This window comes from Sapajus apella, unplaced genomic scaffold, assembly GCF_009761245.1.
Source record: "Sapajus apella isolate SASKATOON/1434 unplaced genomic scaffold, GSC_monkey_1.0 scaffold2, whole genome shotgun sequence".
NCBI lineage: Eukaryota > Metazoa > Chordata > Mammalia > Primates > Cebidae > Sapajus > Sapajus apella.
In genome coordinates this window covers 11,752,597-11,896,775 of record NW_022436942.1, presented here as the reverse complement: position 1 = coordinate 11,896,775, position 144,179 = coordinate 11,752,597, and the positions used below count along the sequence as shown (strand labels likewise).

General features: G+C 38.2%; 1 protein-coding gene and 1 non-coding gene across 3 annotated transcripts; one reads left to right on the top strand and one right to left on the bottom strand.

Moving 5' to 3' along the window:
- Nucleotides 1–51,607: 51,607 nt before the first annotated feature.
- Nucleotides 51,608–118,491, bottom strand: WIF1 (WNT inhibitory factor 1). Of its 2 annotated transcripts, XM_032288352.1 has the most exons (10): nucleotides 117,952–118,489; nucleotides 117,364–117,503; nucleotides 78,635–78,743; nucleotides 70,994–71,134; nucleotides 69,921–70,016; nucleotides 68,879–68,974; nucleotides 63,373–63,468; nucleotides 57,018–57,113; nucleotides 56,103–56,198; nucleotides 51,608–52,509 (listed from the first exon to the last, which is right to left on the bottom strand). In XM_032288352.1, the coding sequence occupies exons 1-10, from the start codon at nucleotides 118,097–118,099 to the stop codon at nucleotides 52,388–52,390; spliced, it is 1,140 nt and encodes a 379-aa protein (XP_032144243.1). In that variant the 5' UTR covers nucleotides 118,100–118,489; the 3' UTR covers nucleotides 51,608–52,387. The 2 variants fall into 2 exon arrangements, with proteins under 2 accessions (XP_032144243.1, XP_032144252.1); XM_032288361.1 differs by lacking the exon at nucleotides 69,921–70,016 and having other exon boundaries at nucleotides 117,952–118,491.
- On the top strand, nucleotides 95,548–95,656 carry LOC116527703. The gene has a single exon (XR_004258679.1). It is a non-coding gene; the product is annotated as a U6 spliceosomal RNA (small nuclear RNA).
- Nucleotides 118,492–144,179: the final 25,688 nt, after the last annotated feature.

Genomic DNA, 144,179 nt, shown 5'->3' with positions numbered 1-144,179 from the left:
ACACATGAACACAAGGAGGGGAACATTACACACCAGGGCCTGTCAAAGGAGGGGGCAGGGGAGGGATACATTAGGAGAAATACCTAATGTAGATGACAGGTTGTTGGGTGCAGCAAACCACCATGGCACATATATGTCTATGAAACAAACCTGTACATTCTGCACATGTACCCCAGAACTTAAAGTATAATAATAATAATAAATAAAGTTGTTTTTGTATAGTTCCATTTTTATTTTGCCTGGATGGATTTTACCTCCTGCTTGTAGATTTTAACTGGTTATGAGTTTTCCTCATATGTTTTGGAATTTTAGCATGTAGGTTCATTTTGCATTGTTGTTTTCTTCTTTCTTTTTATTCCTTGGTCTTGCTCTTTCTCTGGGCTCACCCTACCCTCAGTAGTGGCTGCCTAATACAGATGTGATTTCTAATGTAGAGCCAGGTCTTATATTGAGGGCTTGGACTCCAGCCCTATGGTGCTACTGAAGAGGGAGAAAATCCTATCACCAAGGAAGTAGGAAAGTTGGTCCTGGGTTTGGCACTGCATCTTCATTCTTTCACTGCCATTCATAAGTGGCTACAAATAAGGAATAGAAGCAGAAATTAACCAATTGGAACATTTTTAGTCTTTTTTTTTTTTTGGCAGAAAATCTTGCTTCAATCCCTAGATTTGAGCAGTAAAATAATCTCTGGTCCCATTGGATTGACAGCTTCATCCAACTTTTTGGTTTGTGTTTCTGTTTTGTCTATGGCTCACTAAATGCTTATAATCGATTTGAATTTGGATAGGGCTTTTCTGTTTTCTCTTTTTATATTTCATCAAGGATTCTTTGTGATAAGAGCAAAGGAAGATGCCTTAAAGTAAAGATTTTAATATATCTTGACTGGAAGTCAAATATCCTCCTATGGCATAATTTTTATGGGAGTATGACATTTCATTGGGACAATTGCAACTGCAAGTTAAACGTTGCAGACTGAACACATACATTTACTTCTACTTACTTTCCAAATGTTGCAGCATGACAATTATGATCCATTTATGAATGCATATGCCTTATACTCCTACTCTGATTTACTTTTCTCATAAAATGTGCTTACATATTTTGTTTATTTTCTCCTTCCACTAGAATATAAATTCCATGAAGGCAGGGATTTTGACAGTTTCATTTATGCCTGCATTTTCTGCATTCTCAGAACCTAGGACAGGGCCTAGCATGATAGCAGGTCCATACACGTTGCTTATATAACAGATGAATGAATAAAGATATACAAAAGCATAATCCACAACAATAAAAATGAGGGCATAAATAAATGCTGGCAAGAGAATTAAGCATGTTGGGCACTGAAAAATTGACCAATCAGAAGTAACCATGATAGATTTCAACAATAACAATAGTCCTCACTTCCCTTCATCTATGCCCATTGTGATGTTACTTTGCAGATCCTTCCAATAAGAAGTAGTCTATTTCCTCATTTTTTGAATGTTTGAATGTGGACTGTACTTGTTTGCTTTGACCAGCAAAAATGGACAGAAGTGAATATTACCAGATCCAGCCTAGAATTCAAAAGGCCTGTGCATTTCTGTTTTGAATCTAGGAAGCCCTACCTCTGCCATGTACAATCCTGGGCTAATATGATGAAGGATGGGAGAACATGTGGCCAGCAACAAATCACCCCAATTGTCCCTGTCAAGACTGCAAGAATGTGGTTGAACTCAGCCAAGATGGGCAAAACTGCCTTCTGGCCTTGTATCTGACTGCAGACACCTGAAGGAGCCCATCTGAAAGCAGAAGAACCACGCAGCTGAACTGCAGAATCCTGAGTAATCAGAAATGATTGTTGTGTTAGACACTGAGTTTTGGGGAGTACAACAATTCACTTAAAAAACTACAAAAGGCTGAAGACTAAACCCCTAGTGGGGAAGCCAGTAAAAGCCAGCTGATTCTTTTGCCAAATTTGCCTGTAGAATCAGAGCTTCCACGTTCCATTGGATTTAGAGGTACATGGCTCAGGCTTTCAAAAGAGTTTAGAATCCTAGATCATGCTTCCCATCCCATGCATACGAACAACTATTTCTTTCCTCCTTGGCATAAGATGAGAAGGTTACTTTCTGGAGAGACCTTTGGGCTCAAGTACACTAGGGGGAAAGGGTAGTAGAGAATCACACTAAAGTCAAGAAAAGTGAAAAGTCACCAAGCTTAACAGCATAATTCTGAGTCCCCACCTTGGCTCCCAGGATAATAGCAGCCAGGATTAAACCTCTAGCCTGAAATCTGACCTGTCCAAGAAAAGGAATTTACACATATGACCAGGTGCTATCCAATGACCCTTCAGTAAAATATACCAATTGGCAAGCTCCATCCCCACACCCAGACGGCTTTTAATCAGCATTTAAACAAGAGCTTTTAGTCAAGGATTATCCATTATGCGAGGAAAGTCCTTAACATAAAATTCAGAACTGAAAACAAACAAAAAAACAGAACACAGGACTTCTGCCAAGATGGCCAAATAGGAACAGCTCCGGAGTGCAATTTCCAGTGAAAGTGATGGAGAAGGCGAGTGAACTCTGCATTTCTAACCAAGGTACAAGGTTCATCTCAATGAGACTGGTTGGACAGTAGGTGTAGCCCAAGAAGGACAAATTGAGGCAGGGTGGTGCACTCCCTCACCCGGGAAGTACAGTGGACCGGAGGACTCCTCCTCCTACCCAACAGAGGCCATCAGGTACTTTTCTGGCCACTCCAGCACTCCAGCTCAGTTACTACGCTTCTCCCATGATATTTATAGCCACAGACCAGGAGATTCCCGCTGGGGCCACAAGTGCCACAGCACAAAACTGGGTGGCTAAAAGCCAGTATCTGGAATGCTTATGAGACAGAGCCATCCATTCCCCTGATCAAAAGGGAATTGAAGGCAGGGAGCCAAGTGATCTGGCTGGGTGGGTCCCACACCCACAAAGACCAGCAAATCGAAACCCACTGGCTTGAGATTTTCACAGCCAGCACAGCCGTTTGAGCTTGACCTGGGACAGTCAAGCTCAGTGTGGGGAGGGGCATCTGCCATTATTGAGGCAGTTCTAACCTTACCTGTATAAACAAAATCACAAAGGAGTTTACACAGCAGCTGGGCAGAGCCCATGGCAGCTCAGCAATGCCTCTGCAGGCAAACTGACTAGACTCGCTCCTTGCTGGGCAGAGCATCTCTGAAAAAGGCAACAGCCCATCAGGGACTTATAAATAAAGCCCCAACTTCCCGGGACAGAGTACCTGGGAACAGGGGTGGTTGTGAGTTCCACTGCAGCAGACTTAAATGTCCCTGCTCAGCAGCTCTGAAGGGAGCAGCAGAGCTCCTAGCACAACACTTGAGCTCTGATAAGGGACAGACTGCCTCCTCAAGTTGCTCCTTGACCCTGGTATATCCAAAGAGGCACCTCATACAGGAGAGCACTGGCTGACGTCTGGTGGGTACTGTTCTGGGATGAAGCTACCAGAGAAAGGAACAAGGAGCAATCCTTGCTGTTCTGCAGTCCCTGCAGGTGATTCCCAGGCAAGCAGGGTCTGGAATGGACCTCCAGCAATCCTGCAGCAGAGGGGCCTGACTGTTGGAAGGAAAACTAAAAAATAGAAAGAAATAGCTTCAACATCAACAGAAAGGACATCCACCCAGAGATTGCATCCAAAAGTCACCAACTTCAAAGACCAAAGGTAGATAAATCCATGAAGATGGAAAGAAATCAGCATAAAAAGGCTGAAATCACCAAAAACTAGAACACCTCTCCTCCTCCAGTGATCACATCTCTTCACCAGAAAGGTAACAAAACTGTATGGAGAATGAGTTTGATGAATTGACAGAAGGAGGCTTCAGAAGGTGGGTAATAACAAACTTCTCTGAGCTAAAGGAACATGTTCAAACCCAATGCAAAGAAACTAAGAACCTTGAGAAAAGGTTAGATGAAATGCTAACGACTAGGATAACCAGCTAAGAGAAGAACATAAACGACTTGATGGACCCGAAAAACACAGCACGAGAACTTCGTGAAACACACAAGTTTCAACAGCCGAATTGATCAAGTGGAAGAAAGGATATCAGAGATTAAGATCAACTCAATGATATAAAATGAGAAGGCAAGGTTAGAGAAAAAAGAGTGAAAAGAAAGAAACAAAACCTCCAAGAAATATGGGATGATGTGAAAAGACCTAATCTACATTTGATTGTTGTACCTGAATGGGGAGAATAAATCCAAGCTGGAAAACACTCTTCAGCATATTATCCAGGAGAACTTGCCCAACCTAGCAAGGCAGGCCAACATTCAAATCCAAAAAATACATAGAACACCACAAAGATATTCCTCAAGAAGAGCAACCCCAAGGCACATAATCGTCAAATTCACCAGGGTTGAAATGAAGGAAAAATGCTAAGGACAACCAGAGAGAAAGGTTGGGTTACCCACAAAGGGAAGACCATCAGACTCACAGCAGATCTCTCAGCAGAAACCCTACAAGCCAGAAGAGCGTGGGAGCCAACATTCAACATCCTTAAAGGAAAGAACTTTCAACCCAGAACTTCATATCCAGCCAAACTAAACTTCATAAGTGAAGGAGAAATAAAATCCTTATGAACAAGCAATTGCTGGGAGATTTTGTCACCACCAGTCCTGCCTTACAAGAGCTCCTGAAGGAAGCACTAAACATGGAAGGAACAACCAGTACGAGCCACTCCAAAAACATACCAAATGGTAAAGACCATTGACACAATGAAGAAACTGCGTCAACTACTGGGCAAAACAACCAGCTAGTATCAAAATGGCAGGATCAAATTCACACATAACAATATTAACCTTAAATGTACATGGGCTAAATGCCCCAATTAAAAGACACAGGCTGGCAAATTGGATAAAAAGTCAAGAACCATCAGTGTGCTGTATTCAGGAAACCCATCTCACATGCAGAGATGCCCATAGACTCAAAATAAAGGGATGGAGGAAGATTTATCAAGCAAATGGAGAGAAAAACAACAACAACAACAACAACAACAACAGGATTTGCAATCCTAGTCTCAGATAAAATGGACTTTAAACCAGGAAAGATCAAAAGACACAAAGAAGGGCATTACATAATGGTAAAGGGATCAATGCAACAAGAGCTAATGATCCTAAATATATATGCACCCAATACAGGAGCACCCAAATACATAAAGCAAGTTCTTAACAACCTATAAAGAGACTTGACTCCCACACAATAATAGTGGGAGACTTTAACCCTCCACTGTCAATATTAGATTAATGAGACAGAAAATTAACAAGGATATCTAGGACTTGAACTCAGATCTGGACCAAGTGAACCTAATAGACATCTACAGAAATCTCCAACCCAAATCCACAGAATATGCATTCTTCTGAGCACCACATCACACTTACTCTAAAATACACCACATAATTGAAAGTAAATTACTCCTCAGCAAATGCAAAAGAATAGAAATCATAAAACCGATCTCTCAGACCACAGTGTAATCAAATTAGAACTCAGGACTAAGAAACTCAAGCAAAACTGCACAATGACATGGAATCTCAACAACCTGTTCCTGAATGACTGTTAGATAAATAATGAAATGAAGGCAGAAATACAGATGTTCTTCGAAACCAATGAGAATGAAGACACAAAGTACCCGAATCTTTGGGACACATTTAAAGCAGTGTGTAGAGGGAAATTTATAGCATTAAATGCCCACATGAGAAGCAAGGAAAGTTCTAAAATCAACACCCTATTATCAAAATTAAAAGAACTAGAGGAGCAAGACTAAACAAATTCAAAAGCTAGCAGAAAACAAGAAATAACTAAGATCAGAGCAGAACTGAAGGGGATAGAGATACAAAAAAAAAAAAAACCTTCAAAAAAAAAAATCAATGAATCCAGTAGCTGTTTTTTTTTTTTAAAAGATCAACAAAATAGACCACTAGCCAGACTAATAAAAAGGAAAAGAGAGAAGAATCAAATAGATGCAATAAAAAATGATAAAGGGGATATCACCACCAATTCCACAGAAATGCAAACTACCATCAGAGATTACTACAAACACCTCTATGCACATAAACTAGTAAATCTAGAAGAAATGGATAAATTCCTGGACACTTACACCCTCCCAAGACTAAATCAGGAAGAATTTGAAACACTAATAGACCAATAACAAGGTCTGAAGTAGAGGCAGCAACTAATAGCCTACCAACCAAAAAAAGTCCAGGTCCAGATGGGTTCACAGCCAAATTCTACTAGATGTACAAAGAGGAGATGGTACTATTCCTTCTGAAACTATTCCAAACAATACAAAAAGAGGGACTCCTCCCTAACTCGTTTTATGAAATCAACATCATCCTGATACCAAAACCTGGCAGAGACACAACTAAAAAAGAAAACTTCAGGCCAATATCCATGATGAACATCGATGCAAAAATCTTCAATAAAATACTGGCAAACTGAATGCAACGGCACATCAAAAAGCTTACCCATCACAATCAAGTAGGCTTCATCCTGGTGAGGAAGGGCTGGTTCAACATATGCAAATCTGTAATCATAATCCATCACATTAACAGAACCAATGACAAAAACCACATTATTATCTCAATAGATGCAGAGAAGGCCTTTGACAAAGTTCAACAGCCCTTTATGCTAAAAACTCTCAATAAACTAAGTATCAATGGAATGTATCTCAAAATAATAAAAGCTATTTAGGACAAACCCACAGCCCATATACTGAATGGGCAAAAACTGGAAGCATTCCCTTTGAAAACTGGCACTAGACAAGGATGCCATCTCTCATCATTCCTATTCAACACAGTATTGGAAGTTCTAGCCAGAGCAATCGGGCAAGAAAAAGAAATAAAGGGTATTCAGTTAGGAAAAGAGGAAGTCAAATTGTCTCTATTTGCAGATAACATGATTATGTATTTAGAAGACCCCATCATCTCAGTCCAAAATCTCGTTAAGCTGATAAGCAACTTCAGCAAAGTCTCAGGATACAAAATCGATGTGCAAAAATCACAGGCATTTGTATACACCAATAACAGACAAACAGAGAGCCAAATCAGGAGTGAACTCTCATTCACAATTCCTACAAAGAGAATAAAATACCTAGGTTAATAACTAACAAAGGATGTGAAGGACCTCTTCAAGGAGAACTATAAACCACTGCTCAAGGAAATAAGAGAGGACACAAACAGATGGAAAAATATTCCATTCTCATGGTTAGGAAGAATCAATATCACGAAAATGGCCATAATGCCCAAACTTATTTATAGATTCAATGCTATCTCCATCAAGCTGCCATTGACGTTCTTCACAGAGCTAGAAAAAAACACCTTAAACTTCATATGGAACCAAAAAAGAGCCCATATAGCCAAGTCAATCCTAAACAAAAAGGACAAAGCTGGAGGCATCACGCTACCTGACTTCAAACTATACTACAAGGCTACAGTAATCAAAACGGCATGCTACTGCTACCAAAACAGACATATAGACCAATGGAACAGAACAGAGGCCTCAGAAGTAATGCCACACATCTACAACCATCTGATCTTTGACAAACCTGACAAAAGCAATGGGGAAAGGATTCCATGTTTAATAAATGGTGTTTGGAAAACTGGCCAGCCATGTGCAGAAAGTTGAAACTGAACTTCCTTACACCTTATACACAAATTAACTCCAGATGGATTAAAGATTTAAACATAAGACCTAACACCATAAAAAACCCTAGAAGAAAATCTAGGCTATACCATTCAGGACATAGGCATAGGCAAGGACTTCATGACTAAAACACCAAAAGCAATGGCAACGAAAGCCAAAATAGACAAATGGGATCTAATTAAACTAAAGAGCTTCTGCACAGCAAGAGAAACAATCATTAGAGTAAACCAGCACCCAACAGAATGGAAAAAAAAATTGCAATCTACCCATCTGACAAAGGGCTAATATCCAGAATCTACAAAGAACTAAAACAGATTTATAGGAAAAAAACAACCCCATCAAAAAGTGGGTGAAGGATATGAACAGACACTTTTCAAAAGAAGACATTTAGGTGGCCAACAAACATATGAAAAAATGCTTATCATCACTGGTCATTAGAGAAATGCAAATCAAAACTACATTGAGATACCATCTTATGCCATTTAGAATGATGATCATTTGAAAAACCTAGAGACAGATGCTGGAGAGGATGTGGAGAAATAGGAATGCTTTTACACTCTTGTTGTGAGTATAAATTAGTTCAATCATTGTGGAAGACAGTGTGGCGATTCCTCAAGGATCTACAAATAGAAATACCATTTGACCCAGCAATCCCATTACCCAAAGGATTACAAAACATTCTGTTATTAAGACACATGCACACATATGTTCACTGAGGTACTGTTTGCAATAGCAAAGACTTGGAACCAACTCAAATGCCCATCAATGATAGACTGGATAAAGAAAATGTGGCACATAGACACCATAAAATACTATGCAGCCATATAAAAGGATGGATTCATGTCCTTTGCAGGGACATGGATGAATCTGGAAACCATCATTCTCAGCCAACTGACAGAAGAACTGAAAACCAAACATTCCATGTTCTCACTCATAAGTGGTTGTTGAACAGTGAGAACACATGGGCACAGGGAAGGGAACATCATACACTGAGGTCTGTTGGGAGGTGGGGTGGCTAGGAGAGGAATAGCAGGGGGTGGGAAGATTGGGGAGGGTTAACATTAGGAGAAATACCTAATGTAGGTGATGGGAGGATGGATGCAGCAAACTACCGTGGCGTGTGTATACCTGTGTAACAACCCTGCAGGATCTGCACATGTACCCCAGAACTTAAAAGTATAAAAAAAGGAAGAAAAGAAAAAAACAGAACACAGACAAAATAGAGATAATGAAGGGAGCAAAAGAAAACTTTACAAACACCAAAGTTGATATTTAAGAGATAGATAAAATATTGTATCTTTGAAACAAGACAAGGATGCTGTATATAAAGAAATAACCTGAGAACAAGAGTAAGCTTTCTTAAAGAAAATATCTCATCTAAAACAAAAAATGTATGAGAAGAATTGGAAAATAGAGTTAAGAAAATCTTCCCAAAAAGTAGAACAAAAAGACAAAGGGATGAGTTCATGGAAAAAAGTCAAGAGGCTAAAAATAGCATTCTATAACATCAAAATCTATTTAATCAACATTTTTGTAGCTTCATATTAAAACGATTTCTGATTTTTTCAATTATCAGCATTTCTTTCCGTGAACATCCTTATTTCCTTGGGACAAAATTTCAGAATAGAATTACTAGATTAAATATGTATAAACATTATAAAGTCTTTTGATATGTATTGCCAACCAGAAAGATTGTCTCAGTTTATAATGCCAGCATCTGGGAAAAATTGTTAGTGAATCTTTCTTAAATTCAATCTTCCTTGGCTCAATCTATCTGATGATAGGTTCCCATCATATCCACAATAGGAAATTGGCAGTTGCAATTTACTTTTATTTCCCAACAAGATTAAGCAAATTATCATTGTATAACATCCTGAATTGTTTTTGGACATTCTTCTTTGTTCTATAGATTAAAAACCCTGAGTGAGAATTCAGAGAAATCTGTCTTAGTTAGATTTAAAAAACTCTGTGACACCCAGCTTTCTACTACCATCATTGCTGATTTGGTATTTATTGACTTTTATGTTCCTCCAGGAATAATAGACTTCTTGTGGACTTCTTATCAGATTCCTGTCACCAAGTATCTCTTTCACATAGATTGAATTCTTACCAGCCTAGGTTAGAAAAAAGGAATCTAGATTAGGCAAAAGAAAAAGGCGATGCAGTGAAGAGAAATAAATTCCCTTCACTTCCAGATATTTGGTTTCGTTGGTAACTTTCAGGGAAAAAAACCCCAACTGAATGGATGTGAAAGGTACAATTCGCCAACCAGAATCTGGTCTCTGTGACATCAAAACAATCAGAAACTTTTAACCCAATAAATTTAACATAAGGTAAACCTGGAAGGACCAATATTGATGGCCTCGTCCAAGTGAGAAAACTGAGGCCCTAAGATAAAGTGACTTTATTAGTGGTTTTGCAGATACAGAGAAGAGTTGCTATATAAATTCTTTATTGATTACCATGTTTGAGCTCAAAAACAAATCTCTATGATATTTGATTAGTAGGTGATGTTTTCCAGGACAGAGGAATAGGACACAGATTACATAAAAGGCTCAGTTGTTCAGAGGACAAACTTGAAGACAACTTTTCATCACTATTAGACCAAATGGTGACTTTAGGGCACCCGAAACAAAACAAAACACAAGATCCCCCAAACCCATACACATAAATAACAAAAAAGAAACAAAAGTTCTCACCAACACAAGGCTTCAAAATTGTTAAATGATCCTCCTTGATCTTTTTTTTTTCTTTTTATTGCATTTTAAGTTTTGGGGTACATGTGAAGAACATGCAAGATGGTTGCATAGGCACACATATGGCAGTGTGATATGCTGCCTTCCTCCTCATCACCTATATCTGGCATTTCACCCCATGCTATCTCTCCCCAACTCCCCACCCCCTACTGTCCCTCTTCCATCTCCCCCCAACAGACCCCAGTGTGTGATGCTCCCCTCCCTGTGTCCATGTGTTCTCATTGTTCAACACCCACCTATGAGTGAGAACACGCAGTGTTTGATTTTCTGTTCTTGTGTCACTTTGCTGAGAATGTTGGTTTCCAGGTTCATCCATGTCCCTACAAAGGACAAGAACTCATCATTTTTTTATGGCTGCATAGTATTCCATGGTGTTTATGTGCCACATTTTCCCTGTCCAGTCTATCATCGATGGGCATTTGGGTTGGTTCCAGGTCTTTGCTATTGTAAACAGTGCTGCAATGAACATTTGTGTGCATGTGTCCTTATAGTAGAATGATTTATAATCCTTTGGATATATACCCAGTAATGGGATTGCTGGGTCAAATGGAATTTCTATTTCTAGGTCCTTGAGGAATCGCCGCACTGTCGTCCACAATGGTTGAACTAATTTACACTCCCACCAACAGTGTAAAAGTGTTCCTATTTCTCCACTTCTCTCCAGCATCTGTTGTCTCCAGATTTTTTAATGATTGCCATTCTAACTGGTGTGAGATAGTATCTCAATGTGGTTTTGATTTGCATTTCTCTAATGACCAGTGATGATGAGCATTTTTTCATATGTTTGTTGGCCTCATGTATGTTTTCTTTTGTAAAATGTCTGTTCATATCCTTTGCCCACTTTTGAATGGGCTTGTTTGTTTTTTTTCTTGTAAATCTGTTTTAGTTCTTTGTAGATTCTGGATATTAGCCCTTTGTTAGATGGGTAGATTGCAAAAATTTTTTCCCATTCTGTTGGTTGCCGATTCACTCTAATGACTGTTTCTTGATCTTGAAAATACCACTCGCTTGAAATGTCGTGCTTGTAGGTACATACTGTTCCTCATTACCATTCTTCTTTTAGCTCACATCTTTCCAGCTTCCATTCCCAAGAGCTGCCAAAACTGCTCCCATCAAGATCATCACCAACTTCTAGGTTGCCAAATCCTACATATCCTTTCTCAACTTATTTTTGAGTAAATATGCTTATTTTTGTGAATTCTGTTCTTTTTTATTCATTAAGAGGGATAATTTTATAATTTTATTTTTTAATTGCATTTTAGGCTTTGGGGTACATGTGAAGAACATGCAAGATTGTTGCATAGGTACACACATGGCAGTGTGATTTGCTGCCTTCCTCCCCTTCACCTATATCTGGCATTTCTCCCCATGCTATCTCTCCCCACCTCCCCACCCCATCCCTCCCCCATTTTCCCCCAACAGACCCCAGTGTGTAGTGCTCCCCTCCCTGTGTCCATGTGTTCTCATTGTTCAATACCCTCCTATGAGTGAGAACATGCGGTGTTTGATTTTCTGCTCTTGTGTCAGTTTGCTGAGAATGATGGTTTCCAGGTTCATCCATGTCCCTACAAAGGACACAAACTCATCATTTTTGATGGCTACATAATATTCCATGGTGTATATGTACCACATTTTCCCTGTCCAGTCTATCATCGATGGGCATTTGGGTTGATTCCAGGTCTTTGCTATTGTAAACAGTGCTGCAATGAACATTCGTGTGCATGTGTCCTTATAGTAGAATGATTTATAATCCTTTGGATATATACCCAGTAATGGGATTGCTGGGTCAAATGGAATTTCTATTTCTAGGTGCTTAAGGAATCACCACACTGTCTTCCACAATGGCTGAACTAATTTACACTCCCACCAACAGTGTAAAATTGTTCCTATTTCTCCACATCCTCTCCAGCATCTGTTGTCTCCAGATTTTTTAATGATCACCATTCTAACTGGCGTGAGATGGTATCTCAATGTGGTTTTGATTTGCATGTCTCTCATGACCAGTGATGATGAGCATTTTTTCATATGTTTGTTGGCCTCATGTATGTCTTCTTTTGTAAAGTGTCTGTTCATATCCTTCGCCCACTTATGAATGGGCTTGTTTGTTTTTTTCTTGTAGATCTGTTTTAGTTCTTTGTAAATTCTGGATATCAGCCTTTGTCAGATGGTAGACTGCAAAAATTTTTTCCCATTCTGTTGGTTGCCGATTCACTCTAATGACTGTTTCTTTTTCCGTGCAGAAGGTCTGGAGTTTGATTAGGTCCCAATTGTCTATTTTGGCTTTTGTTGCCAATGCTTTTGGTGTTTTGGTCATGAAGTCCTTGCCTACGCCTATGTCCTGAATGGTTTTGCCTAGATTTTCTTCTAGGGTTTTTATGGTGTTAGGTCTTATGTTTAAGTCTTTAATCCATCTGGAGTTAATTTTAGTGTACGGTGTCAGGAAGGGGTCCAGTTTCTGCATTCTACACATGGCTAGCCAGTTTTCCCAACACCATTTATTAAACAGGGAATCCTTTCCCCATTACTTGTTTTTTCAGGTTTGTCAAAGTTCGGATGGTTGTAGATATGTTGTGTTGCCTTCGAGGCCCCTGTTCTGTTCCATTGGTCTATATCTCTGTTTTGGTACCAGGACCATGCTGTTTTGATTACTGTAGCCTTGTAGTATAGTTTGAAGTCCGGTAGTGTGAAGCCTCCTGCTTCGTTCTTTTTGCTTAGAATTTTTGCATCTATGTTCATCATGGATATTGGCCTGAAGTTTTCTTTTCTTGTTGAGTCTCTGCCGGGTTTTGGTATCAGGATCATGTTTGTTTCATAAAATGATTTGGGAAGGATTCCCTCTTTTTATATTATTTGGCATAGTTTCAGAAGGAATGGTACCAGCTCCTCTTTGTGTGTCTGGTAGAATTCGGCTGTGAACCCATCTTGGCGGGCTCTCTTTTGGTTCCATATGAAGTTTAAGGTGGTTTTTCCAGTTCTGTGAAGAAGGTTATTGGTAGCTTGATGGGGATAGCATTGAATCTGTAAATTACTTTGGGCAGTATGACCATTTTCACGATATTGATTCTTCCTAACCATGAACATGGAATGTTTCTCCATCTGTTTGTGTCCTCTCTTATTTCGTTGAGCAGTGGCTTGTAGTTGTCTTTGAAGAGGTCCTTTACGTTCCTTGTTAGTTGTATTCCTAGGTATTTTATTCTCTTCATAGCAATTGTGAATGGCAGTTTGTTCTTGATTTGGCTCTTTTTAAGTCTGTTATTGGTGTATAGGAATGCTTGTGATTTTTGCATATTGATTTTGTATCCTGAGACTTTGCTGAAGTTGCATATCAGTTTCAGGAGATTTTGGGCTGAGATGATGGGGTCTTCTGGATATACAATCATGTTGTCTGCAAAGAGCGACAATTTGACTTCCACCTTATCTGTTTGAATACCCTTTATTTCTTTTTCTTGCCTGATTGCTCTAGGTAAAACTTCCAGTACTGTATTGAATAGGAGTGGTGAGAGAGGGCATCCTTGTCTAGTGCCAGATTTCAAAGGGAATGCTTCCAATTTTTTCCCATTCAGTATGATATTGGCTGTTTGTTTGTTGTTAATAGCTTTTATTATTTTGAGATACGTTCTGTCAATTCCTAGCTTATTGAGGGTTTTTAGCATAAAGGGCTGTTGAATTTTGTCAGAGGCCTTCTCTGTATCAATTGAGATAATCATGTGGTTTTTGTCTTTGGTTCTGTTTATGTGGTGAATTATGTTTATAGACTTGTGTATGTTGAACCAGCCTTGCATCCCCGGGATGAAGCCTACTTGATCATGGTGGATAAGCTTTTTGATGTGCTGTTGCAATCGGCTTGCTAGTATTTTGTTGAAGATTTTTGCATCTATATTCATCATGGATATTGGCCTGAAGTTTTCTTTTCTTGTTGAGTCTCTGCCGGGTTTTGGTATCAGGATCATGTTTGTCTCATAAAATGATTTGGGAAGGATTCCCTCTTTTTGTATTATTTGGAATAGTTTCAGAAGGAATGGTACCAGCTCCTCTTTGTATGTCTGGTAGAATTCGGCTGTGAACCCATCTGGACCTGGGCTTTTTTTGGGTGGTAAGCTCTTAATTGCTGCCTCAACTTCAGACCTTGTTATTGGTCTATTCAGGGTTTCAACTTCTTCCTGGTTTAGGCTTGGGAGGAGGCAAGTGTCCAGGAATTTATCCATTTCTTCCAGGTTTACTAGTTTATGTGCATAGAGTTGTTTGTAATAATCTCTGATGATGGTTTGAATTTCTGTGGAATCTGTGGAATCCCCTTTATCGTTTTTTATTGTATCAATTTGGTTATTCTCTCTTTTCTTTTTTATTAATCTGGCTAGTGGTCCGTCTATTTTGTTGTTCTTTTCGAAAAACCAGCTCCTGGATTTATTGATTTTTTGAAGGGTTTTTGGTGTCTCTATCTCCTTCAGTTCTGCTCTGATCTTAGTTATTTCTTGTATTCTGCTAGGTTTTGAGTTTTTTTGATCTTGCTCCTCTAGCTCTTTCAATTTTGATGCTAGGGTTTCAATTTTAGATCTCTCCTTGCTTCTTATATGGGCACTTATTGCTATATATTTTCCTCTGGAGACTGCTTTAAATGTGTCCCAGAGATTCTGGTATGTTGTGTCTTCATTATCGTTGGTTTCTAAGAAGATCTTTATTTTTGCCATCATTTCATTGTTTATCCAGTCAACATTCAAGAGCAAGTTGTTCAGTTTCCATGAAGCTGTGTGGTTCTGAGTTAGTTTCTGCATTCTGAGCTCTAACTCAATTGCACTGTGGTCTGAGAGACTGTTTGTTATGATTTTCGTTCTTTTGCATTTGCTGAGGGGTGATTTATTTCCAATTATGTGGTCAATTTTAGAGTAGTTGTGATGTGGTGCTGAGAAGAATGTATATTCTGTGGATTTGGAGTGGGGAGTTCTGTAAATGTCTATTAGGTTTGCTTGTTCCAGGTCTGAGTTCAGGTCCTGGATATCCTTATTAATTTTCTGTCTGGTTGATCTGTCTAATATTAACAATGTGGTGTTAAAGTCTCCAACTATAATTGTGTGGGAGTCTAAGTCTCTTTGTAAGTCATTAAGAACTTGCCTTATGTATCTGGGTGATCCTGTATTGGGTGTGTATATATTTAGGATCGTTAGCTCTTCTTGTTGCATTGATCCTTTTACCATTATGTAATGTCCTTCTTTGTCTCTTTTGACCTTTGTTGCTTTAAAGTCTAATTTATCAGAGATGAGAATTGCAACTCCTGCTTTTTTTTGCTCTCCATTTGCTTGATAAATATTCCTCCATCCCTTTATTTTGAGCCTTTGTGTATCCTTGCATGTGAGATGGGTTTCCTGGATACAGCACACCGATGGGCTTTGGCTTTTTATCCAATTTGCCAGTCTGTGTCTTTTGATTGGGGCATTTAGTCCATTTACATTAGGGGTAATATTGTTATGTGTGAATTTTATACTGCCATTTTGATGCTAGCTGCCTATTTTGTTCGTTAGTTGATGCAGATTCTTGATTGTGTTGATTCTCTTTACCATTTGGCATGTTTTTGGAGTGGCTGGTACTGGTTGTTCCTTTATGTGTAGAGCCTCTTTCAGGAGCTTTTGTAAAGCAGGTCTTGTGGTGATGAAATCTCTGAGTACTTGCTTGTTTGCAAAGGATTTTATTTTTCCTTCACTTATGAAGCTTAGTTTGGCTGGATAGGAGATTCTGGGTTGAAAGTTCTTTTCTTTAAGGATGTTGAATATTGTCCCCCACTCTCTTCTGGCTTGTAGTGTTTCTGCTGAGAGATCTGCTGTGAGTCTGATGGGCTTCCCTTTGTAGGTAACCTGACCTTTCTCTCTGGCTGCCCTTAGCATTTTCTCCTTCATTTCAACCCTGGTGAATCTGACGATTATGTGCCTTGGGGTTGTTCTTCTTGAGGAATATCTTTGTGGTGTTCTCTGTATTTCCTGGACTTGAATATTTGCCTGCCTTGCTAGGTTGGGGAAGTTTTCCTGGTTAATATCCTGAAGAGTATTTTCCAGCTTGGATTCATTCTCTTTGTCACATTCAGGTACACCTATCAAACGTAGATTAGGTCTTTTCACATAGTCCCACTTTTCCTGGAGACTTTGTTCATTCCTTTTTACCCTTTTTTCTCTATTCTTGCCTTGTCATTTTATTTCATTGAGTTGATCTTCGACCTCTGATATCTTTTCTTCTGCTTGGTCAATTCGGCTGTTGAAATTGGTGCATGCTTCGCGAAGTTCTTGTGTTGTGTTTTTCAGCTCCGTCAATTCACTTATATTCTTTTCTATTTTGTCCATTCTCGTTAGCATTTTGTCAAATCTTTTTTCAAGGTTCTTAATTTCTTTGCATTGGATTAGAACATGTTCTTTTAGCTCACTGTAGTTTCTTATTACCCACCTTCTGAAGTCTGATTCTGTCATTTCATCACACTCGTCCTGCATCCAGCCTTGTTCGCTTGCTGGTGAGGAATTGTGATCCCTTTTAGGAGGAGAGGTGTTCTGGTTTCGGGTGTTTTCATCCTTTTAGCGCTGGTTTCTTCCCATCTTTGTGGGTTTATCCACCTGTTGTCTTTGTAGTTACTGACTTTTAGATTGGGTTCTGAGTGAACTTCCAGTTTGTGGATGCTGAAGTTACTTCTTTTTCTTAGCTTTCCTTCTAACAGTCTGGCCCCTCTGCTGTAGGACTGCTGAGGTCCACTCCAGGCCCTGCTTGCCGGGGGATCACCTGCAGCAGCCGCAGAACAGTAAGGGTTGCTACCAGTTTTCTCTTCTGCTATCTTTGTTCCAGAAGATGCCTGCCAAATGTCAGTCTGTTCTCTCCTTTATGAGGTGACTCTTTGGATATACAGGGGGTCAGGGAGCTGCTTGAGGAGTCAGTCTGTCCTTTATTGGAGCTCAAGTCCTGCGCTGTGAGCTCCGTTGTTCATTCAGAGCTGCTGGGCAGGTATGTTTAGGTCTGCTGCAGCAGAACTCATAAACTCCCCCCCCTTTTTTTTTTCCCAGGTGTTCTGTCTCAGGGAGTTAGGGCTTTATTTATGAGTTTCCGTTCTGCTGCTGCCTTTTTTTTTTTTTCCTTTCAGGGCTTCCCTGCCCAGTGAGGAGGCAGCCTAGTCACTGTCTGCCTGCAGAGGCTTTGCTGAGCTGCTGTGGGCTCTGCCCAGCTGCTGTGTGATCTTCTCTGAAGTCCTGCTTATATGGGTGTAATTAGAACTGCCTTGGCAATGGTGGCCTGCCTCTGTTATGATGGACTCTCTCTGTAGTGGCAGGTTGCCTCAGCAACGGCAGGCTGCCTCAGCAATGGTCAGGCTGCCTCTGTAGTGATGGAGTGTCTCAGTAATGGTGGACGCCCCTCCCCCACAGAGCGGGACCTTCCTGGGTTCAGCTGTGCTTGCTGTGAAACTCTCAACCCAGAGCGTTTTCAATTACTATTTTTTTTTGTGGGGGGTGGGTGGGTGGGAACAGCCGAGCCTGATCACCTGGCTCCCTGACTTAGAGTCTTTTGTTGTTGTTGTTGTTGTTGAACGGTCGACTCTTCTAGTGTTCTAGTCGCCTATTGAAAAGGCACCGGGATCTCCCGTGCAGCGACTGACTGAGCCTGCTGAAACAGCGGCACTGAGATTCCTGGCCATTTTTTTGCTTAGAAATCTGCTGGCCTGGCTTGCTATTTCAGATGAATGGGGACTCTGCTGTCTCAGGGCTCTAATCACCAGCTAAGAGGGCACCTGGACCACTGTCTTTTGCACAGAGAACCGCCGCGCCAGGGCGTGGGCAAAGCAGCTGCGTGGGCCTAAACAGCCGCCGGCTGAAACAGCCACGCTGGCGACCTGTGGGGCTCCTCTGCCTGGGAATCTCCTCGTCTGTGGGCAATAAAAATCCATCTGGAAATGCGACGTCTACTCACCCTCTGCACTTTCACTGGGAGCTGCAATCCTGAGCTGTTCCTAATCGGCCATCTTCCCCTGATCCTCCGTGAATTCTGTTCTAATCTCATAGCCCTTTAAAGATAGTACAGGTTAACTGTGCACACTAATGAATGTCTTATTTCAAGTTTGTGAGATTTGCTGTTGGTTGTTTATCAGTGATAAAATTTCATCCTCTAACTTAGACTCAGTGAATGAGATAAAACTTTCCTTTTCTTCCTTCCTTCCCTTCCTGCCTTCCTTCTTCTCTATCCTCCCTTCCCTTTTCACTACTTTCCTTCCTTTCTTCTTTCTCCAAGCATTCATAGAGCAGAACACTTTCTTAAATAGACTCCCACTATCACCTTTGTTATCCTTAGCACTGCTAAGGTATCATCATAGATGGGTTGGACCAAATGTAGGCTTTAAAATTGGAGCCACTCCCTCCTCGTTCAATATATATATTTTTTGGGTTAAGATTTAGCATATGTATGGAGCTATAATGGAAAAGAACATTTTCATCAACTGCTGTCAGTAAACACCTTACATTCATATCTAGTTCACTTAAGGCAAAACTGTTGAGTCAATTTAAAAAAATTACAACAGATCTAAGACCCAGTTATATAATTAAATTTTTTCCACTGTGGTATTGGAGCAAGTATATTGGATTTGAAATCAAGCCATCTGATTTGAGAAATAGTTCCATCGCATAATGGATATGTAATCTTGAACAAGTTACTTCACTTTTTTAAAACCTGGAATTCTCTTCTTTAAATTGGGGCCATGTGACTTCAGAAATACAAATAGAGCTGAAGCATTTGAGAGCTGGTGCATAATTCTCCAATCTCCTGCCATGTGGCTGTTGATGTTCCAGGTGGCAGAGTCTCCATCAGCCTGTGTCCCTGAGGGAGGGTAAATGGACATGTAAGAATCCTGTGCACAATTAGCAAGAAGCTAGCTTTTTAATGTTAGATCACTGAGTTTTGAGGTTTATGTGTTAACTGTGACATAACCTTGCCTATACTAGCTAATATAAAGAGAAGAAAAGAGATAAGGCAGAAACTGGAAGAAAATGTAAGTCTTTTTTTTTTTTTTTTTTTTTTTTTGAGACAGAGTCTCACTCTGTTGCCAGGCAACAGGCTGGAGTGCAGTGGTGCAATCTCAGCTCATTGCAACCTCTGCCTCCTGGGTTCAAGCAATTCTCCTGCCTCAGCCCCCTGAGTAGCTGGGACTACAGGCACGCACCACCATGCCTAGCTAATTTTTGTATTTTTAGTAGAGACAAAGTTTCACCATGTTGGCCAGTATGGTCTTGATCTCTTGACCTTGTGATCCACCCACCTCAGCCTTCCAAAGTGCTGGGATTACAGGCTTGAGCCACCGCATCCGATAATTTTTGGATGGAGGACACTTGAACCTACTTACAGGCTGAAGAGACAGAGCTAATAGAGAAGGACACATTGAATCTATGGGAGAGAGGATGGGAGATCATTGAAGGATCAAGATCCAGAGGCAGGATGGCTTTAAACAGGAGGAGAGAGACTTCACCTCTGAGGCTGGATGAAAAGAAGCAAGGATGGGTGAATGGAGATACTTGTAGATGGTAGGGTGAGATGTTGAGGAAACTCACGCCTGATCACTCATTTTTTTGGTTAAACATTAAGTAAGCCTATCTGCTAAGAGGGGAGAAAAGTCTAGTTGGATAAAAAGAACTAAAGGAAGTTGGACCAGTGAAAATTTGAAATGGTTCCTAATGAGAATGAGAAAGGGAGCTAACCAAGGACAAATAAAGATCCTGTCCATCTCTCGCACTCAGTTGTGAGTTCCCTGAGTGCACAGGCTGTGTCTTTATCCCTCTGTATTCTCAATATCAAACACAATGTCTGACATACTGGGAGTGCTCAAGAAATTCTTGCCAAAAATGTGACTGCCAGTCATTGTTACTTGATTCATAGTGTTGGCATTGAATGGCTGGGTTTTTTTCCCCTTTCTCTTAAAATATCAGCTTGCCCTAGGCCTACCCTTACTTGTTCCCTATAAAAGTTGTTATTAAAAGAAACAAAAACAAAATCTAGTTCCCACTTGGAACACTAAATTTCAAACACTCAGGAAGCAAATGCACAGACAGAGTAAGCCTCTGATTAGTTATGTTCCTGCTGCTGTATCTCAAGCTTTTTCATTGGTGATGGCAACTTTTCAAAAGAAAATTTTACAGAAAAGCTTTTATCATGTTAAGTTCTCATCTGAGGCAGTTAGCATTGGAATGCATTTGCAGTGTGAATTACAGTTAACATTCTAAAGAGACGTGAATTTTTAGGATACCTCATATTGGCAATTAAACTTTGGAGGAGTTAACATCATGGCTCCATTTTTATTATTTATTTATTTTGAGACAGAATTTCACTCTTGTTGCGCAGGCTGGAATGCAATGGCATGATCTTGGCTCACCTCAACCTCCACCTCCCGGGTTCAAACAATTCTCCTGCCTCAGCCTCCCAAGTAGCTGGGATTACAGGCATGCGCCACCATGCCCGGCTAATTTTGTATTTTTAGTACTGAGGGAGGGTCTCCATGTTGGTCAGGCTGGCCTCTAACTCCTGATCTCAGGTGATCCACCCACCTCAGCCTCCCAAAGTGTTGGGATTACAGGCGTGAGCCATCACACCCAGCTTCATGGCTCCATTTTTAATAAAGTGCTGCTTATTTATTATATATTTGTGCATATTTATTACATGTATAATGCAAACGACTGCTGGCTCAATAGGTCCCACACTCATCTGCCTACAGTTACTTTGTGGAACTTTGAAAGGGTTGCTTCTCTTCTGCTTAGAACGTCATTTGGAGAAGCATTATGCTCTCTCATCATCATGAAGTGTCAATAGTGCATTTAAAACAATTTTTTTTAAAAAATTGCCAAAATAACGTGTGCCTATTGCAACCTATAAAACAAATATATATAAAAAATAAGTTACAAATGTCCACCTTCTTCATGCCTATCTACTGGAGATGATGATGACAGCTTGATATGTATTCTTTGTATGCTTTTCTCTATGCTTATGCAAATACGTGGAGCTGTATGCAGAACTTTTTGTTATTGTTTTATGTTTTACTAAAACTACATACATTGCTCTGAAACTTGCATATATAATTGTAAAATATATCATGGGTACTTTCCCCAGGTTAATTACTGTAGGTCTAATTGTATACTCCAATGTATTAAATTATGCCCCATTCATGAAGACTCAGATTTACTAGTTTTCTGTTGCTTTAAATAAAGCTGCAATACATGTCCTTAGATGTACCTCTTCAGGTTTATTTATTTCTATTTTTTTAATAGCATGCCAAGCAATGTACTTTTGAAGACTTTAATTAGGAAGACCATTCAGGAGAAAAATGTTTCCAATGAAAGAGAAACTGTGAAGTAATGCATCAAGTAAGAAACAGAGTGATAGGAGATCTGACGTGAATTCAATATCTTGTTCTGGATTTGCTGTATGTTGGGAAAACCTTTCTGATTTCATTTCTTTCCTTTAAGTGGAATTTGTTTCTCTGTCATCAAAATAGATTCTCATTATTTCTGGATAATGAGAAAGTTCACTGGATAAAGTGCTGCTTATTTATTATCTATTCATGCACATGTATTACATGTGTAATACAAACTACTTCTGACTCAATAGGTCCCACTCTCATCTCCCTACAGTTACTTTGTGGAACTAAAGGGATGCTTCTCTTTTGCTCAGAATGTCATTTGGAGAAGCATTATGCCCTCTCATCATCATGTAGTACCAATAGACTTTCCAACAGGTTGACTTCAAATGCTCCATGCTTCCCATTTTCTTGGTCCCCAAGTGGTCTCAAGTTCTGCCACCTACCACTGGGCACCCCAAACAACTCTGCTTATAAACAGTCATGCAAGGTTCTTCTTGAATTGCCCCATCACTTTCTGGTCCTCTTTGCTCTCTAACCATGGGGCTGCATGAGGCTGAGTGGGAAGGATACACTAAACCACCCCTTCCATCATCCAATTCTTTTTTGGGGGGGCTGTAATTATTTGGGCAGACTTCTGATTACCTCGTCCCAAACTCCTGTTCCAAAACAAGTTTCAGAACAAAAGTTCACAAAAAGCAAATGGATGAAAGAAAGCAAGTGGATATCGTTAGAAGATGTGGCAGCAAATCCCAAATGCCCTGTTTCATCTACACTTATGAGGTACAGCTATGTTCAATATTCTGAAACACAAGTATTCTACTAATTACATGTGAGGGCTTTATGAATGAAGGATAACAAAGGAAAGAGAAAGAAAATAAAAAACTCAAAAGAAAAGTTATTATGATACTTCCACTGCACTCACACAATGAAGGGGTTGTTTTCATTTTTGTTGGCATTTCGTGTGCAAACACATACATAGGAAAATTAAAGGAAAAAATATTGGCAAGTAGGAATTTTTTAAAAGAAAGTAAGTTAAAAGATGAATCAGACTGCTGTAGTAATTATTAATTGATGGGAAAGAAAACTTATTTTCCAGGTTTGGTCGTAGGCCAAGTGTAAAGCACTTACATAATTAAAATAATTTTTCATGCCCATTTGAGCCCTGGGAAGAAGGGAAAATCCATTTCTGTGCAGAGAATGACTTTTCAAAAAGCTTAGCACAATTTTCAGTTGAACTGCTAAAACTTAGATATGTGGGGAAATGATTATAGGATTCAGGCTTAAGTTGGAAAAAACAAATACATGTGAAAGAAGCCATCAACATTGCTGTTTAGGGACAGATCTTTTTGGGAAGCACTCAACTTCCCAACAGGAGAGTTCACTCTAGAAGCCCATCCTGTAGGCATCAGACTCTTCAACACTGACCTTGGGTGTCTTGAGGGGCACTCCTAACATTCTGGATAGATGAGCTCTTCTCAGACTTCTCCCAGAAGTATGTTATGCTGGCTTCAGAAAGAGGTTAGATGGAATCCAGTGTTCCCTTTACTCAATTTCCAACAGACATTTAGACTCGTTCATAAAAAAGGTCCTTGGAGGAACTTTGGGTTCATTGTGCTACCAGAATTGTAATTTTGTTAAATAGTAGTGCATGATGTAAATTATTCTTTATACTGTGCATGCAATGAGGGCATGCCTTTATTTATAAAATTGAATCTTAGAAACAATACATCCTCCTCCTGTAATATGATGGGTCAGAAGGAAATTTATGCTTAGACAGGTGGGCCCCACATACCTTCACCAGGGTGTACAAGAAACTTGTGTGGTGTTCAGAAACGGAAAATGTACCCCCAACAGCCTGTCACTGCTACTAATATTCTCACCATAACATTGTTACAGTCCCTTGAAGATGGGTGGCTTACAGTGGGGTAGAGAAAAATATGATGACAATAAAATACAAATGAGTGTCTCAATAAATGATCCAACCACAGGAGGATGAAGACATGGTCTTGATTATTCCACCATACATACTGTTTCTGGCACAGCAAGGCTTTGACCTCAGGCAGTTTGATTCCAGAGCTCATATGGAATGAATTCATTGATTCATTCATTAAATCAACCACCTATCCCATCAACCAGTGGTATTTATCACCCACCACACTGCAGGCACTGTGTGCAGCTATGAACGCTTAGCATAGGGGGCCTTTCTTCATGTGGTTCAAAGCCTAGCTGTAGAAGCAAACATAATCAAATGCAGCAGGGGAGTGGAGTTCTCACCTTACCACTCAGATGTGCTAAAAATTAAGTTTCCTTTATCCCTTATGATAGGTCTCATTCCTGCTGATGGTAAGAAAAACCCTTAAAATTATCAATGAATAAAACTAATTAATTATTTTATTCTTTGAAATAGCTACTTTTGGTCTACCTCAGTCTTTTTTGGGTACTTGCATTATTTTTTAGTATTTCTCACCCCTTCTCTTTCTTCTTCTTTGGGTATGAGGAAACCTGAGAAGCATGTGGGTACGGAGGTTTCTTTCCCTGTGCTGTACCCTGAGAACTGTGCTGGGATTTCTCTGTTAGCCTTACCTGGGGTTTCTACAGCCCTTGGTCCTCTTCCCTTAGGGAATTTCAACCCTGAGGGAGAACAGGCCCCTTCAGCCTGACCTCTGCTTTGTTCACTCTCTTTCCTCTGCAGGGAAGAGGCATCTACCTCTTATGGATGAGAGCTTCTAAGAGATATTCTTCTCTCTTCCATGATTGTCTCCAGTGTGGCCTTCTGCTTCCTTGGGCCATTTGCTTAAGGATTCAAGAGATATTTATGGAACCCCTACCAAGTACTTGGGATATATCAGTTATCAAAACGAAAATTCCTGCCTTTGTGAAGTTTACATCCTAGTGGAGGGAAAATGAAAGAACCAATACATGTAGTAAAGAAGTAAATTACCTAGTGTGTTAGATCATAAATGCTACCGAAAAAGAGAAAGAAGGGCAGGGTAAATGAGAAGGAGACTGTGGGGCTTGAGGGTAGCTGCCATTTTAAACAGAGTAGTTAGGCAGGTCCTCATTCCGAAAGGGAGCTCTAGGAAAGATCTGTAGGAGGTGGCCAACTGGATCTCTGGGGTAAGAGTGTTCTGGGTAGAGGGAACAGCAATGGCTAAGGTGGGGTGTGACAGGCACACAGCAGGGAGACCAGCACTTTTAGAGTGGATTGAGTCAGGGATCAGCAGGGACTACAGGAAGAATGTTCATGAAAGTGGAGCAGGAGTGTATAATAGTGTATAACTTTTATATATCTTATTTTCCATCAAAATTTCCTTTAGCCAAGATGTGTCTAATACTTCTTTTTGCTGGCATTGGAGGTACTCAATAATTACTATTTTTTTTTAATAAAAAATTTTGAGGGATTACTCTTCCTAGTGACACAGTGATGAGCTAAGCTTTCTTCTGCTGTTCTAAATTCCTGACGGTGACTGCACTTAGTCCTGAGTTACAGTGAAACATTTCTCGTTTGCATTCAGATCTATGCTTGTTCTGTTGGCAGAGCCTCAATCAGTTAGGTCGGAGCAGGAAGATACTCCTTCAGGACTGAGCCCTGATTCAATAAGACATGGGTAGCTCACCCCAGCACTTAGCCCAGAAACACAGGAGCTCATAGGTCACAGATGTTTTTGCCTAAAGGAGTGGCATTCTTATTTAATATTTAGGTAAAGGGGGCAGCTGTAAATGGTCATCCTGGAAATTCATTGCAGGGCTTTGTCTGATATGGCCTGCACAGATGCTTCAATTTGGTGATATATATTTTATATCTTTGAAATGGAAGTTTTTATAGCAAATCTAACAAGGAGAAATTGAACAGGTACCATTCCTGCCCAGTCAATTAATATGACCTCTGGCCCTGAATCCCATCTCTTGTACATTTGTTCAATTAGAGATTACTTGCTTTCTGAAGGGGATCTAGATAAAAAAACAGGAGCTGAGTGTCTGAGAAGGTACTTTTCCATGTTTGAACAACTAAAGAAATGTGAGGAGCATGTTGGAAAAAGAGAAATGGCTCTAAAGTTTCTGTTAAGAATTAGCTGTCTTTGTACTGTACAAAAGTACAATCTGTAAAATATCACTTTCCTAGAAGGTGGATTAAGGAAATTCTGAAACCATCTAAATATGATACACCTCTTGGGCAATCTCACATATGTTAAAATTGTTACAGATATTTTCCCATCACCACAATTACACATTTTTTTAATGTGTGGATAAGAAAAGGAAAAGAATTCATGAAATTAAAGTAAGTCTTTCTCAACATATGGCAAATCCATCGGATATATGATAAATCTTTTTCAGAGCTGAACTCTATAGGGCAAGAGTGTTTATTTTCTTCCAACTCCGCCTGGGCTCTAGTAAGTCATTAGTTCAGTGTGTAGCTGAACTTTGCATCAGAACAAAGTTCCAGAGGCCCCCAGTGTGCAGTTTGTTTCTTGCTGAGCACACTTTAAGGTTGTACTTTGAGTTGTTTGCCTTTCCCCTCCTTGAATGCCATGAAGCAGTTTACTAGAGCAGAATTGCTTTTATGTGTCCTTTCTCCTTTCATGTCCATTTCTGGCTGGCTCTTCAATAGTGTGGCCGTTGGCATGAGCTGTAATGGTCCGGTAACTGGGCAAGCAATTAGTAGAGCCAGACAAAACTTCCTTCTTGCAACTGGGCTTTCCTGTCTTCTCTAAACACAGTTGGACAAACAATGAAGATCCTGGGAAGAAAGCAAACAGTAAAGGACTTCTTTCTTTAAAAGAAACACACTAAAAACTTTGCTGACAGTTGTCATGTTGTAGCTGAGGACAGGGTGCTTCAGGAACCAATATCATAGGGGTAGTGTTGCAGCGGGTGGCTGGAGCCCTCTTAACCTGGTGTTTCCTGTGATTACCCTTTTATGTGTCTCTCTACCTCTGTGGCAGCACATCACGTTAGAAGCAAACACTCAGATTCCAGTTCAATGCATGGCTAATAGATGAGGCTTCCGGAAATCCCTGCTGACACTCTGAGAGGCCAGCTTGAAGGGTGAGAATGGAGTGAGACACCTCTTCAAACATCTTGGAAACAAATGACAGATTAGTTCTGGAACTGTAATTAGGACCTGAGATGAGACTTCTTCCATTGTACAAACTAAACAAGCTAGAAGAAAGAGAGAGAGAGAGAAAAAAAATGTAGTTTATAGACACAAAAGGAACAATCAAGTTAATATGAATAGGCAAGAACTCAAAGGTAAATCTAAACATGAATTTTGTAGGCATGGGATCAGATAAAATACATTTTTACGCCTTTCAAATCTCTGAATCCCATTGCTCTTGAAATGCAGCTGAATAAATGGAAAAATCATGACTAGAAGCTTTACTGAAGCCAGGGGAATAGAAATTCTTGGTTCTAGTCAGCCAAACTCATCCCAGGGATGGGGAATGAAGAGCCAAAGGAGTCATGCTCCCACATCATCCTTGTTAAGGGCACAGAGCTGTAGCCTCACCCTTCCTCTTTGTAGACCAATGTGGAACCAATCTTCATGATGATGATGTCCTTGGTGACTGTGTTAGTTCCCTTTAACATGGAACTGGAACTGGTTGGAGGGGTGGAGTAGGGGGAGGGAGAGAAAAGAATCATAGGGGATGAAAGAGGGTAATGAATATCAAACAAACCACAAGAAGACAAAAAGATGGGACTCCTCCGAGAAGTTTCAACACTTCCCAAATGAGTGAGTTAGGAAAACCTCACAAATGTACCGCCCTTAATTTAAGGTAGTAAAGAAGAGGTTCTTGTGTATTGTGTTTTCTGAAGGCTGGAATAAGTTCTGATGGATGCTTTTGCAAATAAAACAGTCATTCTTAATTTCTCAACTTACCGGAGCTTGCCACTTGAACAGGACACCTAGGATGAAGCTGCTGTGTGTGTTTTTCCAATTTACAAGGACAATCATGAGGGGAAGAGCGCTGCTTTGGGAGCCTAAAGATGTGGCTTCCTGCCGTCAGCTGCTTATGCAAACTTAGGCAATCTAGTAGGATCTCTCATCTGTAAAATGATGCTGGGTCTGATGACCCATCAGAATGCTCTGAGTTCTAGAAACGCCCTCAAATTTGATCATCTATAGCTTTAAGTTTATCTTATGTCTTCCGGATTGACATAATTCCTTTTTCTTTTTTTGAGACAGAGTTTTGCTCATTACCCAGGCTGGAGTGCAATGGCGAGATCTCTGCTCACTGCAACCTCTGCCTCCTGGGTTCAAGCGATTCTCCTGCCTCTGTCTCCCAAGTAGCTGGGATTACAGGCATGCGCCACCAAGCCCGGCTAATTTTGTATTTTAGTAGAGATGGGGTTTCTCCATGTTAGTCAGGCTGGTCTCAAACTCCTGACCTCAGGTGATCCGCCTGCCTCGGCCTCCCAAACTGCTGGGATTATAGGCATGAACCACCGTGCCCAGCCATGACATAACTTTTAGCCATTCCTTCTGGAAGCTTCCTTAAAATTCCCTTTAAAAGGAACACTTTATGTAAAATGTTTCCTATAGACCAGCATGTATCTCTAGGTTTTATTTGCTAAAGGCATGTGCCATGCATGCTAACTGTAGGTATCTTCTTCTATTCCCTGCCCCTTTCTGGGGGTAAAGCTTCTTTTCTTACTATTCTCCACGGTTGCCAAGGATGAGACCAAAGTAGAACCCCTAACAATAGCAATAGAGTGAGAGGAAAAAGAAAGAAAGGAAAGGAGAAGACAAGTACAGGAAAGACTAGGCCAAAATGAGGAGAATGTGAGGAAGGGATTTGGTAAGGGAAGAAACTATTATATAACCGCCCTAACGAATGAACTTCATCCCTGGGCAGCCCTCAGGATGCGAGGGGTTCAGCAGCCCTCCAGTGGCTCAAAATTTCTTAAAAAATAACAAGGAATGCTTCAGCTGGCCTAGCTGAGAATGTCCACCTACTTTTCTTGTATTCTGTGGGGCTTTATGTTACACAAATAAAAGGGAACTGTAGTCTGACAGTCTCTAAGGCAGAAGTGGGATCTGCCAACATAAATGAGCAGCCCCAACGGAGCAGCAGTACCTTGAGAAACTGGGGAGGCATCCCTGAAGGCCCCCTGCTAAAGAAGCAGGGGCTGGGCTCCTTTTGAGACACCTAAGAAACATGCAAGCCCATGAGTTGCCATTGGATCCATGGATAAAGCTCACTGGGCCTCTCCACTCATTTTTTTCAACTCAAACAGCCTTATCCTCAGGGCTGCCCCTCAGCTCCTGCATGAGTTGGACACATGGAGTCTCACCATGTTGCATCTGGACTGGGAAAAGGGGTGAGGCTGGATTTCAGTAGGGGTTCTCTGCGGGCAACTGTACTCAGCAGCCCTGCTTGAACTCACACAGGAATTATCACCCGGGTCTATGAGAGGCAAAGTGCAAACTTTCACCCACTGATCAGTAACTCAGCCCTCCACGGAAGAAGAATCAGGTAATTACACAGAGAACTCATGTTGACTTTGGGGGATCCTGGCCCCCACGAGGAGAAACTTTGTCTTAGAAAAACCAGTACTTAGTTCCTCTACTTTAAATCTCCTTTAAAAGTGAACTGCTTTCAGCAAAACTAAGCTTTGTTAAAAGTTAGGAGGATGACTAAACATGGCTGGAGCCAGAGAGGGTGACAGTGTTTGTAAAGAGCGAAGAGGCTCCTGGGTGCTGGCAGCTTTCTCTTTCTTATTTGAAGACTGGTTACCTAGGTGTGTTCTGCTTATGAAAATTCACTGTGCAATATGATCATTGTGCATGTTTGTGTGTATATATTATACTTTAGTTAAAAGAAATGTTTTCTTTAAAAATTGCCCCAGGCTCTACTCCCCTTGAGGACAGGAACTGTGTTTTTATTCACTGATCTATTCCCTGCTTTGAGCACAACGTCTGGCTCATAACAAGTGTCTTAGCTCAAGTGGTGGCAGATTTTGCATCTGGTGAGGCCTGCCTGGTTTCCTAATTCCTACGTGACTGTCGTCTCACTGTGTCTTGGTTGGTGGAAAGGGTTAAGAAAACTCTCTGGAGTCTTTTTTTTTTTTTTAGATGGAGTTTCACTCTCGTTGCCCAGGCTAGAGTGCAATGGCACAATCTCAGGTCATTGTAACCTCTGCTTCCTGGTTCAAGCGATTCTCCTGCCTCAGCCCCCCAAGTAGCTGGAATTACAGGCAATCACCACCATGCCCAGCTAATTTTTTGTATTTTTAGTAGAAATAAGGTTTTACCATGTTGGCTAGGCATCTCTATTAGTGATACAATCATAAAAGCACCAAAACTCACTTCTTGCCTTTGCCAGAAGAGACTCTACTGTCTTTTTATCAAAATAGTGAATTTCATATCAAATTTGTTGCTTTCTGTTTCAAGTAACTGCACCTGTAAGAATCCTGGATGTTTGAAAAAAATTGTGAGACGATCCTATTTGTAGGCGAAAACTCTGATTAAAACCTTTGGAGTATAATACTCCTTACCTCCAAGCAGTGAAACACAAAAATTTTATTATTACCCTGAATTGCATTTATTATTAGAGGAAAAAACTGCTTTCATAAAAACAAAGCAAAACACTAATAGCAATAAAAAACAGCTTATTTTTGGAATGTTTTTGTTGGACATTATAAAAACCACCCTCAATGCCTTTTCCCCCACCTGTCTAATTTGTTTAGGAATTAACTTGAAGCATTTCCTGTAGAGAAGGCAGGCTTGACCACCCCTCCCCACCCTGTCTCAGGCCAGAATCAGATGCTTTTTCATTGTGTTTCCACAGTACTCTCTGCATGCATGTATCCCATGGAATGCTAGCAAATTACCTGCTTTTTCTTCTATTTACTTGTTAATGCAGGGTCTTACTCATCTTTAAACTTGGAACATGGTAGAAACTCCATAAATACATGTTACATGATTAAATAAATGATCAATGATTTATGTCTGCAATGACCTTTGCTAGGTAGGACACTTTGAATTTGAAGGTATTACTGTACAAGGACGTCCCTCAGCTCCTTGGGAAGTAGTGGACACAGAACCTTCCCTTTAGGGAGGAAAAGCAAGTTTCTGGGAGCTTTTCAAATGTTTTATTGAAATCCACTTTTGGTTCCCTTATGGACTCTTCTTTTTTTTTTTTGTTCATCATTCCATATGCCTCATGGACCACATTATATTTTTCTGGTGGTTCGACATGTTCTTGGCTACAGAAGGCTGAAATACTGCTACAAATTGAGCCTCGTAGGAACTTAAAAGGAGGTGTATCTCATAGGAAACCTGTTCTCCAGCATGCTTTAAGTGAGCCTCATGCATCTGAAGACATTAGACCTAGACACTAAAATGAAAATAGCAAGAAGGAGCTCCCAAGACAGGAATTGGGTGCCTTGGATTTGAATGAGTAGTCAATTGAGTCCAATGAGGGTGCTGATGAGCTGTTTTACGTGGTTCTGGCAAACTTACCCCGCACCCATAATTTTCTCTCAAGGTATCATTAAAATCAAATGATTCCCTTATTTTGGGTATTCATTTACACTGTAATTACTTTGGTCTTTTGTAGTGACTTTCATGGTTAAATTAAGCAATTCTACTCCTGCCTGTGTAGATAACGTAATGACTTTTTAATCATTTGCTTTCTGCTAGCCAAATTGTTTCCATGATCCCATTAGAAATTCTTCTGTAGTGATTCCAATGGATTTATTGAACTACTGGTGACAGCCACACTGATGAACTGCAGGCTGCCTGCTCCTAGATTCAGCCAAAGAATATCAAATACCTTTCATTTTTCCCTGGAACTAAGAAAGAAGCTAATAATTCTGATCGATGGACATAGTTCCTGAGTTTTGCCATAGAAGTCATAAAGAATACCATGTGGGTATGATAATTTAAAAATTGCAGTTATTGTTTCATTCTGATTATAAAGATAATACATTATTATAAAAAATTCAGAAATATACAAAATATAAAAAATACTCTAAAATTACCCATAATTTCACAACTTAAAACCATTTCATATTTGATGGTATTTTCTTATAGTTGTATCTATTATCTTTATTTTGTATCTATCTATCTATCTATCTATCTATCTATCTATCTATCAATCACCTACCTGTCTGTCTGCATGTCTATCTGTCCAATCTATTCAAAATTGGGGCTATAACTTACATGTAATTTTTTTCCCTTTAATACATATGGTGAGTATTTTTCCATGTCACTGAATATTCTTTGAGATTATGACACTTAATGGTTGTATAGCCGTCCATTATATTCATTTGTTCTCTAAATATTTTCCAAACTCTTACTATGAACAAGCACAAGATTTGCTATGAGTTATTTAGCAATTTCCCTGTTGTTTTAACACTGGGGAGCCCTCATAGGCTTTGAGCAGTGGAGAGACATGATATGACTGATATTTTTTAAGGATCTCAACGTTAAAACAACAGGGAAATTGCTACATAAATCACAGCAAATCCTGTGCTTGCCAGCATGGGGAGCCCATATAGGCTTTGAAGCAGTGGGGAGACATGATGTGACTTTTATTTTTGGAGGATCTCATTCTGCCAAAAGTAAAAGCTTTAGTCCTGGTGAGGGCCTTTGAGGCTTACTCCCAAACTTTACCTCTCTTGCTTCATTTCCTGCTCCTCCCCTGCTCAGGCCACTCCAGCCACATTGGACTCCCCACTTTTCCTCTATCACCAGACAGGCTTGTGCCCCTGGGCCTTCGCACCAGCTGTTCTCTATGCCTAGAATGCCCAAGAACTCACTGCCCAGTTAGCTCAATGCCTTTAAGCCTTTGCTTCTTAATGAAGCAAACTGTTCCTCCTCATCTTACCTCTTGCTATTTCTGATCTCCCTTTCTTTCTTATTCTATTTTTTGTTTTTATTTCTTTAGAGATAGGGTATCACTGTGTGACCCAGGCTGGAGTGTAATGGTGCAGCCTCACCGCAGCCTCAAACTCCTGGGCTCAGGTAATCCTCCACCTCAGCCTTCCAAATAGCTGGTACCCCAGGCATGCGCCACCACAGTCAGCTAATTTTTATTTCTATTTTCTAGAGATGGGATCCTACTGTGTTGCCTAGGCTGGTGTTGAACTCCTGGCCTGAAGTGATCCTCCTGCCTTGGCCTCCCAAAGTGCTGAGATTATGTGCATGAGCCACCATTCTGGCTGTCTCTCTTAACCTCATATGCTTATTTTTTTTTTTTTATGGTGAGAACATTTAAAATGTATTCTTTTTAGTGTTTTTCAAGGACAACACATTAACAATAGTCAGCATGTTATATAATAGGTCACTTGAACTTATTTTTCTTGTCTAAATAAAATTTTCTTGCTCTGTATTTTTTACATCACCTATTACTTTCTCATGTACTATTTACTTTCTTTTTTCAACTTTTATTTTAGATTTAGGGGGCACATGTGCAGGTTTGTTTTGTGGTACATTGCATGATGCTGAGGTTTAAATATGATTGCACTATCACTTAGATACTAAGTATAATAGTTCTTCAAACCCTGCCTACCTCCCTCACTGCTCTTGTATTCCCCAGTGTCTATTGTTCCCATCTTTAACTCCACGTGTACCCAGTGTTTAGCTCCCACTCATAAGCGAGAGCACATGGTGTTTGGTTTTCTGTTCTGTATTAGTTCACTTGGGATAATGGCCTCCAGCTGCATCTGTGTTGCTGCAAAGAACATGATTTCATATTTTTTATGGCTGCATACTATTTCATGGTGTATATGTGTTACATTTTCTTTATCCAGTCCATCATTGATGGGCACCTAGTTTGATTTCGTGTCTTTGCTATTGTGAATAATGCTGCAATGAATATATGGGTACATCTATCTTCTTGGTAGAATAATTTCTTTTCCTTTGGGTATTTACCCAATAATGGAATTGCTGGGTCAAATGGTAGCTCTGTTTTCAGTTTTTTGAGAAATCTCCAAACTGCTTCCATAGTGGCTGAACTAATTTACATCCCCACAAACAGTGTGTGAGCCTTCTCTTTTCTCTGCAGTTCCACCAACATCTGTTATTTTTTGACTTTTTAATAAAAGCCATTCTGACTGGTGAGAGATGATATCTCACTGTGGTTTTGATTTGTATTTCTCTGATGATTAGTGATGCTGAGCAACAAACATTTTTCGTCTGTTTGTTGGCTACTTGTATATTTTTTTTAAAGAAGCATTTGTTCAAAAGTCCTTTGCCCACTTTTTAATGGGGTTATTTGTTTTCTGTTTGTTGATTTAAGCTCTACTAGGTTCTGGATATTAGACCTAGGTTTTCTTCTAGGATTTTTATAGTTTGAGGTCTTACATTTAAGTCTTTCCTCCACTTTGATTGTATGTGATGATAGGTAAGGATCCAGTTTCATTCTTCTGCATATGGATAGCCAGTTATCCCAGCACCATTAATTGAACAGGGAGTACTTTCCCTATTGCTTATTTTTGTTGACTTTGTTGAAGATTAGACAGTTGTAGATGGGTGGCTTCATTTCTAGGTTCTCTATTCTGTTCCATTGGTCTATGTGCTGTTTTCATACCAATATCATGCTGTTTTGGTTACAGTAGCATTACAGTATAGTTTGAGGTTGGGTAGTGTGATACCTTCAGCTCTGTTCCTTTTGCTTAGGATTGCTTTGGCTATTCAGGCTCTTTTTTTGGGTCCATATAAATTTTGGAATAGTTTTATTTAATTCTGTGAAAAATGATGATAGTTTGATAGGAATAGTATCGAATCTATAGATTGCTTTCAGCAGTATGGCCATTTTAACAATATTGATTATTCCAATTTATTAACATGGAATGTTTTCTATTTGCTTGCATAATCTCTGATTTCTTTTAGCAGTGTTTTATAGTTCTCCTTGTAGACATTATTCATCTCCTTGTATTATTAGATGTATTCCTAGGTATTTGTGTGTGTGTGTGTGTGTGTGTGTGTGTGTGTGTGCGTGCATGTGGCTATTTTAAATGGGGTTGCATTCTTGATTTGCCTCTCAGCTTGAACGTTATTGTTGTATAGAAATGTTACTGATTTTTGTACATTAATTTTGTATCCTGAAACTACTGAAGTTGTTTATAAGTTCTTGGAGTATTATGGCAGATTCTTTATGATTTTCTAGGTATGGAATCATATTGTCAGTGAAGATAGTTTGACTTCTCTTACTATTTGGATGCCTTTTATTTTTTTCTCTTGCCTGATTGCTCTGGTTAGTACTTTCAGTACTATGTTGAAAAACAGTGGTGGGAATGGGCATCCTTTGTCTTGTCCCTATTCTCAAGGTGAATGCTTCCAGCTTTTAACCATTCAGTATGATTTTGGCTATGCGTTCATCATAGATGGCTCTTATTTTGAGGAATGTTCTTTTGATGCCTAGTGTATTGAGGGTTTTTTTTTTTTTTTTATCATGAAGGGGTGTTGGATTTTGTTGAAAGCTTTCTCTGCATCTATAAAGATGATCATATGGTTTGTCTTTTGTTTTTAATTCTGTTTATGTGGTGAATCACATTTATTGATTGTGTATATTGAGCCAAGCTTACATTCTGGGAAAAACGCCTGTTTGATTGTGGTGAATTAACTTTTTGATGTGCTGCTGGATTCAGTGCCAGTATTTTGTTGAGGATTTGTTCATTTATGTTCATCAGTGATATTGGCCTGTTTTCTTTTTTGCTGTGTCTTTACCAGATTTCGATATCAGGATGATACTGGCTTCATAGGATGAGTTAGGAAGGAGTCCCTTCTCCTTGATTCTTGGTAATAGTTTCAGTGGGATAGGTACCAGCTCTTCTTTTTATATCTAGTTGAATTTGGCTGTGAATCCATCCATACAGGGCTTTTTTTGTTTGTTTGTTTGGTAGATTTTTGATTACTGATTTAATTTTGGAGCTAATTATTGGTCTGTTTAGGGTTTCAATTTCTTCCTAGTCCAATCTTGGGAGATTGTAAATTTCTAGGATTTTATCCATTTCCTCTAGATTTCCTAGTATGTGTGCATAGAGGTGTCATAAAGATGTTTTATATTTCTGTGGGACTGGTTGCAATGTCACTTTTGTCATTTCTGATTGTAATTATTTGGAACATCTCTTTTTTTCTTTGTTAAGGTAACTAGCAGTCTATCAATCTTGTTTATTCTTTCAAAGAACAAACTTTTGGGTTTATCGATCCTTTTTATGCATGTCTGTGTCTCAGTTTCATTCAGTTCTCCTCTGATTTTAATTATTTCTTTTCTTCTGCTAGTTTTGGGGTCAGTTTGTTCTCATATTTGTAGTTCACCTAGGTGCAATATTACATTGTTAATTTGAGATCTTTCTAACTTTTTGATATAGGCATTTATTGCTATAAATTTTCCTTTTAATACTGCTTTTGCGCATCCCAGAGATTTTGGTATTTGTGTTTCTAATTAACTTCAAATAATTTTTTGATTTTTACGTTTATTTTGTTGTTTACCCAAAAGTCATTCAGGAGCAAGTTGCTTAATTTCCATATAATTGGTTGGTTTTGAGTATTGATTTGTTATTGATTTCTATTTTTATTCCACTGTGGTCTAAGAGTACATTTGATATGATGTTGATTTTTTTTTAATTGATTAAGACTTGCTTTGTGGCTGAGCATGTGGCCAATCTTAGTGTATGTTCCATGTGCAGATGAGAATAATGTATATTCACTGATTGCTGGGTGGAGTATTTTGTAGATACCTTTTAGTTCCAACTGCTCAAGTGTTAAATGTAAGTCCAGAATGTCTTTGTTAGTTTTCTGCCTTATTGATCTGTCTAACATTGTCAGTGGGGTGTTGAATTCTCCACTATTATTGTGTGACTGTCTAAGTCTTTTTATAAGTCTAGTAGTACTTGCTTTATGAATCTGGGTGATCCAATGCTGGGTGCATATATATTTAGCATAGATCAATCTTCTTGTTGAATGGAACCCCTTAATATTATGTAATGCCCTTCTTTGTCTTTTAAAACTGTTGTTAGTGTCGAGTCTGTTTTATAAGAATAGCAACCCCTGTTCTTTTTATTTTGTTTGCATGATAGATCTTTCACCATCCCTTTATTCTGAGCCTGTGGGTATGGTTACATGTGAGATGGGTCTCTTGAGGAGAGAAGATGGTTGCCTCTCATTTTTTTTTTTTTTAGATTTTTTTTAAATTGCATTTTAGGCTTTGGGGTACATGTGAAGAACATGCAAGACTGTTGCATAGGTACACACATGGCAGTGTGATTTGCTGCCTTCCTCCCCTTCACCTATATCTGTCATTTCTCCCCATGCTATCTCTCCCCACCTCCCCACCCCCCGTCCCAGGAGCCTCTCATTTTTTAAATCCAATTTTCCACTCTCTGTATTTTAAGTGAGGTGTTTAGACTGTTTACAGTCAAGGTTAATATTCATATGTGAGGTTTTGAGCCTATCATCATGTTATTAGCTGGTTGTTTCATAGATTCAGTTGTGTAGTTGCTTTGTAGAGCCTGTGGGTTATGTACTTAAGTGTGTTTCTTTTTTCTTTTCTTTTTTTTTTTTTTTTTTTAGACGAAGTTTTTCTTTTTTTCCGCCGGGTGGGGTGCAATGGGGCGATCTCGGCTCACCGCAACCTCCGCCTCCTGGGTCCAGGCAATTCTCCTGCCTCAGCCTCCTGAGTAGCTGGGATTACAGGCATGCGCCACCATGCCCAGCTAATTTTTGTATTTTTAGCAGAGACGGGGTTTCACCATGTTGACCAGGATGGTCTCGATCTTTCGACCTCGTGATCCACCCGCCTCGGCCTCCTAAAGTGCTGGGATTACAGGCGTGAACCACCGCGCCCGGCCTTAAGTGTGTTTTTGTGGTGGCAGATATCGTTCTTTTCTTTCCATATTTAGAACTCCTTTAAGAATCTCTTCTAAGGCTGGTCTAGTGGTAATGAATTCCCTTTGCATTTGCTTGTCTGGAAAAGATTTTATTTCTCCTTCACTTATGAAGCTTTGTTTGGCAGAACATGAAATTTGTGGTTGGAATTTCTTTTCTTAAATTTAAAAATGCTGAAAGTAGATCCCTAATCCTATCTGGCTTGTAAGTTTTCTGCTGAAAAGTTCACTTTTAGCCTAATGGAGTTCCCTTTTAAGTGACCTGAGCTTTTTCTCTAGCAGCCTTTAAGATTTTTTTCTTTCACATTGACCTTGGAAAGTCTGATGACTATGTGTCTTGGGGATGGTCATCGTGCACAGTATCTCACAGGAATTCTCTGAATTTCTTGAATTTGCATGTCGAACTCTTTAGTGAGGTTGCGGAAATTTGGGGGCACTAGGTCCACAGATATGTTTTCCAAGTTGCTTGCTGTCTTTCCTTCTCTCTTAGGAATGAATGCTAATGGGTCATAAGTTTTATCTTTTTGCATAATCACATATTTTTCAGGGGATTTGTTTGTTTTTTAAAATTCTTTTTTCCTTAAGTTTTTTTTTGTTTCTGACTAGGTTGATTCAAATGACTGGTCTTTGAACTCTGAGATTTTTTTCCTTATCTCGCTCTAGTCACTGTTAATGCTTCCAGCTGTATTTTGAAATTCCTGTAGTAAAATTTTCAATTTCAGAAGTTCTAGTTGACTCTTTCTTAAAATGGGCATGTCATCTTTCAACTTTTGTGTCACTTACTGGTTTCCTTCCGTTGAGTTTCAACTTTCTCCTGAATTTTGTTGAACTCCCTTGCCATCTAGATTGTGATTTTTATGTCTGACATTCTAGCCACTTCAATCTTGGTAGGATTCATTGCTGGGGAGCTAGTGCAATCATTTGGAGATAAATAAACACTTTGACTTTTTGAATTACTACAGTTCTTGTGTTGGTTGTTTCTCATTTGAGAGGGCTGGTGTTTCTTTAGCTCTTGGAAGTTGCTGTTGTTTTGGTGGAGTTTTTTTGTTTTTATACTTTTTTTTCCCTTGAGAGTTTGTGGTGTATGTTGTATATAGCCCATTGGCTTTGTTTCTGGGTGATTTCAGAGGGCCGGGGCTTGTATGATTTTTTTTTTTTTACATAGAGTCTTACTCTGCTGCCCAGACTGGAGTGCAGTGGTGTGATCTTGGCTCACTGCAACCTCCACTTCCTGGGTTCAAGTGATTCTCCTGCTTCAGCTCTTAAGAGGCTGAGATTACAGCCACATCCACCTGGCTAATTTTTGTACTTTTAGTAGAGACGGGGTTTTACCATATTGGCCAGGCTGGTCTTGAACTCTTGACCTCTGCTGATCCACCTGACTCGGCCTCTCAAAGTGCTGGGATTACAGGCATGAACCACCGCTCCCAGCCTTCTATGGGTTCTTTAGTTGTAGCTAGATTCCTGCATTGGATTTCACAAATGAAGTGTGCTGAAGAAATTTTTGTTTCGTGGTGTGATTCAGACTGAGATCCAGTCAATGGCACTTAAGAGTAAGGGCCAGCAGATAGGCTCTTCCTCATCTTAGCATCTCTTTTATATTCTGAGCAGTGTTCTGGGGAGCACATCTGGGAAGATGGGAGGGAAATAGGTGACCTCTTTGTTAAGTTCCAGGCCTTGGGGGAACCTCCTTGAATGACTGGTGCCACACACCCACTTTTCCTTAGACCCAAGGGGGTGGGACCCTGGTAAGCTCTGTTCCCTCCTCCATTAGGGGCAACCCAAGCCAAAGGTTAGGTCACTAGGAGACCTGCAGCTTTCCAGGGAGCTGGTCCTCTGTGGTTGGCATAGTCAGTGTGGGTAGGAGGGTATGTGTGGGGTGGTCTGTTGATGCAGTGGTTCAAGGGCAGAGGATCCCTAGACAAGGCAGTGTTGTCATGGATATGCAGCTGGTGTGACACCCAAGGCCTGGGGCTTTGTGCTCAGTAGACAGCTGTGGGGACAGCCCAGCTTGTGCTTCCCCAACCAACTTTCTTTCCAGTGTCTGCTCCAGTAGCAGGCCTGACCAGCTAGTTTTGTCCCAAGCCTTCTGTGCCCAGATTGCTGAACTGTTAGGTATTTGGGATGTAGGGCAGAGGCTGCAGCTGGCAAACAAACTACATCTTTCCTGGACTGGACTTGTGGGAGGAGGCATGCTCACCTCCCATGCCAGCACATGAACCCATACTTTATTCTTCTCAGGGTTGTGACAGTGGGGGCTCCTCCCTTGGGGTTGTGAGAGTGGGAGCTTCTCCCTTGTTTGACCTCAGATCTCAGTTCAATACTCTTGAGCTGTGTGCTCAAAACCTGGGGGGTTGGGTCTGGGTTTATGGCTTTGTCCTTTGGCCCTACAGGGTGGAGTACTAGCTCCCAGACTGCTGGCAAAGCATTCAAGCAAGGCAATGAAGGCTGTGCTGTGTGCATGCTCTTGAGGGGATAGCCAGGCAGGGGCTTTGGGAAGGGCCAGCAGACAGCAAGGTGTGCAGATCAGACACACCCCAGTCTTGCGGGGAAGACAGCCCTTCTCTTTTCCAGCCCCAAAGTCAGCAGAAGCTAGAGTCACTCAGAGCAAGATGGAGGGCTCTGGGGGATGGGCACCTGTGGTTGCCTTTTGCTACAGCTGCCTTTTGAAAGCAGAATCATACTGTTTGGAGTTTCTGCACTTCAGTACTGTGTTTCTGGAATTCACCCATGTTTGATTTCTGCAGCTGTGGTTCACTGGTTTTTACTGTATATGACTTATCCAGTGTCCTGTTGATGGACTATTGAGTTGTACTTATCTCTATTATTATACATAATATTCCTACAAACATTTTCCTCATGATTCCTGGGGCATTATCTGCAAAATCTCTGTAGGGTATATACCTAGGAGTGGAATTGCTGGTTCATAGAGGATGTGTATATTCAGCTTTTCAAGATAATATGTAACTTATCTTCAGAATGGTTGTATCAATTTATATTCCTGGCAGCAGTGGATGAGTATTACCACTGCTTCACATTTTTCTTTTTTTTGAGACAGGGTCTCATTTTGTCACCCAGGCTGGAGTGCAGTGGCATGATCTTGGCTCACTGCAACCTCAACCTCCCAGGTACAAGTGATTCTCATGTCTCAGCCTCCTGAGTAACTGTGATTACAGGCGAGTGCCACCATGACTGGCTAATTTTTTTTGTATTTTTAGTGGAGATGGGGTTTTACCATGTTGGCCAAGCTGGTCTCGAAATCCTGGCCTCAAGTGATCCTCCTGCCTCAGCCTCCCAAAGTGCTGGGGTACTGACATGAGCCACAGTACCCCACCCATATTTTTCTAATGGTTGGTACTATGCAAAGGTATCTCATAATGGTTTGAATTTGCACTTACCTATTACTAACTTGGGAGATTGAATGTCCTTTCAAATGATTGTTGCTATTTATCTTTCCTTCCTTCCTTCCTTCCTTCCTTCCTTCCTTCCTTCCTTCCTTCCTTCCTTCCCTCCCTCCCTCCTTTCTTCCTTTCTCTCTCTCTCTCTTTCTTTCTTTCTCTTTCTTTCTTTCTTTCTCTTTCTTTCTTTCTTTCTTTCTTTCTTTCTTTCTTTCTTTCTTTCTTTCTTTCTTCTTTCTTTCTTTCTTTCTTTCTTTCTTTCTTTCTTTCTTTCATTTTTTTCAGTGTTTTGTTCTTGTTGCTCAGGCTGGAGTGCAGTGGCACAATCTTGGCTCATTGTTACCTCCACCTCTCGGGTTCAAGCGATTCTCCTGCTTCAGCTTCCTGAGGAGCTAGGATTACAGGTGCCCGCCACCACGCCCAGCTAAGTTTTATATTTTTAGTGAAGATGGGGTTTTGCCATGTTGGCCAGGCTGATCTCGAACTCCTGACCTCAGGTGATCCACCCACCTCAGCGTCCCAAAATGCTGGGATTACAGGCCTGAGCCATCGCGTCCAACCTCCTCTTTATAAGGAGTAATAACCAGCATTAACATAATCACTTATTGAGTACTACTTTCTGTGTGCCAACCTCTGCATGTCATATGTTATTCCATTATCAACCTTATGAAATAGTTACCATGATACTTTGGGGCTCCAGAAAGATTATTATTAGAGTATATGTTACAGATTGTATTTCTCCAAATCATCGCCTTCACATCTTTATGAGATGTGACTTGAGAACCCAAGCCTAGCCTGTAATCCTGTTAGACTGCAATTTGACTGTGGATATCTAATTTCTTTTTTTTTTTTTTTTTTTTTGAGACAGAGTTTCGCTCTTGTTACCCAGGCTGGAGGGATATCTAATTTCTAAAGTCTGTCCTAAGGGTTTTCAGAGAGCCAAAAAAAAATCCCTAGGGTTATATGAAAGAAAAATTTCTAGACTTTATCTCCAAATCCTTTTCTTTGTTACCTTAGCAGAAAGGCCAAGACCACTGGCATTTTTGCTTGTTTCTAGAGTGACATAAGAAATCACTTACATGTGAAAACACCAACTAGAGCAAGGTACGAGCTTCTTTTCAGAAGGACTGTCTTTTACAGGAACTATGAATTTTTGTTAGTTTTTCCTTAATGAATGATTTTTTTTCTGTTTGACTTCCAAAAAGGAGTTGGCTGGTGATTATTTGAGACCGGAATTTTAGAAAAGGGAATGTAGTTATTGGTTCTTTTGAATGAATCAATCCAATAAGCATTTATTTTGTGTCTGCTTTATACAATGCCCTAAGATACAGAGAGATATGACAGAACAAGTGTACATCATGCCCATCTCCACTGTGTTTTCTATTTAGTTGAAAAGTTTCAAACTCTCAAATATTGTGGGATTCATTCCTTTTTACTTGTTACAAGTAATTTTTTTTTCTCATTTATTTGTACCCCTGGCAAATGGGGGTTACACAAAGTTTAGGTTAGAGTTCCTGGTTGATTCCCAAATACATGGAAAGTTGTCATTTTTAAGAAACATTTTTGACAATGTTAATAGTATATCAGAGCAAAACAAACATCCCAGGGCTTCCTTTCAGCCTTCCTGAAAGAGAATACCCATAGGAAGTATTGTGGGATGGCTCCAAAGGGATATGGAAAGGTAACATGATTCTGCTATGGGAAACTGGAGCTAGGCCACAGCAGGCTAAGCAGATCTGGTCTCCCAGAGCCTCCCTCACCTTTTGGAGGAGACCCAGCAAGCCTGGCTGAGAGCTGCATCTTGGGGAGTGGAAAGGTATGATGTGTTCTGTTGCCACTGTTCTGTGTGACGTGTTGTGCTGGCCCAAGTTAGGCTCAGCAAGTCCATGGGTCCATAGGACCCCTGGGTGCCCAGGCTGCAGGTCAAGGGAGGATGAGCAGAAAGTTCATGAAAAGGATGCAGAAAAGGATGACTTGTGGGCCACAGAGGCTGGAGCTAAAACTTACCTTTCCTTGTATACTCCTGGGCAGGTCCTTTCCTCAACTGTGCTTGTCTTCCAATCCAATACCATGCTATGTCTGATGTTTTGCTTTATTAGTAGAATTGAAAACATAACAAAATTTCAGAGTTGACTAAAACACATACATACACATTGCACACTCACATCCTTTCTTCAATTTTGCATCACTTACCCTTAGCATATATGGTCTTGGGCTATTGTTTACTTACAAAAATAAGTTTATTGAGATATAATTTGCATGCCATGAAAACCTCCCATGTTAGGTATATATTTCAATGATTTTTTTGTAAATCTACTGAATGGTGCAATCATCACCAAAATCTAATTTTGAAACATTTCCATTATTCCCAGATAGATCCCTGTTGTTCATTGGCAGTCATTCCCTGCTCCCCTCCACCCCTCCAGACCCAGGCAAACACCAATCTACTTTCTGTCTCTATAGATTTGCCCTTTCTGGACATTTTATAAAAATGGAATAAGACAAAGTGTGGTTGTTTGTGTCTGGCTTCTTTCATTTAGCATGAAGTTTATACATGTTGAAGCATGTACCAGGATCTCATTCCTTTTTATTGCTGAATAGTGTTCCATTCCTTGAATATACCATATTGTGTTCATCCAGTCACCAGTTGATGGCTATTTGGGTTGTTTCCATCTTTTGGCCATTATGAATAATGCTGCTATGAACATTCATATGTAAGTCTTTGTGTGAACATATGCCTTGATTTCTCTTGAGTATAAACCTAGTTTTATAGGCAATAAAACCTAGTTTTATTACCATATAAATTGCTGGTTCATATGGTAAATCTATCTTCTCAAGATCTTATTCACAAACATACAGTTTCCTAACTTTTAAAGAAACTGAGAAGCTGTTTTCCATGGTGGCTGCATCATTTTATATTCCCTGAGATTGACTTAATGGTATGAGTTCTGTCTCCCTCTATAGGTTGTAGGTTACTTGACGGCAGCATTCCTGCTGAAGTACTAAATCACTGCATAGGTTTTGGGTCATTGATGATGATGACTGTAGTGGGCTGAATGTGGCTCCAAAGATACATTTGTCATAATTACTGGGATGTGAGGATATTACATTACATAGCAAAGGATGTATGTGATTAAAGATCTTGAGAAGAAAAGCTCATCCCGCAATATCCAGGTGGGCTCTAAATGCCTATTGTGTGTTTCTTATTGTATCCAAACCAATGTTTGAACACCATGATATAATGTTTCCTTTATATAAATACAATAGGCTGGGTGCAGTGGCTTATGCTTGTAATCCCAGCACTTTGGAAGGCTGAGGCGAGATAACGAGGCCAAAAGATCAAGACCATCCTGGCCAACATGGTGAAACCCTGTCTCTACTAAAAATACAAAAATTATCTGGGTGTGATGGTGCATGCCTGTAATCCCAGCTACCCGGGAGGCTGAAGTAGAAGAATTGCTTGAACCTGGGAGGCAGAGGTTGCAGTGAGCTAAGATTGTGCCACTGCACTCCAGCCTGATAACAGACCAAGACTCCATCTCAAAAAAAAGTAAATAAATAAATAAATGAATAAATAAATAAATACAATACATGTAAATAATCTCACGAATATAGCTAATAGTAAAATAATTAGGAAGAATTCATTTTGAGTATTTTTATTCTTTTAAAAATAATTTTTGTTTATTCATATAATTTAATTTTTACTCATTTGTAATTTGTTCATTTTATAATTTGTATTCATATAATTTAATTATTAATAATTGCTGATTTTAGCAACTGGCTTATTAGTTTCCTAAAAATTTAACAAGATTCTCTCTTATGAGCTGATAGAAACTAATTCCAGCTCATTTTAATTCCTGCATATGAAGAGCATTCAACAAAGCCTTGCATACACAAATGGTATGCATTAGCTAATTAGTACTGCTACTACTATTAGTTATTTTGACTAGTGAGCTCTACAAAGGTGAAAGTAGACATATTCCCTTATCATCCTAGCACTAACACTGAGCTAGGGCCACCCTGTCTTATGCCCAGGGAAGATTAATTACTGTTTGAAGAGACTCAAATTTAAGGGCATGGTCACCTAAGAACAGCACAGATTTGGTAGCAAAATGAAGGAAATGTTAGTTACCCCATCTCTATCAGAGTGCTTGATATGTTCAGATCATTTTAAGAGCCAATTGTTAGGGAATAAAGGGCCCAGAGAGGGGGACAGGTAAGGCAAATCTAGCTTAAGATGCATCATTTTGGGGATCTAGAGTAAGAATCATCAGCTTGTGAGAGGAAGTGTTGAAGGTTCGTCTCTTGGTTCCCATCTTACTGGTATACGTGCTACCTATTGTCTTTAGTTGGTGACTTTTGTTCTCTGATCACCACTTTCATCCCTGATTTAAAGTTGAGTAATATTTAAGAAGCAACTGGAGATCAGATGTTGACAAAATCACCGTAAGAGCATACCAAAGGCAGCTGACTTTTAAAAAGTATTTGTCAGTAATTCACACATTGGCTCCCTAGATATTGGATGTTACTTAAATGTCTCAAAAATGAATTAATTGTAAGGATCTATTTATTCTTTTGTTCAATTCCATAAGTTGTAAACTTTTTTTTTTTTAAGATGGGGTTTCACTATGATGGCCAGGCTGGTCTTGAACTCCTGGCCTCAGGTGATTCACCCACCTCGGCCTCCCAAAGTGCTAGGATTACAGGTGTGAGCCACTGCACCCGGCAAGCTATAAACTTATACCTAAGTTTGCAGAAATTAAGGTGTTTTCTAATGCTCCTATATGTAAGTAAAGCTAGAATAAAACAGATCATTTAGGGGAAAGATAAGCAAATTATGTAAAAACAACTGATTTACTTTAAACCAGAAATTCTTTGTTTTATAAGTGACAAGTTTCACTTACCCTTGAATTAGCGTCAAAGAGATAGTATAACCTTAGAAATTCTGAAGAAAAAAACAGAATGCATTAAAGACCCAATTTTATGGGCTTCAAACTACTTATCTAGGGGTGTGCTTCCCAAAGCATACTGTATGGAATTTTATTCCTGGGAAATGCTTCTTGAATAAAATTTCCTAAATTATTACTTGAAAAATAATTAATTTGTACTCATATAATTTAAGTTTTAAAAATTGCCAAGTTTAACAACTGGCTCATTAGTTTCCTAACAATTTAACAAGATTCTCTCTCATGAGCTGATATAAATTAACTCCAGATCATTTAAATTCATGCATATAAAGAGCATTCAAATAAATTCAGGATAAGCAGTCTCTTTGATGAAGTAAGTTTGAGGGTGCTGCAGACCAGTCCACTCTTATAGATGATGGCACACAGTCACACAGTAAAGGTCTGAGGAGTGCTGCTGTAAAGACACCTCCTTAGTGTAATTCCTCATCTGCAAGACATATTTGACCCCAGAGTCCTGTTTTCTCCTAACTCCTATTAATATTCTGAGCAACTAGTGTTTCCAGGACACAATTTTGGGATCTTCACACTAGGGTTGTGATTGCTTCTAAGTGGTTTTGTGATCTTCAGCAAACCCTAGCCCTCAGTTTCTCTGTAGATTTACTGAATCCCTTCACAGAAATGCTGTGAATCAAAATTTCCAGAGAATTTCTCTAAAAATTTTCTAAAACTACTTTTGTGCTGGGCTAGCATTCCTTTGCAGAAAGCCAACTCATGAGTCCTCCTATAACTCCAGTCTTCTAAGACTCTCAATAAGGCACATCTGTGGCATGCTGACCTTAGATTGACACACACTTAAAAGCGTTGGTGGACACTGGCACTTGCTTCAGTTTTTACCCCGTTGGTCTGTTTCAAAGGTTCTTTTCTTTTCTTTCTTCTCCTTCTAAAGGCGCATTGCTGCAGTAATTTTCTTTAGTATATCTTGAGTCAGTTGCATCGATACAGGTTGTTGTGGCATAACCTGTGTTCACATCCTCATTTCAAGGGTGGCTTAAATGTGGAGCCAGATGGGTGCAGCCTTGAGGCTCACCTCCGCTCACTACACTGAAGCACCTCCTCAGCCGGGTTTGGATTAGAAACAAGGTAGTACAGAATCCAAATAAACAAGCCAGAGCAGACTATCTAAATGACAGAAAAGTAAAAACTTGTTCTTTACAATTCCAGTAGAATTCTTGGGTTTAGCTCATGGGACGCAGCCAAGGATTCATTTTTCGACAAGGTGCCTGGTAGACTTGGTGCCATGGCTGGCTTTGCTTCTGCAGAGGACGCCCGTGTTTCTTCCTCAAAGCATGTTATGTTTTAGGCTCAAATGCAAACTCTGAGGAAATGGTCATCTTCACAGAGTAAAAAAAATAATCACAGATTTGCTTTTTGATTTTGGGTGTTTTCTTGAAATGAGGCAAGACTAATTTGGGCCTTGGGGACATTTGTTTTGGGGGTTTCTGGAGAATGTCATATGGCTTCTTATTGAATTAAGCTTCCACGTTTGGGGATGAATTTATTTTTTGTCGTAAGGCTTAAGATCCCAACTCAGCCAGGTTTCTATGTGTTTTTCTAATAAAGAACAGCAACTATGAGTTGGAATACCCCAAAATTATCTTTTGGGTTAGGATAGCTTGTTCACAGAATTCTGAAAAATATCTTTCCTTTGTGAGCTATAAACTTAAAGCTACAAACTCTTTCTTTCCTAAGCAGGAACTGAGTTTCAAAGAATTTGACATGACTAAAACATAAAACAAATAAATATTTGTCCCCTCAATTTGCCCTCTACTCTATTCCCTAATTTTGTGTTTGCAGTATTAATTTAGAGAAAATTCAATACATGGTCACTGACATAATTGGTTCGTTGGCTAATGATTATTTCGTTCTCAAGGCCTGGGTTGTTACAGTCAACCATGGGGCTGAAGCAAAGAGAAAGGCAAGGGAAGAGGCCAGTGCCTAAGGAGAGGGGGATGTTTTCCATTTTACCCAAACTTCTTCATACATGGACCCAAGAACTTACTCCCAGACAGGGCCATCTTCATGGTGTGGGGACTGTGCGGTTGCACAGAGCCCTGCTTTGAGAAGGATCTCACATTTGTTGCATACTCTGTTGTCACCATCTTGAAAATTTTAATACTTTTTGCACAGGGAGTTCTACGTTTTCATTTTTACTCCGGGCCTCTCAAATTTTGTAGCCTGTTCTTCTCCTGGGTTGTAGATAGCGTGGGCTGTCTGCTTTCTTCTCACTCATGGTTCGATCCAGGCTCAGGACCATGCTCAGTGCTAGACTCTCCATTGTCATGGTCTCTGGTGCAGGAGGCTGATTACTCACCCTATGAGAAATCAGCTTTCAGTGACCTTTCTGTAGATTGTGTGGATTATTTGTTATCTGAGTAGCTTTTTTTTTTTTGGCCATCCCATGCACTCTTGTTGGTTTGGACTTTCAGGAAAAGTCAGGTAATTTCAACAGTTATGCAAGCTGAATGTGAGGAGGAAGGCAAATATGTTGCCCAGGAAAAATCCTACAATGCCAAAGCTCAATGAAAATTACCTTTCATTTGTAATTTTGATACTCATCAATGATAAACCAGTAAACAGGTGCAAAATCAATTTACATTTGGAGTTTACATTAGAATTCTAAAAAATCTTGCTGAACACCTTAATACTTTGGTTTATGATGTCTGTTTCCTGTATATGGTTTCTATTTTTTATGTTGTGCCATATGGAGCCTCATTTATTCAATGTGCTTATTAAATTTTTATATTTGCACCAGTTGTATAAGCTAAGAATTATTGCTACAAAGCTCCTTATTTAAATAGTCTTGTGTGTCTTTTTTTTTCTTTTCTTTCTTCCTTTTTTATTGCCTTAGGAAATTCTTTTGAAATGACAATATTTCTTCTTTACTCAATGTAAGCATTGCTCACTTTGCTATATCCCCTTCTCCTCTGCTACCTTGGTAGAAATGCTTTTATGAAACTGTACTTTATAGTGAAGATTTGTGCCTTCATGAAGAATATGAAAATATTACTCTGTCCATAATACTGAGAGCATTGTGTATTACATGACACTCTGACTTCTTTATGAGAACCATGGAAGACATTTCTCTGCTCTCAGTGAGATCTGGCTTAAAGGCTACGTTATCTAGGGTCATAACTAGCATATAAATCTAAAATTGTGCCAAAGAGAATAAAATGACAGATGCCAGAGACTGAGAAAGGTGGATGAGGGGAGAGGGGAGTGAAGAGAGTTTGGTTATGGGTACAAACATACAGTTAGATAGAAGAAATAAGTTCCACTGTTTAATAGCAGACTAAGGTGACTAAACAATAATATTATATATATTTCAAAGCAACTAGAAGAATAAAAATAATAAATAATCCAATTACCCTGACTTGATCATTACACAGTCTTTGCATGTAACAAACATTCACATGTGCTTCATAAATACGTAAATTTTGTATCTATCTGTCTGTCTGTCTGTCTGTCTGTCTGTCTGTCTAGCTTAAGGGCTTAAGATCTGGGGCCATAAATAGCATATAAATCTAAAATTGTGCCAAAGAGAATAAAATGACAGATGCCAGAGACTGAGAAAGGTGGATGAGGGGAGAGGGGGAGTGAAGAGAGGTTGGTGAGGAGGTTGCCCGGGAAAAATTCTGCAATGCTTAATGAAAATTACATTGCATTTGTAATTCTTTACAGAACAGAAAAGGATTTCAGGGCTGGAGACATATAGCCTGGGATAGTGGAAGAGAAGCTGAACCCTGTCAGCATCTTCTTTTTCATCTCTTTTTCGTGAAGTTCCTCTTTAAAGAAATTTGAAAGAAATTTGAAAGAAATATTTTAAAGATTATCAGCCTGAAGAGAGGCCAAAAAAAATGTAGCTTTCCCGTAGACCTACACCTCTTGATCTTTCCCAGATAGAAGTACCTCATATAGTCTAACCTCTCCTGACAGCTAGTTTTCATGTCTTAAGGTCCTTGGGCCTCCTAACCAACCATGGTTTCCTCTTTGAGGAATGAGATTAGGACAAAAGGTGCATATGAGCTCCTGCACACTTGCGAGAGAGAGAGAGAAGTATATGGTCCACCTATCACAAGTGCACAGGAACTCATAGATGCCTTTGGTCTAATTCTCATTCCTCCGCCAATTGTATTGTCTACACTTTATTTCCTTTTTCCTACTTATCTTGCCAATGGTATACGTCTTTTCAGACTGCCTTAACTCCTTATTCCTTTAACTTTTAAATTCTTGTTTAGAAGTGTTTTATGCAGATACTATTCTCCTTTTCTTCCTTTGTCTTCTTCCTTCCCCTCCACCTTCTGCTGTATGGTAACTTCCATAACAGCAATGACAATGATTTCATATCCCATAAAATTACAATTAATGGCCTTTTCTATTTTTTCTATTCCTTGTAACATTTCTGACTTCTATGGTGCATATATTAGTACAGTTATCCATGTAAATAGTGGCGATATATAGGACTATGTGCTCAAAAATGTCTAATGAAATATGCAATTAAAATGGTTCAGAGATGACCAACCAAGATTATTGCAGTTGGTCCCTTTGTTTTGGACTAACTTCCCTACCATTCTATTATTCGTCTGTTCATTAATACAACTGAAGTGCTTAGAACAAAGCAAGCACCATATGCCTTAGCTATGATTATTATCCTATTGCCAAACTTGACTTTTCTGCCACCATCTTAATCTTCATTATCAGGGATTTTTACTTAAAAGCTTTAGATAAATGAATTGTTTCAATAGTGGATCCCAAGGTTTGTTCACTGGCTCTTGGCCTGCTTTGCCAAGTCTACATGACTACAGGCTGATGGGCTGGGCTCTCCCAGTTAGAGAAGAGATTGTGTGGTCCTACACTGCATCAAAAGATGTGTTCACTCAGCCAGAGCCTTTCCCTGGATCCCTTCCGGTCATCGTCACCTCCCTACATCACACAACTGATCATGCCACACCCTAGTGAAAGAGAAAATCTGTAGACATTAGATTATCTATGAAATTAAGTGCACATTGCCTTGGGAGAATCAGAATAACATATGCTGGAAAGCTGCTCTCTAGGATTTGTGGAGCTTTATATTCTATTGTGTCTGCTTAGAAAAAGGAAGGAGGGGGAGCAGCATAGTGTTAACACTCTGGAGTCAGATGACAGATTCAAACCCTGTCCCTGTCACGTGAGAGCTTACTGTCTCCAAGGCTCAGTTTCTGATCTGTAAAAGGGCATAATGATACCTGCCTCATAGAATTGTAACATAACCTATGTACTAGACTTGGGAGCAGGTAGGATTGTTTGTTTTGTTTCTGCTAGGCTCCCTTAAATCATAGGACCAATAGGTTTTTAATACATGGTAGGTAGCCTTTTCATTTGTAACATTCTGACCCTTTAGAAAGTCTTCCACTAAAGGGATATTTAACACATTCTAGTTAGTGAGAACTTCTTGAAAGAAATAACAAGCTGAGACCTGACATAAAAAGGAGTGTTGCAGGTGGTGACAACAGAGTGCAATAAGGCATAGCTGCAATACAGTCAGAGAGCTGGGAGGGAGGGCTGACACTGAAGAGCTACGGCAGGGCCAGACAATGGAATAGCTTTGTGTTTTTTTGTTATGGTATTAGAAATATTAACTACCACTAAATTGCAACCAACTTTATTTTCATAAGATAGCATGTGCAAAGACCACCTCCATATAACACTCAGAAAACTAAAGCAGCACCTTTATTTTATACATACAAACTGTATAAAATGTTTATTATGTAAGAGCTGTGTTTTGTTTACAATATATTATATTGCTTCAAGCCAATGCAAAAAGTTCATACATTATATTCCATATTTCATTGTTTTTAGAATATATTATATTGTTTAAATGCCACTACCACAGTGTAATTTTTTTAATATTGAATCTCTGGAATAATGATAGTCAAAATATATTGTATTGAGAGTTTAAAAATTAGGAGCAAATTTTTAAAATGTGACAAACATCTAAATATATGACAATAAAATCTGAAATGCTGTAACTCCAACATAATTAACTGCTCCATCCAAATTCTTGTGACTTATGCATTTTTGCCCATTTTAACCTTTCTAATGTTCCCCTGCCCCTAGACACCATGGATGCACTGTAATTTTGAAAATATCTGCCAACTAAACACTGAAAATTTTAACCTGATCAACTGAAATAATATAAAATCTGTCCCAAAGCACTGAAACAAGAAAATCTATACCATCATGCTACAGACACACTTAGAAAACTTAAAAGGAAGAGTAAATATCAGCTCATTGATTTATAATGAAGCTAATAAAATTCAGGCCAGTATTCTTAAGTGTAATGAACATTATTTGAACATTCAACACATAAAAGGTTAACAAAGGCTATGAACTTGGTGTAACTTAAAACATTTCAGATGTCGGAGTTCACCAGATGTAATTGGATTCAGGTGGATCCCGCCGCTCCTCGGCCTTTTTAAGTGAAGGCGTGTGCTGCCCGAGCTGGGTGCCTGCTGGCCTCAGGGCATGTAGAAGGCTGCCTCCGTACCCTGCAAAATTATTTGCAGCTTAAAAGGAAAGAAATTACAAAACCAGGCTCTTCAAATTCATTGTTAACCATTCAGATGAAATCCATTTTTGCCTTTTCATCCCAGAGTAAAAAACCACAATGACCACAAAAAGCTACCTGAATGAAGAGATCTTTGTGAAGAGCAACCCATTTTACCAGCTCCAAGAAACCAAGTTTCCATCAGATTTCTCATTCATTATATATTTTGGCCATGCAGAATCTCTTGATGCAAAGTCTGGGTGAATATGACTGAATGGAAGATTAGTCTCCATCCAAGGGTGGGTAAGGATGTAGCACTGAAGTTTTGAATGTAGCTGCAGATTTGGTCATTCATCCTTTTCATTGTATTGCAAACCTAATCTAGCTGATATTGATCCAGTTCAATGTAACAACCTACTCTTCATAAAGATCACATGATTGGGTATGGCTACTGCACTTATAAAATAGGAATTTTATAAAAATTAAGGACTTCCATTATATGTATTTGGGAAAAGGTTAAGATTTGAACTGACTCATCAATTGAGATTTGTGTTTCAGTCAAGGTGGGCATCTATCTGTTTCTAGCTGGGTGGTAAATGGAATGTACTGAGTTACACAACTTCAGACCTCCCTTCTTCCTACTTGGGGTGATGCTTGGAGGCACTGACTCATTTCTCATTTCCTAAAACTGATCCAAGGCAACAAATTACATTGTAAAAATCTGCCTCCATCTTCTTGTGCATCAGAGTTAAATTCAGCATTCATTTGTTCCTTGTGTTTTTAAAAGCAAATATGCCATTAGGCAGCTACTGAGAATAGAATACTTTGTCTCTGAATGTGTTCCTTTGAATTGTCAGTATATAGTCTAGTAGCTTGTGGAGCAGTCAAAACCTGAGCCAGCAATGAGCTGGAATAAATTCCTACCATGTTGCTTGGTCTGCCACCCATGAAGCCCAAACCTCCCTGTCAGCAAGAGTGAGCCTATGTGGGGATATCTGTCTCCAGTATCCTCCTCCCCACCATGATGCCTGGGTCCCTGGGACCTCCCAACGTGTCACCCCACTGGGAGTATGTTCTTAGCAGAACTCTATGCCTCAGAGTTTCCTTGTCACCTCCCTCTAATCAAAATAAACCCCATTCTTTTAGCTCAATTATTTTAGCTAAGGTACAAAAGGGCTGTGTGGCCTCTCCTGGAAAACACATTTGCTTTTTAGTCAAACACCAGGTCATCTTCTTGGCATGCAATGCTTGGATTTGAAGGAGGCACACTGATGGCAGAAGATTTCAGCAGCATAATCTCCAAGGGGGGGTGCTATCTGGAGGCTTGCAGACCTGTCATGAGGGCTCATCTACTACACGAGAGCCCCTAACTAGCTTTCTCTTTGAAAGAATGACTGGGTGCATCAGAAGTAACAGTGCCCTTGTGCTCCCTTTTTCGTCACTTGCGGGGATCACTGGGACCTGGATGTGAGTCTTAGAAGACTTTTGTAACTAAGTCCTGGGATGTGTGGTCTGACCTAGGTTTTAAGATATTTGAAAGTTATTTTGATTCTGAGACAAGCCTCAGGGTTTGTCTCCAGTTGAGGGTTGCATAAAGGCTTCGGTTTACTCTTTTCCAAAATGGCTAGAAATAGTGAGTCTTCTACAGGTCTTTTAGTCCAAAGAAGATCTCCTTATCAGTAGGTCCTAGCAGAGATGCCATTCAACCATTCCCACCATGTGAGAAGCAATTTTCCAGAGCAGCTGCACTGTTTGCTAAACTGTGTCCACTTGAAGCCAATTTAATCAAATCTAGTCAATTCAATGGGTGAAAAAGAATCAAATCAGTGGCTTAGTGTAGTGATATGGTTTGGCTGTGTCCCCACCCAAATCTCATCTTGATTTGTAATCCCCTTGTGTCAAGGGAGACACCAGGTGGAGGTAACTGAATCATGGGGGTGGTTCCCCTATGCTGTTCTCATAATAGTGAGTGAGTTCTCATGAGATCTGATGGTTTTTTAAGCACTTGGCAAGTTCTTTTGTCATTTTTTCTCCTTCCACCTTGTGAAGAAAGTACCTGCCTCCCTTTGCCTTACTACCATGATTGTAAGTTTCCTGAGGCCTCCCTAGCCATATGGAAGTGTGGGTCAATTAAACCTCTTCCTTTAGGCATTACTCAGTCTCTGGATGTTCTTTATAGCAGTATATGAGAAGAGACTAATACATGTAGCCTACAGCAGACACCAACCTACCTTAAAGTAAACAGATGTATAACTACATATAAATTTGTTAGCTATACATTAATACAATATAAACATTGTAAAATATAAGCAAAACTTAGAAATTAGAAAGACTATAATATATTAAATGTATATTTATATATAAATATAAATCAAATATAAAATATAAAAATATTTAAAAAGTAATATATTCCCTTAGTACCCCAGCAGATAATTTTCACACTCACTGAGTTGCATGCACCAACCTTTGGAGAATGCTGATCTAGGAAAACATCTGATTTGTTCAATTTGCATGAATTGCTTTGGAGACATAATATGGTAGACACAACCTAAAATTGTGTGAATTTTTTTTAATTTTTAGAGATAGGGTCTTGCTATGTTGCCCAGGCTGATCTCAAATTCTTGGGTTCAAGAAATTCTCCTGTCTCAGCCTCTCAAGTAGCTTTGACTACAGGCATGTGCCACCACTCCCAGCTTGGAATCATGTTTTTGAAGAGTATGGTATGTGATTGAAGTCTTCCTTTCTTCAAACTGAAGTGGACAGTGGGCCCATGCTTAAGAGACTGAATTCTAGCTGCCAGAAGTGCTGAAGCTGTGTTGTTTTGTTAATTTGCTAACTGACTGCCCCTCCCACTCCATAAGGCTCGGCCTTTTCTGTGCACTGGCGTGTCCCCAGTGCTTAAATTCATACTTAGCACAGGAGAGACCCCAATCAATACTGAATGAATTTAGCAAGTTTCATTGTGTGTCTAAAATAGGCCAGCTGTTTATCTACATAGCTAGTTCATTTTTGGTAGTCAGTAAATTTGAAAAAATGCAACTCCATTATAACATCTCTCCCATAGACAGCTTTATAAACCTTTTCTTTCCCTCAAAGGAACTCATTAATTTACCATTGCTAATACAATTTAAATATTTTAAGAAGCAAAATGTTTCATGTTTTATAACGGTACTTGGCAAACCATGAATTATAAACTCTCTGATTTTATAATTATAAAATCAGTATTCTACATTTGATTTAAAATCTTAATTTCATGTGTCATTTCTTTCATAGTTAACATACTGTATTACCCCAAATCAACCTGTATTACTAATTTAGCCTAGAAAATATTTGTGATATTTTACAGATGTGATCTTTTATAAAGGTGCATCACTCTTTACACACCAAAGCTTAGATTCTAAAGTTTAAAGAGGTGGAGAAGAGGCAGAGAAGAAGCTGCTTTTAATGAAATGGAAAGCAGGGCTGAGTTATAGGTTGATTGTTAGCCTTAAAAGCCAAGAAACAGAAGTGAAAGGCTGGCTCTCCTTCTGGCCTCCCACTCACTTTTATTTTTATTTTTTTCCTTGTTTACAACTTTTTATTTCTCCCACTCACTTTTATTGCAGTGTCTTCCATGCCAACCTTCTTGACATTGGCATTTATTGGGTTCATAGCAGGTTCCGTGTGCACCACAGCCAGGCTCACAGACAGCTAGAATCAAAGGAAATAAAAGAATACTTCCTGAGCTTTCCTTTTTCAACAGAATTACATAGTTGCTTTCCTTGCAGTTCTTTAGAATGCGTTAGTTTTGGCTTCATCCCCTACTTTCTTTTTCCTAAGTCAATCTCCAGCTATAAGTTGGTTTTGGACTTTTTGTAAAGTCCTGAGAATGATCTTTAAGCTTGATATTTTTCATTCACAAAAGCTGTTCAGTAGGATTTTGAAACTGCTGGGCCAGAGAAGTTTATTTTCCTTAAGAAAACACCGGGCTGGGTGCGGTGGCTCACGCCTGTAATCCCAGCACTTTGGAAGGCAGAGGTGGGTGGATCATGAGGTCAGGAGTTCAAGACCAGCCTGGCCAAGATGGTGAAACCCCATCTCTACTAAAAAATACAAAGGTTGGCTGGGTGTAGTGGCGGACATCTGTAGCCCCAGCTACTCAGGAGGCTGAGGCAGGAGAATCGCTTGAACTCGGGGAGGTGAAGGTTACAGTGATCCAAGATCGTGTCACAGCACTCTAGCCTGGGCAACAGAGTGAGACTCTGTCTCAAAAAACAAAAAAACAAACAACAACAAAACCCCAACACTTTTTAGTTAAAACATTCAGTTGCATGTGTGAGTACCCATTATTTTACATGCACAGATTTCATACAACACCTCTGGTCTACATAAGGAAGCATATATGTCAGTGAAGAAAGGTTAAATGTGATACCCAGGCAACATGCAGCAGGCACAGAAGTATGTAGTGAGAGCCTCCTGCTAGTTTAATGACCCGATAGCCCAGATTGGCAATGTGTATGGGGTACTTACGCTTTGAACAGAGGTCTCCCTGGTAACCTTTGGAACACTTACATTTGCTTTTACCAATGCATTTACCTCCATTTCGACAGGGTTGTGGGCATTTGCCTGAAAAGAGAAGACTGCAACTAAACAAGGAACCCAGTGCTTCATTCAGAGGTAATTACATTTTTCAAAGGAATTACAAGGCTTTGAGAGGACAAATGCTTTTAAATGGCAGTTATTTTCATTTATTTCAGAACTACTCTGGCTTTTATTTTGTTTGAGTTTTGTTTTTGGAACAGACAGGATAATATTTTTAACTTATGCTTTTGGATAATAAATGTGTTGCTAAAATGCTGTACTTACATTCTTTTTTTTTCTTTTTTTTTTTTTTTTTTTTTTTTTAAAGACAGGGTTTCATCTTATTGGCCAGGGTAGTCTCGAACTCCTGATCTCAAGTGATCCACCCGCCTCGGCCTCCCAAAGTGCTGGGAATACAGGTGTGAGCCACCACGCCTGGCCCAATTACTTGTTAATAAACAGAATAATATTTTAGTTAACCGATAAATACTTGCTAAGATATACTTTACTAAAAGTTATGACATAAATGACCCTTTAAATAATCTTTTCTCTGAGTTTTGATTTTTTTTTTTTTTTTTTGAGATGGCATCTTGCTCTTTTGCCCAGACTAGAGTGCAGTGGTGGGACGTCGGCTCACTGCATCATCCGCCTCCCAGATTCAAATGATTCTCCTGCCTTGGCCTCCACGGTTGTTGAGATCACAGAGGTGTGCCACCATGCCCCGCTAATTTTTGTATTTTTAGTAGAGATGGGGTTTCACCATGTTGGCCAGGATGGTCTCGAACTCTTGACCTCAAGTGATCGTCCCACCTCAGCCTCCCAAAATGCTGGGATTGTAGATGTGAGCCACTGTGCCTGGCCGAATTTTGATTTTTGAATGTCACTTTTTCTGAAAGTAAGTCTATACCTGTACCTGATGACAGTCTTGGCCTAAGATTCTCCAGAAAGCAGGACCTGCATGCAGACAGTTTACTTGGGGAAGTGATTGTAGGAAACAGGAATGGGGAAATGGGAAGGGTGAAACAGGGAAGGAGGGAAAGGCAACACAAAAGTGTGTTTGTGGGTGAGAAGCAGGAGTATGGGGCAGCTAAATCAAGGTGCAGTGGCAATGGCTGGCGTGAAAGGCTGGCCAAGAGGCTGTGAGATGGGACATAAAAGATGCCCAGTACCACAGCAGTGTGTTATCCTGGAATGTCTTAGATCCATAATGCTACCTCGTCATTTTTTTCTCTCTTTGCACAATGAGTATTACGAATGCTTTTCACAGATCTTTGAATCACAGAACTTTAGAGCTGGAATAAGGCCCTAGGTGTAAAAATCACGTAATACATTTCTCACTTCTTTCTCCAGAGGCTATTTATTCTCCCTCTGTAACTAGAATTTGCTATCTTAAGGCCTAGTTTTTGAAGAAGTAGAAAATAAGGTACTTTTTACCTGGAGCTGAAACCACATCCTATGCCTGGCATAATGTTTTGAAGACGGCAAACAGCCCATAGATTTTGGTAGTGGAGGAGTTTGGATTCCTTTTGTTGTTGTTCTTTTCTTTTCTTTCTTTCTTTTTTTTTCACTTTAGCAGAACACTCAGTACAAAGGCTTCTGGGTACATAAGAGAACTAATAGAAGTTTTATCCTAAACTAACCCGCCTTTCATTATCTAAGGACTTCTTTTTATTGCCAAAGAAAGCTGTGAAAGAAGTCAACCACCACGTTTTACTGACAAGCACTATTGTTGGCAAATAAGAAGTAAATTCTCTATGAAAATCATTCACCTAAAAACACTTTCTTTTTATTTACCTAAAAGGACTTTCTTTATACATAAGTAGACCAAAGAAGTACTTAGTCATTGTGGAGAAACTATAGACATAACAATATTGGGATGTTAGGGTCTCTCACAAACCTGGAATGCCATTAGATGTTGAGGTTTTTGTGAATAGAGGTGTTCTAGAGACAGGTATTAAAACAAACTTAGTAACAGAATATCACCTCTTTATTGACCAAAAGAGGGTCCTTCTTTTTTTTTTTTTTTTTTTTTTGGCCAGGTTAGAATACAAGAATACCGAATACCATTTACTGTTTAGTTAAGATCTCAACTCAACAAGGAATATCTAACCCTAAATTTCCATTTGCATCAGAGAAATACCTGACCCCAACATATACACAAAATTGGGTCACATCATAGTACTCTGCAATGCACCAGGTTTTTTTCAAATGAGCAAGGTATGGGATGACAATTATATGGCAGAAAAGACAGAGTACTCGTATGTGAACTACTTGGTGAGCCCAAAATGTCTCATCCTCTATAAGGGGTAAAGTTGGTAAATGGGATAATGCAGAAAATGATTGGTGGAAAGAATCCTTTCATCGACTTCATGAGGTTTTTTGTTTTCATGGCAAGAGGGAAGTGAGAACCCTTACGTTCACCGCAGTCAGGAAGCAGGACATTCTCTCCTGGCTGTTACGCAACAGAAACATGACTGCAGGGAGCCAAAATTCATGAAGACCTGATTGTTTTAAAATTCAGAATCCTGGAAATATCTTTAATATTAACATTTCTCCTGAAAATATTTAGCAACCAAATTCTGTGCATTACATAGTGGAAAATTGAGTCAGCTTGAGAGATGGCACATTTTCACTTAAAGAGACTAAGTCCTGGCCTGGTGTGGTGGCTTACATCTGTACTCCCAGCACTTTGAAAGGCCGAGGCAGGCAGACCATTGGATGTCAGGAGTTCGAGACCAGCCTGGCCAATATGGTGAAACCCCAACTGTACTAAAAATATAAAAGAATTAGCTGGGCATGGTGGCGGGCACCTGTAATCCCAGCTACTTGGGAGGCTTTGGCAGGAGAATCACTTGAACTCAGAAGGCAGAGGTTGCAGAAAGCAAAGATGACACCACTGCCCTCCAGCCTGGGTGACAGAACTAGATTCTCAAAAACAAAAAAAAAAAAAAAAAAAAAAAAGAGAGAGAGAAAGACTAAGCCCTGCCTGAAGACAAACAGATTTGACTAAGTTTAAGCTGTTAGCATTTTTACTATAACCAATAGATAAGTCCTTGTAAGAATAATGAAATTAGGTATTGACAAAATACATTAAATTTTCTCCACCTATGCAATTGTAGGATAACTTAAATTTGTGACAGTTTAATGAAGAAAAAATATAAAAGGATCTATAAGTGCCAACAATTATCATCTCTGGGTTTTAGGATTATAGGTGATTTCTAATTGTTTTCTCCAGTATTCTAAAAATTTTTAATAGAGAACATTTTATATTGAGAACTTTTATAAGAATAACCCACTCAGTTATTTTTGAAATCCTTTTCTAATAATTCTTGCATTAAAAAAGGATTATAAATAATTTGAGTAGTCTTTTTAACTGAAGTTCCATTAAAGATTTTTGGGAAATCAGTGAGCCTTAGATAACAAGATGAATGTACACACCATCAGTCCAGATACCTCTAACCATAGCTTTGTTAACCTACAAGCATATCTCACAATCAAGTCAGAATGAAGTTTGAGAAGGTATCATTCTTTTTTTTTGAGATAGAGTTTTGCTCTTGTCTCCCATGCTGGAGTGGTGCAGTGGCTCAGCCTCAGCTGCCTACAACCTCTACCTTCAGGGTTCAAGCAATTCTCTTGCCTCAGCCTCCTGCGTAGCTGGGACTACAGGTGCTTGCCATTACGCCTGACTAATTTTTGTGTTTTTGGTAGAGACAGGATATTGCTATGTTGGCCAGGCTTGTCTCGAACTCCTGACCTCAGGTGATCTGCCTGCCTCAGCCTCTCAAAGTGCTGGGATTACAGGCGTGAGCCACTGTGCCCAGCTGAGATGGTATCATTCTTGATAGAGATCAGGAGAAATGAAAATAAAGATGATATCAGAATACACATTTCATTAAAACAATAGCCAGTAATGAGGGCTGGTGAGCATGTGGAGAAACTGGAACTCTCATACACTACTGGTGGGTATTTAAAATGATGCAATTGCTTTGGAAAAAAGTCTGGTAGTTCCTCAAAAAAGTTTTTACTATGTGACCCAGCAATTCCAGCCCCAGGGAAATACTCTGAAGAAATGAAAATGTCCACACAAACATCTTGCACACAGATGTTCATAGCAGTATTATTCATAATAGCCCCAAAGTAGAAATAACCCAAATGCCCAAGAACTGATAAATAAACAAAATGTGGTAAACCCATAAAATGGAATACCATTTGGCGATAAAAAGGAATAATGCACTGATATATGTTACACCATGGGTTAGCATTGTAAACATTAGAATGAACCCAGGTGAAAGAAGCCACACCCGAAATGCCATATCTTTTATGATTCCATTTATGCGAAATGTTGAGAATAAGCAGGTCTAGAGACAGAAAGTAGCTTAGTGGTTTCCAGGGTCTTGGGGGAGAGGAGAAGGAGGAGTGACTGCTAATAGGTACTGGCTTTCTTTTGGAGATGATAACATGTTCTATAATTTAATACAGGTGATGGCTACACAACCTTGGGAATAACCTGAATGGTACATTTTAAAATGTTAAATTTTGTATGATTGTGAGTTATATATTAATTAAAAATAAGAATACATAATTCAACTATACTTTTTTTGTTTCTATACTTTTAGAGGCACTTTTCAGCTCAGGACCCATTTCCATATTTTCTTGGTAATGTGGTTCTCATGACAGAAATAGGAAACTTCCTTGAAGGATTTGGGTAAAACTTGCAGTAGGGTCAATCAAGAGCTTTCCAAGACCCACATTTTTTGAGGCAGTTAGAAAAAAAACAAAATAAAAAGCCAAAAATACAAAACATTGTCTCTGCCACCAGAAGGTCCATAAACCTAAGAGCATGAAAGGAAATACTTACATAAAGGAAAATGAGTCTATGAACAAAGATTCATAACCATGAACCAATTAAGTATACAGAGTCTGAAGTAAGTACAGGGGAAAATTGAGAGCAGTGAGTTCAGAGATATATTTATCTGGGAGGGATAATTAATAAGAATAGAAACCACACTGAGATAATTAATTACATGTTCTATGGAAACTTTAGAGGTATTTCATTTGAACCCTATAAAAAAAGGTTACTTCATCCACTACTCATTAAGGTGCAAAAACCCACGAATAAATTAGAGGTTGAAAGTTCAAACAGGAACTTAGTCTTATTCAACTTTCAATCTACTACAATTTCAGAACTATGATGATATCAAACAGTGGTGTTTTACAGATACAGCTGGAAATGAAACACAGACCAAGTTTCCCTCAACACGCATCAAGAAAGGCAGGGACACAGGACCCTTAGCAGACAGGTTCACCTTCCTTTTGCTCTTTCTTGAGCATGTGCTTTGGTGCTATCTGATCTTCTGGATTGTAAGGCAATCTAGGAGGGAGTTATCACATTTCTGAGTGAAACAGGCTACGTGACTTGCTGAGAGCTACATGGTTGGTCATTGGCAGAGCCTAGACAAGCTGTTTGGAATATTGATTCCCATAACAATGATAAGCTACCACATTTTGCCCTTACATTTTTAACTTTTGCATATTGAAGTATGACAAACATATAGTAAAGGCATAATGTGTACCAATCTTAAGTTTACAGTTCAGATGTTTTTATTTACATAAACAAATATGTGACACTTCACCAATCAGGATACTTAGCATCCCATAAAGTTCCTTTTGATCCTATTGTGATTCTCATTTCCACCTTCATCCAGTAGTTTTGCCTGCTCTTGAACTTCAAAAAGATGCAATAGATAATTTTTTGTATCTGGCTACTTTCACTTAGTATCTGTGTGGTTCATTCATGTTGCTTTGTGTGCTGTTATTTCATTCTTTTTTATTGCTGTGCGCCTTTTTTCTTGGGTCTACCTTTTTCTCTTAGATGGGTTATTAGGCTCAGTCTAGGATATGTGGAGTGAGTGGCAGGGGAAACAGGTAGGTAGGTGAACAGATCCCAGCTGTCCCAGAGCTCTGATCTACATTTCAAGTCTGAAGCTATGGGTTCCATATAACAAGGAAGGGAGAAAAGTATTAACAGGAAACAATGCAACATGCTGCATCATCCAAACCCATACATAACTGAGTCAGAGAGCATTTCTTCTGAGTCCTCAGAGGTGAGCTGTGTCACTCTTTGCCCCACATTTGGCCAAAATGCATGGCAGCTGAATCTAGCAAAAAGAAACCACCGGGCTAAGATCTTAGACAAGCTGTTCATTCTCTCTGGGCTTCCGATTCCTCCTTGATAAAATGAAGGGGTTAGATTGGGTTTTTAAGGTCCCCCCAAATCAAAAGAAGGCAGAAAGCCAATACTCACTTATTTCACACTGCTCTCCCTCTAGTCCTGGAGGGCAAATACATTTTCCAGGGTAGAAACAGGTCCCTCCATTAAAGCAGGTGGTTGAGCAGTTTGCTGTTAGAATGAGTAACAAGGGTGTTACATTAAGCAGTAGGTTAAATCTAACACAAATTTCACTTAAAATGAGGTGCTATGTTTTAGGCATCTGCTACTTGCCCATTTCCTGACTTAATACAAAAATTGTTATGAATTGCTTGCCTGGGTGCAGACTCTAGAACATAACAGGAGACCACGCACATCATATACTACCCACCCATAGGAGTTTCCATCTTAGGGAAGAATGTCACAGTCAAAAATTAACTTATTAATTTTCTTTTTTTTTTTCATTTTAAAGAAATAAATAATTTTATTAAAAAATAATTAAAGTTCAAGTATTTCTAGGTACTGCCAACACATTAATGCATAACTGAATGACTCTAGAAGACTAAATATGAATGATGACAGTTGATTTTTTTTAAATCCAGATTATTTGGACAGTCATTTAAAAATTCTTATACTACTTTTAATTTTTTCCTTTTTAAAAATTTATTTATTATACTTTAAGTTCTGGGGTACTTGTACAGAACATGCGGGTTTGTATGTCCTTAAAAGGAGAAGAATGGTATAAACCTAAGGATATTTTTTGTAAACATCAGTTTGGAGGATAAAGGAAGAGTAAAACAGAGAAGACTTACTATAATGCTGATGAATTTGTAGTAACTGCAGCCACCAAGTGTGACTGCGTACCCAAAGGTAATAGATTTTATCATATACGTAAGAAAAATTCAGGAACCTATATTAACTTAAATATCGAATTTCTTCTTGTTGGACATCAGTATTTTATCTTTGTGATATGTTCTACTCGTCATTTTTTTTCTTAACTGTACTTTAAGTACAATAGGAGGAAGAAGCAGAATCACTAGTCACTGGAGTACTAGATAAAAATACGGCCTTTATACAGACTCTGGAACATTTCACATCAAGGGTTATATAATCTCTTGTGCATTAAAACAAAAAACGCTGTAGTCAAAAATTTCAACTTAAATAAAAATATACTTATGGAAAATACCAAACAGAATTAGTATTGGTGACTATAATGTCATAAAAATTATTGCAGATTCCTAGCTATGTGATTAACAGTTGGATGAATTTTGTATGCAGTTTATTATTTTACATCAAATGTGAAAAATAAACTACAAAGTTTGTGGTTCATAATAAAAGAGAGAGAGGATTACTTTGGAACAGATAAAAAGAAGTTATAAGTATCAGGACTTGACAAAGAAAAAAGCAACTTTCTTTCAGGACAAGATGAACAGAGATTTATCTTAATGGGATTTTTTTTTAAATAGACTTTTATGACTTTTGGAGAAAAGAGTAATTGTATTCGGAAAAAGACTGTGGGCCTGGGTGAGATCCCATAGGTAGGATTGTGGCCACAGCATGGGCCAGAGAATGATGAAGTTGGCTGTATCATAGTGGGAGCCCAATAACCAGATTATCATCACACTCTGTGATTCATCCTAAACCCTCTCTCACGGTGGCAATTTCTGGAATTTCACTGCTCACTGGCATCTAAAATAGAGGGAGGGTGGAGAAATGGGGAGAGGAAGAGAGGAAATACCTAAAAATAGACAAGTTGGCTCATTCTATAAAGGAAATTAAAATGAGAGCTTGGATTTTTAGCAATTGCAGCTATATGACCTATTTGTTCTTGTTTCATATAAAATTGGCCAAAGTTGGCTATAGATGAACAAAAGCTAAAGTAAGCTCCAAGTAGGAAAATCAGAAAAGAAATCCAAAAGTTCTAAGTGTGTTTCCTTTGTGGAAAAAGAAAGTCCACAAAGTAAAATATTCTATGAATATCATGCTTCTTAAATGACAAATTGTGTTTAAAATCACAAAGATCTCCCAGTTTAAGGCAGTGCTGTGGGCAAAATCAAAATTTTTTTAAAAATCAAAAAACCAAAAAACAGACAGGGTCTTGCTCAGTCTTCCAGGCTGGAGTGCAGTGGCACAATTATAGCTCACTGCAGCCATAACCCCTGCGCTTAAGGGATCTTCCTGCCTCAGCCTCCTGGATGGCTGGGACTAAAGGTGTACACTACCATGCCTGGTTAATTTTGGAATTTTTTTTGTACAAATGGAGTCTCGCTATGTTGCCCAGGCAGGTCACAAAAAAATCAAGCCTCTTAACGTGGAAGGGAGCTGCAGCATTTTGGTATAGGATTTAGGAGTTAGGAGAACCAGCTCTTAGGGCCTCTTCTTTGCTGCAGTATTGCTAAGGCTGGACATTTGTTTTGCTGTGTCCTGTCTCCTCACTTCTGCTTCTTTTGGAGATAAAAAGAAACGATGAGATCAGTGCCCTGAAAAACTTTGGGATCAGTGCCCACTTGGCCCGTGCCCCATGGGCACTGCCTGATTACTGATGTGTAGAATGCAATGAACCTGGTAGCTTCATAGAAAGTTGTAGAATTGGGCAAAGCTGGTTATATAATTTGGCCACACTCTTAGTACTTGTATACTATTATATTGTTATGAGCAAGCTTCTCTACATTTCTGTGTGCAATGATTCTCGATTAGAAAAACAAGCAGCTAGAGACATGAAGTATCTTTCTCTGGGGTTAAGATCCCATTGGCCAATGCTAAACTCCTTAGGTCCTAAAAGTCGTGATGTCCCAACAGCCAATGAAAGTTATTCTTTAATATTTGTTCAAATATATACTGCTAAGGTCTAATGCCATAGTAATAATTAAATCATTTTTCAGAGCCTCTCCATACTCCCTCCTGGAGAATAAAAGCATCTTTTTGTTGAGGTAGAATTTTTTTTTTTTTTAATATTCCCAGATCTCCAGTGAGAGACCAAGTGGAATTTTAACACTTTCTAAAAGAATTTAAAAAAATTAATGGAGTCTGATAAGTAGGAAAATCTTTCATTTGAAAGATAAAATGTTATAAAATATAAAATGTACTGGAATACAGACAGATATATTACTTTAACAGACCATGTGGTGTTTGTGACACCATAGCACCAGAAAAACATTGCAATTGACGCTCTGTGATGCAAACCACACCAACAATGGCCACATCTACATAAGAAGGTCTCACAAATGGTCTTTTTAAACCTGTGAATACATGAGTTCTTTAACCAAACCTCTAGAGGATTTGCTTTATTTATTAATAGTTTTGAGACGATAATAGGTTAATTCTTGGCTGGGCACAGCGGCTTATGCCTATAATCCCAGCACTTTGGGAAGTTGAGGCGGTTGGATCATGAGGTTAGGAGTTCGAGACTACCCTGGCCAACATAGTGAAACCCTGTCTCTACTAAAAATACAAAAATTAGCCGGGCACGGTGGCATGCACCTGTAGTCCTAGCTAGTCGGGAGGCTGAGGCAGGAGAATTGCTTGAATCCGGGAGGTGGAGATTGTGATGAACTGAGATTGCACCACTGCACTCCAGCCTAGGCGACAGAGCGAGACTCCACCTCAAAAACAAAAGTTTAGTTCTGCTCTAGAATGCCTAGTTTTGACATAGCAGAGATACTGAATGCTAAATTTAACAAATAAAAAGATTCACAGTAATTAATTTTACTCACTGGCTATTATTAGGGTCATTAGTGCTTAATCTTTGTGAAAATACATTTTAAAAAATGGTTTTTAATCCAATGCTATAGTTTTAAAAGACTACTTTAAAAAAGGTAGAAATGCTTTCACATATTATCTCAATATAGTTATTGCATATAGCTCAGGGGTGAGGAACAGGAGGGTCAATGGCTTAATTCCAAGTCTAGAGAGAGAAAAACCATGATCCAGAGAGATCAAGTTACCTGCCCAGGAGAGTCACTTGTGGAAGAACTGAGGCCTGAATTAGGTAGCCTGGGTGGCAACATGGTATAGTGCAGGATATGAATTTGGGTCAACCTACTCAAGTTCCATAAACCTCACTTTGCTTATCTAGGAATGAGAGTGATACTACTTTACATATCTCAAAAGGTGTACAGAGTAAAATCACACAACTCTATGAAAGTACTTTGTACATCATAAAAGAGTAAACATGTCATAAGTTATTCTGACAGCTGGCCGGGCGCAGTGGCTCACGCCTGTAATCCCAGCACTTTGGGAGGCCGAGGCGGGTGGATCACGAGGTCAAGAGATCGAGACCATCCTGGTCAACACGGTGAAACCCCGTCTCTACTAAAAACTACAAAAAATTAGCTGGACATGGTGGCGCATGCCTGTAATCCCAGCTACTCAGGAGGCTGAGGCAGGAGAATTGCCTGAATCCAGGAGGCGGAGGTTGCGGTGAGCCGAGATCACGCCATTGCGCTCCAGCCTGGGTAACAAGAGTGAAACTCCGTCTCAAAAAAAAAAAAAAAGATAAAAAAAAAAGTTATTCTGACTCATACTGAAGGCTGTTTCCTTTAGCTTTATTTAAAAAAAACAAAAAATGGCTTATGGCAATCTTACTTGGCATTAACTGAGTGATTACTAAAAAGATACTTTTTAAAAATAAAATTTATCCTAACATGTATGTTTATTAACAAAAAACAATTCTCTATTCATACAATTAACATTTTAACACAGATAACTTCAATAAATATACAAATTTCACAGTATAGTCTTTGTTTTCCACTTAAAAGACGTGAACTGGGTAAAACAGACAGGCATCTTGTAAAAAGTATGAATCATTCAGCAGTTTTGGGGCCAGGTTTGAATCCACTTGCTGAGAATAATATCTAGCTGTGTTGCCGCAATATGAAGAAGGAAGAACCAGATCTCTCCGGGATGTGATTTGTGAGCAGAGTACTGAATTGGGAGTCAGCAAACTTCTAGGTCAGGCAATGTAGAGCAGGTTGTTTAATTTTAGCCTTAGAAGCTTACCCATGAAACTGATTTAGGACATACCAAAATTCCATGTGGCGTAGACCACTAATTGTTCATAAAAATTTGCACTCCCCTCACATAATATGAGACGTCAGTGGGAGACAGCCGTCCAGCCAGGGGCAACATTTCTTCTGCCTGAATCCAGGTAGGACCATGAGGCTAATTCCTACCTATGGAATAGGTGTGGAAGTTCTGTGGGTTACTTCTCGGCCAGGGCTTTTAAATTTTCTAATTAATTAATTAATTTTTAGCAGTGCTTACTTCAATTCTTCTTGGCCTATTGGCTGGATCTAGAGAGTCGCAAAGCTCTAGGCAGAACCACAAATAGATGGTGCCTGGACCCCTGAGTCACTGCATAGAGAAGAACTGCCCTGCCCACTGGCCAGGCAAAATGCACTGGAGCATTCTATGAATGAAAATAAACTTTTGCTACTAGGCTACACTAAAATTGGGGTTTCAGTTACTTTAGCAGCTGTCTTTACCCTAAGCCATACATTCTATTTACAGAGCTGTTATGAAGAGTGAGGACATATTAAGTAACTTATTCTAATCAAACATTTTAAAAGTAAAGATAACTTTGTTCTTAAAAAGAAACTATTACCTTTATCACAATTCACTCCATAGAATCCAGGTGGACAGATGCAGAAACCAGGAGTCACACAAAGTCCGCCATTCATACATCGTGGTGTGCAAAGGGCTTATAGGGAGAGAGAACCCTGATTAAGGCCAAATAGTATTTTGCAGCAGGACCATTTTGAAATGTCAATAATACAACAGGTCTACATTTTCAAGCTTTGTGGTTGACTCTAAAATGATTACTCTTCAGAAATACACATTTGCTATATTAATATTATTTTTGTGGTATAAATCAGGCTGTTTTTCAATTTCTCAGTCAATTTCTTAGAGATGACTTTTGGATTGGTTCCATTTGAACAGTTGAATAAATTTTCCCCAGAACCATTTTGATTAAGATGTGGTCTTCTTAAAACTGTAAATATTTTCACTCTGCCTCTTTTCCTTAATCTTCTAAGATAAATGCAAAGAAGAAAAATAAGAAAGTATTCTTCTGCCTTACCTATTTTAAATTTTTTTAAACTTTCTCTTACAGGATGTTCTTATTTCTTGAAGATAAAAAATATTTTGCTTACTTTAGTCAGGTAAGCCCTTAGTATGTAAGCATCTTACGATTAATATTCAATTTCTTGCTTATTTCTTTTTTCATGTATTTTTTAAAATGTATTTCCCTGAAATAGATGTACTTACTACACAAATTCTTTTCATCCCCTTTTTTGCCTTATCGTAACTTCATAACTCAGATATACTCTTAGTTGTGAATCAAGCTACTTTTAATTGGAATAATATCAGGTCAGTGGTGATACTAACTTTTTAAATCCAACTTAAGTAGAGGAAAAAAACTCAAAATTTTTATGAGATTATGCCAAAGTACAGTGACTATATGTGTGAAGTGGGACAGGCTGGGGGAGATAGCCAGGAATGTCCACAGAAAGTGGAGGCATTGTGCCAAAGTTTTCTACGTCTGTGACCAGAAAAATAATTTCAGGTATTAAAAGTCCACATGGGGCTCCTGCGTGACATCCATGTTCATTAGGAAGTGAGCAAGCGAAGTCAGCTCTGTGTTTTACCTTTCTCACAGTGAGGTCCGTAGAACCCATCAGGACACTCGCAGATGCGTCTTTCATTACAAAAGCCTCCATTTCGGCACCCACCTGGGCACTCGGCTTCACCAGAGAGGAACAAAATTTATATAGACATCCTTGAATTTATGTTGGGTGAATCACAGCCAGCGTGAGACATTAGCGTTCATTTCTGTTCCAGCCCACCAGTTAATCATGTTAATCAAATACCAATACTTCCAACTCATTCCCTTAATACCACTTGGATTTCACTAAATCTGCTGCAGAGTTAAGATTTTGACTCTGTTATTTCCAACAGTAGGAGGCTCATGGAAGAAGGTAAGGCAAATTTTATTCTGGCTGCATCTCCTCCTACGGATCTACTGTATCTTGTTAAATTCACACTGCAATTGAATGAATGGTATTGCCTTTCCCCTTTCAGAGGGTAGGATGACTTTTGGGTACATCTTTAGAGCACTGAAAGGCTCCCGAGTTTAAACTCTGATCTAGAACAGCTTGTATGGGGTTGTGAAAGGAGCCAGGCCTTTATGCTTAAAAGGGCATCTGAGGTGTGATGGGAAGGTACTGAGTGAGGCCTTCACCAGGTAGGGATCACTGGCATGAGGTGGCACCCTGTCTTCCATGGATGTGAGCAGCATCAGGCTTTTGTCGGGAGTTATATTTGTGTTGCCTTTGACAAGTTGGAAGTGCTGGTTATGATAAGCCACCTTGTTGTGAGCAAACTGAGCAAGGAAGGGGGAAATTCATGACCACAGGTGAAATACACTGGGATTCCCAGTGATTGTGCTGGAGGACTGGAGAAAGAGGAAGAAAAGGAATTTCGAAAAGGTTCCTATTTCTAATATTATAAGTGGGGTCAAGGTCAGAGAAAATCTATCTTAGTACTGTTACTAAATCCTGTGTTTATCATCTCCTTCCATTGCTGTAGTTATACAGCCATCATCCAAAAAACCATGTTGTGTGTGTGTGTGTGTGTGTGTGTGTGTGTGTGTGTGTGTTTGGCCCAAATCCCACTAGAGCCCTTACAACAAGTCTTCTTTGGAATCACCATCAGTGCTTACTTTGTTGACATGTTTTAAAGAAGATAGCATTTTGAGGTGTCTGGAGAATGGTGTTGCCTTCAGAATTCATAACAATCACATTCACTTCGAATGCTGCCACCCCATCTTGTTTTCCAAGACATGGGAAACCAACTTGAACAACTAAAAGAAAAAGAGAGAAAGTATGGCGAAACAGTTAATCTAGTTTATTCTAGTTTTACATAAACCTTGGGAGGAGAGTCAAAGGACAATGCAAAAATGTTCACATGTTGTTGGCTTTTGGAGTAGGAACTATATTTTGAGCATCTGCCCTCCACAGAAGTTGGGGATCATGCCAGGTGAAGAAATAATGACTCTTATTAATTTTTATTAATATGGAATTGGGGATATTCTGTTCATAGTCTGGACTTTTACTATCTTAAATATTTTCTCTGGAAATTAAAGATGCAAAGAAGAATCACAAAGTGGTTAATTATACATCACTGTAGCATGAGAAGAACAAAAACAAAACTAAACAAAAAGTGGTTAATTGGGGGAAGAAACTTTGTGGCATTTTCATCAGCCTCCATATTATCCAAAGAGGGCTAGAAATAAGCATCTCATAATCCCTTAAATGAAGGCTGATGAGCTATATCCCACTGGTTTATGTTTACTATGTGTATGTGAAAGTGACAAAATATCTTCTTTGAAAATATTTTGCAACTCAGACTAGAGTCCAATCATTGAACTGAATTAATGAAGTTAATATTTTCTCAGGCTGTTTGTTAATAAGAAATGTCCATATCTCAGGCATCTACAAGAGAGTTTGATGTGATAAAATAATCTCATAAATAGGGTTATATCTAATGGTTCTGTTCCTAAAGAGAAGCTTCTCTTTCTTGTGAGTCTAATGATCACTCGGTTTGTGCAAGTGTTGACAATAAAGTCACAGAGCAGGGATTGGGAACTGAAGACATTGTTGTACAGAGGGAAGAAGGACACCCATTGTGGAATACCCACAAGCCATTGGTTAAAATGGGACAAATCAGACATGATCATTGGCTGAGAAGCTGATTATGTATATTTCCAACATCCACTGGGTTATTATAACCTATCCACCGGGCAAGACTGATCTAACAGATGCACCAGATTCTTGTTCTTCTTTGTGAATATAAGGAAATATTGCTAATGGGTATGCATGTGAATTTTTGCTTCATTTTATTTCTGCATTGCAGATTATGGTTTCTGCCAAGCTTGTGCAAATTGTATCAAGCTAAGACAAATCCTTTCCTTTTAGAGTATCAATAAGCTTTCTCTATATGTTTATAGGAAGACATGAGCTAGAAACTGGTCTGCCCTTTTCTGTAAAGTATTGCATGCTTTTGGCAACCAAAAACTCTTCTTAAAGCTCTGGCATTGTCAGTGTTCATTGCTATGCCATTCTCAAAGTTACATGGACTTCCATTTCCAGTTCCTCTGAAACTTGAGATTTAAACATTGCAAATCATCATTTATGATGAAAAGAAAAACACAGACACTTTAACAGAAATAAAAAGAAAAAACAAAAAAAATTGTGTCTAAATTTCTAAAGTAAAATTGTCCTTATTGAAAACCTTGGCTTAATGAAATCCCATATATAAAAATGCCAGTTTATAAAACATTCATGAATGGAGATTTCTGTTTCAGAAAGAAGCAAAGGAATTGACAATTTATTTAAATTGTTTGTACTTTGTTCAATTATAAAACTTTATTTACTCTTCTTATGACTCTTTTACATGGACATATAGGCTAATAATTGCTTTGAGGCATAAAAAGATGGAAAAACCTGAACGGGTATTTAAAGATAGACTTTTAGAATCTTTCTCACTGCACGCCATCATCCAAAATTTATTATTTTCCAGGTGTATGTTTTTTCTGAACCATATTCAGCCTCTCCTTTGCAGCTCACCTAATTCTTTTCTTTTTTTTTGAGATGGAGTCTTGCTATGTTGCCCAGGCTGGACTGCAGTGGCGCGATCTTGGCTCACTGCAATCTCTGTCTCCTGGGTTCAAGTGATTCTCATGCTTCAGCCTCCTGAGTAGCTAGAATTACAGGCATGTGCCACTACACCCAGCTAATTTTTGTATTTTTAGTAGAGATGGGTTTCACCATGTTGGCCAAGATGGTCTCGATCTCCTGACCTTGTGTTCTGCCCGCATCAGCCTCCCAAAGTGCTGGGATTACAGACATGAGCCACCGCACCTGGCCCATCTGATTATTTTTAAAAGGCCCTTCAGTTTTATTTTGGCTTTCAAAATCTTGGTAGGGAAGAGAAGATGCTTATCAGTAAATTCATCTTCATTTCTGCTTGCCAGCGCTATCAAATTTCAAAACACATCTTGGATGTTAAATATCAAAAACTGTCTTATTAAGGATGTAGGAAATTTAGTTAACAACAATTATTAGTTCTTTCACATCTTCAGATGTTCTAAAAGACGGTTTATAAATCTGGTTAAATTATGATTACATGTTCACAAGCTCCATTGTCAGTTGTCAGGGGATGCTTCTAGAGGGCTTGGAGTGCTGACATAAAAGTGTGTGGTTTGCCGCCAGGTGCAGTGGCTCATACCTGTAATCCCAGCACTTTGGGAGGCCGAGGCAGGTGCATCACTTGAGGTCAGGAGTTGGAGACTAGCCTGGCCAACATGGTGAAACCCGTGTCCACTAAAAATACAACAATTAGCTGGCATGTTGGCATACACCTGTAATCCCAGCTACTTGGGAGGCTGAAGCATAAGAATCACTTGAACCCAGGAGACAGAGGTTGCACTGAGCCAAGATTGTGCCACTGCAGTCCAGCCCGGGCAACACAGCAACCAAAAACTCCATCTCAAAACAAAGAAAAGTGTATAGTTTGCTTACATCACCTTTAAGTCAATTAAAGTAAAGACATGTTCACAGAGTTCCCAGGCCTGTGGTGATGCTGGAAGATATGGCTCTATACCATTGCAGGAAACAAAATCGAGGTTGCAAAATCTAATGAAAGTTCAAAGTTTTTAAATAGAAAAACTGCAAGCAATTTTGGCAGATAACTAAAGACGCAGTATCTTTTTATCATGCCATTACATTTTCTTAGTAAACCAAGAAATGATATCCCTAAAAATTATTTTACTAGAGTTATATTTAATTACCATTATTACTGATATGAAATATTTCCTTCTTATATCTTTTAAAGAACGAACATACTCTAGGCTTACAATTTTTGCTAATTTTATTTGTGCTTAATAATTCCAATCCTGAAATTCAGCTTCAAGTTAAAAATGAACACATTCAAAATCCCATCAGCCCAGGTAGATAAGTTTTACCTGCATGTTTCTACCTCTTTTGAAATAGAAGGCATGTAAGTGCAGTTATGATCTGAACCCTACTGCAGAATGATTTGTAAAGAACTAGGAAATAAAGTTTAGAAATTAGGAGGTACCTAGCTTATGGTTTCCATTAATTATTATTATTTTCACTGAGGATATCTTGCTCCAGATCAATAAATTAATTTTTAATGTAAAATAATAAATTACAGAAAGATGTGATAAATCATAGCATTACACTTGCCCATTCTTCAGTCTTAAAACACAAAGTAGAAATTTTAATTCCTCTTGTGCAAACCCCACTTGTCTTTCTTTCTACTTATATGAACTTTATAAGACCATTTGGGCAATAATATTTATAATTAAACACCTTTTAGAAGTTTTTGAAGAATTTTGCTTTAAGAAAACAAAATCTGACTTTATTTAGCCTCATCTCCAGTAATTGCCTTTTGTCAACCCTGTGCTCTGCCTAAACTATTTCTCTCAGCTCCCCAAATGTGTAGTGCACGTCCACAATTTCCTGACTGCACACCCAGGTGCTTGGAATGTTCTTCCTTGTATTTTCTGTCATAGTGCCCTCCCATTCAACTTTCAAGGCCAAAATTAAATAGTACTTGCTTTCTTTAGCCTTCCCCAACACCCCCAACCTAAATAATTACATTTATGTATTTTACAAACACCTATATATATTATTTCATTGTGGTGTAATGATTTAATTATGGTTTGCATCCTTTGCTAAGGATGAGAGTTCTCAAAGTCAAGAACTATATCTTACTCGTTTTGTAATCTCAGCATCTAGCTTATTGTCTTTCACAAACTAGGTACAAACAGACATGATATATTTTATGGTAGACACAAGCATATACCTTTGTTGTGTGCATAGGCACACACTTTCACTTCCACACATGCACATACCCACACATATACACAGAGACAGAAATTCACCATAGACAGTGGGAGAGGTAGAGAATAAAATACTAACAACATGCACTCAGAAATACTTGTGCACAGAGAAAATGAGACGTTGAAGGCGGAAAAAGCAGAGACTGCTTCCAACGAATAACAGGAATGTGAAAGTCATGTACTTTTCAACAATAGGCATTTGAGTAAAGAGCCGCTGTTCCCAGAAGCTAGAAGAAGTTAGGTCAGATGTGAATTCCAGTGCAGTCTAGGCTGTATAATCTAAACAAGGTGAATTAAAACAGAAAAACTAAAGCAGATTGAATATAACTCACAGCATTGAAATACAGACTGATATGCAATTGATTGCACATCAACTAACTCTTCTACAGAAGAAAGTGGCAAATTTGTTCTAATTGCATACTGCTCCTACACACAGATGGGCATGGTGCTCAGATAGCCTCAGCCTCCAGTCAGTTGAGTCCCTGTCCTTACAACAAGGCAAGAGATGAGAAAGGCAGGCAAGAGCCCATCCTCCACACCACATGATCATGAACCGCTACATCACTAGAAATATCCAAGATAAATATTCATCAGTGCTTCAAGCTGTCCTGCCAGCCATTCATTCTCTTACCAAATACTTAGCACAAACTCTGGGCTTCACATTCTGGTAAAAACTGGGGTCACCTGTAAGAAGATGGTATCTCCAGCATGAACACCTATTTAACACAGTATAGACACTGGATTCCTGAAAGCCTTAGTTGAGAAACACCACTGCTCTGTTGGTTTCATGGTCAAAGAGAGTGTTCAAAGAGGCAAAGTCTTGGCTTCATGAAACTGTTTTTTGTTATACAACTCAGTAATTTTACTGAACCACCCTGCAGTTTGTAGTTCCTGTTTTTGTTCTCTTCTGATGCCAGAAGGCAGGTACTTCATAACTGTTAAAGATCAAGAGTTTTCTTTTTTTCGTGCAATGTTTAGGCATATAGGAGTCATGGGATAAAAGAACAGTTTAGCAGCTTGGGGGTATAAAATAAACCTGTAGAATAATGAATGCTACCTGGATGCTTAAGAGCAAAGACACACTGATTTGGTTACCTTTTTAATAATTCAAGGTACCTTCGCCTCTCCTACTAGAAGGACTGAGTTAATGAGGCTAATGAGTAACTGCCCTGCAATGGTCTAAGAGTCCCATAAACTTCTTGCACCTGCATTTCTACAAATAAATCTTACATCTGCTTCTAAAAGACTGTGTGTGGTGGGGTGAGGGGGTCGTATATACAAAGGATGTGTGTGTGTGTACAAGTCTGTGTGCACACATGGGCACATGTGCACATATCACCTGGTTCCCAAAGAAGGCTTGTTTTTAGTTTCATCTTGACCGAAGTGTCACCTACTTTTTCCTCTACATTTCTTATTTACAAAGAATCTAAATTATTAGAAAATGTTCTATCTAAGCATGATCTATTAAAATATCCTCACATCATATGTTCAAAATCATATGTGGCACTATCCTAAGAAGTAGAATTTCAGTAAGATTTTTTTTCAAAATCATATGTGTCAATATCCTAAGAAGCAGAATTTCAGTAAGATTTTTTTTAACTAGACACAAAAAGTGAAAGAAACACTTAGGATACAAGCATTAAATTAGAAATTAAAAGGTACAAGATTTACTAGAAGCTGAGCACGTAGGTATAACTGGTAGTTAATGTATTTTTAATGGACTATGATGAGGTTGTATTCCTTTATTAATCAGAAAAAAAGGAAAATGTATAAAATAGAAATCGAGAGATGTTATGTACTTATTTTATTCTGACTACTTCAGAAAAAAAAAGAGCAAAAATATAATCAAGAAGAATTTTATAGAAAATTATCTGTAGCCTGGTGCAGTGGCTCATGCCCGTAATCCCAACACTTTGGGAGGTCAAGGCGGGTAGATCACTTGAGGTCAGGAGTTTGAGACCAACCTGGCCAACATGGTGAAACCCTATCTCTACTAAAAATACAAATATTAGTCAGGCATGGTGGGACGTGCCTGTAATCTCAGCTATTTGGGAGGCTGAGGCAGAAGAATTGCTTAAATCCAGGAGGTGGAGGTTGCAGTGAGCTGAGACTGTGCCATTGCACTCTAGCCTAGGCGACAGAAGGAGACTCTGTCTAAAAAAAAAAAAAAAAGAAAGAAAAAAAATTATTTTCTACTAAAAAGGAATACCATGTAACATGGCATGAGATTGAGTGATGACCATATTCCAATAATTTGGTGGCTGGAGTACCTTTCTTGTTTCCACAAGGTAATAAAGCCCTACCAATGCCATTTGAGTAAAATTAGTATATTCACATCTCTGGAATAGATACTCATGTCCTTGGGGCTACACGTCTCAGATGAATAAATCTTCACCCAGAACCCCAAACACATCTAGGTCAGAAACAGATCCTCTAGGGGGACTACTGGTCACACCTGCAACACTGCGATGATCAAAGAGAAACTCAAATTGTACTCCTCCTGCCTATACCCACATTAGCACTTAGGTCGGGAAATTTGAGAAACTCTGTGTTTATTTAGTCTTCCAACTCTTACAGCACTGGAATGCAACAAGGCAGATCCACTGGAAGTGGCAGATAACTAATTTGAAAATGGCCTTTGTAAAACTACCTGATCTCCTGATTACTTTAGAGACTTAAATTAGCTCCAAAGGGGATTTTTATTTGACATCTGATAAAATTTTTTTTCACATTCCTCTAAAAGAATAAGACTAAATTGTTTTTTTTAAAAAAGAGTTATGCCATCAATGATTTTAAAACACTATAAAGCTACAACTATCACAACAGTAAAATAAAGAGTAATCTCTAAACATACCCTATGTGTAGGAAAGCTTAATGTGAATTAAACAGCATATCTTGAATCAATTCAACTTCTTACATCAGAAAAGTTAATGACTCAAAAATAATTGAAGTTAGAGCCTTATTTCATACTATTCCCAAAATAAATTTTTATTTTATTAATAAAATAAAATAAAATAAAAATTTAAATTTTATTAACTTACAAGCATGTGTAAGTTATCACTCAACTGCTCTCTGGAATAGGAATTAATATCAAAACATAAAAGCCATAGAAAAAAATTGCAAAGGAAAAGATAGGTTTGACCACATAGGATTTTAAAGTCTCTGCATATTCTCCTCCAAAATGAAATAAAATAAAATAAAATATAAACGTTAAATTGAAAAAAATGCAATAAGTGGTAAATATACCTAATATACAGCAAGCTTTGCAGATCAATAGGAAGAACACTATTATCTCAATATAAAAATGAGCATGGCACATATTTTTCATGGTCTAATAGACACATAACCTCTCTGATATAGGACATTTGCATCTTAAATATTCTCATCGCCATTACATTTTAAGTGTAAACTTTTCTTCCGGCAAAGACCACCCACCTGATGCCTTGTGAGGCACTGTTCCCAGCAGAGGGACATTGACGGTTGGATCTGCCATGATGCCTTTATCCAGGGAGCGCAAGGAAAGGAATTCATAGAAGTATTCTTCCTACAAAGAAAGGCACTGACAGTTAGTAACACGGAAACCACAGAGAGGGAAAAGCCACCACTTAATTCATGCTCCATCTGATAGGGCAGAGATAATTTTCATTACAGAAACTTGGAGCACATGGCATCCAAGATACTGTGTAGGCACAAGTATTAGATTCTGTTTGGAGGGAAGTGATCCCTAAAAACTTTAAAAAGAGCCATGAAAGGTAATTCTTTTTTTTTTTTTTTTTTTTTTGAGACAGAGTCTTGCTCTGTTGCCAGGCTGTAGTGCAGTGATGCAATCTCAGCTCACTGCAACCTCTGCCTCCCTGGTTCAAGTGATTCTCTTGCCACAGCCTCCTGAGTAGTTGGAATTATAGGTGTGTACCATCACACCTGGCTAATTTTTGTATTTTTAGTAGAGACGGGTTTTTACCATGCTGGTGGGGCTTGTCTCAAACTCCTGACCTCAAGTGATCCACCTACCTTGGCCTACCAAAGTGTTGGGGTTACAGGAGTTAGCTACCATGCCTAGCCGGTAATCTTTTAACTTAAATGATATTCTTTAATTGCTGTCTCTTTAAAAGATTGAGAAAAAAAAATTCTCTTAGTGATGTCAAACCAGTCATTGACTAGAATTCATCTCAACTATTTTAGTCATTCTTTAATACTCTAAATTCTGAAGTGAGTCCTTTGATCAGAATTTGGAGAGTTGTAATAAAGTTCCAAATTTCATGATCCTGTTGTTAACATTTACTTTTCACTCTCACTCCCTTTGAAAGGTTTATATTTAATGTCTCAATTTAATTATGGAGAGAAAAGCCAAGGAATTCAAAAACCACCATAACAATAAGACAACAAACCATATACCTTTACATTGTAAACATTTTCATTTTCCCACTAAGTCTAGTTGAGAAAATGATTCCTGCTACTCAGATGGCCATGAATACTGAAAGTAATGATGAATAATCTCACCATAGAGCTTTAATGCTTAATGGATTCCCAATTGGGTTATTAAAAGGGTTTGTGAAGGCCGGGCACGGTGGCTCACACCTGTAATCCCGTCACTTTGGGAGGCTGAGGTGGGTGGATCACTTGAGGTCAGGAGTTCCAGACCAGCCTGGCCAAAATGGTGAAACCCTGTCTCTACTAAAAATACAAAAATTATGTGGGCATGGTGGCAGGTACCTGTAGTCCCAGCTACTTGGGAGGCTGAGGCAGGAAAATTGCTTGAACTTGGGAGGTGGAGGTTGCAGTGAGCTGAGATCATGCCACTGCACTCCAGCCTGGGGGGTGACAGTGAGACTCTGCATAAAAAAAAAAAAAGTGGAGGGGGGACAGTTTGTGAAGGTAACAATATGTTCTTGCTTAGAAATAAAGAACAATCAATAAATGGCACCAATGCTAACATGAGAGTTAGGCAAGTTGAGTGGTTCTGCAATTACCTGTAGTAACATCCAGAATTACATCAGCTTAATGTTATTAATTACATTAATATATGCTAGAAGGAGGTTAAAAAAGAATATTGCACCCTACATGCAATATATATATATATATATATAATATATATATATATAATATATTATATTGCACCCTACATGAAATATAAAATATAGTTTACAACATGGAAGATATTAAGAGACACATGGCAGACATTCAAACAATTTGCTGCTTTAAATCCCAGTATCACATGTAGTAGGCTTTAAGGACTTTATATGAGGATACTAATGCCAAGGGGTAGTCTCAGATGCTGTGGGGACTTGTCTATACTTGAAGTGAATTGAGAAACACTTCCTGGTTTCACTAGGCTGAAAGGAGCACCTTCCTGGAACAAATTCCCACTGCATCCCCTCCTGTGAGTTGTGGCTGAGGTTCCAGAAGATCACTGTGAACAGCTCCTTAGTGGGGTAACACTGTTGTGTAAATTAATTTATTAAATTGATTCACTAGGATAACCCTGAGAATAAAGAGTCATAAGACAGGTAATTCTTACCCTGTTTAAGGGAAAGCACAGGTTTAAAAGAAGTCTCATGAAAGGAGTGTTGTCATGAAAGGTAATTCAATTTGGAATGAGTTCCTTTGAAAGAGAGAACAGTATTTCTGTCCCTGCAGGGAAACCAATGACTATTAAAAGTGGATTGGTTTTCATGAATCCAGGTGTTTTTAATGACTTCTGCCAGCTGTGCTTCCATCTACACTTTGCTAGATAATATGTATCATTTAACATATTGTTCTAAGACATATTTTAGTTGGCACTGTGAAAGGATTTAGTGACAGATGCCTTTATAATGAATAACATTTGAATTATTTGTATTACCTAAGTACAGTAACAACAACACAATAAACGTGAGTGTAATACACACCATGTGCCAAAACACTAAACACTTTATCAACAGGGTATATCCTGATGGAAGAGAACTGAATGGATAGAAAGTAAAAACTTTGAAATGAAAAGGTCAATTACCATATAAGTTATCATTTGCTATCCTATAGTTATATCTTTGAGTTTTGTCACATTATAAATTATACCTATGTGTGATATTTAAAAATTACATTTGTAAAACTATAATATTTTAACAAAAATATAATATTTTAATTTAAAAAATAAACTTTTAGTTAAGAAAAACTAGATAAGATTAAAACAATGATTGTGTAGAATTGATTTTTTTTATTTTCTTTTTCAGATTTTCTATATGTGAATTTATATCTTTTAGTGAAATAAGAGCATTTATTTAAAAACAGGCATTAATCATGTACCCTCCTTTCAGTTCTGTGGCTGATGATTCTATTTGCGTAATTCTCTGACCATAGATAAAATATTCTTCTTGAACATCTATTTAACATGACTGTGTTTACGCAACAATTTTATTTAAATCTCTTCCATGTCTCCTTGAAAGTGTGCTTCAAGGAAACAGCAATCAGCATAAAAAAGCTTCTGATTGTCTCTTTCTTTCAAAAAGTTTTGATGATGTTCAAAGAATGTGGAACTGAAAAAATTTCATTCAGAGGCCAGAAACATAACTTCACAGAGCCTTCAGGTATGGCCACAGAAGGTAGGCTGAAAAGCATGGAATCTGTTATACTCAGCATCAGAGAGTTGATAATGAGCAGTGGCATGACTGCTTCACATGATGCAGCTAGGCTTAATAGATTTCTCTGGACAGCCAATACTCTGATCTAATCGATAACAAACTTTACACAAATGTGTCCCTTTTGTTTCTTTGAGAATCAGCAAACGTTTGTCTTATTCTAATAAGACTGGATAAGGAAGGAACTGGTGAAAAGCTTCTTTCTTGGATGTTATCAGCAAAAGACAGTTACCAGAGTAAATCGTTTTCCTTCTTGTTGAGGATGATAATGATGCTTGAATCTCTGAAACATATAATTTCCGTTATACTTGGTATATTTCTTACAAAAAGATTTTGTCTGTGGTTTTCATTGCCTCTTTAAAAATGCTAACTTTACAGTGGGAAGTTTTAAGATAAAAAAAAAAAAAGAAAAGAGAAAAAAGAAAAATAAAATTTTAACTTGAAAACCATTTAGTTAGGTTTTCAAGTTAAAAACTGACTGAACTTTTGTCTCTGATGTTGACACTAACTTCTTTCAAAGTTTTACTTTGCCACTGTAAAGAAATCTAAAACCATCAATACTGTAAAATATTTCTACAAATATAGTATCATCATGAACTATAGAGTAAATAGATCCTTCATCTAACCTAAGGGCTTAAATTAAAAGCCATAAGAAATGGCTGATGAACAATATATTTATGCCATACTGTAACTTCTAGACAGGACTTTCTGTTTTTACTTTATTTATAATAAATCTTCTTAGACTCAAATCTCTCCATTGGAAAAACTTATTTGAGAGCAAATAAAATCTAAATTCTATGCCAAAGAGAACAGAGAACTAGCTTAAAAGTTTGGGAACAATTTCCACAAATTGCAGATTTATTATTTAGATAAAAGGAACTCAGAGCCTGAACTGGTATACTGGAGAGTCTAAAACCTCTATTAGGAAAAAGTATATTTGGTTCTATTAAATGACACTAGAGAAAACTCAGGTAGAGGCAAACAGGGTGATTATTTGGGAAACACATGAAAAGCTTGCTTTGTATTCAAGCAAATAATGGGTCTATTCAGGAGAATAATTCACTGGCCTGGTTTGCCATGCAGTAAATTTTCTTTTCATGGGGAAGCATAAAAGACACCCAAATATTATCAAGAGAGGAGTGCTGGAGGTCATTTAACTTGCTTCCAATCAACTTGGCTGAATATGTCCTTCCGGAACAGATGAAGAAATCATATAAACAATGCAAAATGGGACAACTCGTAAGGCCTTTGCTCTGGCACTCCTTTTGGGGTAGGCATAGAGAAAGGAGCAGAGAATTGCATTAACTATTGAGAGGAATGAAGAGAATCCAGTATTTCTCTTCTACCTTTGAAGTTCTATGTTTATGGTGTGTACTTAATCTAATAAGCACAATAATTGCAGGAGCCTCTGAGTTAAGAATCAAAGGTTTTTCATAAAACCAAGGACTTCAAACCTCTTTTAACCCATATATCATGATGCTGACCTAAGTGCTCATGGAAGAACATTAAAACAATAAAGGTATCATCTTTGTTCTAAAGAAGATTTCAGGCATTTTTAGATACAAAACAGACAGAAGCTGTAGGGTTTGAAAATTTTCAAGTAATTTTTGTTGAACATTTATTATACTGCAGTCACTGTTCATTTACTTCTCACAACAGCCTATTATTAAGCGAATTCAGATTAGTAAAGTACTGGGTATTAGGTACTAAAGAGATATAAAATAGCTCTCACACTATATGTGAAGGGCTGGAAAAAATCTAAAATAAACAAGAAAGGAAAATAGTTCAATGTTAAAGACCCAAACAAAACAAATAAGCATGATCAATGCTTAAAATAATCTGAATGTCTAGAGCAAAATTTGGCAGATCTCACATTCTTCTTGTTACTTCTCTGTAAAATTTTATCCTTCGAACTCAAAGCTCATTATCCTTGGACTCTGACACTCTGCTGATTCTCATTCCACTTCTTGATTTTCCTGTGTTTCCTCGTTTACTCTCCTCTTAGTTCAAAATCATAGAAAAATCACTAAGCCTCTTTGTATATGGTCATGAAACTCAGGTATTTTAACAGATTGAACCATTTCCTTGTTAGGCAGTGATGCTCAACATGAACCATACACACCCATCTTCCAAAGCTCAGACTTTTCTTGCCATCTGCCTCATGCCCATGCTCACATGCATGGAGCCTGGTTCAATCTTCCAAAATCAGCCCCCCCCTTTTTGATTTTTTTTTCTTTTTTTTTTTTTTTTTGTCTCATTCTGTTGCCCAGGCTGGGACGCCGTGGGATGATCATGGCTCACTGTAGACTCAACCTCCTGGGCTCAAGCCATCCTCCCACCTCACCCCTTCCAAGTAGCTAGGACAGGCATGAGCCACTGTGCCCAGCCCCACTTGATTTCTTTTTAGCTGCCAAGTCTTGTTATTGTTCCAATTAACAAAGATACTGAATTCAGATCATTGCTGTTTCTTACCTCTATCTCATCTCCCCATAAAAAGACACCAAAATCTTATCCTTTCTTCTTGTATATCTTATGATTCTGTGTCTTTCTTTTATCCTCACCACTTCCACCTCAATCCAGCCTTTATTTCCTCATATTGGCATTATTATAACATTTGAAATATCCTTCTTGCCTTTCTCTTTAAAAGTGGCCAATACATCTAATTAAACTACCACTTTTGCCACATTACAATCCCTTCCTGTCCCCAATTATGGCTGGGATAAGGTCCTCAACCTGTTAAGTATCTCCACTGCCTGGTTCCTTTATCTTTTGATCTCTCACTATTCCCCAACAGGGATCAGCTTCTAGAGCTCACTGACTTGAGGTGATACCATAGCCATGCCTATATTCCAGTGATTTCACTTCTACTGACCTTTGATAAGACTTAAACCAGCTTGGCCCTTAAACATCTGCCACTATGTATTATTATTTAACTTTTCATATGTTTATGTCTTGTATTCTCATCTAAATGTTGAATTCCTTGTGGCTAAGAGCAAGACTATATATTTTTTTCCAATAGTCTATTGGAGACTTACTCAGCATTGTGCACAGCAAGGCATTTGAAAAATATTTGCTGAATATGTGAATGAACGACGTACTGAGAAGCATCCAGAAGTGTAAACCCAGTGTGTTCCAGAACACATTGTTGTGGTGAAACGGCATTAGCCTCTGATTCTAGTGACAGGCAGCAGAATCTGTTTTGGCAATTGCTAAGTTACTTTTATGGGCCAAAAACTTCTCTCTTACTTTTCGGTGTGGTCAGTCATCACAGCCCCCAATTGAGAATACAGGATACTTTTGAAAAAAAGAACAATCAAACATTGACGTTTGATATCTATCTTATCTGTGTGTAGTTTATAACTGTTTTATGCTTATTCTGGCACAAAGCTTTGGCAATGAGGCTCCCAGAAAGAATGTAAGCAGACAATGTAAATGAGATCCTGTTCTGACACAAGACTTTGCCGAAGGTTCTTCCGGTTTATATTTCCCTCTTGGGTTTCGAGTCAATTTGCCTTCTATAAATTACAGGATGTAATTGTGACATCACTGGGAAACTGTGAAATCCAGATTGAGTATCCCTTATCCAAAATGCTTGGGACCAGAAGTGTTTTGGATTTTAGATTTTTTTCAAATTTTGGAATATTTGAATATATATAATAAGATATCTTGGGGATGGGACCCAACTCTAAACACAAAATTCATCTGTGTTTCATATGCACCTTATAGGCTGAAGAAAATTTTATATAATATTTTAAATAATTTTGCAACCAGTCACATGAAGTCAGGTGTGGAATTTTCCACTTGTGGGGTCATGTTGGCTGTCAGAAAGTTTCAGATTTTGGATTAGGAATGCTCAACCTGTATCAACACTGACTATTTTTCCCTGCCTCCTTTTGAAACTAGCTGTTAGAAGAACTTGTTCCATAAAGGAAAAGAGAAAGCACCTTCTCATGCAGAGTAGTTATTTATTTTACTGATCATGGCTTAAATAGGCAATGGAAAAAACATTGTCTAAAAAGAAAATCTCAATTAGCCAACTTCTTCTGTTCTAGTCATTGTTTCTACACACACTAGACTAGACCACAGCCAGTGGGCTGGATTGAGGGAGTGAAGTTATTGGAATATAATGGTGACATTAAAACTTGAACTTCAAGTAAACACATCCAGGACCATGAGAGTTTGGTAAACTAAAACTGGCAGGAGATCACAGCTTGGCTTCACATAAATCTGAAATTTCTAAGACATTTTCCATTTTTTCCTCCTAGGGTTTGGAATCACCACTGCTCATGTAAACCAGAAGCAGACCTGGCCATCTATCAAATCGTTGGCTAGTCACTCTCTTTCAAGATTTCTAAAGATAGGGAGGCAACAGAGAGCTATATTGCTATGTTGCATTAAATAAAACCAACAGTTAAGGTTTTTTTATTTTTATTTTTTGAGGAAGGGGTGACAGAAAAGTAGAAAAGCAACACACTAGGAAATGGAAGACACTTTTTCAGCTCATCTAAAAATTGAAAAAACAAAAGTATTAGTATGAATACAAAGTAGTATTTAAACCAAATTTAGCCCTGTTCGACACACTGTTTTTACTGGCTTGTCAAAATTTATAACGGAAAGGGCGGTGTAAACAGCAGCAGGGCTTCTGAAAGCTTCTATTCCCCTCAAGTTTCCAGGACGAGTAAGCCTGCTCTAACTCAAGCAGTTGCAAAGTCCTGAGTCAATGCAAACCTAAAAATTGGGCATAGGAAAGAAGGAAGCATTAGACTGAGGAAAGAAAATGTCATTATAAGTGGCATGGCTGGCACTGTGGGGACCAAGGACAGTCTAAATAGGAGGTATGGAAAAAGAAACTGTGGAGAAATTCGAGAGCACAACTACACGTTTCTGTTAGATGCTAAGACAGCATGATGACTCCAGAGCATGGAGGTGCCCAGAAAGCAGCAGAGTGTGTGCAGGTACTTGGGAGAGGAAGGGAGAGGGAGGCAGTTCTGGAAAGGGAAAAGGAATCTCTTTCCTAGAGTTTTCTTTCATCTCATCTCAAGACGTACATTTGAATATTTCTTAAAGCTTCAGAAGCAGTCATTGAGTATTCATCTGTATGGAGGGAAAAGAGAACTGTTCTAAGAACTATTTCTTTAATAAGAATTTTTTAAAACTTGAACAATTGGCAGGGCGTGATGGCTCACACCTGTAATCCCGGCACTTTGGGAAGCCAAGGCGGGTGGATCACGAGGTCAGGAATTCGAGACCAGGCTGACCAACATAGTGAAACCTCATCTCTACTAAAAATACAAAAACAAACAAACAAACAAAAAAACAAACAAAAAAAACCCCAGCTGAGTGAGTGGTACATGCCTGTAATCCCAGCTACTCCAAAGGCTGAGGCAGGAGAATTGCTTAAACCCAGGAGGCGGAGGTTGCAGTGAGCCAAGATGGCACCACTGCACTCCAGTGTGGATGACAGAGCGAGACTCCATCTAGGGGGAAAAAAACCAAACCAAACCAAACCAAAACAAAACCTGAGCAATTACCCTTACACCTCATGCAGTACATTTGTTCTTCATCAGTATCTCATTTCTTTGTTCTCTCCTTCATGTATTTCACATGGCGGTATATTTCAGCAAATTAACATTTTTAGGACAGAATGATATTTACAAAGTATACATAAAAACTTGAGTAGCACATATAAGTAGCTCAAAGGGGCAAAATTAATGTTCCATTTCTTTCACAGTTCTTTAAAATGCATAGTTACCTTCAGGGGCATACAGTTACTTCATTCTATTGATAAAAAGTAAATGTCAAAATTTTAAACTTAGAAATGTCAGGAGATGTACTCAGTGATGACTTTCAAAATATTTAAAATTAGGTCATATTTTTCTTAGGTAGCTTGAGGTAGTTTTCTAAAATCTTTAGTATTTTTTCACTGAATCCACATGGACAGTATTAACTTATTCTTTGATTAAAAGAAGAAAAAAACCCAGACTTTCCCCTTTAGCTTAATGTTTTGAAAAAATGCATTAGACACTTTTGTAAAGGTTATGAGATGTACCTTAATTTAACATTTTTGTTCAAGTAATTGCAATTGCATATTTCAGAATACTATCTTCTAATAGTATTTCTTCTAATGACCAGTTTATTCTTTCCTACCTCAGAATCAAACAGAAAAAAAAAAGTCTAAAACCTCTTGGTTACAGATTTACAAAGTCCAAAATTTAGGGGACTAACCTTGCCAAAGAAGAATTTAAGAATAGTCATGCACTCGATTAATTTTATTTTACACTTTAGAAAAAGTCATTGCCTAGAAGATATACCATACTTGGCTCTTTTAATCTTCTTCTAAGATCTTCTAGTCATTTTATATTTAAAAATTGTACTCATACATGCATTATTCATTCCGTTTAAGAAAAAGAGAAAGTAAGGCAGAACTGAAAATTTCCTGAGGAGCACTAATGATGACAATCCATAATCCGAGGTCTAACTAAATCTATGTGGCCAACTTCAATTGTCCTCCCAATCCTCAAGAAATTCTTGTAAACATCATTAGTCTCTCCCTTTTTGTACACACGACAATTGCATAGTTTCCCCCCAGGTATGCTGTCCCATTCCTGCTGTCTTCTCTCCACTGATGTCAATATCCTATTCATAAAGAAAACAGAGATTATTACATATGAATCCTCTCAATATTCCCCCTATCTAATGGTCTATGCACATCCAATCCTGCTTCCTTTCCATATCCTCTGAGACTGGCTCCATCATTTGTGCCATCTTTACTCATGTAGGTATACTAATGTGATGAAAAGATAAAAGGCTGTCTCCGCCATCATTATCATGCTTTTAAAAGAGTCTATAACCATGGCCTCAATTTTCTTGCCCATCAGTCTTTACTACAGTATGGTTTTGCCCCAGTCACTATTAAAATTTCTCATAAAAGATTACTGATAACCTCCAAGGTGCTAATTCCAATGAGCCCTTTCCCATCTTTATCTCTCCTGTCTTCTCTGAAATTTTTTAAGACAATTAGCTTTTCCTTCTCTTCTTTTTTGATGTATTCATAGCAACTCTCTCTGAGTTTACCTTCTCCTTCTCTAATCACTTTCTCTAGTCAACTTTACATGCTCTTCTCTCTATAATTGCAACTCAAAAAAAAAAAAAGAGTTCTGCATGTGGGTCTATGCATTCTTAGAGAATTCATAGCTTTGATGTTCATATGCATATGAATATTTTTCTGGGGAGAGCAGGCCCTAGCTTTCTTCACATTCTCAAAAGAATCTATGACTCAAAAAAAGTTAAGAACCATTGTCTTAAGTGTTGATTTTCTGGCTTATGCCACTAGTCTGCTAGTATTCTGCTCTTCTAGCTTATGTTCTCTTCTTGAGGGCATCTTATCTACTTCTATGACTTCAAATTACCCCTACATTTCATTAACCTCCAAGTTTTTTATCTGCAGTATTCACCTTCCTACTAACAACTGTGTACCAGACATTTCCCTTTGGACTTAACATTGGAAAGATAATGGACAAACTCATTATCTTCCCAGTGAAGCTGTACACTTGTATTCCTTAAGAAAGCATAATATACCTATTACCCAAGACATAAACTTGGTGGTTTTTCTAGACTCCTAACTTCCTTCTCACCAACTACCTCCACAACTTCTCATTGATTTCTCAGCTTTATTCCCTTCTTTTCCTTCCCATGTTACTACCAGAATTCAGATATTTCTCCTTCATGCTCCTGTGAGCTAACCTACCTCCCCAGTAAGTCACATCCTTCAGATTTATTCCTTCAGCACTCTCAATCTACACCATCATCCAATTTTTCTTCTTAAATGCCAACTGGAATAGATCACTGCTCCCACTTAACACCCTTAATGGTTTCTTATTACAATAAAGACTTTAGGCAAAACTTTAAATCTAGCTCTGCCCACCAGCCTCTTCTCCCATATCCTGCCTCACAGGTCTTTGATCTGGCTATAGCAAGCTTCAAGTTAACTGAGCCACCAGCCTCTACCATGAATCTTATTTCATACTCTATGCCTGGAGTGTCCACTCCCTGCCCTTGTCCACCAAGCAAACTTTGACTTATCTCTCTAAGTTTGGTTGAAATGTCCTCTCTTTGGTAAAACTGCCCATGTTAACAGATGCTTCTTTCCTGTCACCCTTTCCTCATCTTTACTATTGTATTTACAGCAAAAATCTATTTTCTTGTCTCTTGCCCCACCTTCTACCCCAATTAAACTCTCCTCATTGGAAGGGATTATTTTTCTTATTTGAATCTCCAGTGACTAATCTATTTTTTGTGGCTCAAAAAATGTTTCTAAAAAATGAATGCAATCTTTGGGTTAAGTTAGTCATAGTCTAAAAAAAATAGGTAAGTCACTTTTTACCATGTCCATTCAAGTCATGAAATTGCTGAATTTCAATGAAACAGAAGCTCAAGTATACTTGAATGTCTTGGCTAAGAGAGATAGACATTTGGGTCCCAGTCAACAGTCAGCAGGAAATGGGAATGGGGGCCAAAAAGGGAGACTATGCTGGTCCAGAGCTGGCTCTTGAAGGGAGAGAGCCAGCAGTCCAAATAACAATGGTCACGAGGCTGGGGAGAACGTGGGTGAAATCTGGGCTACAGTGAGACCAGCTTGGCTTGAATTCTAACTCTACTATTTACTAGCTGGCTTTGGGTACAGGCTTAGCCTCACATTCATTCAACACATATGTATGGAGTGTGCCAGGCGTTAGGCATTGTGTGTGCCTGAGATGCCAAGCTGAGTAAAAACAGACCAAGTATTTGTCCTTATGGAGCCTGCAGGCTGGAAGAAAGCTGGTCATTCAAGTGAGTAAAAAATTAAGACTGTCATAAAGGGCTTCAGAAATGTACATGGTTCTTTGAGAATGTGTATTTTGGCTTATTTTGGGGGTCAGGAACAGCTTGCTTGAAAAAGGATGGCAGAATTGAGATCTGCTCAATGAACAAAGGTTAAACAGATAAAGGAGGGGGAGCTTTTTAAGCAGAAGAAAGATCAGATGTGTAAGCTCTGGCAGGACTCTGGCAAGCTTGAGGAATCCGAGGAAGCCAATGTCTACTTTGCAGTGCTGTTGTGAGGATTAAATAATGCATGTAAAGTAGGTGCAAATGTTGGCACATTGTAAGCTTTCAACAAATGCATTACTATACACAGGATCAATATAAAGTCCCTTACTGATGTGGTGTGGTAGCAGGAGTCCCTAGGCAGTGGCAGTACCTATAGAAAAAAGCAATTTGGAGATCCCTGGATGCTGAGAGCTGGAGGGATGTGATCAAGGGAGGGTCTCTGTAAGGCATTGTGGGTATAGGGAGTAAGGTTCAGAATGAAAGCAGGGACTGTGAAAATAGTCCAAAACAATCTTTCTTTTCTAGTTCAAGTTAGCACATATAGGCAAAATTAGAATTATCTTATTTCTTTAACTTTAAAACAAATTAGAAATGTCTTATCAAACTATTAATTTGCAGGAAATTTAGAGGATAGAGGAACAAGTTAAACTACACCACAAAGATGTAATCAATAAAATACAGACTATGGGAAACTCTACAGGGCAAAAACCTAGCTTCTTTAATAAAAATTTGAAGGAATGAAAAAAAAATACATAGGAAATCTCCATGTGTTTTCCAGTATTATGTAAGGCAAGTATTATATATATTATATATAATCCATATATAATATATATATTCTACATTATATGTATTATTCCCAGTATTATACGGGGACATCTCCATGTATCTCTCAATATTATACAAGGCAAAACTACAGAAGAAGTCTTAGTCCCTATCTTTGAGAATCTCTGATAATAATATTTGCCTGAACTTACTTACTAAGAGTATCTGCTCCTGTTTAAATTAAATTCAATATTGTATCCTATATAAACAATTTCCTATATTACATTTTGAATAAGAAGAAATCAGACTAGGTAAAATGATATTGTGATTAAAGTCTACTGTGCTTATATTTCCAAAAGCAATTTTGATTTTCATAGATCTTGCCTTTTACCCTAGGAATCCATTTCAGCCAATAGCTCTGATCAAAGATTTAAATGTAAATTAATTCTAATTAAGAACAAAATCTTTTCCAAATTGAGATATACACAGAAGAGTAAATCATTATATCTGGCTGCTTTTTATGTGTTCATGCCTTCTTTCATTCATTCGCCCAGTAAATATTTACTGAGCACTTTCCATATGCCAGGCTCTGCTCTAGGCCCCAGTGATGTAGCAGTCAGCAAAAGAGGTAAAAACTCTAGGCCCTCAGGGAGCCTACTTCTGATGTGATGAAGAAGAGGAGACACATAATTTTTAAAGAAATGTTCAAATGGACATATAATTTATCAAGTAATGACAGGCACTGTGTGGAAGACTTCAGCAGAGAAAGATGACAGAGAATTAAGAATATGCATGGTAGGGGATTGCTGTTTCAGAAGGGACAGACCGGGAAGGCTGCTGGGCTGGGATATTTTAATACAGATTGGAATAGAGTGAGAAAACAAGAAGAGCAGAGGGAATGCTTAGTGCCAGGTCCCTCAGGTGGCAGCATACCTGGCACATTCATGAAAACAGCGAAGAGGCCAGTATGGCTGTACCAGAGTGGATGGGCACCATGGTTATGAGCATGCAGCCCAAGGGGAAGCAATGCCTTAACCCAGGCAAAGCTGTGTGGAGATTCCAGGGGAGGAACCCAGGAAAGTGCCCATAATAACAAGATCAGTTTTAACATCCTCTGGGGCCAGAGGAAACACTGTAGGTGACATCAGCTCCTATCTGCCTCTTACCTCTCATCTCTCTTGTCCATGACCCCTCTCCTGGAGGAGCTAGACCCTACTGATAAGGGTCAACCACGTTGCAACCAACCAAGCTGCAGTTAAGGGAGAGGACAATCTTAAATTTAAATAAAGGTCAGAATTTTAACTACAACACAGAAGAGGAGACTTTAATTACTGGCATGAGAATAATCTTAGCACTAAAGTAATCAGAGGACATTTTATTATCTTAGGCTGACTATAGAAATCCCAGGATCTGCCTGATCATCCATCATCCAATGACTCAGAGAGAAAACAGCCTAGTGGTAGGCTGCAGGAGCTGCTGTGAGAAAGCTCCAAGATTGTTCTGTGTGATTACACCTGATGGCATTTTGCTTCTATGGTGTAATAATTTATGTAAGGATTTTAAGAGTAAAAGAGGGGCAGCAGATTTGCCATTTGTAACGTTAGCCAAACTCACAGTGTGGTTTGTTTGTTTGTTTGTTTTGCCTGCTTAAAACATGCCAGAATATTAGGACAAAATTGAACCCTCCTTCATTACTTTTTACTTTTATTAAGTTACACATTAGCTTTTTAATTTCTAAGAATTATTTTCTGAAAATATTTGAGTACTTGCAATTCCTGTTCCTAGATGTATTTCTACTTAATGATAATCACTCTCTTCTGAAAGCACAGTGAATGACAGTATTTTACAGTCAAAATAAATGGTTATATGACAAATGAAAGCAGACTCTATAGTCAAGCTGATTCATCAAAAAAAGTACACACACACACACACACACACACACAGAGACACATTAAAGTTGAATCAACTGTCATCTTTTAGTGATGACTGTTGATCTGATGTGATGAGAGAAAGTTCCCGCACGTGGATAGGTGGACTCGGCTCCTAGATGCTCTGGAACGTCGTTAACTCATACAGACTGATTCTGGCCCTGGTCCAAACTTCTAAGCCTTTGTTCTTGAGGCTCAGAGGATGGCTTTGAAGTTCAGGATAAAGCTCTTCTAACACACCATTACCAAAGAATAACCTTTTGATTATGATCTCATGAAAGTATAATCAATAACTTACATAAGTTAAAACTGTGGCAAACAGTGACGGTTCTGTAATTGGGCTTTTATGAATTCCATATGTTACAATCTTTGCATTAGCGAACAGTCCTGCATAATACACATATCTCTTCCCCAAATATAGCTGCTGAACTTTCTTAAAAGGCTATGAAACTTTTCAGAGCTACTGTCAGCCTTGAACTCTTCAGACCCCTAAGCGTGGGTGTAGTACCTAAAGGGCAGGATTTTTGGAAAGCCTAAAAGGACAAATATTTCCCCCAGATCCAATATACACTCATTTGTGTAAAGCAATTTAATTGAAGACAGTAACTTTTCAACTAATTGCATGGCTTGTGTGCTTTGAAAAATATATCTGGGGAAAAAAAAGACTTTTTGGACAAATCATTGTTAAAATATAAATAAAAATATATTCATTTAGCAAAGGCATGCTGTCATGTGAAGATCTCAAATGTCTGGGACCTGGGTAGGAAGCCATTATGTCGTTAACTACATTATCTAGGGCTTATATTTGCTTTCTCTCTCTGATTAAATGAAATTGCATTATTAGCAAATTAGAAATGTGGGTGTTTAGCATAGCTTGATTGCCTTCGCTTTGGGCGAAAGGGCAGTAAGCTTGGAAAAAAAACAAACCAACAGAATTTTCTTATCTATATGAGGGGACAACAAAGAAGTCTGAATTGAATGAGCACTTAATGACAGAATAGGATATCCAAGGAAAGATTAGTCCCATCTTTTTGGACTAAACATGAGATCTTTGAAGAGAGATGAGTATATAAAGCCGAATGCAATAAATAAAGAGGGTACACATCAAAGGAGTTATTTTTGTGTCTTGGTTTCTTCCTTTTCAGTAACTCCCCTCGCACTCCCCACTCCATCATTACCTTAGTCAATTTTATTACTTCTTGTCATGAATTTTCCTCCCCCTCACCACCAACACCACCACCACCTCCTCCTCCTCCCTCTTCTTCTTCTTCTTTTTCCTCTTCCTCTTCTTCTTCTTCTTTTTCCTCTTCCTCTTCTTCTTCTCCTCTTCCTCCTCCTCTCCTTCTTCTCCTTCTTCTTTCTTTTTTTTTGAGACACGGTGTTTCTCTGTCACCCAGGATAAAGTGCAGTGGTGCAATTCTGACTCACTGCAGTCTCCATCTTCTGGACTCAAGCCATCCTCCCACCTCAACCTCTGCGGTAGCTGGGACTGCAGGTGCATGCCACCACACCAGGCTCATTTTTGTATATATGTATATTTTTTTTGTAGAGGTAGGGTCTTACTATGTTGCCCAGGCTGGTCTCAAACTCCTGGGCTCAAGCAATCCTCATGCCTCAGGCCTCCCAAAGTACTAGGATAACAGGTGTGATCCACTAGTACCCAGCTTAAATTTTTCTTTATTTTGGAACATATTTGAAAGTTACCAAAGCTACTTTTGAGCAAATTTGTGCATCTCTAGATTTTCTAGTTCAAAATAACATTGCTCAAGCAATCCTTGTGACTCTACTGCCACTATGGAACTTTTTCTCTTGTAAATATGTTAGTAGCTTTCAAATTAGAATTACTGACTCACAATGCATTCATTGAACTCATTTGCATTCAAAATATGATATTTGGCCCCATATCTCCTCTATTTGATTATAATTCCTAGAGGCAGAGATGATAACTATTTATCAGTCTATTTTCAATGGTCCATTTATTTTGTAAAGGTAATTTCAAATGTCTTACACACAAAAAAAGGATGATCAAAGACCACTAACACCAAAGGGGAGAGAGATCAGGCTTTTTAATATCTTCAGTTTGACTATTTTTAAAGAAAATATCAGTGAGCTTGTTAGGGTCCTAATTGTAATAGAGGGAAATAAGTTACATAAAGAAGAAAAGGAAAGAAATAGATTGTCCTCACTTCAACCACACATAAACGAAAATTGAAATGATACAGAGAAGATTAGCATGGCCCCTGCACAAGGATGACATGCAAATTTGTGAAGTGTTTCATATTTTTCAAAAATTAATTCAAGATAGATTAAAGACTTAAATGTAAAACCCCAAACCATAAAAACCCTAGAAGAAAACCTAAGCAATACCATTCAGGACATAGGCATGGGGCAAAGACTTCGTAATGAAAACACCAAAAGCAATTTCAACAAAAGCCAAATTTGACAAACGGGATCTAAATAAACAAAAGGGCTTCTGCACGGCAAAAGAATCTATCATCAGAATGAACAGGCAACCTACAGAAAGGGAGAAAATTTTTGCAATCTACCCATCTGACAAAGGGCTAATATCCAGAATCTAAAACGAACTTAAATTTACAAGAAAAAAACAACCCCATCAAAAAGTAGGTGAAGGATATGAACAGACACTTCAAAAGAAGACATTTATGCGGCCAACAAACATATTTAAAAAAGCTCATCCTCACTGATCATTAGAGAAATGCAAATCAAAACTACAATGAGATACTATCTCACGCCAATTAGAATGGCGATCATTAAAAAGTCTGGAAACGACAGATACTGGAGAGAATGTGGAGAAACAGGAACACTTTTACACTGTTGTTGGGAGTGTAAATTAGTTCAACCATTGTGGAAGACAGGGTAGCAATTCCTCAAGGATCTAGAACCAGAAATACCATTTGACCCAGCAATCCCATTACTGCATATATAGCCCCCAAATTATAAATCATTCTACTACAAAGACACATGCACATGTATGTTTATTGCAACACTATTTATAATAGCAAAGTCTTGGAACCAACCCAAATGCTCATCAATGATAGACCGGATGAAGAAAATGGAATCATGGAATACTATGCAGCCCTAAAAAATGAGATCATGTCCTCTGCAAGGACATGGATGAAGCTGGAAGCCATCATTCCTAGCAAGCTAACACAGGAACAGAAACCTAAACACCGCATGTTCTCATTCATAAGTGGGAGTTGAACAATGAGAACACATGGACACAGGGAAGGGAACATCACACACCAGGGCATGTCAGGGAGTTGGGGGCAAGGGTAGAGATGCCATTAAGATAAATACCTAATGCATGTGGAACTTCAAACCTAGGTGACAGGTTGACAGGTGCAGCAATCCACCATGGCACCTGTATACCTATATAACAAACCTGTACATTCTGCACATGTAACCCAGAACTTAAAGTAAAAAAGGAAACAGATCAATAGAAAAAACTGAATGTATCCAAATAAGCAAGGCTAATGTAATCTGATTCATGATTTGTGTGGATGCATGGAAACTAAGAGCTCTGAAAACTGGGCCTCTTTTTTTTTTTAAGTCTCTGAGAACTATATATCAGTCAGTATCAATATTTGTTTTCATGGCTCTATTAATAGCTAGATGAACAACGTAGACATCAACATAGAGCCACAAGATGCAAGCCATGCCATACTAAATTCATGTCTTTGCTCAAAAGAGAGGACAGGAAACAATAGAGATAATCTACCTCCATTTCAAAATTGATATTGATTCCTTCCTAAATGGCATAGCTATAAAATGGGAAATCTAGCCTCTACCATTCTAGGGGATGGCTAAACAATAGATTTAAGAGCCACACTCAAAGTAGAAACCTATGTCAGCCTGGTGACACATTGGGTGGTATTTTCTTCAGATGAGTCTCAGAAGTGAATCTATCAGATATTCTTGTTAGAATATCTAACTTAACTTTGACAAACACAATATGAAGATGCTCACATTGCCTATTTTTTCTCCTACCTTTCCCCACTTCCAAGTCGTATCATGTTACTTTTATCTATGTTACTCTTCCTGATCTCTCCAAAATCACTTTGTTTCAAAAAATCAAATCCTTCCTCAACATTTATTCCTAAATTATCTACTGCCCAGAGAGTAAATCTTTCCATAGAACTCTTTCTGTTGCCATTTGTATAATTACCTTAGCATTGCCTTTATGTATTTCTGTCTTTGGTGTCTTCCCTTAATTTTCTTTGGTTGTATCATACCACTTCGTGTGATATGATTAGAGGAAATTAAAATTTTAAATGTTCTAGTATCATAGGGGAAAAACATGTTTACTAAATGGAAGAAGTGAAGAAGAGGGGAGGAGTTGTAATTCTAAAACTGGGGGGTTCTGGTGAAAATAACTCATCTCCAAGAATGAGCCAAAACTATAAAACAAATTAAGAGAAGGACAATAGCACACCAGGGTTAGTACATGTTGTGCTAGCATAATGTCTTTCCTGCCCCACAGGCTGAGGATAAAAGAAGTCAATTTATGAACACAGACTTTTAGAAACAGGTTAACATAGGGTCAGGCCAATTTTTCAAAGTCATGTAAAAACAGTACTATTTTTAAACATATATTATCTGACTGTTAAACACTTTTCAACTCGGTTTGAAAAATCTGTATCTGTAGTTCCTTTTGATGCTCTTGGAATGTCCATAATAAGGAATCTGGGAGAGCTTTGTAAATAGGCCAGTCTTCACAAAGCCCTTCTAAGGGAAAATAGCAGATCACAATACTTACAACAGTCTAGAGCTGGAAAAATTCTAAGAGATCATATGGGGAAGTGAAGGACCAGGTAGGTGAAGTTACATTTCCAAAGCCCACCCTGTCAGGACTGGCTCAGCACGCTTTTCATGATCTCAAATGGTCCCAACACCAGCCACTTCTGTTTTGCTATTGTTCAGTACCTACCATGTCCTGGGCACTTGCTGGGCAAAATGGATCATGGCCAGTACTGAGTCACCAAATAGTGCCTGTAACTAGCCCACTCAGCTACTGCCTCAAAATTGAACATTAAATTGTGTGTGTGTGTGTGTGTACTGGACAACACAAAAACAGATCAATGGCCTTCCCCATAATCCATTCCAGAGAAAAACTGTAGGCAACTTTTTCTTTCCACATTTTATGGGACTGTGATATGGTGATGTTGTACCCTAAGACTGAAGGACAGTGAAAAACTCTGCCCTGGTTGTCAGAAAACATGTGCTCTTTGGCCAGCTCTGTTGTTAACTCCCTCTGGGAAGTTGGTCATCAGTTCCAGTCCTTGGTTTCCTCATCTGAAAAATAAGGTGGTTGAACTAATCTTTAAGATTCCTTCCCTTCTAAGAGTTTAGAATTCTAAAGAAGCCCTTAGCAATTTCTTCCAAGATTTAATGTACAGTCCTGAACATTTGGGAAGAGAATATAGCTCATTCTGCATACAGACTTGGTAGAGAATTGATGAGCTTGACATAGTCTTAGGTCTTAAAGTCCCAGCATAATTGTTCTGTACTCTTAGTGACCTAAGATCTAATAAGCAATCTTCTCAGAAACACATACGAAGCTAGAAATTTGGTGCACAAATCTCTTTGGAGTTATATCTTTGCCTTTATCAATTCCTGATGTTATCAAAATGTATAGAAATTTTTTGATAGCCAATTTATGAGATTACTTAGGGTAAGCCAATGGGATGGTTGAGAATGATTTCCCTGGATCAGACCTGCCCATTTCCCTCCTGTTTGCTGCATGTTCACTGCAGCAGATTTCGCTCAAATAAGCTATGTGATGCTCCCGCTTTGAAGTGGCTACAAAAGGTGCTCTGCAGCAGAGAGGCCAGCAGTCCATAAACAATAATTTGTGTCTACCTACCAGGCTCCTCTTCTCCCACACTCGCCACCTTGAACTGTTTTATTCCATGGAGAGCAAATTCAGCAGAAGTTAAAATACACTGCAAAGCCTGAAGCAGAGTATTTACTCACATATCAAGACTCCTGGTTCAAGTGAAGCCAGTTCTTTGGCTGTCTGGGTACTTTCTCCAAAGACTCTCCTATGTCTCTTCTTTCCTCTTCTTCCACTTGGATATACAGCTCTGGGAGCTCTGATTAGCAAGTTTATTTGCCTTTTGTTTTGTAAGCATCCGTAAGAGTGTATTGGTTAACTCAGTTTCCTCATTTTTTTACAATGTGGCACACATAGCACTCTTTCTCTTAAAAAGTGCTATTTTCCAAAGACCTGGAACCAACCCAAATGCCCATCGATGATAGACTGGACAGGGAAAATGTGGCATATATACACCATGGAATATTATGCAGCCATCAAAAATGATGAGTTTGTGTCCTTTGTAGGGACATGGATGAACCTGGAAACCATCATTCTCAGCAAACTGACACAAGAGCAGAAGATCAAACACCGCATGTTCTCACTCATAGGCGGGTGTTGAACAATGAGAACACATGAACACAGGGAGGGGAGCACTACACAGTGGGGTCAGTTGAGGGGAAATAGGGGAGGGACGGTGGGGGGTGGGGAGCTGGGAAGAGATAGCAAGGGGAGAGATGCCAGATGTAGGTGATGAGGAGGAAGGCAGCAAATCACACTGCCACGTGTGTACCTATGCAACAATCTTGCATGTTCTTCACATGTACCCCAAAACCTAAAATGCAATAAAATAAATAAATGGGAAAAAAACCAAAAACCAAAAAACAAACAAAAAAAATGCAATTTTCCAGCCAGTAATGACAATAACTCTTTAAGTTTTGAAGTCAATCTACTTGCTAATCCCACTCTACTTTGTCCTTAAGAAAACTGAAAAAAAATACCCCTGAGTGTTAGGAGAATAAATTAATGTATTTTAAAAATTTTAAAGTATTTATACAAAAATAAATATTCTAAACTCTGTTATTTTAAAATATTTATGGATAAATTCATGGGTACATGTATATGAAGCATACAAAGAAACTCATAAAAATATTTTGTTCATTCATTAAAAGTAGTAGAAAATATGCTTCCTTACCATGTTCAAAAGGAATTACTTGGTTTATTTTTTTAGAAATTACCTACCAGTTTTATATTTGCAGGCTAGAAGTATAATTTATAATGTAGTGTCTATCTGATGGGTCCCGTGTTCACAATTAATTGTCATCCCCATGCAAAGCCTCTTACCTTGAGAGATCTTAACAGCTCTGATGAAAAGGGAGGAGGATCACTCACCTACCACTTACTGATCTCCCACTGCCCCCTACAGTATAAAATTCCCACTGAGAAAAACTTGTCCTAACTGAACAAAAACGTAGGCACAAATCAACAATTATCAATACTCCTTGGAAAGCTTCATTTAGAAGGTTTTTAAAAAGCCACGAAAGCATACTAAAAAAGAGATTCTTATATAATTCTGCTAGAAGTATGGAGTAGTCATTACGAGCCAATGCATGTGCCAAGAGCCCATAGAATGATTGGCAATTTGACTTAAAAAGTCCACTTCTGGAACTCAGTCCTATGGCAGTAATCCTAATATGGATTGCATATATATATATATATATATATATATATATATATAATTTAAATAGGAGAATGTTTAAATAAACCACAGAATAGGGTCAGGTGTGGTGACTCACACCTGTACTCCCAGCACTTTGGGAGGCTGAGGTGGAAGGATTACTTGAGCCCAGGAGTTCAAGACTAGCCTGGGCAACATAGTGAGATCCCATCTATACAAAAAAGAAGTAATAAAAGACCATAAAATATTGTGTAGCCACTTAATAAAACCATACTTACAGAGTATGTAATAACACAGGAAAGTACCCTACTGCCCTTAAGCGAAAAACAAACAAAAAAGGACACAAATTTTCTTAGGTAAGTTAACTATATGTGAATGCCCTTTTCCCATTCTTCTTTCTCCTTTTGGGTATTTTCCAAACAATTTTAAGGATGTACTAATTTATTATGGAAAAATGTAATGAACTTAAAACTCAGTCAGGATTCACAAAAATAAATGGTTATATCCAGAAAATTAAGTCCTGCAAACTTTAATGAAGTCCAGTTTATGTTCTTGGTGAGTAATGGGTTTTGCAAGTTATAATTACTACAAAGACAACTAGCAATGTAAAAACCTCAGTTTGTAACACAGAGACAAAAATCTCAGAGCCAATTTCTCAGTTCTTTGTAAAGAGCCAAGCCAGGAATAAATGTCATGAATATCTAGAAAGAAGCTACCATTTGAGGAGGACTTACAGGATAAATATTAGTAATATAGCTGTCCTGTCTACCAGCCTTAGAGTATAACTCCTAAAGTCAGATTATTAGTCAAACTGAAGATACTGAAATCAAGCAAACAGAGAAACCAGACAAAAACTCAAGAGTTTAGTTGATCAAGATTTAACCTGTGCTGCCTTTGCTTCTCTTTGATAGTAACTTCTCTCACTGGCGGGCAGTAAAGACAGAATAGATGCTATACCAGTCACGGTTCTCCAGAAAAACAGAAAATGGATTTTAGTAGATTTTATTAACATTTATGTGGCAAACAGTATTTTGAAAAGCTAATTTTGCTCAAAACTTGCTTTATTTTTGTTACAAGTAATTGTATTGTCCACGCTATTTTTCCTACTGTGATTTAAATTCAAATGCAAAACTAAGAACAGTGTAGAAATGATAATGACCAATCATAAATCACAGACATTTTAGAGCTGAAAAGAAAAAAAAAAAAACCTGTAATTTACCAATGAGAACAAAAGTGAAATACTTGTCTGAGGGCTCAGATAGGTGGTGTGGAAGCCAGGTTGGGAGCCAGGTCTCCTAAGGTCAGCTCAGTGTGATATTCTGAGTTCAGAGAGTGGGATACCATTCACTTATAATGGCATTTGGGCATGTTGCCAGCACATCCCCCAGCTTAAGATCAGGCAGACCAGCTTTCTTTGGCCTCATGACTCTCACCTAGCACTAACAGCTTATTAATACAAAGGGAAGAAGAGACCCCACTTTTTCAGTGTCTACTATGTGTCAAGAATTTTGTGCACACTATGCAACTGCATTTTGCTGCCATTATAAAAACTAAGTTAATTATTTCCTTTTACTACTTGAAGAAACTGAGGCCCTCAAGAGTTTAGTTGATCAAGATCTAACCTGTGCTGCCTTTTGCTTCTCTTTGGTAGTAACTTCTCTCACTGGTGGAAAGTTAAGACAGAATACATGGTATAATGGTCAGGGTTCTCCAGAAAAACAGAACCAATAGGAGATATATACCGAGATTTCTTATACGGAAATTGGCTCACATGATTATGGAGGTTGACAAGTCTCATGATCTGCAGTTGGCAAGCTGGAGTCCCAGAAAAGCCCATGGTGTAGTTCCAGTCTGATGACCCTTGAGACGCCTAAGAAACCAGTGTTGCAACCGGAGGGCAGTCAAACAGGAGGAGTTCTCTTTCCCCACAGGAGGGGCAGCCTTGTTCTATTCAGGCCTTCAACTGACGGTTGGAGGCCCACCTACATTGGGTGGAGGGCAATCTACTTTATTCAGTCTATGATTTCAAATGTTAACCTCATCCAGAAACCGAAACACCCTCAAAGACACACCCGGAATAATATATGTGACCAAATGTCTGGGCACCCCATGGCCCAGTCAAGTTGACATATAAAATTAACATCACACACGATGTTTTGCCAGTATGTTCAGTTCAGGGCCTTGGACTAGGCAGGTAAGGTCCTCAGGGTGTGAATTTACAGAGGCACTTATTCCTAGGCTGATATAAGCATCCTGAATATCTTTCTTGCTGTGCCCTAGTCCTGGCCCTCTGTCCCACCCAAAAGGGTATCAATCACATCTCTTAGCTTGCAGTATTTTATATTGGGTGGACAGCTTTCTACAACCAAGTAAATACCATTCTAGAAAATCCTTGGATATGCAGAGTTTCTGAAAGAATGGATGGCAAAAAATATCTAAAATATTGAGCACAAAAATAGATGATGGGTAAGTATTTCTATGGTCACTACGTAATGAAATGGAAATCCACTTATATTTTCCACTCAAAATGTTTCCTTATTCAAATAGTATTTATTGACTGGGCCCTTATATATTTTTATTGAAAGGAAAAAGCATTTCTATAAATCAAAAACACACAAATCCTTTATGCATTATTGAAAAATGCACAACTATTAAAGATCAGGTTTGGATTATTTTACTTTTGGCTAAAGGCCACTTACTGTAAATTATCAGTTACTCCTTATATGTATTTAGTTATCTAAAACTTCACTAATGCATGATTTTTCCTCAGTTTTTGAGAGAACTGAATGAATTTAATGAGATAAAATAAATGAAAACATGTTTTAAATGATTAAGTGCATGAACAGCATCATTACTGTTAGCAGAATAATAGAACAACGTCTTACTTTAATTCAGGAGAGCTGTACCCATTGATACTTTGTCTCTTAGTTTATGAGTGAACACTTCCTCAAACTCTAGACTATCTAGGACATGCAATAAACTCTAAACTCAAGCCTGTAGGTAACTGAGAAACCAGATAAATGTTCAAACTTTGGGAATCAAAACTATTCAGCCAGTCTGGAGCCAAGTGGATTTTGTTCTATTTGGCTTTTGAACTAAACCTTGAATATGATGATTTGATAGATGCCTTGTAAGGTAGTACTATACACATGAAACTACCTTTTTAAAAGATTGATTTGATTGGACAGGTAGGCCTACACTTGTATAATATAGAGGTAAAATAATATGCACATACGTACATGTACCTTGGTATTTGACTGCTAGGGTTCAGATCCAGGCTTTGCAGGTGTGACCTTGGGCAAGTTACTTAATTTCCCTGTGCCTCCAACTTCTCATACGTTTAGTGTAGTGACTTCAAGTCTGAATGACTTGGTGACACCCTGTATCTACAAAATGTTTTAAAAATCAGGCATGGTGGTGCATACCTGTAGTCCTAGCTACCTGGGAGGCTGATGTGGGAAGAACACTTGAGTCCAGGCCATAGCAGTGAGCCATGTTCATGCCACCGTAATCCAGACTGGGTGACACAGTAAGACTCCATTCCACCACCAAAAAAATCAGTGCTTTCAGCACATATAATTGGTTAAAGTATTAAATTAGATAATCCATGTAAATTACCTTAGAAGAGCAGCTGGCAGACAGTAAATGCCCAATTTATGCCAGTTCTTATTATTAGGTTAAATCATATAAAATTCAAGCATTTTGACATATTAAAAAGACAATTCAAGCAAGTGCACCCAATATTTACTGAAGCTACACTATTTTAACTTCCTCCAAAAGGATGAATTCTTCTTAGTCAGGGTCTTTATTTAAACTCAACCTCGACAGCACACAGAAGGATACCCTTCATGTGCATGCAACAGAATGTCTAAATAATACAGATGAAGATTCGGAAAGATCCTGATTTCAAAGAAGTCAAATTGTAATTCATCATGGATTCTGCAGTCAGACTACCTGAGTGTACATCTTGGCTCTACTACCTATGAGCTGTGTGACCTCAGGCAAGTTATTTAACCTTTTTGTGATCCAGTGGCCATTTTTGTAAAATGAAAATATCAGTAATGCTTATCTCATAGGGTTGTAAGAATTAAATTAGACAATGATGAAAAGTATTAAGCGCCATGACTGGCAAATGAGCAATATTTAATAAGCATTAGCGATTTTCCTCTATTTTCTTCTTCTACTCCTCCTCCTTCCATCCACCCCTTCTTCTTCTTTAGTTCATAATGCAAGGTTTACAAAGCAAAATATGATTTTAACATTCTGTAAGTTAATTTCTAATTCTAGCAATCAACTCTTTTTTCATCAGAGTATAAAGAGTAAAAGACCGGTAGAGTCCATCTGTGACAATTTTATACTTTTGATAAGTATTTAGGAGTCAGGGCTTAAAAAATGCAAAGCTGAATATGTTAAGTAGCTGAAGAAATTAGGGGTGTTTATTATAGAGAAAGGATGATTTGAAGGAGATGGGAACTGATCTCAAATGCCTATGGGCTGATTTCAAATAAGAAAGGGGTTAAAATATACTCCCAGTGGTTCCAGAGGATAAGGAGAGGACCAAGATCAGGAATTACTGATGTGACCAGGCACACTGATAATAGGAGTGGAGCTCCAATTGGTATTTTGGGATCAGCTGTGTCTCCAGTGGTCTGTGGCACCCACTGGCATGCATGAGATGCCAGGGATCCACTAATGGGGAGTTTGTTTATTCAGTTGCCTAGGAAATAAGGGAGCAGGAAAAGGTAGAGGTACAAATTTGTACTGAAAGATTCTAAGGCCTGGCTCTAAGGACCAGGCCTGATTTCTAGGGGAACATGGGCTAAAGGAACTTAACACTGGAGTATTTTGTTAGGATCAGGGTATTAAGCCATGCTGTCTGTTTTAGTCTGTTTTGTGTTGCTATAACAGAATAGGCCGAGTAATTTTTAAAGAGTTTATTTAGCTCATGATTCTGGTAGCTGGAAAGTCCAAGCGCATGGTAGTAGCAACTGCTTGGGTTCTGGTGAGGGCATTGTGCTATGTCACATCATGGAGGAGAAGCAGAAAGGCAAGCGAGTGTGTGCAGAGTAAGGGAAATTAGGGATTTTGTGGGGTCTTGAACTAGTACACCAGGGTGTAGCTGATAAGGCTTGACCCAGTTTCTAAGAACCCACTTTCATGGAAACTAATCCACTGAGGCTGGCCCACTTTCTAGGAACCCACTTTCATGGAAACTTATCTCGTCTCATGAGAGCAAGCACTCACTCACTACTGTGAGGGTGGTACCAATTGATTCACAAGGGATCTGCCCCCATGACCCAAACACCTCCCACTGGGCCCCACCTCCCAACACTACCACACTGGCAATTAAACTTCAAGATGAGTTTTGGCAGGGACAAACTACATCTAAACCATTGCACTGCTTTAGGTACCAAATGACAAAGTTCAATGCCAAACAAGGAAAGGGGTAGACTCTTCTCTGTTTCTACCCAAGCTGCTCTGAGGTCATAAGGTCTGTAGAGAATACAGGTCAGCTTGACCCTTGAGTGTTTACAGCTTAAGAAGCATGGACAGATTGCACTCAGGTCTGAGAAACAGCCTTCTCACTAGTAGCACCACGGGTCAACGTATCTCCATTCAGGATGGCATGGGTGGAACTTTTCTAAGGACTCACAGAATCAGCTGGTCTTTGCAAAGGGAAAAGTATGAGTAAATGAAGCAGAATCCCTACATGAGCAATAGAGGGGACAGGTCAGCACTTCAGAGTATAAATGCAAGGTAGGAGTCTCCAAATGTAAGCCCATAGACTGGTAGAGTTCAGGGACATTCAAGTTATACTGGGAGGACAGATTTGGACTCATTATAAAGAACAACTTTCTATGATTAAGAGTCTATATCGATCTATCTATCTATCTATCTATCTATCTATCTATCTATCTATCTATCTACATGGATCTCCGTCTCAAGAAAAAAATATATTGATCTATATCTCTCTATATATAGATCGCTATATATTTATATATATATATATCTCGATGCATATATATTTTTCTTGAGATGGAGATCTATATATATATTGATTGATACATAAAAAATATATAGATAGATATATCTATATAGATCAGTCTGTATCTATATATATATTTTGCTGTTGTTGTTGTTGTTGTTTTTCTTGAGACAGTTTCACTCTTGTCACCCAGGCTGGAGTGCAGTTGTGTGCCTCGACTCACTGCAACCTCTGCCTCCCAGGTTCAAGTGATTCTCCTGCCTCAGCCTCCCCAGTAGCTGGGATTGCAGGTGCTCACCACCACACCCAGCTAATTTTTGTATTTTTAGAAGAGATGAGATTTCACCATATTGGCCAGGCTGGTCTTAAACTCCTGACCTTAGGTTATCCACCCACCTTGGTCTCCCACAGTGTTAGGATTACAGGCATGAGCCACTGCACCCAGCCCAAAAATATTTTTTAAACTCCACCTTAATGGGCTCCCTGGCAGTGGGCATGTTCAACCAGATGCAAAGGGATCACAGTTCATTGATAATTTGGAGAAAGATTGAGCTGTCTGAGTTGGATGAGCTCTGGAATCTCTTCCAACTCTGTTCTTCTGTGTCTTAAAAGACACAGCCAGAGAAGGCAAAGAAGAAACTGGATGAATATGAAGAGATAGCTCAAAACTTGACTTCTGCCTAAATTTGAGTAATTACTTAAAAGAAAAAAATATGTAATCAGTGTGTAATGAATCATTCACATTTTTAACAAAGATGAGTTCTAACTTATGATGAGCTTGAGCTGTATCAGTGGCAATGAATTTGGGAAACTTTATTTTCCAACCTACTAAATATAGTAATGGTCTATTGAAATGAGTGACATAAAGATCACAAATAGGCTTCTGTTACACAGAGAGCACCTGCAGGTTTAAAACAAAATGTTGAGATGAAAAATTTCATAAAGAAGTAACAATTACATTGCCATAAGCTCTAAGAACACAGAACAGCTCCTGGCACATACCAGGCAGCTACTTTGGGCTGGGGAAGTAGAGGAAGGCTTCACCAAGGAGACACATAACAGTGGAACTGGAGCTCAAAGGATGTTCGTGAAGCTGTTTAACCAGCTGAGATGGGAGGAAGGCACAGGGAGAAAAGTTATTACAGGCAGGGGCACCAGAGTTGTGAAAGTGCATTCTGGGAAATGTTAATAAGTCTGGGACTTGGTGTGTGGAAGGGAAAATATTGGGGGCCTGGGGCAGGGGAGAGATGATGACATGAGGCTGGACATGCGGTCAGGGCCAGATGGCAAAACACTGTGGAAAGGTCACTTAGACCATTTGGTCTCCAACACTTTTATCTATAAGAAAAACAGTTTGGATTATCTCTAAACTTTCAAATTCTAAACTATAATGATTCTGTCTTTGAAGTAAAACATCTTCAGTCATTTAACATTAGATCTGTCTCCAAGTTTTCAAAAATCAAAGCATAAAGATTCTCTTCTCCAAAATTGTATTGTTTGTTGCCAAATTTTAAAAGATTCACCTCCTAATACCCTTTGTGTATCCTATTACTGTCATTAGTTACATGGTACATACTCTGGGCCAGGCACCCTTCTAAGCGATTTACAGATCATCTCTCAGTGAATCCTCATAACAACCCCAAGACAGGTAACTTCTTATCCCCAGTTTATAGATGAGGAAACAAAAGAAGAAGGAAATTAAGTTACTTGCTGAGGATCACACAGCTAAATGCACATATTAATATACTTTTGGATTTGAAATCCAAAAAGAAGATAAAATGTACAGTTCAGAAAGACAGACATTCATATGTCTAGCTGAGAAAAACAGGGAAGGCCAGTAATTGTCCCATGACTTAAGAGTTTGTGCTAATAATCAGTTTTAAAGGGAAATCAAATATTTGAAGATGTAAGCTTATTTCAAATAAATCCATTTCCAGTGTTCATCTTCTCATTTTGTAAACTTAAGGATTACCTGCCAACTTTAATTTCTATACTTTTCTTGTACTTTTCCTGGTACTTTAAAAGGTAGTGTAGAAGTTGAGAATAGATGCTAAGTCAATTATTTTTCCAGTTAAAATACTGTTTTCCTTATTTACGCTCCCTTTTATATTATGTTCAAAGTTCTAGACTCCACTACGAAATGAAATTAGTTTTAGTTCTATATACTCACAAAAAGAAGTTGTTTTTTTTTTTAATAGTTCCATGCCCTCATCACACACACACACACACCCCAACCTGGAGCTGAGACTAATTGCAAACTCTTTTGAAAGTTTATTAAGAAAGAAGAGCTAAATGAGGGTTGTGGAAAAACTGTTGCCAACCCAACATATACCCAAAGATTTACTCAATACACATTTACAAGATGTTGAATCCACTCTCTCCATAGTCAAGAAGAGAGAAATTTTCCTGAGTTCTTTCTGTCTTCTACTTCTTTCCCCCAAAACTCTCTCTCCAGTATTTGGCCCCGACCTCCCTTAGCTGGGCTTCCATTACTTCTCAGATGAGATGTAAAGCCCCTCACGATCACCTAGAATATGTTTCCCCCTCTAAGGCCTCCAAGCATCAGGACATCCTGAGCTCTCCCCTGGGAAGGCATTTTCCTCCCTTGCTGATGGGACTCATCCTTTGGAATTAATTCAAACATCACTTGCTCAGTGAACCCAACGAAGTACCCCTAGCTCCCTTCCTTCCCCAGTCAGGAAAAAGAGTGGCTTCCTTCCAGCACTCAGCAAAACCTGTGCTTCCTAACCTCATTTGGATGAGTGAGTTTTCTAGAGTACAAGCCCTCAGAGGGCAGGTACTGGCTTTAGGTTTATTTCTCTTTGTATGCACTGCACCTAACTCTGTGTTTGTTGATTGAGTGCTTGAGCCAGAGAGAAAGGCTGCACGGGAGAACAACTTGTCATTCACCAAGATTCCATGGGAATGTGAGCAAGTTACTCACATGTAACTTTACTGAGTTGGCTAGGTTACTGCAGTAAAAGAAACCCTGAACTGACAAGGCCTCCTCCCGAGGTCCAGCAACAGGATAAGGGGCATTTTCACTGAACTCAATCCTCAAAGTTTTTCCCTAACCACACCCATCTTATTCAACAGGGACAGTTAAGTTAAATCAGTTCGATCCAAAATAAAATGCTTTATTGAATATCATACCTTTCTGCTTCACTACAACAATTTCAAAGACTTTATTTGCGCAAGTGATTTAAAATCAGGAATAAATAGGGAGGGTGCCAGCAGAGGGTTTGTTTACGTGCTTTTACACCACCATGAAAGGAAGACATAGCAGAGTTTACATTTATGCCATGTAAATTGCCATAGAACCAGATGTGGCTTACAAGGTACCTTGTAACTCATCTCCTTTAAGCAATAAAGCCTCTTTTTTTTCTTCTGGCAAAAGTTTGAGAAACTTACTGCTGTTTTCTATCAGCAGATACAACAGATGGCTGGCACATGCCTGCTTTGTTAAATGAAATGGGCTCTCTGCAGAACTACTCTTTGATCCCTAGTGGCATGTCTATAACACCACAATGCAAAATACCACAGCACAGCAGAATCTAAACATTAAAGGTTTAAAGCTGTGCTTTCGATATGAGTACCTTCTGAAAAAAATCATGCCCACAGTATGTAAACATATTCACATTCCCACTTTGAAACCATGGAATAGGGGTCAGAAAATGAGGCATTTCCTCCATTTGGTGACATAAAACCACTACTAAGGTATGACGGCAAACCCCAGGAGTGCAAAGGTATGAAACCACTTGGATTGTAACTACCAAAACAATCATAACTCTATTAGGGAAAAATGTGGACAGTACACATTAAGGGATTTCCATAATAATAATAAGTGTTACCATAACTGCAGGGTTGGAAAGAGGTGTTTAAAGGGATTTGGCAATTCCTTTGAAGTTGGAGAGGGAATTCTTGAATTTAAATTTACCTTTTTTTTTTTTTTTGGTTTATATCAAGGGGAGAAAGGAAGGAAAAAAACATATATTTTTCCCCATTTATTTATTTTATTGCATTTTAGGTTTTGGGGTACATGTGAAGAACATGCAAGATTGTTGCATAGGTACACAAGTGGCAGTGTGATTTGCTGCCTTCCTCCCCATCACCTACATCTGGCATTTCTCCCCTTGCTATCTCTCCCCAACTCCCCATCCCCCACCGTCCCTCCCCTATTTCCCCCCAACTGACCTCAGTGTGTAGTGCTCCCCTCCCTGTGTCCATGTGTTCTCACTGTTCAACACCCACTCATAGGCGGGTGTTGAAAAACATATTTTTAATATAGGACTAACTCCAGTGCAATGGGAAACTTGAGACTGCAGACTGCAGCCCATTTAATGGGACCAGTGTTACAACATATCAAACACTATATTACAGAAACATATCAGTAAGATGACTGTTTTTGTAAAATCAGCAATTATGTGAGTCCATTGTCAGAGAAATGGCCCATTTCTGTTTTCCCTTTTTTCCAATGGTACTTTCCTCACTTTAAAGCTGAATTTGAATGATACTGACTGTAATCATTCACAAACACACACAAATCGATTCTGATTTGTCTAACAAAACTTCTCATTAAATTTTTACTTGAAAGCCATTGGGTTTAGAAAGGGTTATTTTCCAAATAAAATGTTTAATTAGTGCCTTATTTAGAAAACTAAAATTGTTGCTCATGGCCCCTGCCTGTCTCAAGGTTCTTAAGCTTTTGTTATAATTGATTTTTAAACTATTATTGTTGTTACTTCTGGCAGTTTTCAATAATTCAAGAAGTTTTTTAAAGCTGATAGGGAGCTAGGCTAGTGTCACTAACTCATTTGTAATAAACCTTACATGTTGGAAAATGTTTCACTTGATACTCTCTTTCTTCAACATATCTAATATTTTCTGTTTTCAGTGGTTATATATAAAAACAAACAAACACATTCCTGCAGTTTACCTCAATAAAGTTGGTTTTTATACAATGTATATATGACCTCCCATATCCCCAGGGCAGCAGACAAAATTCTCCTGTTCTTTTCCTGTATCCACAGCAACACTTCAGTTTTGTTTTTAAACATCTGGAGATATAGAAAAATGAAGCTACTCCATTGACTTCTAGTAGTTATGAGAATTCTGCACACTTTACATGATAAAAAGCTCACTTTAAGATCTGGACCTGTTGGTACAGATGGCTAGAGCTTGCCTAGTAATCCAGGTGGTGGGTTTGAAATTAATATTGATTGGTTATCATCACCCAGAGAATTTCTATTCTATAGACACCAGTTTCATCCCAACCCTTGCCATCCGTCTCTACTAGAGACCTCTACTTGGTCAGAAGGAGGTTGGAAAACTAGTACAGATGGCTCTGCATAAATCCATTGTCACTGCTTAAAAAAAAAAAAAAAAAAAAAAAAAAAAGAAAAAAAAAAAGCAACCTCAAAAGGGATGCCCTATTAACTAAGTTACTAAATTCAGAGTACTTTAGCATATTTATGCAAATGACAGAACATATTATAGTTATCAAGATCAAGTCTATGTGACCTTTGTAAATAAAAATCTATTTATAGGAACTACATAAATAAAAACCTTTGGCCTTATACCAAATTGGTTCATATTGAAATGAGCACAGTGGTATCCAAATGTTTGATTCTGATTTGTCTAACAAAACTTCTCATTAAATTTTTACTTAAAAGCCATTGGGTTTAGAAAGGGTTATTTTCCAAATAAAATGTTTAATTAGTGCCTCATTTAGAAAACTAAAATTGTTGCTCATGGCCCCTGCCTGTCTCAAATTTAGGGAAAAAGAATAAACATGCTTCATTGAAAAATATCATTTACTGAAAAGTTTTATACAAGAATAAAGAGTAGTTTTGGTCAATTACTAAAAATCCTTTAAGGCTAAGCCTCTGCAGCAGAAACTCTTCTCTCACCTAAAAGCCTTGAGTGGAGGTACATCAAAAAATGAGTAATGGAAGGTTAAATGGAGGCAAAGTGCTCCATGAAAAATGAGAATTGCTGGGAGAAGGAGGGTTCAGGAAAAATGATTTGAGGCAAGAAAGATTTCGGAGAACCTCAAAAGAAATTGGTGAGAATCTGATGAGCATCAATGAATTATTTGGTCTTCATAGTTAAAACGACCCATGAAAATCACTGGTGTCACCATTTTGTTAAGTGACAAGTAGTTTAAAAATGATACCAGATAATAAAATATTTATAATACAAAACATCCTACAATATTAAACTCACACAACTTTTATACACATTTAATAATTTTTAAAATTACAAATAAATTCATTGTGGTAAAACCAGAACATAATAGATGAAGAAATTCTAGTTTTCTAAATGAGGCACTAATTAAACATTTTATTTGGAAAATAACCCTTTCTAAACCCAATGGCTTTTAAGTAAAAATTTAATGAGAAGTTTTGTTAGACAAATCAGAATCGAACATTTGGATACCACTGTGCTCATTTCAATATGAAATCTTACACTTTGGAAGATCAGATATTGATCAGATGATTTTTTCTATGTCTGCCAACATATTTTGTAATGGAATCAAACAGAATATACTATATTATAGACCCAACCCCTGGGCCACATATCACTACTGGCCCATGGCCTGTTAGGAACCAGGCCGCATGCAGGAGGTGAGCAGTGGGCGAGTTCTCCCCATCACTCACATTGCTGCCTGAGCTCTGCCTCCTGTTTGATAAGCAGCGGCATTAGTTCCCATAGAAGTGCGAACCCTGTGGTGAACTGCACATGTAAGGGATCTAGATTATACACCTTTTATGAGAATCTAATGCCCAATGATCCATCACTGTCTCCCATCACCCCCAGATGGGACCATCGAGTTGCAGAAAGACAAGCTCATGGATCCCACCAATTTCACATTATGGTGAGTTATATAATTATTTCATTATATATTACAATGTAATAATAATAGAAATAAAGTGTACAATGTGATGTGCTTGAATCATCCTGAAACCACCCCTATCCCTGGTTCATAGAAAAATTGTCTTCCATGAAACCAGTCTCTGGGCCAAAAAGTTTGGGGATCACATTTATAAGCTACTTAATCTGCATGAGATTCTTCCTATGACACCAAATGGAGGTCTAGAATATTCTTACAATCGCTTCATTTTATTCTTCTGCCACTATGCTGGACCCTAAGTTGTATCTAATTTTTTAAATTTTTATAAACAGCATGATGAGGAACACTGTTGGACCTAAATTTTTATTTATGTCCATGCTTATTTCCTTAGCATAAATCTCTGGAAGTAAAATTGTCCGGTCAAAAAGTCTATATCCAGCCTTTTCCCATCAGAGTCTAACTGCCCTGCAAAAAGGTTTACATGCACACCAGCATATGATAATGCACTATTCTCCACATACTAAAACCACTTTTACAAGATCTGACCAAGTTGATGTGGGGAAATGAATCTCACTGTAATTTTTATTTGCATTTGTTTGAAGTGGAACACAAGATCTATTTTAAGTGGCCCCAAGAACACTTTGGGTTACTGCAGTGGTCCCCAACCTTTTGGGCACCAGGGACTGGTTTTGTGGAAGACAATTTTTCCACAGACCAGGAGGTGAAGGAATGATTTCCAGATGATTCAAGCACATCATATTATTGTGTACTTTATTTCTATTATTACATTGTAATATGTAATGAAATAAGTATACAAGTCACCATATTGTAGAATCAGTGGGAGCCCTGAGCTTGTTTTCCTGCAACTAGATGGTCTCATCTGGAGGTGATGGGAGACAGCAATGGATCCTCAAACATTAGATTCTCATAAAAAGTGTGCAACCTAGATCCCTCACATGTGCAGTTCACAATAGGGTTCACACTCCCATGAGAATCTTATGCCGCTGCCAATCTAACAGGAGGCAGAGCTCAGGCAGTAATGTGAGTGATGGGGAGCAATCTCTCAGTACAGACAAAACTTCAGTCACTCGTGTGCCACTCACCTCCTGCTGTGCGTCCTGGTTCCCAACAGGCCATGGACTAGCACTGGTCTGTAGCCCAGGGGTGGGGGACCCCTGGGTTACTGGATTCATTATTTACTGGAAGTGACACTTTACTGCTTCTATGAGGTCTTCAATCCTGAAGTTATTTTAATGTTGTCCACATATTGCTAAGATAATTAAATATAAAATTTAAAACTTCATTAATCAGCTATGTGTTCTGTTTATGTATTGTTGAAATGCCTAAATATTTTATATCATTTGGATGAAATAATCAGATAACGAAATGAACTTTTCATTTTCCATGTAAATGTTTTGATGTGGTTTGGCTTTATCCATTAGAAATAGATGCCTTTCAAAATACTTAATTGGTATTGAAGTCATTATTTTTCCCATCTTCAGAATTTCCATGCATTTCAAAAATTATGATGCTGGAATTACGTAACTTTAGTGAGCAAATTAGCCATACTTAAATAATATTTAAAAATAAATAAGAGATAATATTTTAAAGCATCTTGCTGCTTGGTATTGTTTAGATTCTTCCCCCTCATCACCCTTTCCCCTAAAAAAACCAGACACGAGATTTTATGTAGTTACTTGTGGTAACCTATCCAAAGCCAAATGAGCAGAGAGAAAGGTAACTTAATTGAGGTGCTAACATTGTCCCTGGTAATTAGATCATCCACATAGGTGAGTAACACTTAAGCAGGAGACAAAAATATTACAAACTTCATCTTCATGCCAGTTCCACTATCCTCCCTAATCCCCTACAGAACATATTCCTGAGATTGTGTGAAATGTCAGTCCATTTTATACTCACCAATATGCCAATATTTGCAAACATGCATTATACTATTAGGTAATAGGGGAGACAACATGGAATTTAAGCCTTTGCTTCAAATTCTATTTTTCAGCAGAGGAACATAAGTGAGAGAGAAAGAGTTGGGGGGAGGGAGAGAAGGAGAGAGAGAGAAAGAGAGAGAGAGTGTGTGCTATTGGCACTTTCTGCTTCTCCTATGGTTAACCAGTTACCAAACCCTTCCAGCTGGAGGGGTGCAGTTCAAGCTACCCTTCAGTGGTTCTTATGAATCCATAAAGGTATAGGTTGAAAAGTATCTTTTCAAAAATATAGAATTAATTGGCCATTTAATTAATGACCATCTGATGAGCAGTCAACTACAAGTAAACAGATTCTGATGAAAAGGAGATAATGAAAGGCCATTCACTGGTTTATAACTGATTTCACAATATTCCCAACTTAATTGTTGATAAAGTATCTATAAAGAGGGACTTTTAGGGAGAAAAGAAATAATTTCGCTATAGAGCAATAGAAACCTCGATTAACCTATCTGCAAAATGGGGGTATTAGAATAGATGACTTTCCCGTTATAATCCTCAGTGAATCCAAAACCTCATTTTTTTTAAAACCACATAGCAATGGAAGTATTGAAGGGTCAGATTTGATCTCTTTCAGAAGAAGAAGAAAAAAAGAACAGATTGAGGGGGAAAATACAGCTAAAATGGTCATGTCTATACTGTAACAGGTAATTAGAGGGAATCAAAGTGGTTTCTTAATTCAAAATAGTTACTTTTTACAAAGTGTTTTCTGTACCACATTCTTCTTGAAAATAGCCATTTAAGGAATTTTAGAATAAAAAAGACCTCAAAATGTGATTTTAATTATAATTACAATGATTTTCATAGTAGACACATTTTTACCAACTAATAAACCCAATGATTTTCATAGTAGACACATTTTACCAACTAATAAACCAAAGAATTTATTACTTACCATTTGTCCTCTAAATTCTCCAATTGTACAAAAGAAATTAAATTCACATAAGCATTTTATTCTTTCTTTCTAAAATTAGAAGCCATAAAAATATAAAAAAGGTAACATGTAAAAGATGCTAGTGTGCTAAGGAATAAAAGGAATGCTTCTTCATAAAAAATAGATTTCAGTTTTCTTTTCCATATGAAAACATTTAAAATGGTAACTTGAAAAAATAGGCTGCATTATTTTACAACGTTCTTACATGACACCTTTTGGATCTAACATCTACCAGAAAAATGCAACATTCACGTTCCAGTGAATAACATTCAACACACTGACTCTTTAAAAGTGCACAATGTCAAAAATATGTATAGACTTTAAAGCTTATTGTAAAGTATAAAGAATGTCACAAGTGATTAGGAACTGCTATGGAAAAAGAGTCTTCTAAGTATGTTAAATTTTAATGTCAATGATTACAGAAACACAGTGATGTTGGTATTTGAGGTCTTTATATTTCCAGCAGCCTCAGGACACTGAGCCTTTTCAAAATAATGGGCTTAGGCACATGGCTTACTCTTTTCTTTGGAAAATTGTTAATTTATATGGCAACTTTAAATACACGGAAATTCATTCTTTATTTGGTTTGGCAATCAGATGAGAAATTTCTCTTAATAACTGTAAAATGTACCAGACTACACACTATGCAGTATTATTTCCACCTGCCATAAGGCAGTAGAAATATTGACGGGTAATTTTCTCAGAACTTACCTGCCCTGAAGCTTGCCAGGTAAAATTCATGGAACGGATATTGACAGGAATAGCTGGCATCCTCTGTTGTGCTTTTCTGAAATCATGTGTAAAAGGTGCCATTTTCCCCTCTGAAACAATCAGGATATTTTCTTCAAATCCTGGTTTTTAAAATAATAAACACAATGATCAAACTAGGTAGACTTAAAGTCATCTAAATCAGAAATTTCAAGCAAAAAGAGAACCAAAGAATTAGTATGGGTCATTTCTGTTCACAAGGCATCTGAATGCTACTAAGATTAATTTTCCTCTGTAGATGATGAGAATGATGCCAATAGACCCATGCTTTCAGGGAAAAGGGATGGACATGGAGTTCACCGATGCAAACAAATGCTGGGTGCACCTAAAAACGCAGGGCTATAAAAACGAACAGCATGATCCGAACACTAGATCAGCTTTGTTTTCTTAGGGGAGAAGTTTATAAGTTTTCAGATGGCAAATCTCTAGAGGGGGAACACTCTTTTTTGGAAATGCAGGTCTCCTTCCTTCTTGAAGAGTGGAGAGGAGGAGGACACAGGCAGGGGAAGGCGCTGGGCTCGGGGGCCTTACCTATGAGCACTCTCGCCTGGTGAGCATCGATCCACAGGTACAGGCCCTCCTCCCGCGGCTGCCCGGCCTCCGCCCGCAGAGCCAGCAGACACAGGACGATGCTCCAGGGCCAGAGCTTGGCAGCAGGGAAGGCGCTCCTCCGGGCCATGCTGCTCAGGACCTCCTTGCTGTGGGGTTAACTCCTGGTGCCGCACCTACGCAATCTGAGGCGGTCAGAGCCTCGGCGGCGCTGCAGCTCCTTCAGCCGGAGCTGTTCCCGCTTAGACGGCTGGGCGCGTCGCCTCCCGGCCTGGGTGCCAGGGAGCCTTGGAGTGCCAGAGGAGGAGGGGGCAGGCAGGAGGTGGGAGAAAGGGGGGGACCAGCGGGCGCGAGCCGCGCAAGAAGATGGGGCGCGGGCGGGAGAGGGGACGGCAGAGACGTTAAGACTGGCAAAGCGGGCGAGGCCAGCAGTCGGGGGGGACAAGCAGTGCGAGAGCAGAAGAGCGGGAAGCGCTGGCGCCAGCGAGGTGCGAGCGAGGAGTGGGGCCCGCGAGGCCCGGGCGGCCGCCACTTGAGAGCGCGCAGGGGGTGCAGGGGCGGGGCCGCGCGGGACCCCTGAGGCTGCGTTCCCTGCGCGGTGCACCCAGTGGAGCACGAGCAAAGTGGTCGTGTGGGGCTGCCGGACGCGGGAAAGGGCACTCAGAGACCTCTGGGACGTCACGCGTCCCCTCCTCCGGCCAAGGGAGGCCTAGGGGGAGGGAAATGGGAAGAGCAGACAACACTGGGCTTGACTGAGCGCTGATGATAGTGATGGTGATGAGGGTCAGGACTCCCGTTCCTCCTCTGGCTCTCACTGAAGGCGCAAATTGCCCATCGTCTCCCTTTCCGCCAGCGGGATTCCTCCCTCCGCAAACCCTATGCGCCCTGTTCCGCGCTAGGCTGACACTTTGTGCGCTCCTAGGCAGTTAAGACTCGAGGTTCGACTGTCAGGTGTTGCCGACGGCAGGCGCTGGGCTTGGCTTGAGGCCAACCAATAGAAAAAAAGGAAAAAAGGAATTAGAAAAGATGTCTAATTATTACTGATTTGAACTTGCTGTGTCTTAATTTTTAAAGTAGTTTTATTTTAAGTGCTTACTTAATCCTTACAACTCTTAAGTACTGCTATTATTCCCATTTTACTTGTTGAGGGCTCAACAAGTCCAGTAAATTGACTGTGGATAGCCAGCTGGTAAATGAGAGTCAGGTTCAAATCCCAGACACTCTGATTTCAAAGTCCATTCTCTTGGCAACTTATGCTTTATACTGATAAGTAAATCATAATTAAGTCTGTTTGCATCCAAAGCTTCACAGTCCTTCTTCCTTTTAAAATAAAAATATTTACCTCATTCCCAACATTTCATTATTTTTTATTTCTGTGAATATTCATGTATATATGAATACATTACACTACTTTTAGAATACTTTAATGTTGTAATACCAGTGTCTTCCAGGCGAAGATAATAATTTCACAGCACAATAGACATTTTCTTTGACTTGGAGCGTGTGGTTTTAATTGAACATTTTTTTCCTAGTTCTGCACAAACCTCTATGGCTCTTGGTGCAAGGACGCCCTCTACAGGTTTTCCTAATGAAATACACATTGAGAAATATTCATAAAATTTATTTTTTGGTGCAAGAAAAAGAGGGACTAAATTCTCTCCTAATTCAGTTTCGTGAGTGAGGTTCTTCTGCAACAGTTGAGTTTGGTGTTGATAACAATGGTAATCTACCTTGCTATAAGAACATTTTTTCTTCCAGAATAGTTGTTTTCTGTTTACTTCTCTCCAGCAGAGGACACTTAGAAAAATTATATTTTGTTAGAGATAGATAAAGAAAAATGCTATTTAAAAAATTTTGGATATAGCTCTTTTGGTTATTAAAGGGGAGGAAGGAACATACATTGTGTTATACAACAGTCAGCTATTTTTAAGAGTAGCAGCATGGATTTTTTGTAGGGAGGTCCATGTCTAAGAGATGAATCAGGGCTGACTCTCCTTTCTGTTGTTAAGGAACAGTTAATGTAGCTATTTCATTTATAATTGAGGCAAGTTTTTAAATTTCTCTATCAAAACAATCATGAGACAATATTTACTAGCACATGATTAAAAACTAGAAATAATGTGCTAGGCAGTCAACTTCATTTTGTTTGAAAATTCTGCCACTTATTTTCCAGTTCATTATGCTTCCTTTCCTTGTGCGACTCCCTCTTATCAATTATGTGTGTAGGCAGCTTCATTTATTTGTTCATTAACTCATTCACTTATTCAACAAAGATTTATTAAATACCTATAATGTGTAAAACAGTGATCTGGATATTATAGTACAAATGAAACATGATCATGCCCTTCAAACAGCAACAGAGCTACTAAAATAAGACAAGCACCTAAACAATCTTAATACAAGGCAGAATGTGTTGATTGTTGGCAAGGCAGAAAGACTAGAAATTCATAGAAGAAATCTTGTATCTAGAATTCTTTACATTTGTTCATTCATTCATTCATTCAAAATCTATTTATCCAGTGTCTGACATATGCCCTATATAAGCCTGGGGGATAGAAAGGTAAGTAAAAAGACAGCCCTGCTCACAAAGAACTCTCAGACTAACAAGGGAGGTGTGTTGAGAATAACCAATAGAGAGGAATGAATGCCATAATGGGAACATGCACAGGATATTTTGGGACTCGAGGATAGTCCCTAGAGGCAGACTGGGTTCTGGGAAGCTTTCTAGAATAGAGCATACTTGAGTAGTCTTAAAGGTCAAAGGGAAATGGAGCACGCAAGGGAGAAGATAACACCCATGTGTAGACAGTGGCAATAGTGAGAGCGAGAGATATGAGAAAGAATGGCACCATGCAGGATCTGTAGGTGCCAGCCTGTAGTATAATGAGCCTGAATGGGAGAGGGAGGGAGCAGCTGGGGATGAAGCCCAAAAGGTAGGTAGGACCTGGTTATGGAAGATTGTGCTGAGAACAATCCCAAATAATTTGTGTAGAGACACTGTCCTCAAAGAGGTGAGGTGTAACTCCCCACTCCTGAAGTGTGGGATGTGCAGAGTGACTTCCTTTTATAGCGTGCAGTATGGAAAGTGGAGAAAGTAACAAACCTGGCAAACACAACTTCAACCAAGTGATCAAGATCATTAACAGTGATGAGTCATGTGAATATGTGTGCCCTGGATATGATGTGATGAGAATGTAATTTACCTCTGTGATCTTCCTCCTGAAAACCCAGAACTCCAGTCTAGTCACAGGAAAAATATCAGAAAAACCCAATTGAGGGATATTCTACAAAATACCTGATCAGTGATTAAAACTCTCAGTGATTTAAAAAAAAAAAAAGGTAGTCTGAGAAACTTGTAGCGAAGAGGAACCTAAAGATGCATGACTACCAAATGTAATGTGCTATCCTGCATAGGATCCAGGAATAGAAAAAGGACATTGGGCAAAACTAAGGAAATGTAAATCAACTACTAATAACACTGTATCATTATTGGCTCATTAATTGTGACAAATGTACCATTCTAACATAGGATGTTAATAACAGGGAAAATTGGATGTGAGGGGTATATGGAAACTCTCTGAGCTATCTTTGCCATTTTTTGCTGTAAATCTAAAACTGTTCTAATATATAAAGCTTATTTTAAAAATTAAAGATCAAGACCTGAATATGTTTTAAAAATCTTAGCTACCAACATTTGAAAATCAGAAGATATTTTAATGAAAAATTTGATCTCTGGCTTCTCTTGAAAATGTAGAGATCTCACAATATTTCCTTTTTACAAAGGGAGAATCAGATGGTGTGAGTAGCGGCTGCCATTCAAACAGGGCTAGCGTGCCCAGTTCTTACAGTTGCACTACTCTCCCATCCAGCATGCTTTGCTCTTTTACTTTTTCATCTAGGCTTCTGTAGGCTCCTGCGTTTGCCACACATATCCTGGAGGAGACATAGAGGGACAGGGAAGGAGAAGGTATCTGAGGAGGCTGAAGCCAGTGCTCATCTGGGAAGTGCGGTTGTTTGGGAACCAGGGCAAACACTGCTCTAAACGTAGGTCTTGTCAGCGTATCAACCATTCACTCACCCAGGCAAGTTGCCAGGACTATCTTTGTGACTGCAGGCATTGGGACTGGGGCATATCAGCTGCACTTTGAGCTGTGTTTTGGAGAAGGGAGCAGATACCCCTGTACTACATTGCTGTGGAGAGATAGCTGCAAGATAGTAAACGAAGAGGGCAAGTTGCCGAGGATTACGCCTAATGCAGTCTCTACTTATACAACTGTATATAATAACTATACATAACTATCTACCTATTCTATAACGTCTGAAAGTTTATATAACAAAATATTTCCAGTGGTTATCTATGGGAAGTAGGAACAGGGATGGGGAATGATTTTCCCTTTATGCACAAATATTTTCTGATTTGTAATAAAATGAGCAGATGCTTTTGTAATTAAAAACCACTTTTAAGAAGAGAAAAAGGTTGTTTTATGCCTGCTTCAGTCAGTTTCTCCTGAAGTAAGCAGCTGTCAACACCTAGATCTGCACCTCTGGCTATGCGGCTTGCACACTTCACCACTTAAGAACTGCACGTCGCAACACATGACAGCTCATTACTGAAGTGCAGCAGACTGGAGCATTCCTCATCATTCTATGTGACATTCTTGCTCTTCTTTCTTCACATGATGGCATTGCCAAGCAACCTAGCATATCTTGTCTTCCAAAAAACCATATCCATTATTTTCTGTTCATTCATTCTGTTTGATCCTTATGACATTTAACGAAGATTTTTTTTTTTTAACGATAGGGAAGAAAGGGAAAACAATTTCATTGCCCAATAGTAGAGGAATGAGAAGGCAAATTAGAATACCTTCATAGGAAGGGGTATTATGGAATTAAAATTGATATTCTGACATAGGTATTCAACCATGAATCTATCACCACAGTAAAGATAATAGACATTACCTATCATTCCCAAAACTTTAACATAATATACACTTTAAATATGTGCAGTTTATTTGATGTCAACTGTATTTAATTAAACCTGTTTTAAAATGTTTTAAAGAAATTTTTTAAAATAGTGTTTCATCAGGGAGAAAAAAACCAGTAAATTGGACTGTATTAAAATTAATAACTTCTTATCAAAATAAAATATGGACAAGCCATAGAATGGGAGAAGATATTTGGATGTATGAGACTCTTACCCAGATCAAATAAAGAATTTCTACAAATCTACAAGAGAAAGGAGAGTCCAGTAGAAAAATGGTCAAAGCCTTGAACTATTTGCCTGAACTATCTTGGTGACTATAGGCATTGGGACTAGGGCGTATCAGCTGCACCCTGAGTTGTGTCTTGGAGAAGGAAGGTAGCAGATAGCCCTGTATTACATTGCTGTGGAGAAAGCAAAACCTCTGTTAAATGTGATAAGTATGAAACAGCATAGATGAACAGAAAATAATGGTGTTTCTTTAGGCGCTTCACTAAAGAACATATCTAAATGCCAATTAAAACATTAAAAATAACAACTTCATTAGCCATCAGATAAATGTGAATTAAAACTGCAGCGAGAAACCTCTTCAGACCCATCAGAATGGTTAAAATGAAATAGAAAGAATATATGAGGTTGGTGAGGTTATGAAGCAAACAAAACTTATATACTGCTGGTGGGAATGTAAATTGGTACAACCATTTTGGAAAACTGAAAAGAACTATTAAAACTGAACCCAGCAATTATATCTTAAGTATAAGCCCAGCCAAAAAAGATATATGTGTCTATATATATATAGTCCTCCAAAGACATATACAGGTATGTGTCTGTGTGTGTGTGTGTATACATATACAGTCATCCAAAGACATGTCCCTGTTTATAATAGCACTAAAATGGAAACAACCCAAATATCTACTGACAGTGGAACGGATAAAGAAATTATTACGTATTTATAAATGGAATACTACATAGCAATAATAATAAAAAATTTTATTAGTTTTTTGCAATTAAAAGTAATGGTAAAAAGTGGCAATTACTTTTGCACCATCCTAATAATTACAACATTAATAAAACACCATGTTAAGTTTAAAAGGCCAAAATGTACATACTTTGGCTTTAAATATGATTCCATATTTAAAAAAATCAAACAGGAGAAACTATGATATTAGAAATCAAGATAGTGGTAATCTTTGAAGAGTGGTAATGATTGAAAGGGATATAAAAGAAGCTCAGTGGCACTTGTAATATTTTATTTCTTGATTTGAATCTTGGCTACATGAGAATGTCTCTTTTGTGAAAATTCATTAAGTTGTCCACTTATGATTGACATACTTTTCTATATGCATGTTATATTTTAATAAAGCATTTATTAAAAATGAGAAAAAAATCATGAATGAGCCAGATGAAAACATGGGCAAATGTACATGTAAGTTTAGAATATGGAAGGCCTTTCTAATGAAGATGAAAACCATTTTAAAAAGATACATAAATTTGGCCAGGCCCTGTAGCTCATGCCTATAATCCCAGCACTTCAGGAGGCTGAAGTGGGAGGATTGCTTCAGCTCAGGAGTTTGAGACTAGTCTGGGCAACACAGCAAGATCCCCATCTCTACAAAAAAGTTTTAAAAATAGCCAGGTGTGGTGGCACGGGTCTGTAGTCCTAACTGTTTGGGAGCCTGAGGTAGGAAGATCTCTTGAGCTCAGGAGTTTAAGGCTGCAGTGAGCTATGATCAGGCTATTGCACTTCAGCCTGGGCAACAGAGCAAGACTATGTCTCAAAAAATGTATACACACACACACACACACACATATATAAGCTTTTTGATGTGCTGTTGGATTTAGTTTGCCAGTATTAAGAATTTTCACATCAATGTTCATCATGGATATTGGCCTGAAATTTTCTTTTTTAGTTGTGTCTCTGTTAGGTTTTGGTATCAAGATGATGTTGGTCTCACAAAATGCATTAGGGAGGAGTCTCTCTTTTTGTATTGTTTGGAATAGTTTCAGAAGAAATGGTACCAGCTCCTCTTTGTACTTCTGATAGAATTTGGCTGTGAACCTGTCTGTTCCTGGACGTTTTTTGGTTGGTAGGCTATTAATTGCTGCCTCAACTTCAGACCTTGTTATTGGTCTATTGAAGGATTCAGCTTCTTCCTAGTTTAGTCTTGGGAGGGTGTAAATGTCCAGGAATTTATCCATTTCTTCTAGATTTACTGGATTATTCATATAAGGTGTTTGTAGTAATCTCTGAGGGTAGATTGTATTTCTGTTGAATCAGTGGTGATATCTTCTTTATCATCTTTTATTGCATCTATTCAATTCTTCTCTCTTTTCTTTTTTGTTAATCTGGCTAGCAGTCTACCTATTTTGTTCATCATTTCAAAAAACCAACTCCTGGATTTACTGATTTTTTGAAGGGTTTTTTTGTGTCTCTATCTCCTTCGGTTCTGCTCTGATCCTAGCTATTTCTTGTCTTCTGCTAGCTTTTGAATTTCTTTAATCTTGCTCCTCTAGTTCTTTTAATTGTGGTGTTAGGGTGTCAATTTTAGATCTTTCCTTGCTTCTCATGGGGGCATTTAGTGCTATAAATTTCCCTCTAGACACTGCTTTAAATGTGTCCCAGAAATTCTGGTATGTTGTGTGTTTGTTCTTATTGGTCTCAAAAAACATCTTTATTTCTGCCTTCATTTCATTATTTATCCAATAATCGTTTTGGAGCAGGTTGTTCAGTTTCCATGTAGTTGTGCAGTTTTGAGTGAGTTTCTTAATCCTGAGTTCTAATTTGATTGTACTGTGGTCTGAGAGACTGTTTGTTATGATTTCCATTCTTTTGCATTTGTTGAGGAGTGATTTACTTCCAAAAAGCTTATCCATCATGATCAAGTAGGCTTCATCCCGGGGATGCAAGGCTGGTTTAACACACACAAATCTGTAAATGTTATCCATCTTATAACCAGAACCAAAGACAAAAATCACATGATCATCTCAATAGATGCAGAGAAGGTCTTCGACAAATTCAACAGCCCTTTATGCTAAAAACTCTCAATAAACTAGGTATCAATGGAACTTATCTCAAAATAATAAAAGCTATTTAGGACAAACCCACAGCTAATATCATACTGAATGGGCAAAACCTGGAAGCATTTCCTTTGAAAACCAGCACAAGACATGGGTGCCCTCTCTAACCACTCCTATTCAACACAGTATTGGAAGTTCTAGCCAGAGCAATCAGGCAAGAAAAAGAAATAAAGCATATTCAATTAGGAAAAGAGGAAGTCAAATTATCTCTATTTGCAGATGACATGATTGTATATTTACAAGACCCCATCATCTCAGCCCCAAATCTCCTTAAGCTGATAAGCAATTTCAGCAAAGTCTCAGGTTATAAAATCAATGTGCAAAAATCACAAGCATTCCTATACACCAATAACAGACTTAAAGAGAGCCAAATCAGGAGTGAACTCCCATTCACAATTGCTACAAAGAGAATAAAATACCTAGGAATACAACTAACAAGGGATGTGAAGGACCTCTTCAAGGAGAACTATAAACCACTGCTCAAGGAAATAAGAGAGGACACAAACAGATAGAAAAACATTCTATGCTCATAGTTAGGAAGAATCAATATCATGAAAATGGCCATACTGCCCAAAGTAGTTTACAGATCCAATGCTATCCCCATCAAGCTACCATTGACCTTCTTCACAGAACTGAAAAAACCACCTTAAACTTCATATGGAACCAAAAAAGAGCTCTCATAGCCAAGTCAGTTCTAAGCAAAAAGAACAAAGCTGGAGGCATCACGCTACCTGACTTCATACTGTACTACAAGGCAACAGTAATCAAAACAGCATGGTATGGGTACCAAAACAGAGATATAGACCAATGGAACAGAACAGAGGCCTTGGAAATAATGCCACACATCTACAATCATCTGATCTTTGACAAACCTGACAAAGACAAGCAATGGGGAAAGAATTCCATATTTAATAAATGGTGTTGGGAAAACTGGTTAGCCATGTGCAAAAAGCTGAAACTGGACACCTTCCTTACACTTTATACAAAAATTAACTCCAGATAGATTAAAGATTTAAACATAAGACCTAACACCATAAAAACCCTAGAAGAAAACCTAGACAATACCATTCAGGACATAGGCATAGGCAAAGACTTCATGACAAACACCAAAAGCAATGGCAACAAAAGCTAAAATAGACAAATGGGATCTAATTAAACTTAAGGGCTTCTGCACAGCAAAAGAAACTATAATTAGGGGGAACCAGCAACCAACAGAATGGGAAACATTTTTGCAATCTACCCATCTGACAAAGGGCTAATACCCAGAATCTACCAAGAACTTAAACAAATTTACAAGAAAAAAAAACCCTATCAAAAAGTGGGTGAAGGACATGAACAGACACTTTTAAAAAGAAGACATTTATGCAGCCAACAAACATATGAAAAAATGGTCATCATCATTGGTCATTAGAGAAATGCAAATCAAAACCACATTGAGATATCATCTCATGCCAGTTAGAATGGCAATCATTAAAAAAATCTGGAGATAACAGATGCTGGTGAGGATGTGGAGAAATAGAAATGCTTTTACACCGTTGGTGGGAGTATAAATTAGTTCAGCCATTGTGGAAGACAGAGTGGTGATTCTTCAAGAATCTAGAGCTAGAAATACCATTTGACCCAGCAATCCCATTACTCTGTATATACACCCAAAGGATCATGAATTATTCAATTATAAAGATGCATGCACATGTATATTCATTGTGGCACTGTTTACAATAGCAAAGACTTGGAACCAACCCAAAAGCCCATCAACGATAGACTGGATAAAGAAAAATGTGGCACATATATACCGTGGAATACTATGCAGCCATAAAAAGGATGAGTTCATGTCCTTTGCAGGGACATGGATGAAGCTGTAAACTATCATTCTCAGCAAACTGACACAAGAACAGAAAACCAAACACTGCATGTTCTTACTCATAAGTGGTTGTTGAACAATGAGAATACATGGACACAGGGAAGGGAACATCACACAGTGGGGCCTATTGGAGCATGGGAGAGCTAAGAGGTGGATAGCAGGGGCTGGGGGCATTGGGGAGTGATAACATTAGGAGAAATATTTAATGTAGATGATGAGGGGATGGATGCAGTAAACCACCATGGCATGTGTATACCTATGTAACAATCCTGCATGAGCTGCACCTGTACCCCAGAACTTAAAGCATTAAAAAAAAAAAGATTAAAAAAAAAAAGCCTTTAGAGTAAACTAGATAAGTTGAATCACAGATGTGTAACTGCCCCCTAGTGACAGAATGTTACAATACACCCTGAAAGCATTCCTGCATCATCCAAAAGATCCAAATTAATTAAAAAGTTGGCAATGAAAAAAAATCCTTAATATAAGGCAATTCTTGCCAAATTTTTAAAAAACAGATGAACATAAAATAATTTTTTAAAAAAGAGACAAATATTCCAATAAAAAATTGGCAAAGATTCAGGTAATTCACACATACACACAACACTCAAATACATGAAAAACTATGGTCATGTAACATTTTAAAAAGATGTCTAACTTTAGTGGTAATCACGGAAATACAAATTAAAGCAATTACATATTCTTTTTGTTACCTTTCCTAAAAGTGAAGATGAAAATGATAACATTCATTGAGAGTATAAATTGGTGCAGTCTTTCCAGAGAGCAAGATGGCAATTTGTATCAATATTTTACATGGGCATATGCTTTTTTTTTTTTTTTTTTTCTATTTCTGAGACAGAGTCTTCCTCTGTTGCCAGGCTGGAATGCAGTGGCCCAATCATGGCTCACTACAACCTCCGCCTCCAGGGTTCAAGCAATTCTTCTGCTTCAGTCATATACTCTTTAACAATAATTTTTTTCTTCTGAGAATGTATGAAATAATTAGATAAGCATAATATTTTTGTTCAAAACATATGAACAAAAATGTTCTTGGGAAACTTTATAATACTAAAGAGTTAGAAACAATACTCTTATGTAATACATCCATGTAACAAACCTGCACATGTACCTCCTGAATCTAAATTTTTTAAAAAAATCCTTATTTTAAAAAATCTTCAATATATGGATTTGCTTAATTTTAAAATTGTGCTTCAAAAGTAATTAATAGTAAGTTACTAGTAGATGAACAGTGGCTTAAACTTTATTGAATACTTTAGATAAAGTCTCATCAGTCTTTTACTAAGAGATGAGTCTTTTTGTTACAGCTCTCTCAGTCCTGTGGGGACCTCAATGAGGAATGTTGTTTGACACTGGAAGTCGAAGACTTGAGAATATTTTTGTAACACATTTTGACAAAATAAATTTATTTTTTTTAAAAAAGCTTTATGAGACATTATTAATATTAAGAAAGGAGAAATTGTCTTTCTATTTCCTAGGAATTAAGATTTAAACCATCAAAGATCATCACCAAGTCTAACTTGATTTAGCTCATAATAGAACAAACAGCATATATACAAATTGCCTACCAACGTACTCTTATACCCTGAGCAGCATTGAAAAATTAGCCTGATAAGGAAGGAAGGAAGATAAGTAGGGTTTTATCAAGATCTGGGCAGATCTTTCACAAATAAAGCTAACTGCAAGGCCAAGCTGGATATTTCTTGGTTCATTTTAGGAAAGTAGATATTAATATTTTGTAGTTAGCTGACGAATGTTTTGACCAATGTGAGTTGTTAGTCTCCCTCCCTAATTTTTCTTCCAAATTATCCTGATCCAACTACAAATTATTTGGGTAATGTAGGCAAAATAAGAGGTTTGGTCTTGCTTATACAACCAGTAGAATCAGACAGACCTTCCAGGAGGATCTCATTCATCTACTCTTCCATTTTGACTACATCTTACTTCTCTAGTACCTTTGTTAATAGGACATGTGCTTCATGATAAAGAACTGGATAAAAGCTTGAATACTGCATGTGACGGATTTTTAAAATTTGTATATTGAGTACTTGAGTATGTAAAAATAAATTTGATCTATATGTGATTTTAAATAAATTTTTAAAATTTGGAAAAGAAACAATGTTTATCAAAATTAAGTAAGCTAGACAATGAAATGCAATGTTGCAGGTTAAAATGGTGTCTAAATTTGTTGACACAGAAAACGATAGATGTTGGTGTGAATGCATGAAAAAGGAATGCTTATACATTGCTAGTGAGAATGTAAATTGTATGACCTCTATGGAAAACAGTATGGAGATTTCTCAGAGAACTAAAAGTAAATCTACCATTTGATCCAGCAATCCCATTATTGGGTATCTACCCAAAGGAAAAGAATTTTCTTTTTAAGATAGCTTTGTTGAGGAATAATTGATATACAAAAACTTCACATATTTAATGTGTACAATTTAAAGTGTTTTGGCATATGCAAACACTTGCGATATTATCACCGCAATCAAGTTAACAGACTCATACAACACCTCTCGAAGTGTCCTCCTGTTCCTTTGTTTTTGTTTTGTGTACGTATGTGTGTGGTGGGGACACTTAATATAATTGTTAAGATATACCCTCAACAAATTTACAAGCACACAATCCTGTATAGGCACTATGTTGTACAGCAGATCTCTAGAATGTATTCATCTAGCATAACTGGAACTTTATACTCATTGAACAACTCCCCATTTTCCCCACCTCTCTGCCCCTGGAAACCACTCTTGTATTTTTTGCTTCTGTGAGTTTGACTATTATAGATACCTCATGTAAATGGAATCATATGGTATTTGTCCTTCTGTGAGTGGGTTATTTTACTTGGTATAAATGTCCTCCACGTTTATTCATGTTATCATAATGGTAGGATTTTCTTCCTTTTTAAGGCTGAATAATATTCCACTGTACATATTAAATATATACAACATTTCTTTATTCATTCATCTGTTGATGGGCACGTGTGTTGTTTCCATGTCTTGGCTATTATGAATAATGCTGCAAAGAACAAGGGAGTGCAGGTATCTTTTAAAAACAGCAATGCAACAACAACAAACCCAGAAATCCTGTTTTCAACTATTTTAGATATATACCCAGAAGTGGAAGTGCTTAATCACCTAGTAGTTCTATTTTTAATTTTTTGAGGAACTTTCATACTGTTTTCCAGAATGACTGTACCATTTTACATTCCCACCTACAGTGTACATGGTTTCCAATTTCTCCACTTCCCTGCAATATTTGTTATCTTTTGTGTGTACGTATGTGTGTTTTTAAAATAATAGTCATTCTAAGCGGTATGAGGTGATATCTCATTGTGGTTTTGATTTGCATTTCCTTGATAATTGATGAGGTTGAACATCCTTTCATATACCTGTTGACCATTTGTATGTCTTCTTTGGAGAAATGCCTGTTCAAGTCCTTTGCTCATTTTTAAATTGAGTTATTGGTATTTTTGTTACTGAGTTGTATGAGTTCCTTATGTGTTTTAGATATTAACCTCTAATCAGATTTATGATTTTCAAATATTTTCTCTCATTTCATAGGTTTTCTTTTTATTCTGTTGGTTGTTTCCTGCACTGTGCAGATGATTTTTAGTTTTATAAAATCCCACTTGTCTATTTTTAATTTTGGGGTCAGATCTAAGAAACCATTACGAAGACTAACATAGAGAAAGTTTTTTCTTATGTTTTTTTTTTTTTTTTTTTTTTTTTTTTTTTTTTTTTTTTTTTCCAGAGGGAATCTTACTCTGTCATCCAGGCTAGAGTATAGTGGTGTGATCTCATCTCACTGCAACCTCCACCTCCTGGGTTCAAATGATTCTCCTACCTCAGCCTCCTGAGTAGCTGAGATTACAGGTGCATGCCACCAGGCCTGGCTAATTTTTGTGTTTTTAGTAGAGACAGGGTTTCACCATGTTGGTCAGGCTGGTCTCAAACTCCTAACTTCGTGATCCACCTGCCATGGCCTCCAAAAGTGCTGGGATTACAGGCGTAAGCTACTGTGCCCGGTCTTTTTCTCATGTTTTCTTCTAGGAGTTTTACAGTTTCTTATTTTATGTTTAAGTCTATTTTTTATGTTTTACAGTTTCAGGTTTCATATTTAAGTTTTGCATTTAATCCATTTTGAGTTGATTTTTGTGTATAACATAAAGTAAGAGTGCAATTTCATTTTTTTTTGCATGTGGATATACAGTTTTGCCAACATCATTTGTTAAAGAGATTATCCTTTCTCCTTAGTGTATATGCTTGACATTTTGTTGAAGATCATTGACAGTATAGGCATGGGTTTATTTCTGGTCTCTATATTAAGTTCCATTCATCAATATGTCTATCTTTATGCCAGTACCATACTGTTTTAATTACTGTAGCTTTATCATAAACTTTGAAATGAGAAAGTGTGATACCTCCAGCTTTGTTCTTCTATCTCAAGATTTCTTTAACTATTCTGGGTTCCTTGTGGTTGCATATGAATTTTATAGTTTAAAAAAATTTTTGTAAAAAATGCCAGCAAGATTTGGATAGAAATAGCATTGCATCTGTAGATCACTTTGGGTAGTATGTACATTTTTAACAAGATTATGTCTTTTAATCCATGAACATGGGATGTCTTTTCAATTATTTGTGTCTGCTTTAATTTCTTTCATCAGTGTTTTATAGTTTTCAGTGCACAAGTCTTTCATCTCGTTTTTTAAGTTTATTCCTAAGTATTTTATTCCTTTTGACACTATTGTAAGTGGGATTGTCTTCTTGATTTCCTTTTTGGGTGGTTTGTTATTAATGTACAGAAATGGACCTGACTTTTGTTTGCTGAATTTGTATCCTGCAACTTTACTGCATTAATTTATTAGTTTCAAGAGATTTTTTTTTCATGTGTGGTGTCTTTAGGGTTTTTATGTATAGGATTATGTCATCTGTAAACAGGGATAATTTTACCCCTTTTTTTCCCCCCAATTTGGATTCCTTTTATTTATTTATTTGCCTAATTGCTCTGGCTAGGACTTCTATGTCAAATAAAAGTGGCAAAAGTGAGCATCCTTGCCATGTTCCTGATCGTAGAGGAAAAAGTTTCAATTTCTCATCCTAGTGCATGATGTTAGCTGTGGGCTTGTCATATATGGCCTTTACTTTGTTGAAGTATATGCCTTTTATTCGTAGTTTGTTGCACATCTTTATAAAAGCATGTTGAATTTTATCAAATGCTTTCTCTACATCAACTGAGTTAATCATGAAGTTGTTATCCTTCATTCTGTTTATGTGGGTGTTACATGTATTGATTTGAATATGTTAAACCATCCTTGCATCCAGGGAAACAACTCATTTGATTACGGTGTATGCTCCTTTCAGTGTGCTATTAAATTTGGTTTGCTAGTATTTTGTTGAGGAGTTTTGCATCTATATTCTTCAGAAACATTGGCATCTAATTTTTTTCTTGTTATGTCTTTGACTTTGGAATCAAGAGAACATGACTCCATAAAATAATTTTGGAAGGGTTCTCTTCAATTGTTTGGAGGGGTTTGAGAAGGATTGGCATAACTTTTTCTTTAAATGTTTGGTCGAATTCACTAGTGATGCCATCTGGTCCTGCGGATTTCTTCACTGGAAGGTTTTTAATTATCTATTTAATCCTCTTACTCATTATTGGTCTCTTTAGATTTTCCAATCTTCATGATTCAATTTTGATAGGTTGTACGTATCTAGGAATTTATTCATTTCTTCTAGGTTGTCTAATTTGCTGACACACAGTGATTAACTTTGAATAGTTAACTTACTTGAGATTTTCACTTGCTTCTTTATGTTGTTTAATTGTATTATCTAAATCGTTTACATTCAACATGTAAAAAGAAAAAGTAGTAAAACTATTTCACTTTGTTTGAAAATATTTAATTTTTTTCAGAGAGATGGAATCAAAATTTCTTGTCTTCCCACAAATGATGATTGTTTTAGAGCCTGCTATAGCATTATTAAAGGTCAGCTATCAATATATTTGATAAAGGCAAGCCTTACAAAGACCTCTCTCATTTTTCCAAGAATACCAAGGAACTGAATCCTCTCTGTAGCCTTGTTTACAACTTATTATAGTCTACAGAATTTCACTTTCTCTTTAGGCTCCTATCACCATTTGGGAGTCAATGTAGAGTCATGGAAAGAATATAAACTGTGGAATCAAGGCTTCTTCCACTTCCCCTCTCACCTCCTAACCTCCAATTGATTGGGTATTTGAGGACTCCTTATTTGGTTAGCTACTTCAGCTCAGATTCAGTTTAAGGAATACTTCTGGCTTCAAAATATCCTGAAATATAATATACGCTTCATGAGTGTCTGTTAAATACATATTGAGAGAGTTAACACAGTGTTTGGCTGGTTCCCTCTTGAAAGTTACTAGTTTCTTTCAAATTACTATAGGCAGCCTATGAAAATTTACTCTTAACTCAGGCCTTTCCAATAATATAAACACCTGCAATATTTATCACTCATTTGTATGGACCTACATAATCCCAAGAGGCATTTGCTCTGCCTTTTAGAGATTGCAGTAGAAAGTTTTGTATATTGCAAACAGAAAGGCATTTGCTCTGACTTTAGGATAGATAATGGAGGTACAGGTCTAGGTTCATCAACCTTAGCAGCACCAACTAGAATCTCAAAGGAAGGAATGTAACTCTAAAAACCTTTCCATATGCTAAAAGAAAAATATTCATAATTAAAAACTTTTACCAAAGACCTTATATATTGTGGAAGTTGCCTTATTGATTACTGACAATCCCACTTGATCATGTTTACGCATCTTTCAAAGTGCTATCAAAATCAGTTTGCTAGTATTTTGTTTAGGATTTTTGCATTTATATTCTTCAGGGATATTGGCCTGTAATTTTTTTTTTAAATAAGAGTTGAGTTCTGCCAGATAGGGTGGCTCACGCCTGTAATCCCAGCACTTTGGAAGGCCAAGGCAGGTATATCACCTGAGGTTGGGAATTCAAGACCAGCCTGACCAACATGGAAAAACCCCATCTCTACTAAAAATACAAAATTATCTGGGCATGGTGGCACATGCCTGTAATCGAAGCTACTTGGGAACCTGAGACAGGAGAATTGCTTAATCCCAGGTACTTGGGAGGCTGAGGCAGCACAATTGCTTGAACCCAGAAGGCAGAGGTTGTCGTGAGCCGAGATCATGCCATTGCACACCAGCCTGGGCAACAAGAGTGAAAATCCATCTCAAAAAAAAAAAAAAAAAAAAGAGTTGAATTCTTGTGTTTTGCACTCATTCTTGAGAATACTTAAGATCTGAACATGATACATTTCCTTTCCATGTATGGGAAATCAAACAATACCAGATTGTGCGACTGGCTTTATTCTGATGAATGCTGAAGAGCATTTGTGCCAGTAGTAACCTTCTTCTTAGAAAATATGTAATTATAGAATTTTAAAAGGAGACCTTCAACATTTCAAGGGAGATCAGCTAATTATAAAAGGAAAACCTAATGAAGGGTTAATACCTTGGCTGAGTTAACACTAAAAAGTTAGTTTTGTGCAGACAAATCTAGTCTTATCAACTTCCAAGTTGATCAGGACCTCAGATTGTTTCAGGCTAAAAAATACTCAAAACAGAACTAGCATAAACAAAAATGATTATTAATTAATCTCTATTTTGTGTCTTTATGTGTGGTCAGTCAGGCGCAGTCACAAGAAGAGATACAAGAGAAGCTCAGGAAAACAAAATTTACTGTACTCATAGGTCCCAGAAACAGGAGGAGGATCAGCAAACCACACAAGACCACATGTGAGGCAGAGCCTTGGCTATGGCCTTTATTGGAGTTTCCATGGAAGAGGCAGGGGAGGACAAACAGACTAGGATTGGCTGTTTGAATAATTTCAGGGGGCTCCAAACTTTAAGAATAGTCCCTAGCTGCCTGGTACCTGGCCCTGGAATGATTAAAGCAAAAGAATATTGCTTCCCAGGATGTAAGGGTAATAAACAGGAGGTATGGCTCTGAACTGGTTAGTTTGCATATCAGAAGTATTATTTTTGCTATTTCTAAGAATTGGCTTGTCCCCAGAAGGAGCAGCCTCTCTCTAGCAAGAAAGATTTTTAAACTGTCAAAGCATTGTATTTTATAGAAAATAAATACATATAAGCAATACAATATCCAATATGAAAGTCTAGATACTAGCGCACAAAAGTAGCACTTCAAGATATTCCTTTCCTAGTGTGAACTTATCTGAGAAATTCAACTGGTATCAGAAGATTGGCAAACATTGATCCAGGATGATCATCCAGCATGAGATTACTAGATGGCAAAAGAGATACTTCATCTTGGCCACTGTGTCTCAACTATAGCCCACCAGGAAGCATTTTAGAAATATTTTGGTTGTTGAGCCTGGAGAGTACTTTGGGCTCTTACAGCTATAAGCCAGGGATGGTAGATATCCTGCTATGCTTGAGGCAGGATCACAATGGAATAGTCCCAAGTTTACATATCTTCTCATTGCCCCAGTGGAGATTTACATAGATGAAAAAAACCTATTCATACTTATCCAAACCCTAGGCTGCATTTTATATTAAAAAACACTCAATTTTTTTTTTTTTGAGAGAATCTTGCTGCAACACCCAGGCTAGAGTGCAATGGTGTGATCTCACTGCAACTTTCACCTCCTCCATTCAAGAAATTCTCTGCCTCAGCCTCCCGAGAAGCTGGGATTACAGGCATATACACTAAATTTTCCAGAACTACAACTCTTGTGATAAGATTTTCTGAAAAGTACACTGCCATGTGTGTACCTATGCAACAATCTTGCATGTTCTTCACATGTACCCCAAAACCTAAAATGCAATAAAATTAAATAAAATTTTAAAAAAAGAAGAAAAAAAAGATACATTGCCATTAAAAAAAAAAAAAAGATTCTCTGAAAAGTGAGAAAGTAAAATTCTACTTGGTTTTGTTCTGATCCTTACTAAGAATTGTTTGTATTTTAGAAAAATTACATCATCATGCCTCTGATTTTTTTCTTTTTATTTTCCTGTATTTTTTAATGCAGAACAGCTTTTGATCTTGTTACCTCCCTTAAAACAAAAACTTTTTTTAATCAAAGTAGACATAAGCATCTCATTACTTCACTTGTGCTCAACACTTGTCATTGTGAATACATGATTTTATTACTTTTTTGCTTCTTTTATTTATGTTAGAGTAGAATATTGATTTTTTTGAAATTATATTTGTCAAAGTAGTATTATTTATGGATTCTATTTGAAGATTATAAAGAGATAATAGCAGAATATCTGTTATAAAAGGGCAGCTTTGGCTCATCCTGTGAAGGCTATACGCTCTATGATTCCATTTATGTGACATTCTAGAAAATCAACAGAATGGGGAACACATTAATTGTTATCAGGGACTAAGGGTTTGAGGGAGGATTTGATTACATAGGAGTAGAATGAAGGAATTTTTTTTGAGAGCAGTTCAATGTTAACTGCTGTGAATATTGACTATTGTGGTAATTTCATGACTATTTGCAGTTGTCAAACATTATAGACATAAACACCAAAAAAGGGAGTTTTACTGTATATAAATTTAAATAATTTTAAAGCTGGAGGACAATCACAAATAAAATCTGGAAAATGAAACAACCAAAATGATGGCATTCAGTCTCATGTTAAGAACCACTGAACTAGGCCTTTGAAACCCATGATGACATTCCTGCCTCCAGAAACAGTTCACGTCTCTAGTGAATGAACTACTTATTCCCATCAGGGGCAATTTCATTCTCCTGTGACTAGTGTCAGCTATGCGGAGAAAAAAAAATTCTTTTTATTGACTTCATAGTAATGAATGAACTATATTTCAACCAAAGCCAGCAACATATTGGCAGTTAGAATGAAAACTTAGTTTACTTAATAATTCTAATGATCTTTTTACTATGCCATACTGCCTCACTAGTTTTGTGCTAACGTGAAAGAATACTGTGAATTCTTAAGTCTTTCAATTCATTGCTGGCATTATGCCTCTAAAGTAAAATAAAATAAAATAAAATACCACTACTCACATTATAGTGCCACCTGAGTTTACTAAGGATGCAGAAAAGAAAGCGATTTTCTTAATAACATTAGCATTCACATTTCTAGAGAAAAGTGTACTGTAATGTCACTTCTCTTGACACAAAATACAAGTCTCTTGTGTTTTTATAAGGTGTTGACAATAGGTTAGTGTTTTGGCTAGGGTGTTAAATGCTTTTTGCCATTTATGGTATATTCTGTAGCCTTCTAAAACTGTTTTTGGGAAATTTTAACATGTAGAAATATTTAGTTCACTTATTGCAGGCAATTAAAATAGTTAAGGGAGGAACATTAGCTAATAAAATGTCTTAATTTGGATAATATCCAAATAATAGGTGTCAAAATGATGAATTAATAGCTCTTTAAATTGACTTGCCAAACAACTATTCAACCAATCAAGCTTTATGAGTAAGAAGCAAGAATATAACATTTAGATGACTATTAACTGGCACCTATGCAAAAAACCTGTAATTCAAATTCAGTATGTTTGGCTTTCTAAAAGAAGAACCAAATAAATGTTGGTTTAATAAATTTGCTTCATGGCAATTGACATTGAAATTGAGTGTGAATTCAAATAATTTAGAAATAATAAACAAAATGTACTTTTATGTATTGCACACTGAATCTTGGATTTGAAGGCAGGATGACAGTTCTTCATGCCCACATTGCACATTGCACAATCTGTAGCACATAGTCAGCCTTCAAGAGGTATTCCTACTTCAGCTACTCATGACTGAGTTTGCAATTATCCTGGCCACCATCAGTTTAAAATTGGTAGTTTCCATGATTTATCTAACAGGGGAGTGAGTGGGGTAGAGGTATAGGTGAAATAAGACTGTCCATGAATATTCAATTAAGATAAATATAAGCTGAAATTTCTCCTGCTAGCTATGATGGCGTAACTGGAACTGGACTTGTCCTCCTATTGCAAACAACTAGAAAGTTGGAGTCTCTGAGGGGACCAAAAGTGGGAGGCTGAGGTAACTGGCATTTGTAGAGCAAAGAACTTAGAGAATAGAGCTATGGAAGGAAGGAAGGAAATAAGGAAGGAAGGAAGGAAGGAAGGAAGGAAGGAAGGAAGGAAGGAAGGTGGGTGGGCGGGAGGGAGGGAGGAAGGAAGGAAGGAAGGAAGGAAGGAAGGAAGGAAGGAGAGACCAGCAGAAAAAGAAGAGAGAAAGAAAGAGAAAAGAAAGAAAGAAAGAAGAAGAAAGAAAGGAAGGAAGGAAGGGAAAGCAAGGGAAGGAGAAAGGAAGGAGGGGAGGAAGGAAAGAAGAAACAAGAGAAAGAAAAAAGAAAAGGAATGGAGAAGAAAGGAAGGGAAGAAGGAAAGAAAGAAAAGAAAAAGGAAGGAAGGAGGAAGGAAGGAAGAAATGAAGACAGGAAAGAAGGAAGATAGGAAGGGGGAAGGAAGGAAGGAAGGAATTCTACATTCAATGATAATATTCTTCAATAAATTAATATGAAATTTAAAAATTTCAAACAGACATTGAAAAAATTTGTCACCAAAAGACCTGCATTTCAAGAAATACAAAAGGAAGTCTCAGGCTGAAGGAAAACCAGAGAGAAATCAGAAGTGCTAAATATGTAGATTAAATATAAAATAGTATTTTCTCTTTTAAAAATTTTCTTGAAAAAGAATTGACTCTTTAAAGCAAAGATAATAACAATGTGAAGTTTATAATACATAAAAGTAAAGGTTATAACAACAGCACAAAGAATGAGAGGGTGGAAATAGAAATATCTATTGTAAGCTTATTATATGTGAAGTGGTACAATATTATTTTAAGGTGAACGTGTTAAGTTAAAGATGAATATTATAAATCCTAGAAAAAGCCAAGTGCGGTGACCCATGCCTGTAATCCTAGGATTTTGAGAGGGCAAGGCAGGTGGATCACCTCAGGTCAGGAGTTCGAGACCAGCCTCGCCAACATGGTAAACCCCATCTCTGCTAAAAATACAAAAAATTAGCCAGGCGTGGTGGCACACACCTGTAATCCCAGCTACTTGGGAGGCTGAGGCAGGAGAATTGCTTGAACCTGGAAGGCGGAGGTTGCAGTGAGCCAAGATTGTGCCATTACACTCCAGCCTGGGCAACAAAGTGAAACTCCATTAAAAAAAAAATCCTAGAAAAAGCACCAAATAAATAAATAAATAAATAAAACAAAGAGCTGTAGCCAATAAGCTACTCTTAGAGATTAAATGGAATACTAAAACATAGCCAATTAGTCTAAAACAAGGAAAAAAGGAACATAGAACAGATGTGGCAAACAGAAAAAAATAGCCAAATGATAGATTTAAAGGTAACCATGTTATAAATTATAGGAACTATAAATGTTCAAACATGCCCATGTAAAAAGCAGAGATTGTCAGGATTGTTAAAAGGAAGACTCAATGATGCTGTCTACAAAAAAAAAAATGTATTTTAAATATGAAGACTCACATAGGTTAAAAGTAAAGGAATAGAAAAAAACATATACCAAGAAAACACTATTTATAAGAAAACTGGAGTGGATTTCTTAATGTCAGACAAAATCAGCTTCGGGAGTATGAATACTGGCGGAGAAATTGTTGAAGCTCGGTGACTGATAAAGAACAGTTCACAACACCGTTCTATCTACTTTTGTTTATTGTTGAGATTTTTCATAATAAAACAATAAAATTGAGAAGTGATAAATGTGTTAAGACAATCAAAAAACGTGCGTGCACGTGTGTCTCTGTGTGTGTATGTGTGTGTGTGTGTGTGTGTGTGTGTTTACACTGAATATACTCATCACTTATTTTGGTTACCTATTTTGAAACAAAAATAGCTTTACTGTTTTTCCATTAGCAGCCTTACATTACAGAGGCCTACTCTTTTCTTCTTTTATTACTCTAATTTCTCTTATAATGATTATAATACACACATTTTTTAAATAATGATACCTAGGGATATTAAGAAGGGTTAATAATTCTCCTGTTGAATATGAGTATTAAGTTCTGGAAAATGGTGGTAGATTTCAGTTTTAAAGAATTCCCAGAATTACTGTATATTAAAACACTGTTTGAAACTCTTATTTTATAGCTATTTTTTTCAAATACTCCGAAACAGAAAAGAATGCTTTTTGTTATTAACAGAATGTTTTTCTTTTTTTTTGCAAAAAAAGAGAAGCAATGCGATAAAAAGGCATTTAGTTTACATGACAAAAATCACTTCACAAGAGACGTACTGTAAATAACATTTAGCCCAGTATTGAATAGATTTTATCATTTAACTTCCTTTCTCCCTATTATTTATTATTCTTACAAGAATTTCATGCAGTTTATCACAGATAGGTATTATTTCATTTTCAATCTTAGCAAGGTTTTGTAGATAAGCACCTAAGCTATTCTCATATTCAGACGTTAGAAACAAAATATGTTTATGCATTTTGTTTTCTAATTTACCAGGTATCACTCAAATTTCCACCAGAAACTGAAAGATAATACAATTTTACGAAATATACTGCCTTAAACACAGCAATTTTTGTTACTCAGTAATTTTAACTTTGTAAACTTTTATGAAACCATCCAAAGTCCTTTCATATGGTAATTCATTAACATTTATTTAGCAAATATCATGTGCCAAGCACTTTTCGTGAGCAGAAACACAGCTTTATTCGTTTTAATTTATTCCCTAATTTGTTTTGACAAGGATTTTAAAAGTGTTTAAAAGATACATTGGATATAACTAGATTGCATACATTTTCCAGCCAAGGACCATCTTACTGTCTAAGTCAGAAGATATCATTGCATGCCTCTGCTCTAACTTTTCCAAGAGCTTCCTTTCCCTCTCAGGAAAGAGCCTATCAGTTGCTTATATTGCTCACATTTGTGGTTCTCAATCCTGGCTGCATGTTAGAATTACCTAGGGTCCTTTTAAAACCTACCCAAATTTAGGTTCTATTTCAACCCAGTGAAGTAGGGATTGGTTGCATCCAGTTGGGGCTCTCCAGGAAATTCCAATGTGCACTCAGGGTTCAGAACATCTACTCTGTACCCATCAAGCTTTACTCAACGCATACAATCTTCCCCCATCCCTCCACCCCCCAGAACCTCTTCTCCTACAACTTTCCCCACAAACCATTTCTCTCAAGCCACACTAGCTCCTCAAGGATATTCCAACACACTGGGCATACTCCCAGATCATGGCCTTGGCCTCAACTAATCCCTCTACCTGAAATTCTTGCAATCACAAGTCTTGCTCCTTCACTTCTTTCAGGTCTTTGCTCAAATTCATCTTTGCATTGAGGGTTCCCTGTGTCTGCTTTTAAACCATCCCCTCCTTCCACCATGCTCTGATACTCCCTAATCTCCCTTTTCTGCTTTATTTTGATTGGCAGCACTTTTCACCCTCTGATTTATTATACATTTTATTTATGCATTTGTTTATTCTCTCTCTCTATGTGTCTGTAATCGCCACATCTTCCCACTTCCCAAAACTAAGCGCTCTAAGCAGGGCTTTGTCTGTTCCATTCATGACTATATTCTCAGAACCTAGGACAGTGCCTGACACTTATTTGGCCCACAATGCCTATTTGTCGAATTAATCAAGAGCAAACAAAACAACACCTTATATAGGAAAATGGCGTGAACCATCTCGCAGTAATCCTTACCACAACACTAGGAAGTAGATACTTGTAATTTTTTTCTCAGTCTCTGTCCTTCTCAGGCCACCTCCCTTACCTTTCTGGACCACCACACATTTTGGGCTCACTCCCATCTGCAATCCCAAATCTGTTGTTATTCTCATATGATGCTCTTGGCTTCACACAAGCATCAGGAGGAAGTGAATGTGGGATAGGCCACACGTTCAAGCTTGCATTCCCCACTCACCCCTTACATATTAGTACAGATATATCACACTTCGGTGAAGTCTTGGGGAAGAAGAGAAAGATGTTTATGTTAAGGAAGTGCAAAAGTAGACTTGAATATTAGACTTCCTTTTCCTAAAAGTTCTATATTGGTTCACCTTGATTCAAACTGGCTTTCTTTCCACACGGACTCCAGGCTTCAACCTCTTGTTTCTTCTCCTCTCTCTCCTGTGTTCTCCCTCATCCCTAATTTCTATTTATTTCTTCATTAAGTACAGTTTAGCCATCTCTTTAGTTAAAATTTCTCCTTCCAATACATACTCTTAGGCCCTACTTGCACTTACAACTCTTCGTTAAGCTCATTTCCTAAATAAAAATAGCTCTCTTCTACCTTAAGAACTATGTTGCCAATCATAGAAATAATTTTTCTCTGTTCAAGAAGTAGTTACATAGGACCAGTGTGGTGGCTCACGCCTGTAATCCCAGCACTTTGGGAGGCAGAGGTGGGCGGATCATGAGGTTAGGAGTTTGAGACCAGCCTGACCAACATGGTGAAACCTGTCTGTACTAAAAATACAAAAATTAGCTGGGCGTGGTGGCATGTGCATGTAATCCCAGCTACTCAGGAGGCTGAGGCGGGAGAATCGCTTGAACCTGGGAGGCAGAGGTTGCATTGAGCTGAGATCGTGCCACTGCACTCCAGCCTGGGTGACACAGCGAGACTCTGTCTCAAAAAAAAAAAGAAGTTACATAAAGGTTGGGTGCAGTAGCTCCTGCCTGCAATCCTTACACTTTGGGAGGCCAAGGTAGGAGGATCACTTGAGCCTAGGAGTTCAAAACCTGCCTGAACAATATAGCAAGACCCCATTGCTAAAAAACACCACCTCTTAAAATTTAGCCAGGCATAGTGGTGTGTGCCTGTAGTCCTAGCTACTGAGGAGGCTGAGGCAGGAGGATCACTTGGGCCCAAGAGTTCAAAGCTACAGTGCATGATCATGGCCCTGCACTCCAGCCTGGGTAACAAAGCAAGACCCTGTTTTTATTTTTTTAAATTATAAACAAAGAAAGGAAAGAGGTTAAGTGACTTCCCTAAGGTAAAATATTTAGTAATTAGAATTCAAATCTAGATGATCTGTGATACCTATATTTCTTAATTTGTTGATAATATTAAAAAAAAGCTCTGGGTTAGGTAGACATTAGCATTGCCATTTCACAGAAAAAGATACCAGCTCATCTTGTTCAGCTTTGTTTACAAATAAAAAGACACTGGTCTTTTCATTATCACACTGTAACAGAAGCTGAAATAACTTATGTTGAAAAATTGTGGGTTTGGTTTATGTAACAAATATAACTGTCATGCTCTGTTTTGAGAAACTGT

What these genes read in the sequence shown, in the direction of transcription:
- WIF1 (XM_032288352.1), bottom strand. Translation starts at nt 118,099, where the DNA reads ATGGCCCGGAGGAGCGCCTTCCCTGCTGCCAAGCTCTGGCCCTGGAGC. An exon ending in CGGACCTCACTGTGAGAAAG is followed by an intron (nt 68,975 to 69,920) that starts GTAAAACACAGA and finishes TCTCCCTATAAG; the next exon opens with CCCTTTGCACACCACGATGT. An exon ending in GGGAGACCTCTGTTCAAAGC is followed by an intron (nt 56,199 to 57,017) that starts GTAAGTACCCCA and finishes CTTTGATTCTAG; the next exon opens with CTGTCTGTGAGCCTGGCTGT.